This window comes from Myotis yumanensis, unplaced genomic scaffold (genome assembly GCF_028538775.1).
Source record: "Myotis yumanensis isolate MYYU_CA2020_CCGP unplaced genomic scaffold, mMyoYum1.0.hap1 SCAF_2, whole genome shotgun sequence".
In the NCBI taxonomy this organism is placed as follows: domain Eukaryota; kingdom Metazoa; phylum Chordata; class Mammalia; order Chiroptera; family Vespertilionidae; genus Myotis; species Myotis yumanensis.
Genome location: NW_027223753.1, coordinates 205,200,618 through 205,344,796, shown reverse-complemented (window position 1 = coordinate 205,344,796; position 144,179 = coordinate 205,200,618). Strand labels below are relative to the sequence as shown.

Below are 144,179 nucleotides of genomic sequence, written 5' to 3'. Positions count from 1 at the left end.
AGCCAGTGAAGGTGTGTGGCCTCTTGAATCTAGGGAAATGCAAAGAAACTGATTCTCCCTCAAGAGCCTCCAGAAAGAAGCCCGGCGCTGCAGATTCCTGGATTTCAGCCCAGGTTGACCCGTGTTGTATCACAATTCGAATCCACAGAGCTACAGAACAATGAAGTGTGCTCTTTCAAAACACCAAGTCTGTGGGCACTTGTTCCAGCAGCAATCGAAAACTAATACACAACCCAAAGAGATGAAACATTAAAACAATAACGAAAGCATTGACTTTTTTGAAACTATTGTTCTCCATTAAACATTTTACCCTTGCAAAAAGGCTCACCAGCCTCCACCCCAGCTATCCGAGCTAGAAGTGACAGAGCAACCAGTTTAGAAGAAATTATTCTAAGATGATGTTCTCCTCTGTCCATTGTTCCTCCTCTCCACTCCTACGCCATGAACACACACACACACACACACACACACACACTTTCATGTTTATGTCTTACTTGTCCTAGCTTGTAGATTGGTTTCGCTTGCCTTACAATTTTTCCTAGTTCCTTTCTTACATTACAGTAATCATTCTATCCATCCCCCTCAACATTTGCGTACTTAACCTACCACACCTAGCTCAACATCTTTGTCTGTGTAAAGAAATATATCCGTGCAAGAGAATTTTGCTGTCAGCAACAGCAAAACAAAACAAAAACAACTATTTTGTATTTAAAATGGATGATAAAGTTGAACAAAGTCATAAATAATAAAATACTATCTGCTTCATAAGCAAGAGTGTATTGGAAAATTCAGCACTTGTGTTGGCATTAAGAATCACAGAGAATAAAAAAACATAACCTGGGGGGGGGGATGATAAGGAGCTATCCATCTGTTATTCAAGTTTCCCTCAGGATTCCTTGTTCAGATCTGCAGGAAGACCTGTTGTAATGTACCCCGCGAATCACAGAAGGACGCCTCAAGAAGTCGAATTAAAGAGTCACATTTATTGCAATCCGGGACTATGAGGGGACATTCCCAAATCTCATAGTAGTAAGATGGTGGCAAAACCAGACTTATATAGGCAAAAATCACAAAGGTATTGATTACATCCCAGGGTTTGGAATGAGGACCCTGGTTTGCACAAAGCAGTTACAGAAGCGAGATTAAGCTGATTAGTTATCTACAAAGATTATTTATAGTTTTGGGTCTTTGGACCTCTGAGTTGACAGAAACACATTATCTAGAGCCCTCGGGTCTTGGGGCCACTGAGTTGACAGGGAAACATTATCTGGAACCCTCAGGTCTTGGGATAATTGTGCTGTCCTGGTTCCCAGGTACAGAGGAATTTGCTTTCTAAAACCAGTAAGATCACAATCAATGGGATAGTCACATTACAATCAATGAGGCATTCAATCGAACGGGATGATTTATACAATTCAGAAAATCAAAATAACCTGTCCATTGTTAAACAAAGCAAATAGGTACCATACTTCAGACCGAAGAATCTTTAGGGTATCTCTGCCTAGTGTACCAAAAAATCCTTAAATGGGTCCAGATCAACTCACTCAAAACCTATGTTTATAAGGGTGGGGGTTCCAGCACCTCCCTCATTCTGAGGAGTCCCAGACCAAACTCCAGCTCCTATCTGCTCCTCCATCATGTCAGGTCCTCTAACTCTACCTCCTCACGCTGTGGTAGGTCTCTCTGAACTGCCTCATTCCTGTGCCCCAAAATGCTGTCGTGTATGAAGGACTAGGATTGTTAAAAAGAAGCCAACAGGCCCAAAATGAAATCATTTATGCTAAGCCCCGTGTCACTCAATTGATATTTAACTTACAATTTTGGCTCTTCCAGAAATGGTATCTTAAACCAGTCAATTAGGTGTCTATCATCTGCTCTGCCTGATAAGCCCCTGCCATCCCATCCTCTAAAGCCGTGGTCGGAAAACCGCGGCTCACAAGCCACATGCGGCTCTGTGGCCCCTTGAGTGTGGCTCTTCCACAAAATACTGACTTCTGCGCATGGGCCACAAAGTTTCAATCGCACTGTATGTGCATGCCCGCACGTGGTATTTTATGGAAGAGCCACACTCAAGGGGCCAAAGAGCCACATGTGGCTCGCGGGCCGAAGTTTGCCAACCACTGCCCTAAAGGAAAGTAACCTTGTAAATACAGTAATCATTCCGTTTAAATAAATCCCTTTCTTGTTTGTTTGTTTGTTTGGGGCCTAGCATAACTTCCCTGTTCCCACTCCCTTCTGTCTCATTTTCTATATCTCCTCAGAGCTCCTTTCTATCTGCTAGATTGGTGGCCAAATGATTTGAATGGACATTGATGAAATAAACTCTTAAAAATGTAAATATGCCTCCCTTTATCTTGTATCAGCCCAAAGGAGAATGATGTGCAACAGGCGGAATCGGGCAGCACCCATCCTCAAGGTGATTCAGCATTTTCTGCTCCAGGGAACGTCTTGCCGACTGTCTCTCCTCTAACCTCCCACTCTCCCAGCATGTCACTGCAGCCCTTCCCTCCCTGCCTTCCCCAAGTTCCAGGATCTCAAACCTACCCATTCTGGTCAAGGACACCCACGTAGCAGCCCCACGTTAGGTGATCCTCTCCCTCCCCAGGGAGTAAGGACCCCCATTTAATTTGTCCTAAAGAACAGTTCAGCTCCCTTTGCCACCGCCACTCTAATCAGAATGACTTCATTTTGTTTTCTAACCACAGGGTCCAGTAAGGAGTGTTTCTAAACCAAAGAATAAAATTTTCCACAAGATGAATTCTGCTCTCCCTACGGAATATGAATGTGGCTCATCAGTTGAGGTTTTACTTTAATAACAACATTTTTCTCCCCACTGCAGTAGAGTACCTATTTCCTCGTCCATTTTTGCTGTATAAGCCCACACGTAGTTGCATGAACATGGGATGTCGGTTTTAGCCAGATGCTCTCACAGCACATGGAAAGTGGCCCTGACCACCCTGCGTGAAGTGCTTTTCACAGAAGGAAAGCATTGGGTCCGAGACTAATTGCACGTTATGCCCTGGGCAAGGCCGAAAAGGGCAACTCAAAAGAAAATTGTCCTCGATTTCTGCAGCAGACACCTGCAAATGGCCACTTCATCCTGGAATATCCAGAATGTCTTGCCTTCCCTTTGCAGGTTCGGACTGTTTTCTCCAAGTGTGTGTAGTCTACAGACCACTGGATTGAAATGACCTGTGCTTCTTAGAAATGTGGGTTACTGCCCAGGGCCTCTCTGTCCAAATGAATCAGAATTCTCAGGAACATGGACTTTTAAATCACCATGGGACTTTCATGGTTAGTCAGGCTTACCAGCTGTATTCAGAGGAAAGGAGCTGTAGTGCGAAGATTAAGCCACTGAGCATTCCAGTGAATGCACGGTATCCCTTGCATTCATCGTTCCCCAGAATAAAAAAAATGGTGGTCAAAACAAAGGGCAACTGTACGGTGCAGACACCTGACGAACACCTCTTCAGCCAGGTGATCAACGTCAAGAGTGATGTTATATTGTTAGTATGTACCTTTATATGATACAATGAAAACAGCACTTGACCTCTATGGTCTTCCCCTCGAAACCATCACCCCAGTGATCCCACTTCTAGGAATATATCCTAAGTCTAACCATGGAAAAAAAAATCAGACAAATCTCAATTGAGGAATATTCTACAAAGTTAACTGACCAGTACTCCTCAAAATTGTCCAGGTCATCAAAAACAAAAACAAAAATTTGAGAACCGTCACCACCCAGAGGAACCTTAGGAGACATGATGACTGATGTAATGTGGTTTCCTGGATGGGATTCTTGGGACAGAAAAAAAAATGGGCATTAGGGGAAAACTAAAGAAACTCAAAGAAAGGGTGGACTTTAGTTAATAGTGCTATCTGAGCATCAGTTCACTAATTGCAACGAATGGACCATATTAATGTAAAATGCTAATCACAGTGGAAGCTGGGTGTGGGATACAGGGAAGCTCTCTGTACTACCTTCACAGCTTTTCTGTCATCTAAACCAGTTCTAAAAGTTAAAGTTCATTTAAAACGTTTTTTTAAAAATAGGAGTCAGCACATAAAAAGATGGATCTATGCTGGTGTTCTTTGCATTCTTTCTGAAAACCAACTACCTAGTCCATCGGTTAAAACTCTATTCCATACAGGTTAATGTCATTAAGATGAGAAAACTGATCAAATGAGTGACATCAAGATGTGTACCACCCACTGCTGGTGGGAGTGCATATAACCTCTGTGGAAAACAGTGTGGAGTTTCCTCACTGACATTTGAGAGCTTGTCTACTGTCTTAATAGTGGGAGGAGAGTGATGGAGACCACCTAAAGGAGAGGAAAGGATTTTCATGAAAGATGAATGGGTCCCTGGAAGAATGGATGGGAGGTGTGATAATTTGTGACAAGGTCTGTCTGAGTGTGGTGTCAGCTTCTAGTCTCCTCCCTTGTGATAAGAGCCAAGTCATCCCTGGTTGGTGAAACTCCCCCGAGAGGGAGTCTGCGGCCATTGAATTCCTTTGGAGGATCTGTCTTTAGGCATCTAGGGGAGTTTTGAGAAAGTCTCTCCTGCATTTGCTGTTTTTCAAGTGCTTTCAGCTCAAAATAAACAACACAACAAAGCAGCATAGTTTGGGATGGTGCGTCCATGTCCTGAACTCCTTCAGGACACAGTGTATGTCTGGAGTTGTTCTAACTGCTGGCCAGTTTATACATTACAGGTAGAAATTATCGACCCAATTAAACCTCTCGTGGGTAAAATGTATGGGGGGCGATAGATACATTTAAGTAGGGGGCCACTTGCATCATGTTTACCTCGCAAGTGACTCTACCAAGAATAAAATAAAGAGCCATCCCCCAATATATCTGCTCCCTACACCACTAATCTTCTTTACTTATGAATCAGAACTCTGTTCACTTTCTCAACTGCTCTTCTCCATCAGTAGCTAGCCACTGCTCTCTTTCCTCCTCACATTTGAGATAACTCAGTCTCCTCTAAATGAGACCCCACTGCTTACCACTCAGAGCAAAATGAGAAGGGAAGAGAAAGGAGGAAAGCCCTCAAGGATTTTTTCCCTCCCCAACCCCTAGTCTCTCCGTGGTTGCACTAGAGCAAGCACTTATCGGCTGGCTTGCAAGAATCCGTTGTTAAATTTACAGACATTCTGTCAATTGGTTGTTAAACTATTTTACAACCAAATTAGCTCTATTTATTATTTTCACTTAGACAACAGACATTTATTTTCTCACAATTCTGAACCAGTTTAGCTTTAAACCATCACGGTTGGAGTATTTATACCTGAAAATCAGCAAACATGACAAATCAAACTTCTCCCCCTTCCCCCATTACTCCCCATAACCCCCTCCTCCATAAATGTGTCTACAGCCCTCAGAGCCCTGCCTCCTCCTCACTTCCTTGTAAAGGCCTGTGGGGATTTCCAATGAAATGTGAAAAAAGGGGGTGTTTTTCTGTGTTTTGTAATTTTAACAGGAAAGACCCATTATCTTGGGAAAACCCTATCTCCATCGTCTTGGTCAAGGTTTTTTGGTCACAGGAAACTGAGTCTCAATCATCAGAGCTCAAAAAAAGAGATGAGTTAAAATAGTAACTGAAAAGACACGGAAGAATCTCAGATACACCAATGCATGAAGTACACGGTCTGTCGTTAGGGTGTTCTGGAAACCCAACAGGACTCTACCTCTGAGAATCACCTGACTGGCTGGTCTATGGTACAATCAGCCACAGGCTGCCCCTCCCCTTGTAAGGTCAAAGTTCACACAGGATCGCACTCTGAAACATGGCCAGTACAACCATCTATCAGATTTATGTCTTCTTGTCTTTCCTTACAGGATCCACATGGAAATAGATGCCCTATTTTGATTTTACTGTTTGCTATGAAATTTACAAGATGCCTCAAAAAGGTTGGGGGTTCTTATCTGAGTGACCAGAGTAGAAGGCAGGGGAGGATCTATCAAATTATAAAATTCTCCTTAATAGGTCAGGAATGGTTAGAAACCAGAGAAATTTCATTTCAGTTATATGGCCCCTAGTACGTGACAGACAATGGGGTTAGAGACTGTCATGATGAAGGGTTTATCAAGGATCAATCTTTTAGGAATTCATTGTTTAATAAGCATCTCACGATCTACCTGGAAATAAAAGATAACAGCAGAGTTTTTAGCATGCTATAGCTCAAGCCCTGGGAGCCCTCAAAAAGCCAGACTAAGTTCAAGGTTACACTGTGGATACTTCCTGTCTTCTAGGGCTCCTTATTGAGTCCTGTCATTCTCACTCTCTCTCTGGTCTAGAGGAGCCACTTCCTGCTTTGGTGGAGACTGGAAACATCATTTTTTTTTCAAAGACAGCAAGTGGAGGACAGAGAGAAGTGTGGGCCATAAATGGAGAATTTCAAAATATCCCATACACAGAATATTAAAAATGGTGGCTGGATTTTTTAATATTATCCTTCATGGGTAGTAAGATAACAGGATTCCTCTGGCTGGAACCTAGTGCCCAACACTGTAACTCTGGGAACCTACACTTCAAGTTAAACCACCAGATTAGCTCTAGGCTTTTCAAACCAAGTGCATCCATCTGCCCCAGCCGCCAGAACCAGGATTGTTGATCATGGTGGCCTTAACTCCACTGACCTCCTCCCTCACCTTGTAAGCACACCTGCAGGTTACGAGAGACAGGAAGTTAACTCTGAGAAGGAAATCATGAGTTATTGTAGCAAATTAAATGAATTCTTGACTGGAGACTTCCCAAATGCAGAGGGCTTCCTATACACATATCAATATATTTCTGCTTTTCTTTTCATTCTTTATTTGTAAGCGTAAAGGAAATTGTGAAGTGCATGGCTGTGAAAATTATGGATTTATAGTCAATCTTTTCAATGTCTAACATTTTAAAAATAATGTTATAAGCAAGTTTCCTTGATGAAAACAGCTAATGTGGACATAAACTTCATCCGTCTAAGCCAGTGGTTCTCAACCTTCTGGCCCTTTAAATACAGTTCCTCAGGTTGTGACCCAACCATAAAATTATTTTCGTTGCTACTTCAAAACTTTAATGTTGTTACTGTTATGAATCTGAATGTAAATATCTGATATGCAGGATGGTCTTAGGCGACCCCTGTGAAAGGGTCGTTCAACCGCCAAAGGGGTTGCGACCCACAGGTTGAGAACCGCTGGTCTAAGCTGTGGTGGTTGCTGTCTCCTACAAGGACCTGCTGAGTTATTTCTGTGTTTGGGTTATGAACACAAGCAGCCAGCTGCTCCTAATCCTTCAATTACAAAGTTTAGGGAAACAACAATACAGAGCACAAAAAGGCAAGGCAAAGCCTTGTCAGTCACTCCATGTATTCATTCCATTGCTAGTAAGTCGCTCACAAACATTTATTGAGCACCACTCTTGACCAGGCACTACAGTTTAGCCCTGGGGATACACTAGTGACAGAGAGACAGAGAAAGGGAGAGAGAGAGAGAGAGAGAGAGAGAGAGAGAGAGAGAGAGGTTCACTGCTAACAATCTTAAAGAAGGAGTTAAAACAAGTTATAGCTAACATGTATATAACACTAGTTTCAGGGTTGTTCTAAGCACTTTCTTATAGTAGAGTCATTTATTTGACCCTCTCAAGTAGATACTGTTATTATCACCACTTTATACATGAGGAAACTGAGGCATAGTTTAAAATGGTAATCACATAATCTACCTAGTAAATGTATAATTTCAAACCCATATACGGTGCTTGAAGGAAAGTCACAAGTGATTTATTGCAGGTAGTAGAACCTGGGATCATACTAGTACATGATTCCTTGAACAGTTCTGTGGTGAAGGGCAGAGCTAAAGCTTTAGTCCTCAAAAAGAAAATGAGTCAGTTAAAGAGAGGGGAATTGTCTCCAAGACTTAGCAAGTCAAAACTTCCTTCTGTATCTCTTTCTACCATCGCCCAATGATGAAATGTCACAAGTTATGGTCTTCCTGTTTTAGAAAAAACATCTACAAGAATGATATCTGAATGATGTGTCAGCCATTTTTAGATATTATTGTAAAAATTGATCTCTGTAGGAGAATGAATTTCTTATTATTAGAGATGCCAAACAATACATTTGAGTTTTATCCTGAAGCAATGATGGATGGGTATGAATTGGTAACATGATAACTGGTCAAGAGTTCTAATCTGGCCTCATTAGAGTTAAGTAGTACCTTTGTCCCATCAACACTGTGTTCCCATCAACCAAGCTCACTGGACCAGATCAAATGTTAATCATTTCAATGGCAGAGTCTACCCCTCTGAAGAAATGTGCATACTCAGATATTAACCCTATGTGTCAACTTGACTGGGTCAAAGATGACCAGTGTTTGGCTAAAACATCATTTCTGGGTGGTCTGTGAGGGTGTTACTGGATGAGATTGGCACTTGAACTGATGGACATTACTTTCGCTGATATGGATGGACATCATTCAATCTGTTGAGGACCTACATAGACAAAGGGGAGATTAAGGGAGAATTCATGCCTTCCTTCCTGGACTGTCTGAGCTAAGACACTGGTCTTCTCTGCCCTTGGGCTGACACCTACACCGTCAGCTCCTCTGGTTCTCAGACCTTCAACTCAGACTGAACTACAATACTGGCTCTCCTGGGTCTCCAGCTTACAGACAGCAGGTCATGAGACTGCTCAGCCTCCATAACCACGTAAGCCAATTCCTCACCAAAAATAAATATCTATCTAATAAAAGCCCAGCAACCGTTATGACAGAACAACCAGAACCACCAGTTGCTATGACATGCACTGACCACCAAGGGGCAAACGCTCAACACAGAAGCTGCCCCCTGGTGGTCAGTGCACTCCCACAGGGGGAGCGCCGCTCAGCCAGAAGCCAGGGCTCATGGCTGGTGAGTGCAGTGGTGGTGGCGGGAGCCTCTCCTGCCTCCACAGCAGTACTAAGGAGTGGCAAGTCTAGCGGTAAGGAGCGAGCAGGTGGGTGGTAAGGAGCAAGCAGGCAGGTGGTTAGGAGTAAGGGGTTCCGGATTGTGAGAGGAATGTCCGACATCCCCCAAGGGGTCCCGGATTGCGAGAGGGAGCAGGCCAAGCTAAGGGCCACCCCAGGCACGAATTTTGGTATCGGGCCTCTAGTATAAATATAAATATAAATTAATCTATATGTTTTATTGGTTCTGTTTCTCAGGAGAGCTCTGCCTAATATACCAGGGAAATGACAACTGCCTTCTCCCACTTTGGAAACCACAATATAGGGACTGTGGGAAAGCTGAGTTAGAGGTTGGGATTGGGAAATGATCAATCCATCAGCATCCTGGCCAGTATTCCTATCTGTTAGGCCATTTCACCCAGGTGTTTCCTGGGAAGTCTCAGAATTAAGTCTAGAAATGTTCAAAGGAATAAAGCCCACACTATTACTATTTTTTGAATTATGCTAAAGAAAAATGTATATGGTATTTGATACTTACAAACTCGTGATGCTTAAAAAAACATTGGCCTATTACAAAAACAGTTCAGCCTTGTGGTTAATTAACTGATTGATTAATTAATTTGCACTCATTATTTTAGTGAGTTCAATGAGAATGAGAAAAATAATTCAAAGGAATGAGAAAAATTCTTACTGAACTTATGACATTGAAATAAAAAGATTTAGGATACATCATATTAATACATTTTAATTATTAGAGTTATAAAAATTTAAGTGCTTAAGAAGGTTCATTTGTCAGATAATTAAAGTATTTTAAAAATCCATCAAATATTTAAACTGCAGTTTAAATTGTTTAAAGAAGTTTAAGTTTGTAAATGAAACCAAGAATTAAGTATTGGTTTCTAGGATTGCTATAACAAAGTACCACAAACTGTGTGGCTTAAAACAGCAGAAATTGATTGTTAGTTCTGGAGGCTGGAAGAGTGAAATATAGGTGTCAGCAGGGCCACGCTCCCTCTACAGTTTCTCAGAGAGAATCCATCCTGGCCTCTTCAGCTCCTGGTGGCTCCTGGCTGTCCCTGGCTTGTGGTATCATCACACTGATCTCTGTTTCCATCTTTGTGTGGTCCTCTTCTCTGTGTATCCTTTTCTGTCTCTATAAGATGCTCTCTCTCTGTCCTGCCCTACTCCAGCATGATCTCATCTTTATCCTTACCTAAATTTCACCTGCAAAGATCCTATTTCCAAACAGGGTCACATTCTGAGGCTCTGGGTGGACATGAATTAGGGAGAGGACACTACTCTACCCACAACATCCCCTTAAAAGTGATTGTTAACACTTGTTAGACTTGTAAGTAGAATAATATGATTTGTAATCTAAAGGTAACTAAGAGCAAGGCCTTTGGAAGTGTTTCTTTAACAAACTAATTATTAATTTGAAAACCAAGGTAACCTCTGAATAATCTATCCTGCACTCAAGTCCCTCTCAAGATCACCAAGCACATGAACACAAAAGAATCCTTGCATTAAAAAGAGTCTGGCAGGCTAGCTTTCCTCTTCTTTATCCTGCTCTTGCATTTCTCTTTGAAGAGACCAGAGTCTCTGCCTGATGTTCATCCAAATGCACTAAGAAATCATGGGGAAGCAGCGTAAGAAAAGGATTCCATATCCAAGGCCAAAAGAACACCCCCAACCCCTGAGGAAGCAGCACTGAGGAACACAGCTGCAAGGATACCATCCCATGTAGAGTCAAAATTATTCCCTAGCTAATTAAAGGAAAGGAGACCACCATCAGTTGTTGCTATTTTCAGTCTTTAGGAAGCAGAATTATAAGACAGAACTGGTTTTCAGATTTTAAAAATCTTAGCATATCTTCCAAATGTCAGTTGATCCTAAATGGAAATGAACTCCTCCCAGAGTTCTTAAACAATGGCTTTTAATTTGGAAACAGCCTAAGTGCCCATCAGCAGACAAGTGGATTAGAAAACTGTGATACATCTACACAATGGAATTCTATGCTGCTGTAAAAAAAAGAAGGAACTCTTACCATTTACAACAGCATGGATGGACCTACAGAGCATTATGCTAAGTGAAATAAGCCAGTCAGAGAAAGATAAATATCACATGATCTCACTCATTTGTGGAATATAATGAACAACATAAACTGATGAACAAAAATAGAACCAGAGACATAGAAGCATCGAACAGACTGTCCAACCTATGAGGGAAGGCGGGGGGGGTGAGGGAGTAAGAGATCAACTAAAGGACTTGTATGCACGCATATGAGCAAAACCAATGGACACAGACAGTAGGGGGGTGGGGCTTGTGCTTGGGGGAGGGGTGGTGGGGAAGAGGTCAATGGGGGAAAAAAGGAGACTCATGTAATACTTTAAACAATAAAGAATTTAATAATAATAATAATAATAATAATAATAATGGCTTTTACTCCACTACCACTTGCTGAGGGCTCAAGTAGAAGCCTATAAGTCTGACGCCAGTCCATTGAGAAAATTCCAGGTTTCCCATTCCTTCCTACACACAAGTTACAGCAGAACTCCATCAGAAATTGTGGGCAACAGGTCTGTCTCGGGCCCTGGTCTGCAATAGGGCCAGGTAGGTATTGAGGAAGCTTCTGTCGGAAGGAGAGATCAGACACCACACACAAGCTCCACTCAGCTCAGCTTCATGAAAGCAAGGGGACCCACAGCAACAATTCTCAGTGGTTGAGGTCCCGAAGGAAGTCTATGTGAGATGGTACTCATTCGTAAGAAGCGAGCTTCTATTCTAACATTCACTATGTGGCTTTTCAAACTTTTTCAGGCAATTATGGTTACTTCTCTAGTAATAACCTCATTCTTTGAGGAGACTGAATGATGAATTCTTTGACGTACAGGTGTAGTTCCAAGTTATCTCTTTAGAAACATCAGTGTTATTTATTAAACAGAGTAATGAGCGCTCTTGAGACTGGTCCTCTCCTACAAGGAGCTCAAAGCTTTTTATACTAGTTGTTAAAATAGATTCCAGATTATGGGTGGGGAGAAGGAGAAAATACAGAAAATAGAAACTTTAATGGATATAATAATGGGAGAGAATTTTCTAGGCATAGAGAAAAATAAGATGCTATAAATAAATCAAAATGCAAATAATAGGCTAAGATGTGTTTTCAAATTAAAAGCAAAGAATTATAGACACACTTCACAGCCTTTGTTCATAAAGAGCTTAAATACAATGAGAAAATATTGATGGACCATTACAATTGAGCAGAAGGATTTGAACAGCCATTTCCCCAAAGGGGAAAAAGACCAAAAATATGTGAATCAATATTCAACATTATTTATTGTAAACGACATCCATAAACCATTTTTAGCTATCAACGGGCACCGAGTTAATGTACATGTACCACTTATTAAATCCTACTCTGAGCTTTATATCTGTCAGTTACTTAATACTTGCCACAACTCAATATTAGAAGGTATTATTACCCCAAGTTTACAAATGAGGAAAGTGAGACAAAGAAATGTAAGTAATTTAACCAACATCATGTGGCTAGTAATTGGCTGAGTTGCTTCTAAATCCAATAGTCTGGTTTCCTGTTCAGGCTCTTCATCATTGGCTAGTACTGCCTTTCTGAGAACTTGCAATAGACTGAAAGTTTGTGTCCCGCCCTGGCCCCCAAATGTATATGGAAGAAAATTCCTTACTGTCTCTCTTTGCCTGTAGCAGAATCTGGGAAATGGGCTTTCTCTTTCTTGATGGAGAAAGAGCATTGCGTGCTTCCTCCAATACTAACTGCAGATATGCCAGCAACACCTACACGACTTAGAGTATTTCCATGGCCCTGAACAGTTTCCTCATGCCCCTTGGAAGTCAATTTCCTGCCCCTTCCTGCTGGCCTGATCTGCTTTCCACTATTATAGATTAAGTTTGTTCTAGAAATTCATATAAATGAGTGATATAGTGAGGACTCTCTGTTCTGTCTGCTTTCACTCAGCATAATGTTTTAAAATTCATCCATGTTGGGTGTATCAATGGTTCATTCTCCTTTGCTGCCAAAAGTGTTCCACTGTGTGAATATCATAATTTGTTGATTCATCTACTTGTTGATGGGTGCCTGGGCCTTTCCCAGTTTGGGGCTATTCATTAAGCTGCTGTGACGTTTGTGTACAAGTCATTTTGAGGACGTATTTTCATTTCTCTTGGGTAAAATGTAGCAGTGGAATTGCTGAGTCTTACGTAAAGTGTTTGTTTACCTTCATAGGAAAGTACCAAAATTTTTCCAAAGCAGTTGTACCAAAATTCTTTTAAGATTATTAAATGTGGTAAAATACACATAACATACGATTTACCCCATTAATCATTTTTAAGTGTACAGTCCAGTAGTGTTAGTACATTCACTTTGTTGTGCAGCTAATCTCCAGAACTCTTCTCACTTTGCATGAATCTCTGTATCCATTAAACAGCTCCCCAGAGCCACCTCCCCCAGCCTTGGCATCCACCATTTTACTTTCTGTCTCTATGAATTTGACTACTATAGGCACCTCAAATAAGTAGAATCATGCAATATTTGTCTTTTTGTGATTGTCTTATTTCACTTAGCCTATGAAGCCCTCAAGTTTCATTCATGTTCCCTTCATCTTTAAGACAGAACAATATGCCATTGTATGTATATACTACACTTATTTAACTATTCATCCATTGATGGACACTTGTTTCTGTTTTTGGCTATTGTAAAATAAATAACTCTGCTAAGAACGTGGATGTACAAACATCTCTTCAAAACCCTGATTTCAATTCTTTTGGCTCCATACCCAGAAGTAGAATTGCTAGATCATATGTTGTTAAAATAATTTTAATTGTTCACGGAACCACCATACTGTTTTTCATATTGGTTGTACCACTTTACATTCCTACCAACGATGTACAAAAGTTTCCATTTCTCTACATCCCCCTCAACACTTGTTAGTTCCTAGTGTTTTGTTTTGTTTCATGATAGTCACCCTAATGGTGACTCATTGTGCTTTTCATTTGCATTCCCCTAATGATTAGTGATACTGAGCATCTTTTAATGTGCCTGCTGGCCATCTGTATATCTTCTTGGGAGAAATGTCTATTCTAGTCATTTGCCCATTTTTTAATTGACCCAAAGTTAGCAGATGGTGGAATTCAGCCAGCGCTGAGATTCCATTAGTCAAGTATGTGAGAAAGAGAAAAAGCAAGGGAGTTGAAGGCATTACAAGGATTTTCCATATGTCATTTAAGAGAGTAGGAGGGAAGTGAATATAGAAAGAAAAGGGCTGGAAGACAAGTGGGAAAGTTGTTGTCAGGTCAATGAAATGGGGATCCGAATGATACTAACGATGCTGGAATTTACTAGAACAAGTGAGCTTGAAATACAGGCAGTGGTGGTGTGAGAGTAAAAGGCTTGAAATGGAGATTTTGGAAGTAGTAATGTTGACAAGGTTAAGTATGACCATGACACTGAGTGATCCAAGTGGAGTAGAAGTCAAGAAACTGAAGGGTCATGGTGTTGACTAGAACACTTACTGAGATTTCACTTAATGTTTTATTATGGAAAATGAAACATCAAATAAAGCAGAGAGAAGGGTATAATAAACCTGCATGTATATGGCACCCATCTTCAACAATTATTCACTCATGGCCAATATTCTGTTATCATTGGAAGCAGATCCAGACACCCATTTTTATATCTGTAAATATATCAGAATGCATTTGTAAAAAATGATGACTCTTATAAACATAACCATGCTACCTTATCACATTTAACAACTAACAATAACTACATTAATAGCATCAAATATCCGATCGGTCACATTGATGGTTGAAGTTGCCAGTCATTAGGACGGGATTCAATGTGGAAATAAAGGTTGATGCCCAAGACATAAGGAGGAGTTATAGCAATGACAGCAATAAGGAGGGCAGAAGTGGGTAAAATATCAAGTCAGTTAGCCCTGAGCTTCAAAGATGCAGGTGAACCCCCACCCCCAGCTCCCTCCACCTCCACCCAGCCTCCAAGAAGAGTAGGAAAATGGTTTGGTGATGGCAGTGGAAGCAAAGAGGAAAACTTTAAGTCTCATAATCTCTCCCTGCTCTACAAGGAGTATAATAACAGAAAATAGTCGCCACTTGAGAGATCTGAAAGGAGAAGGGCATTCACAGGGTGAGCCAGGTTTCGGGTGAATTCGGGAAGTGAAAGGAACATTTATCAAAGAGACTGAACGTATGAGGATCTGCTGATTGCAGACCTGGAGGGCACAGTAAAAATGTGGAGAGAGGTGAGGATGAGGGATGTAGAGGATCAAGTTAGATTTATGGAGGAACATGTTCTGAACAACATGGGTCATGATGAGAGTGACAAGACATCCCCAGTTTCCCCAGACTTCCCAGTTCACATCTATCACCCTGACTGACATGCAATTTAGTAAATGTCCAGGTTCAGACAGTAAATTCTGGATCTCCGTAGACGTAAAGGTTGACTGCAGAAGTCTGTTCTCCTGGCAGTGACTGAGTGAGCAGGGACGTGTGGTCTGGCGGTATCAGTTATGTTCTAGCTGCATGTAATCCTGGGGTGACTACTGCCTGACTGCTGGGACCTGGTGCTGGGATGGTCTTTTCTCCACCAGTGAGTGCATTGGAAGTAAGAATGCTAAACGTTTGACCCAGAAATTCTGCAGCTGGCAATCTCTCCCTGAGGAGATAATCAATATTGCGGACAAAAATTATTTACCAAAAATGCTTGTCTCAGGATTATTTACAGCAAGCTGAACTCCCCAGGATAAATCAGAGAATAATTTACCATCTTTAAATGAAACAGCTCTACTTCTTGCCTGGGGATCAACGGTTACCCACAGAAATTCTGAGTTATATTTCAGAGACAGAGGCTCCATACCAGCCTTTGCTTCAAAGGTGAGCTAACGCTGGCCTCTTCTATGAGCAATTTACCCTCAGAGCCAAGCTCCCAGCTCTCTCTGCCCACAGCCCTGGGTCTTCAGCTCGCTCACTTCTTGCCAGTTCCTAGTCTGCATGGACCTTGGTTTTGTTTGTGAGAGTAACCAGGTCTTTTTATTTTTTGATTTATACTTTACCACTGCTCTGAGTTTGGAACAAAAGGAATGTCCAAAAGAGTGAAGTTAGCACCCACTTGAGTGGGAATTCTGTATTAATTCAGGATCAAAGAATGTAAACAGGAAAACACATTGGAATGGTTGAAATATTTTATTACAGTCTTTCAAAAGTGTTGAAAGGCATAGTAAAACCATGTGCTCTGATAAATAAGAGTTTATGACAACACTGTGTCCAGTGGCCAATCGGGGATATCTTAAAAGACTGTATATAGAAACAGCCCACTAAATATTTCATTAAGTGGCTTGTGAGTTTTTTTCTTTGTGAAAACTGGACTTATATCCAGACTCATAGTGTTTTCATTGTCTTGAGAATGGCGACAACCACTGAGGAAAAGTAAAACTTCAAAGGGCAAACATTTTGCCAAACCAGTAATGGCAGGTACAGAAAGCAGCAGGAAAACAGAACACCAGGAGATGGGTTATCTCATTCCTTGGCGGCTGCTAGGATAATGGAGGGGTATCTTATTGTGGGTTTGTTTGTTTTTTTAGCAATTGGTTAGGGGAGAAAAAATTCATGCCACAAGGGATACCGTTTTGTGTGTGTGTTTTCTAAAAACATATTTTTAGTTTTAGCTTCATTCTGTTTTAAAATCTCTCTGGGTATGAGGCTCCTGACAGTTTCTTCAACAAAATCCATGCTGAAGTGGAAACTTTACTTCAAGTATGCATTTCTGACATTACATTTAATGGAATGTTAAGGCTCTAGATTTTAAAACATTAATGTGATCGAAATGTTTTTGTATAACACAAAGCCTCATGTTTGAGAAGTGTTCAAGCCAGATTTCATCATACTGATTTCTAGCTTATTAGCATATCAACAATGATGATGGTGTTTGAGTTTGTTCTAATTATATTAGACAAGCTACTGTTCAAATAACAGAAGACAGGGAATGGTGAATAAAATCACCGCATGGCTATTGGTCCCAATTATAAAAAGGTTTGTATTATCTTACACTCTTTCATTTTTCTGTAGTGTATTTAAGAGTTGTTTTTTTAAGCAATAAGCTGTGTGTTTCTATATGTTATCAATTAAAAGAACTTTGGTTCTTATTTCAAAGGGATGTCCTGTGCATGTGAGTCTAAATAAAGATGCGCACACATGCATACACGACACATCTATTGGCTGAGAGAGCTCTGTAAATGAACATCCTAAGCCCGATTCTCTTAGCAGAGCCTTTACAGATTTTTTTTTTTACATCCATCTTTTTAGCTAGAGAACTGCTAATTGTGCAAAGGCTGTGCAGAGCCTCTTCTTTTCTAAAGCTAATTCTCTATAGTCCATGCTCCTCTTATCTCTCTTTCAAAATTACTTTTTTTTTTTTAAAGCCAGCTTTTGTGAGCCTAAGCAGTTTGTGCAAGTCTAGGGCATGCTGAACTTTCACTTTTAAATGCTATATCCAGAGATAACCTTCCTGTCTTTTCTCTACATCTTTGCTTTGGTGTCCTCTTTACACCTGATCTTTTAAAAGCTATAAGCTTATTTATATCCTACCCCCCCTTGGAAATGGACGGGAGGTGACCGCTTAGAGATCTTGGATAAGTTCATACTCAAGGAACCCAAAATATACCTTGCCTAGGCCTTGGCCAGGTGGGATCTGAGCCATCCCAAATGCACGGGTATTAGTGTTATTCTTGCGGCTCTGCTCGCTAAAAAAGCAGGTCCTACCGAATTGCTGAGTGATGACGTCACCTTCTCAAGCCACATACTTAATTTTTCAAAATAAACTTTATGTTTATAACAGTTTTGAATTTACAGAAAAATTGCACCAATAATATAGAGAATTCAGAAAAGTTCACATACCCAGTTGTAGTGACTATTGATATACTTGGATTCATGTCTTCCATGTTTGTAACTTTTTTCTTTTTGTTGCTTTTGGCCTTTCTTTTCCTGCCTTTTTTGGTTTTGATTGGGTATTTTATATGATTTCATTTACTTCCTTTCTTAGCATGTCAATCATATTTCTAAATTTTCTAGTGGTTGCTCTAGAGCAGTGATGGCGAACCTTTTGAGCTCGGTGTGTCAGCATTTTGAAAAACCCTAACTTAACTCTGGTGCCATGTCACATATAGAAATTTTTTGATATTTGCAACCATAGTAAAACAAAGACTTATATTTTTGATATTTATTTTATATATTTTAATGCCATTTAACAAAGAAAAATCAACCAAAAAAATGAGTTCGCGTGTCACCTCTGACACACGTGTCATAGGTTCGCCATCACTGCTCTAGAGTTTGCAATGTACATTTTTAACTAAACTAAGATGATCTTCAGATAACACTACCACTTCACACATGGTGCATTTTATGACAGAGTCTTCTCAGTTCCTCCCTCCTATCCCTTAGGACATTTCTATCATTCATTTCACTTATCCATACAATCACCCAAAACATTGTTATTATAATTACTTAAAACAAATAATTTTTTAAAGCTCAATTAAGAATAAGCAGAATAAACGATTTTTATTTTTCATTCATTTATTCCTTCTCTAACACTCTTGTCTTCTTGTAGATTATCTTCTGACCTATATCGTTTTCCTTCTTGAAGATTTCTTTACACATTTCTCATAGGGAATGTCTGCTGGCATTGAATCTCCTCAGTTTTTGTTTCTCTGAGATAGTCTTTCTTTTTCATTAATTTTTAAAGGGTTATTTTGTGGGATATAGAATTCCAGGTCAGTGGGGGATTTTTCTCTCAATGCTTCAAATATTTCACTCCACTCATTTCTTACTTAACATGCTTTCTGATGAGAAGTCATAGTAATCCCATGTAATTCTTATCCTTGTTCCCCTATAAGTAGTAAGGCTTTTTAAAATCATATTTCTTTCAATATTTTCTCTTTGTTTTGGTTTTCTGCAGTTTAAATAAGATATGTTTATGTGAAAATTTGTGTATTTATTTAGTTGATGTTCTCTAAGCTTCTGAGATCTGTGGTTTTGTGTCTGTCATTAATTTTAGGAAATTCTTAGGCATAATTACTTCAAATATTTCTCCTGCTTCAATCTTTCCCTTCTTTTAGTATTCCAGTTGTGTATGGTATGCCTTTTGAAATTGTTCCATAGTTGTTGGGTGTTCTGTTTTATTTTATTCATCCCTTTTTTCCCTCTTTGTATTTCATTTTGGGAAGTTTCACTTGACAAATCTTCAAGTTCACTGATTCTTTCCTCTACCACATCCAGTGTACCGATAAGCCCACTAAAGACATCTGCATTTCTATTACAGGTTTTTTTCAACTCTAGCATTTCCCTTTGATCCTTTCTTAGAGTTTCCATCTTTCTGCTTACATTTTCCATCTGTTACTACATACTGTCTACGTTATTTACACTTCTTTCCTGACATATTAATCAGAGTTATTGCAAGTTCCCTGTCTAATAATTCTAAAACCTATGTTACATCTGAGTCTGATTCTGATGCTTGCTTGTCTTTTAGGTTTCATATTTTCTCTTTTTTCTTTCATTTTCCTTTCAGAGTATCTTGAAAATATTTTTTGTTGAAAGGCAGACATGATGTATCAGATAAAAGGAGCTGAGGTTATAAAGAGTAAGTTTTTATGTTAATCTGATTAGAAATTGGACTGTGCTTCAAGTTTACTATAATTGTAGGTGCCAACAGCTTCAGATTCCTCTAGTGTCCTTATTTTCATCTCTTCTGATAACTCTGGGTTCCTTAGACTCCTCAGATAGAGTCTCCAGCTTCCAGCTCTTTATTTCCTACGAAGACATCAAAAAGAAAAAACAAAACACTGTAAGAGCAATCCACTGCTATTATTTTGGCGCACTACTGGTGTGGCAGCAAAGGTGTGGGGGAAGAAGAGCATTCTGTCATCTTATGATTAAATCCCAGTGTTTCAGGGGGCCTGTGTTCCTGGCCTGTGACCTTCACAATGTTTCTCATCTTGTTCTTCTTCTTCAGTAAGAAGGCTAGAGGGGGCTGGAGTGGGAGAAATGTCCTTGTCCTCTTGAGAAGAGGTTCTTTTCCACTGAGGAGTTCTCCTTTGTTATGGAGAATGCTTTGGGCATGTTTCAGAATGGTTACTTTCTTTCTCTGAGAGCCAGGAGCAGATCTGTCTTGGTTCTGCATCAGGAGAATGTGATGGAATTCCTGGAAGTAAAACCTATGGCAGAGAGGGAGCTTCCCTTAGACTGGTCCCCAAAGTGTTTAACTCTCCAGAGAATTCCCAGTAGCCGTCAGCAGTTAGAATCACCAGGTATGTGTTTCTACCAGTTTATAGCTCTAACCTCATCTGTTGGTGTTGAGCAGATATTAGCTGTGACTCTGAATTCACTTGTCTCTCCAGATTGTGTGTGGGCTGTAACTTCAGCCCAATGCTGGGTCCAAGGAAAGTCATAGATTTTCAGTTTGTTCGGCTTTTTCTTATTGTGAGGACAGGAGTAACAACTTCCAAGCTCTTTACACGTCAGACCTGGAACTAGAAATACTCCAGATATTTCATTTTTATTATTTTATTCTTCTAAACTCAAGAAAAAGAAGCTGTGAGTGTGACATAATATTCCCACAGTAATGACTTACCAACCCAAGTGTGGGTAGAAATACTTTCTACTTGCCCTAGTGCCATATCCAAACATAACTATAAACACATCATATTAGAATGCACAATTTTAGGCCAAGAATTTCATGCTGTCAGTGATTGGTTGACATGGGTGTCACATTTAGACTGCCATCTCCACTCCAAAGGCTACATAGAGTGTTTTCTTTTCTCTCTCTTCTTTCCTCCACACTCAATGTTGAGTATCACTTACTGAGAACGTTTTTATATACAGTATATGCTAACAGCTCTTAGAATCATTAAATACTCATATGTGTTTTGTTAAGCTGTTTCCTACTGTGATACAGGACCTTATTGTTACATCTTTTGTTTCAGTTTCTGTGAACCTAGAAACTTAAATCTCCTTGTCTTCACTGTAAAACAGACCCTGGAACTTGAGTTGAAAGGATCAGAACTGAAACTATGGTGCCAAGTTTACAGAAGCACCAAAAGGAAACCCAGTGTTGAGGTAAAAATATTTTAATGCAGTATTTTTTCAGTGAATGCAAAAACAACCATGAGGAACAAAATGTAAAGCTTATAAACGACATTGGAATCAGTATATTATCTTGTCTAAAGACTGCAAATCCTTCATACATGGGCCAAGCATGGAACCAACTCTTTAATTGCCCACAGCATAACTAAGACAGGATACAGTCTTTATCTCTCTCTCTCTCTCTTTCTCTCTCTCTCTCTCTCTTCATACACACACACACACACACACACACACACACACACACACACTAGGGGCCCAGTGCACGAATTCGTGCACCTTGAAAGGAACTATGGGCCCCAAGGCTGCACTAGGCACAGGGGCAGGTCTCTGCCCATCCTCCGTGCCCCTGCCCAGCCCCTCCCACTGCAGCCCCAGGTCCCCTGTCTGCTGGCAGCCCTGCTCACACCCACTGATGGCACAGAGCGATTGGGGCCAGCGCCAGCAGCAGGTGCAAGCGGTGGCTGCTGCCCCAATCACCCTTCAAGAGCAGGGGGTGGTGGAGAAGCCCTCAGGGGTGATCAGGGCTGGCTGCAGGTGCGAGCGGGGCCAGTGCTGGCAGTGGATACAAGTAGCAGCTCTGGCACTGGCAGCAGGTGCAAGTGGGGCCGGTGCCAGCAGCAGGTGCAAGCACTGGGCAGGACCACAGTGCACAGGAGCAAAGAATTTTCAGTAACCACTAGATGCTCACCCCTATGACAGCGACCAGCGCCTGCCTTGATCGGACACCCCCGCTCACCTGCTCGACCATCCTGTCATGGCCAATGCCCACCATGTTCCATACACACCCCCTGGTGGTCAGCACACGTCATAGTGACCGGTTGTTTGGTTGTTAAGGTTGTTCTGCCGTTCGGTCTACTTGCATATTAGCCTTTTATTTTATACACACACACACACACACACACACACACACACACACATATCTTTATTGATTTCAGAGAGGAAGGGAAAGGGAGAGATGGAAACATCAGTGATGAGAGAGAATCATTGATCGGCCGACTCTTGCACAATCGGGGATGGAGCCCGCAACCCAGGCATATGCTGTAACCTCCTGGTTCATAGGTCAATGCTCAACTACTGAGCCACTGAGGCTGGGCTAGGTTACAGTCTTTGATAAGACTTTACTCAAGGTCACAGAAAGTGATTTCAATGTAAGAGATAAGCAGTTTTACTTCAGCTATCAATGAACCTTCTGCTCTCAGAGCTCTTCAGACAAGGGTCATCCTTACCAGGTGCATGGGACCAGCCTGCCTGAGGACTGAGAGTATCTAGCCCTGCCCTGAGAGTGCCCTTAAGAACTGGGATCCATCTACTTCCTCCCTACTCTTCCTCTAGAATAGCTTGGATTCCAAGCCAACCTAACCACTGAATTATCAGTCCTAATTTCCCCCTTTAGAATCCATTTCTTCTTAGGATAATTGATGGTAAGAATATCCCTTGTTCAACAAAAGCCTTGGCTATATGGCTTTGAATTTGTCCCAGAGTCTCAGTAGGAAATGACATCAGCACACATTACTACCACCATCAAAAAAATCTCTGAAAATATGAATGATCTGTTTTAATAGCCCCACACACAGACCAGCATCATCCGGGCTGAGTTCCATCTGACCAGTTCAGTTCCCTCTTCATGCGAGATGACGTCTGAGCTGCCTGTGGTTTTCACCGACATCAAGTCTTAGTTCCTGGTGACTTATGAACAACTTCTCAGATAACAGAAGCAACAAAAACAGACATACACACACACACACATTCACTCCCGCAGAAAGAGTAGCAGATCATAGGCATAGTGCAGTTTACATTCAAATAGAGAAATATGACACTCTCTACAAAGGTACCCTGCTTTGACTCATCTCTCTCTGTGTGTCTCTCTCACACACATTTCAATTATTTTTTAAATATATATATTGTTTATTGATTCCAGAGAGGAAGGGAGAGAGATAGAAACATCAATGATAAGAGAGAATTACTGATTGGCTGCCTCCTGCACACCCCACATTAGGGATCAAGCCCACAACCCAGGCATGTGCCCTGACTACGAATCAAACCATGACCTCCTGGTTCACAGGTCCATGTCCAACCACTGAGCCATGCTGTCCAGGCTCACTTCAATTATTATTACACAGACTGTTCTACATCTAGAGGAGCCCCTCTTCCAGTTTAACACATTTGCTTAATACATGCATCGCCAAATGATCCCTGCTGCTGGCTTCCCCAGCACAGAGGCCTCAGCTTATATTCAGGTCTTCACTTCCGACGGGGTTTCCACCAGTGCGATTAAGATTTTCAAAACACTGAAAGCAAATTTTAGCTAAGGCACCAAGTTACAATAAATATGTCTTCTATTTTGACAGATCAGCACCAGTCACTAGTAAAAATATCAAGATTTTACTGGCCCTAAAAATAAGGACAAATCTCAGTTCCTTGTCACTTATGAACAAGATGTTATAAAGATAAATGCATTTAGTTTAAGAATACTCCTTTATTCCTTGATTATATCCTTACTACCTCTTTTTTTCTGTTAATAAATTATTCTTTCATTAATTCATGATAAACTCATATGTTGTTTTTTAAATTTCTAGTTTGGCAAAATGAAAGTTTAAAACCATGAGTCAGACACCTAGAGTTGTTTTGTGGGTTTGTTGTTGTTGTTGTTTGCTATGAGCTGCTTTTGTTCCCCCAACATTTGTATGTTGACGTCCTAACCACCAATACCACAGAAGGTGACTGTGTTTGGAGAGAGGATCTTTAAATAGGTAATTAAGTTAAAATGAGGTCATTAGCTTGGACCATAACCCAATATGACTGGTGTCCTTATAAGAAGGGGAATTAGGGCACAAACACAGAGGGAAGACCATGTGAAGACACAGGGAGAAGACGGCCAAGGAGAGAGGCCTCCTAAGAAACCAAGCCCGCCCTAACTGGTTTGGTTCAGTGGATAGAGCATCGGCCTGAGGTCTGAAGGGTCCTGGGTTTGATTCCAGTTTAGGGCCCGGGTTATGGGATTGATCCCCAGTGGGGTCCGTGCAGGAGGCAGCCGATAGATGACTCTCTCTCATCATTGATGTTTCTATCTCTCTCTTCCTCTCTCTTCCACTCTGAAATCAATAAAAATATATTTTAAAAAAAGAAACCAACTCTGCTGACAGTTTCATCCTGAACTGCTAGCCTCCAGAATTGTGAGAAAGTCTATTTCTTTTGTTTAAGACACCCAGTCTCTGGAACTTTGTATGACAGCCCTAGCAAACTGACATACTGTTGTTTGTATTGTTTTTGTAATTTTTCTCTTCCATGAAATCCCAACCTTTTAGGAGTCTCATCTCAATTTGACATGGGTCCGTTTTGTCTTGCAAATGGGTAAGCAGTTTGGCCTTGGTAAGGGGTGTCAATACTTCTTTCGTATCTCCTAGCACAGAGTAGACATTTAATATTTGTCGAAAGCTTGTGATTTTAAAAAAAATTACCCAAAAGATCACAGGGGAAATTAATTACTTAAGAAAATGCTTCAACACATACCCAGCAGACAAACTAGCAGCTACCTTACCATCAATAGTAAACCCAAATTTGAAAACCAAGATTCATTTGACAGAATTTGCTTCACAAGGACCATTCGCAAGGAAACACCTCCTCGCTCTCTTTTTTTCGTTCTTCCTTTCACTCTTGTGATTATCATTGTCCCACTCCAGGGGATTTTTCCATCGGACTCCTTCACGAGGTGAAGTTACTTCACAGATACTTTCTAGGAAGCACCTATCTTCCTTGCCACCCAGGCAAGGAATCCCATTTGCAACCAAGTCCCGGTCAAGGTCATGAAAACCTATGTCCTCTCTGTGCCTTTAAAACCCACTTCCTTGCTTCAGTGCCTGTTTTTGAAACACCTGTGAGTGTACGGAGAGACCGATTCCCCAATTTCTCCAGCTCAGACTGGGGCGCCTCTCTCTGGGCACCATGAGCCTCACCCACAGAGTATTCATCATCCCAAGCTGTTGATGGTGATGAAGGGCTGCACAATCCTGAGTTTCCCCGCAGGGTTCCAAATACACAGTGTCCTCCACGCTCACCGTTATTACTAGTTCATAGGTTTAAAACAGAAATAGTAAGCTCTGCCGGCGTGGCTTAGTAGTTGAGCATCAACCTATGAACCAGGAGGTCACGGTTCTATTCCCAGTGAGGGCACGTGCCTGAGTTGCGGGCTCAACCTCCAATAGGGGGCGTGCAGGAGGCAGCCAATCAATGATTCTCTCTCATCACTGATGTTTCTCTCTCTCTCTTCCTCTCCCTTCCTCTCTGAAATCAATAAAAATATATTTAAAAAATAAAAAAACAGCCCTAACCGGTTTGGCTCAGTGGATAGAGCGTCAACCTGCGAACTGAAGGGTCCCAGGTTCGATTCTGGTCAAGGGCATGTACATTGGTTTCGGGCACATTCCCAATGGGGTGTGTGCAGGAGGCAGCTGATCGATGTTTCTCTCTCATCGATATTTCTAACTCTCTATCCCTCTCCCTTCCTCTCTGTAAAAAAATCAATAAAATGTATTTTTTAAAAAATTAGAAAACAGAAACAGTAATTCTTAGCAGATGTGTTGAGGTCCAGCTTGGTTGCAAATGGGATTCCTTGATTAGGTGGCTTTCGTACCAATGACATCTCATATTGAGCTGAATAGCCTTCATCTTTGCCAAAACCTTTTCTTCACTGAGGGTATCCAGTACCTTGCTATAGAATATTGAATTTTAAACAGGGTGTGACCTACTTTTGGGCAGAACAACAACAAAGAATAGTCTAGTCATTTTTTTTTAAAAGAAGGATAAAATGCAACTTACCATCTTAACCAGGAAAATGGCCTTTCACGTCAAGTGTGACAACGGGGAAAGGGTCTGAAAGGAGGTTCTCCAAGCCTGGTCCCGTGGGGGCAGGTTTCCTAACAGAAAACCTTTGTGTAACCTCAGCGCCAGCACTTCGCACGTGTGAACATCACAATATGCTCTGTGGGGAGTGTTAATGGGTACATCTGTCTGCCTCCCTGCACAGCTGAATAACATCTGAAAACATGTTCCCCCTTTCAGAACAATCCCCGGTAAACGCCGGTTGATGAGCAGGGTTTAGTTACCAGGTGCCTTCACCTCGCCACGTAAACTAACACGAAAAGATAGAATCCTTAAACAGCCCCTGAAATGCAAGGTCGTTATTTACTTTGGAGCCATGAAGTGCCCTGGCATTTTTTTCCCTGCAATTTCTGTTCACGTGCACTCACTCTGAACCATGACCACTGCTTTCAATAAACAATGTGGTCTGTGCCGTGGGCTGCCTTCCTCCTGATTCCCTGCAGGGAGAGAGACAGCACACAGCCCATTGCCGCAAGTACAACCTGAAGATGTCGATTTACTGCTTGTGCAGAAGCAAGACTACAGGCTGTAAAAAGCTGCCTCGATGCACCACGGCAGTTCAGAGCGTGGGAGGACTTGCCTGCTGTGTCATTGCAAAGAGCAGCAATAGCAGCAGCTTCCTCATTCAGGATAGATTATTTGTTTGTTTGCTGACTCATGTTGAGCAGATAAATGCGTTCACTCAGCCCTTCTGATTCCCAGAATGAGTTCAGATGTTTTGCCCTGTTCCCCACCCTTAATTTAGCAGCATTTCCCAAAATATGTGCTTCTTGATTCAGCTGAGTTATGAGATGGATATCTTCCCCCCTCTATTGCTTTAGGCCAGATGTTTAAGATACCTTTGCCACAGTGACATCAACTGGAAAAAGTGGGAACTGGAACCTCTAAGCATCACAGAGACCCCCAAACTCATATTTTTCCACATTACTTACAAGTACTGCGCAAATAATCCTTGGGTAAGTACCACAACAGTCATCCCAGCTGCATTTGAAAAAGGAGTTTTTGAATTGCTATATAAGTAATAAAAACAATTTTTATTATTATAAAATAACCAAGAGAACCAAGAGAACTAATTAGTCCATATTTTTTGACTCCTACTTGGAAAACATCCTGGCACAATAATGATATGAGTGATTCTTCACTTGTCTTTCACATTAAAAAAAATAATAGATTTCAAAATAAATTTACAGTATTATAAAATTAATGGCAATTCATACTTACTACTTATGGATAAGCTTTATTGGAATAGTCATTCGTTTATTAGGCAAATATATATTTTAAAATCAGATACATAAGGCATCAACAATGGAAGTTGGGCTACAAATATGCATGAACCATGGGTGTTTTCTATCTCCTGGGAATTTACAATACTACTAAACCTTTTACATACATTTGGATAAAGCCTATGAAATATACACTGTGTTCATGGCCGTAAAGAATACGACAAGAATTTAAAGGGAGAAAATCAGTTGGCATTTTAATTGGAATTTGAAGAATAAGTAAGATTTTTTAAAAATAATATAAATAAGCAATACTTTATTGTTTTGTTTTATTCCTACAGGTAATCTTAAGCTTTGTTCTGGAACTAGGCTTGATTTTTGAGCTTAGCTAGTCTTCTTTGAACTCAATACCTCATCCTCATGAATGACAAGATTTTCCTCTCTGTCGGGTAGGAGCGTAACTATTCCTGGCACCGTGTGAGCTCCAAGCATTGCTCCCCCTGCTCCTGGCAGGTGGGTCTTTCTTGTCTCTGCTGAGCACTTCCAGGGCCCCCCCTCAGGTCTCCCAGACTCTCTGTGCAGCCCTCTTCTTTCTGTGACTGCCCTGCAAACGCCAGCTGTCTCAGATCCCCAGTCCTCGTCCCTTAACTCCCTTTGCCCCATTCTGCATGCTGGAATCGCAGACCACACAGGGAGCTGGGACACCGCAGGCTCCCTCCTTTGCTTCCCCCTCTTAGGGTCCCAGGCCTGTGCTACCTGAAGTCCAATATCCAAAATATGTTGTTACTTTTTTTTCTTGTTTTACATTTGTTTAAGGAGGGAAAATATATCCAGTCCCTGTCTTAGTCTGTTCTGGCTGCCTGAGCAAAATATCACTGATTTCTCACAGTTCTGGAGGCAGGAAGCCCAAGATCAGGGTTCAGGTGGCAGCATGGTCAGGCGGAGGCCTTCCAGGTTGCATGCTTCTAGGGGGTTCTCACATGGTGGAAGGGGCGAGAGAGCTCTCAGGCCTCCTTTGTAAGGACCATAATCTCATTCATGAGAGAGAAACCCTCAAGACCTAATCACCTCCCAAAGGCCCCACCTCCTAATACCATCACACTGGGCATTAGGATTTCAATGTATGAATTGGGGGGGAGGGGGGGACACAAACATGCAGACCATAGCACCCCCTTCCTCCAACTTGACCGTAAGTGGCAGTGTGACTACAGCAATATATTTTTATTATGGAGAATTTAGAATATACACATTTGGGGTGGGGGGGGTGTTTTTTGTTTTTGACAGAATTTTTTTAATGAAGTCTTATTATAGACTAGTGGCCCTTTGCATGAAGATTCACACAATAGGCCAGGGGTCCTCAAACTATGGCCAGCGGGCCACATGCGGCCCGCCGAAAACATTTATCCGGCCCGCTGGGTGTTTTTGCCGCCGCTGTGGGCATAGGAATTTGTTCATAGTTTTTTTTTAAACTATAGTCCGGCCCTCCAACGGTCTGAGGGCCAGTGAACTGGCCCCCTGCAAAAAAGTTTGAGGACCCCTGCAATAGGCCTTCCTTCCCCTGGCTGCCGGCACCGGTTTTCCTCCAGCACCCGGGACCCAGGCCTTTGGTCCGGCCGCAGCAGCAAGACTTGGCTTCTCCACTCCAGCTGCTCCCAGCCCCTCCTTTTTTTTTCCCATCTCCTTGAGCGGAGCCCAGGGTGGGCTGGAGGCCTGGGTTGCCCCCGGGACTCAGGCCCCCAGCCCCTCCCTGAGCAGAGCCCAGGGCCGGCGGGAAGCTTGGCTTCCTCTGTCGCCGGGAGCAACCCAAGCCTCCTGCTCACTCCAGCTCCGTGGCTGCCGCCATCTTCAGTTGTCTTCAGTCTTCGCTCTGCACCTGCGCATGCAAATTAACCGCCATCTTTGTTGGGTTAATTTGCATAGTCGCTCTGATTGGCTGGTGGGTGTAGCAGAGTGGCAGAGTGATGGAGTGATGGTTATTTGCATGTTTCTCTTTTATTGGTGATTTACTAGTAGCCCTGCACATGAATCCGTGCGCCAGTAGCTAGCCAGTAGCTCGCTGCTGACCTCCAGTAGCTATCTGCCTGCTGCCCCGCCTTCCTCTAGCTCCCTGCACGCCCCCATAGCTTGCTGCCCTGCTCCCTCCTGTAGCTCTCCACCGACTGCTTGTAGCTTGCTGCCCCACCCTCCTGCTGATCCATGATCCGGTCGTTTCGCAGTTGGTCATAACACTTCATGGCATAACGACCATTGGCATATTACATCTTTATTATATAGGATAAATAATAATACATTAACTCAATAGTTTAAACTTGCACATAACACAATAAATGTATATAAAAAACATTAATGCTTGGTGTTTCATTACATCTAAAATATTAGCACGCCACAGCCAAGGCTGCTTTTTAAAATAGAACATGATTAATGTTCTCAATTAAAGACACATGCTGGCTGTTTTTATCCTCTCTCCTCTTTTCTGTTTTCTCTCTTTACTTGCCTATCCAACATAGTCCTTCCTTTATACTGGGCTCCTTCTGTGTTTAATGCTATGTCATGGACCCTTCTATACCCAATATCTATTTAAAGAACCCCCTCAACTTATCAGTCTTAACTGAGATCTGTCTTTACATGGAGTACATTGCCAGAACTTTAGCTACACTTGGCAGCTATGGGAAATTAGAAGACACACCCTGGGGGTACACGTAGCTCCTGTGGGGACACCCTGGACAGGACTGGTGCTTTTATGGAACCCCTTCATCTGGGATAACAAAGTCCTGTGACAGTGTAGCAAGTGGACTTTGGACTCAGTTTCAGCCTCCTTGCTACTGCACAGCTGCAGTCCTGGGATACGGTTTTGTTTGCAATTCTTGGAGTGGATATTAACTCATTTCCTCATGCTATTGGTATCATAGGACTAGGAGTCTGCAGATGAGTGTTAGTCCGTGAACTGTTTGTGGTCTGTCTCCACAAGGACACAAGGACAGGTACTGAAACAATTATAGCAATTTGACAGAGAAATCTTATGTCTGTGGAACCTACTAATTTTCTAAAAGTGGGTATTTTTTATCTTTTTTCATTTCGTTTCTCTAGTAATTCAATTTTAACTCTATTGTAATTTACAGAGCCACGTGGCCTCATTTTAAGTGTCCATTTAAACAAGTGTTGGCAAATTGTCCACCGATGTAATACAGAGCAAAATGTAGGATATGCTCATCAACTCTCACATTTTTCTTGTGCTCCGTCTTTGTTTCTGCTGAGTGGTACTTCCACTGCGTATTCTGCATTTGTTTATTCAGTCACCTGTTGAAAGACATTTGTTTATATTTGGGGGCCATTACGAATAAAACTACTATAAGTATTAGTGTTCAGGTCTTGCAGTGTGTTTATGTTTTATTTCTCTTAGGTCAATGCCTAGGATTAGAACTGCTAGGTTGTGACAAAAATATGTTAAACTATTTCAAAGTAGTGTGCTATTTTACATTTTCACCAGCTATTTGCCTGATGTTCATTTGTCACCACCAACACTTAGCGTGGTGAGACTTTTAGCTTTCAGCAGTTATAATGGGTAGTAATACTGAATTGTGATTTTATTTCCTGATGACTAATAATGCTGAACTTTTTATATGCTTATTGGCTATTTTATATATTTTTGGAAGTGTCTGATCTTTTGGCCATGTTATTGCATTTTCTTGTTAAGAAAAGGGTTCCAGCCGAACCGGTTTGGCTCAGTGGATAGAGCGTCGGCCTGCGGACTGAAGGGTCCCAGGTTCAATTCCGGTCAAGGGCATGTACGTTGGTTGAGGGCACATCCCCAGTAGGAGATGTGCAGGAGGCAGCTGATCAATCTCTCTCATCGATGTTTCTAACTCTCTGTCCCTCTCCCTTCTTCTCTGTGGAAATTCAATAAAATATATTTTTTAAAAAAAGAAAAGGGTTCCATGTATATTTTGTTTACTTACCTCCCATTTGCCCTCTCTTCCACCTCCTCCCCATGCCCCTGCCACAATTACACTATTGTGTACGTCCATGAGTTTTTTTCTTGTATTTTTAAAATAAGAACTTTGCAAAACATATGCATTGCAAGTATTTGTTCCAAAACCATGTTTCACTTTAAAGTTTCAAAAAACAAAGGTTTTTTAAAAATGCTGTAGTGTATTTTACTGCTATCTCTGGACTTCGCTTTTTTGTCTTATCTAAAAAAAAACTTTGCTACCCGACACTCATGAAAATGTTCTTGTTTTACTTCTGTAAGTTTTAGAGTTTTTCCTTTTTAGGTTGATGATCCATTTTTTTTATCCATCTTATTTTTATATGTCATATGAGGTAAGGGTTGAGGTTCATTTTTCTCCATAAATATATCCAGTTGTTCTAACATTGAAGACTATCCTTTAGTCCTGGCCAGTTTGGCGCGATGGATAGAGCGTGGGCCTGCGGACTGAAGGGTCCCAGGTTCGATTCTGGTCAAGGGGAAGTGCCCGGGTTGCGGGCTTGGTCCCCAGTGGGGGCCGTGCAGAAGGCAGCCAATCAGTGACTCTCTCATCATTGATGTTTCTATCTCTTCCTCCCCCTCCCTTCCTCTCTTAAATCAATAGAGATTTTTTTTTTAAAAAAAGACTATCCTTTAAACTATTGAATTGTCTACCTTTATTTCAATACCACATCTTAGTTACTTTAGCTTTAAATAGCAAAGCTTTATATAGTGTAAATTCTCTAATTTTTCTTTTCCAAATTGTTTTGGCTATTCTGGGTCACTTGAATTTACACATAAATTTGACACATAAATTGTTTACAAGAAAGACTGCCAGAATTTTTACTTGAATTCCATTATTTATACATCAACTTAGGGATAATTAACATTTATAAAAGTGAGTCTTCCAATTCACAATTATGGTATATCTCGATCCACTTAGATTTTCTTTCATTTCTTACCAATTTCTGTGGTTTTTATTGTACAAGGCTTGTACAAATTTTGTTATATTTGTCCCTAAGTATTTCATGTTTTCTAATTGTACTGTGATAGCTTTTACATTTCAATTACCAATTATATGTTGCTAGCATGTAGAAATAAAACTGAATTGTGTCTATTGACCGTGGACCTTACCTTACTCACTTAACAATTCTAGTAGTTTATCTATTTTTTTAGGATTTTCAATGTTTGTCTCCTGCAAAGAGTTTAATTTCTTACAGTATGCATACTTTTTCTACTTATTTCATAGGTTGGATCTTCAGTACAGTATTAAATAGAAATGGTGACAGCAGATATCTTGTTGCCTTCCCCAAATCTTAGGAGAAAAACAAACCATTGTGTATGTTAACTGTAGGTTTTTCAGATACTCCCTGTCAAGTTCCCTTCTAATTCTGGTTTGCTCAGTTTTTATCATAAATGGATACTGAATTTTATTGTACACATTTTCTGCACCTATTCAGATGAATGACCATGTCTCCCCACCCCATGTTGTTAATTTGGTCAATTACATTTTTTTTTTTAAATTCTAGTGATTCATATTTAAAAACAAATTTGTGGTAAAATACACATAACATACAATTACCATTTTAACCATGCTTAAGTGTACCTACCCATTAGTATCATTAAGTACATTTATTACTGTGCAACCAATCTCCACAACTTTTTCATCTTGCATAATTGAAACTCTGTATCCATTAAACAACTCCCCATTTCTTTCTGCCCCTTTTAATTCAATTTTTTAAAAAATATATATTTTTATTGACTTCAGAGAGGAGGGGAGAGGGATAGATAGAAACATCAATGATGAGAATCATTGATCAGCTGCCTCCTGCAGAGCTCTACTAGGTAGGGATCAAGCCCGAAACCGGAGCATGTGCCCTTGACCAGAATTGAACCCAGGACTCTTCAGTCCGCAGACTGACACTCTGTCCACTGAGCCAACACAGTTAGGGCTCATTTTTTTTTTTATTTTACGAAAATTTCAGTCTGTGACCAGTTGGAAATAAAAAGGTTGTCCTTCACCTCAGAAAGCTTTATATGCCATGTTCTAAGTCAGGCAGCTTACTAGTAATAAAAAGAAAACATCTTTTTATTTTAAACCTTTATTGTTGAAAATATTACATATGTCCCCTTTTTCCCATTGACCCCTTATAGCCCACCCCACCCCCCTTCCTAGGCCTTCATCACACTATTGTCTGTGTCCATGGGTTATGCATAAGAAAGCATTTTAAACATGTTCTTGACTTGCAAATTCAGGTTTAAAGTCCCACCAAAATATATATATATATTATCAGTGTTTGGGGAGAACAAATATACATCACTTCAAACTAGGTAAAATTAGACTGTGTTTTTAAAGCAACTTATTTCACTCAGACTGATTTCTTTTTCAGGTATGCCGAAGTCTTGACGACTGTTTGGCCATAAACAAGAGCACAAGCCATTTGCTCCTGTCCTCTGATTCCTCTACACTTCAGTCCTGGCTGAAGCATCCTGCTGTCACTCAGCCAACATGGACAAGTGATTTTTTTTAATAAAAAAAAAAAATAGACTTCACTAAGAATTTCTAGTTTAATAATCATTGGCTTGCCTTTTGACATACTCAGTCTTAACATTTCTTCAGTTACTCTACAGCGGTTTGGCTTTGGCTTTGTGGATGGGGTTTCATTCATTCATGCATGCATGCATTCATTAATTCATTTTAAAGACTAAACTCTATCACTCAATTTTAGTTCATGACATCTGTTCTTCACAAATTGAGGGTTTTAAAGTATGTGAGAATGATATATACATCAGGTGTGAACTGTCATATTTTCATCCAACCAAATATCTCTATAAGTTGAGACTGTTTGCAGGAATAAAACTTCTAACACAGAAATATAATGTATAATAGTTTTATTTTTCTCATTTTACTATTTTTACATTTTATGCACAAATATTTTTATCTGAGTAAAAATAGAAAATAACTGTTTTATGTAAAATTACAAAAAAAATAAAAACCACAAAGAAATACATAATTGTTATTACGACAGTATAAGTGTCTTTATTTAAAGAGTAAAAATGTATGCAAAAACCCTCCTCCCTTTTACAAAAAATTGAGAATTTTTTTTTCTGGCAGCAAGTGAAATATCACTAATATCAATATTTTTACACTTCCTAGATATGAAGACATTTAGTCAGTCACAGGTTGTTTTGCAATTATGAATTTAAAAACATTTTTGTGCTATTTCAAAGATACACTAGTTCTTTTTTAAAGGCAGTAGCATAAAATGATGAATACGGAAAATAGCAGACCTTGCTGTAAATATCTGGAGGTACAAATTTTTAAAGAAATATCATACTTGAGTTTCACCATTCGTCAGGGGAGAAAAACAACTAAACAAATTTTCCTAATTAACTGACATAGACTGATACAAAATGAATATAATTAGTTGATTCATGTGAAGATCAACCACACAGAGCAATTCTGCCTAATTTGATTTTCTGATGCCAACACAAATCTCTAAACTTCAGGCTGGTTCTATATCTAGAAAGTTGGCTCAGTGAGAACCTCATGTGGAAAACAAGTTTTAAAACAAAAGTGAACATTTCATTATTCTTGTACTTAAGGTATAAAAGATGACCAATAATTTTATCTTTCTTCCTTTAAATATTTTGTAAATTCTCCTATGAAAAATTCATACATAAAAACATAACAAAGAATGAATAGTGTGAATTATATTTTCTTGCATAATCTTTCAATATGGGAAAAGTCTACCTGACTTTCTGTAACCTCAATAAGGACAGTGAAAATCGTTTACCGTAACTTGACACAAAGTAACAGAAATTTCTTGAATCAACTGGGGGTCTGGTGCATAAAATGATAAGAGGCAACGGAGAAAAAAGAAAAGGGCGTGATCATGGATGAGAAATGTCTCTGTTCAAATTATAATGAGCAATAAAAACCTATAAAAAAATGGAGAATGTGTTATTGTTTTTAAGCATCTGAGAAATGCTACAGAAGAAATAATAATTTGACTTTAGGGATCTAAAAGAAATGTGAGTGTTCCTTGCTTTAAAAAAATAAAAAATGTATACACACACACCTATAACTGAGATATAAAGGAAGTCTGCCATCCTGGCTAAAAGGTTAACATAATGTCACCTTAAAAGCATTTCAAAAGTCAAGTATTTTAAGCTCTTGAAAATATATCAGAATAGTGTAATTTTTTTAGAACTATAAGGGATTTGTCAATTCCCTAGGTTAGTGGTCGGCAAACTCATTAGTCAACAGAGCCAAATATCAACAGTACAATAATTTAAATTTCTTTTGAGAGCCAAATTTTTTAAACTTAAACTACATAGGTAGGTACATTGTTATTAACTTAATTAGGGTACTCCTAAGGCTTAGGAAGAGCCACACTCAAGGGGCCAAAGAGCCACATGTGGCTCTCGAGCCGCAGTTTGCCAACCACGACCCTAGGCCATAAAACCTTATTTTTAGCTATTGGTTATCTGAAAGTAGAGCTTTTGTTATTATTTCTTATTGCTAGTCTACTCAGATATTCTTGCAACCACTGCACCCAATATATACTAATAATTTGTCAGTCAATTTTGTGTGTGTTTATAAAATGGTAACAGTGGGATGTTACAAACTTTATTTTTTTTTTAGGTGTGTACTGCAGAGTCTTAAAGGACTTAATACAGTCATATAAATGGACCGACATTATACTTTGTAGCCCTATAGCACAGCACTGAAAATTATGATTTGAGGTTATCAGACAAGGAGATCGCAGACCTCTCCTTTCCTCCTTGTTCCTAAGAGCCCTGTCTCCTGTGGTTCATTCCAAATGCTATTTCGTATATTGATGGCAGCAACTGCTAGCAATGCCATGTTGCCTATCTTACCATGGCCCTTTCCTCCTGGTTAGTCAAAAGCATTAACCAACCCTTATAAAGCTGTTTAGAGGGATGAATTTAAAGTAAATGATGAGGGAGAAGGTGCATAAAGTAATATTTGAGAATAAATCTTCTGCTATAAGAGGATTAGGAGTTATTTGCCAGTATCTCACATCAGGATTTGTACATAATACCTTAAAACAAACAACAAAACAAAAGATAGCAAAGAGAGCGAGCAAACAAACAAAAAAGATACATATTTCTAGCCACTTCTGCTTAGTGTTAGCTTTGTGGTAAGTAAAGAGTTTCATATATAAAAGAATTATTTAAATTTTTAAGATTAAAAAAATGAGTTATTACCTTTTGAAATATCTTTCCTTCTGAACATTGTCTTCATATATGTGTATACCTGTATTTATAGGAAATGGTAAAGTGGACATGTATACAGATATCTGTATACTCAGATATATAAATATTCAAAAGGAGAAAATTAAATAAATGGACAATTTTGCTTTAAGAGAAAACTGCCTGTACTGGAGGTAAAATTTTCTTTTTAAACTATTTGCAAATAATTTCCTAATATCTTGAAAGGTGAAGTACTGATGACTGATTTAAAGTCTTCATTTCATCAGAAACACAATGACCATGTAAGTAAGCTGCTCTGCATAATAAATCAGCATGAAAGAGTAATTTAAAAAAAAAGAGAGAGAGAGAGAGAGAGAGAGAAGCCAAACCAATTTTCTGGCTGAGGTATACCTTCTCGGTTTTTTAGATCTCTGACAGAAAAACAGAGATCATTTCAAAATTTTTGTAATAGTTGGTTTATTAGATTCAATGCCTCTCTTAGAATAATTTAAATTCTTGACCTGACATTATGAATCTATACAGAAACCTGAGCCCGATTTAAACCTGGGTCTCCCTCTTCAGCACTGCTCTTCTGCCAGTTGACTTCTTTGTCCTTTGCTTGCAAATATATAAATTACTTTAATAACGTGATACTATTAGTTTAGTAATTTATTAATATTATACTTTTATTTGATATGACTAGTTTAGCTCTGCCTGATTAGATGAAACAGGCACACATGCTTTAGCTGTTAAAGTCCCATTTTCTGGTTTTATGTAAAGCAACATCTAAAGCAGCAGAGAGGGTAAACAGTTATACTTTCAAAAATAGTTAAGCCAGACTGTTTCCTGAAGATACTTCATTTACTTTTCATCCTCAGATGCTGCTGGCTATTTTTGGTAGGGCTAGACATTAATACTGACCAGTTTAGCTTTCCTGACTGTTAACAAACTACCCACAATGAACCTGCCTTCATACTGAAGCCATTGTGGTGATCCTGTAACATACTTATATTCTAAAATATATGCTCAAAGTAAAAAGATCCAAATTCACAAGAGTATGAAATATTTATAAAAAAAATCATGCATTAGACTGTACAGTCTAGAAATAAAGGAAGATTCAAATTCAGTAATAAAGGTGAGAGCAATGCGTGCTCTCAGAGTTAAGAAAGACCTTGAAATCCCAGCAGGTCCTGGGCTCAGTTATCCTTTTCTGCTTGCAGAGAAGCTGCAGCCAGGGCTACTGCCGTGACAGGCTGGGCGATTCCATGGAGCTGCATCTTTGCAAGTTTCTTCTGTTCACACTCTGTGACCAAACGGTTCAACTCTGCCGCACTGTATCCAATAAGAGTCTTCAAGTCACAGACAAACTTGTACACAAATCTCTTGCCCTGAACTTTACAAATCATGTCTCCATCATAATAATACCTTTAAAAAGAGAAAAACACATCAGTACTATATAAAAAAGAGAGTTTGGGCTTTGCACAGTATTTCATACTCTTCCATACGCAGAAGACTAAGAGAATACTGCATCTATCATAACAGAAGTTAACATGGAAGTTATATAGAAATATTTAATGTTACTATGCAAGGAAACTTCAAAACATTACTTACTAAAATTTCAATGCTCAGCACTCCAAAACTTTACATACTACATTTTCAAAGCATGTTTTCCACAATTAGGATAAAACACTGATTTAAAAGGAAACATTATTAAATAAAACAAAAAACTTTGGGAGCAGTAACAGAACCTATGGACAGGGGCTTAGAATCAGAATGCTGAGATTTGAAATCTAGCATCTTATAATTTCCTTTGTGACCAGAAGAAAGCCACATTTTCTCTAAGTTTTTATTCCTCTTCTATAAAATAAGATTTTAAACAGTACTTACCCTCATAGAACTGTTGAAGATTAAAAGGATTACCTTTGCAAAGTGCCTAAGCATACAATAACTAGCACATAATCCTCTATAAAATATAAGCTATGTTAACAATTAATCCATATAATGCGAAGAAATTTTTAATATATTCTATGGATTGTTGGAATGTCCACACTTCTTTTCTGTCTTGTACAAAACCCTATATTGTGTAACCATGCCTTCAGTTAATATGTAAAGACTTTCCTTTCTGAGAAATTCACCAAACCCAATAGGGAACCTCAAAAGAATAAGTAAAAGAGAAAAAAAGTATAAGTAAACAGGATAGAAGAAACAACACAGAAAAACGGGAAGTACATCGTTAAGAAACAATGCTTCAAAGCCTTGGGAAAATCACTCCAGAACAGAGATTTTCCACCCTTTTCATCTCATGGAACACATAAATTACTAAAATTCTGAGGCACACCAAAAAGTATGTTTTACCATTATGACAAAAAAAAGTTATAATTTTGATTCAGTCACACCAAACGGCTATTGTGTTGGCTGTTGTCATTTTTTATTTGACAATCTAAGGGAAAAGAGGTCAGTGCCCCTGACTAAATAGGTATAGCATAAAAATTCTTGCGGCACACTGGTTGAAAACCACTGCTCTAGAAGTCTAGTTTATTGCTGCTTTCTATGGAGATGGAAATAGAACAGAATTTATATTTAACTCGGAAAACAGACTTTATTTACCACTATGCCCTGCCAATTCCAATTTCAATAAAGGAGGGTTGGCGGGGCGGGGGGCGTCCTACGTGAATACTTGTGGGCCGGCAGACTGTGAAGCCTTTGTGTTAAAATTATACTGACTATTTGCACCCATTTGACAAAAGTTGTTAGTAAATTACAAAAGGAACATTTGCAAAAGTACCAATGGTATAAACTACCATATTTAGCAGGATTTTATTATAAAAGTCACTCCATTTAATTGAGTCCATTAATGAAATGACTGACCTAAACACAGGAAATCATGTCATCTTTCCCTAAATGCAGAAGAGCAAAAACAGAATAGTCATGTTCACTTCCCCCCAGTAAGATATATAACATTGGCTATAATCTTGTGTTTCCTTTTGTGTCAATTACGTTAATACATAATTTAGATCTCAGTCTACAAACCACCAAATGCTTGGCATCCAGTTTAAAATGCTACTGGCATTTCAATTTCTTAAGGAAACCCTATATAATAAAAGCATAGTATGCAAATTGTCCCCTCGACCAGGAGGTCATCCGAAAGTTCAACCAGGGGATGGGGATGGGGCTGGCCAGGGGAAGGGAGGGAGTACCCGGCCGGCAGCTGGAAGCCGCTAGGGACCCTACCAGTGTACGAATTTTGTGCACTGGGCCTCTAGTTTCTACATAATATGTAAGGCTGTACAAGCAGACACCATAGAAAAAAGGAAAATGAAGAAGGGAAGTGGTTTTATATTTCAAAGAGAAAAATTAAGTTGGTATAGTCTTAAGTTTCTTGGCAAGAGGTGATAAAAAATTTATACACAAGTTTTAATTTTACTTAATACTTCCTTCAATCTAGTAGATAAATTACACAACCAATTCATTGCATTTGTCCCCTCTCTAAAATGAGGAAAGTTGAAAGGTACACAATACCTGAATTTTCATGGTCATGATTTATTTCCTCCCTCTTTAAAAAAAATATATTTTTTTAACCTTTTAAATTGTGAAATATACTACACAAACAAAAAGGACAAAAAAGTGAACTCAGTGATTACAAATTGCACATTCACCTGTTAAATATGACTCAGGTCAGGAAACAACACTGCCAGCACCCCAGAATCCCCTCCATGGCTCCTCCCAATCATCACTTTCCCCACCCCAAAGGTAAACACAATCCTGTTTCATGATAGTAATCTCAGTGCTTTTATTTATAGTCTTACCACTCAAAAATGTGATCGGCAATCGAACCATGATCCTGGTTCACAGGTCGACGCTTAAACATTGAGCCATGCCGACTGGGCCAAAAATGCATCCTAAATGCTGTAACTTAGTTTTTCTGCTTTTTGCACTTTACTATCTAAATGCATTCATATAGGATATGAACGGGTCTGGATTTGGGGGGGGGGGGGGGTCTGAATTCTTTCACTGAAGATTTTATTATGAGGTTTAGTATCAGTGCTTGTAGCAACAACAGTTCATTTTCATGGGTACACAGTATATTCTCTTGTATACCACTATTTATTTATTCACTCTACTGTTGACAGATACAGGCATCATGATCATAATCTCTCACTATGAAACTCATACACAATATCCAAGGGAAATGTGAAGTAGCAACATAAATGATATTTAGAAATACAGAAGTAAATTGCAGAACTACTTTACTACATTCACTCTTCAAAAATAATTTTTTTAAAAGACACAATTCTATGATATTCCTATATATACTACTTCCCAGAAACTTAAAAACACACACTGAATTTCCATCATTGTAGCAAACATAATTTCTTATAGCAATTACATCAAAAAAATTTTATACTACTTAGGGGAAATTATAAGTAATTTTATTCCATTTCAATTCTATCAACGTAAAGGTTGGATATTCAGATTTAGGCAGATTGTAGGGGGAGAAAAAAACAGGAAAACAGGCCACCATTTTGCATCCAATTATAAAACGACAACATTTTGCATATTTGCTCAAGTTTACACTCAATGCACCTATGCAAATGACAGCATCTTTATCTGTTATGTAAATAACAGAAACCTCAAAGATTAAATATGTTGGTTTTAAACAGAGTAGTATATGCTTTTAAATCAGATAAAAACAAGTAACTTTTCCCCATTAGGCTATCAGCAGATTACGGGACAGGCCTGGAGTGGAATGACACTCAAAATATTGAAAGGTAAGAACTGCCAGTCAAGAATAATCTATTTAACAGTTAACCTTCAGATATAAAGAAGAAACCAAGGCGTTCCCTGATAAACAAAAGCAAATAATCTTAGAATAATCTGTAAAAAAACCCTCTATGTACCTCAAAATTATTACTAAAAATCTTTTTAAGAAGCCATTTTTAACATAGGTATGAAAAATTTCAGCATATATATATATATAAAACATCTTATGAACAAGTCAAGGATTTTAACACCATTACATCACAATGTTCACACCTAGAGGAAGGAGCCATTTTTTAGAAAAGCTTGATATTTAAAAAGTAATAAATCTTACCTTAATGCACGACTGAGTTTCTCATAGTTCATTGTAGGTTTATTTTTACGTTGTCCCCATTTTTGTGCAACCAGTTCAGGCTGATTTAGTTTAAACTCGCCTTCATCACCAACCCAAGAAATGCAGTCTCGAGCATCCTTGTCAGTAAGAAGTTCTAGCAAAAACTGCCACAGTTGAATCTGGCCATTATTTCCTAAATTGACAGGGACAAGCATTGACCAAAGTGCTATGAATTAAAAGAGGGCAAAAGGCAACAAACAGGCTCTCTGGTTTTTAGCTCAACCATGCTAAAAGCAGTTTTTTCCAAAAACTGTCTAAGCACTGCCAGACAAATAGGCCATACTCAGATTTTCACATCCTATATAATAAAAAGCCTAATATGCTAAGTGTCCGACCATTCGTTTGATCAGTCACTATGCTATGCACTGACCACCAGAGGGCAGAAGCTCCAACAGGTAGGTTAGCTTGCTGCTGGGGTCTGGCCGATCGCCCTGGAGCCCTTCCATGGTCCTTCCCCGGCCCCAATCATGCACCAATGGGGTCCCTCGGCCTAGCCTGCGCCCTCTTGCAATCCGGGGCCCCTTGAGAGATGTCAGAGAGCTGGTTTCTGCCCAATCCCTGCAGGCCAGGCTGAGGGACCCCATGGGTGCACAAATCCGTGCACTGGGCCTCTAGTAGTGAAATAAAACAAAATATACATAATTTGATAAATATTATAAATACCAGATGAGAATGCAAAAATACCTGTTCTGTTCCCAGGTGAACTTCTATCTTCTCCTGAAATCCTTGGAGCTCTTTGTACTTTAGCTGCCTTTGCACTGCTGTTTATACCTTTAATGGTAGTTGGTGTTGCAGACTGAACTGATGCTGGAATAATTTGGACAGCTGCAAATAAAGACAAGGAAAAAAACTGTTTCCACTTCTAATACAAGCAGGAAAAAAACTACTGAAAGACATAAAATGCAATTAAGTTTAACGAATGCCCCTCTAATTACATCAACAAAAGGCCTCATTTCAAAAAGCCTTAATCCATAAGTTTTAAACAAAATTACAAAAAAAGTTCCAAGGATAAGATATGATGTTTGTTTGCATTACGGTTCATGAATCTCAACTTAGTAAGAGTTGGTCTTATTTTTTAAATAACTTAGTGATGTATATACAGTCTTAAAATATTTGTTCATTAAAACTGGTTTATAAAATGCTGGAGAAAATGTGGACAAATGAGGACTCACATTCCACTACTGATGAGAGTATAAACTTATACCACCACTTTGAGGAAAAAACTGGTAATACCTAGTAAGCTTGAAAAGGTAGAAACTTGATGATACTACAATCAGAGAATCTCATGTATATTCTGACAAATGTTTATTCAGTGATGTTGACAAAGTTGAATATACAGCAGTGGAAATGAATGAAATCGAGCAGTAAGTATCAACATGGCTAAGTCTCATACCTTTACCCAAAAAGTTTAAATGTGCAAAACAATGCTATAAAGTATTTATGGTTACATAATTGGTAAAAATCTACATAGAACGATAAACATCCACTTCAGGATAGTCATTTAAAATGGGATCTACAACTGGTAAAGTTTAGATTTTACATATAAAGATTTAGTTTTTAATAGGTATGGTGTTATGGTATATAGATGGTGGTTATCGTTTATTTTTTCTTTGTATATCTAAAATACTTCATAAATATTTAGTTTGTTCTTTTTTTTTACTACCTCACAGTACTGAATAAAGGAAACATTTCTTATTGATAAATGGGCCGTATATTATGGGCATGAATACTCACGTTGATCAATAGTAACTATCTCGTTCATCTGTTGTTCCTGGCTTGCCAATACATCTGAAGAACACACATAATTTGTTTTCATTTAAAACCAGAATGTAAACCCCAATCCAGTAAAATTGAACTTAATAAATTTGATCCTTTTATAAGAAACTCCACAATTACAAGGAAAACCAAACAAACAAAAAAGCAAAACATTAAACAATTAAAACTTACTGGCATGATAACTTTAAAAAATATTTGATAATCACTTTATAACGAACAGATATTTTTAAGAGAAGTAGCAGGGAAAGCTTCAATTTCTTTTAGAGTTCATTATTCAGAGAGTAATTTCTAATGTAAATATCTATATCTAAATCTATTTATCTATCTATATAAAACCATGTAAAACATGAAAATCTTCATTATCAGATCAGAAAAGAGACTATATACCACATTGAAATTATTTATATATACTCTTTAAAAAGGCTCCCTCAAGATGATCTGAGAAATCTTCATAATTTAATAATTTGTTCTAATATCCACTTTTTAATAACACTGCTTTAATTTGATAATGCTTTAAAGACAGATACATTTTCAATAAAACTGTAAATGTCCTAAATGTTACAACTGAACTAGATAATTTAACATGTCTACAAATACAGCTCCCAACATAAAAGTACATCGTAAACGGCCCTAACATAACCCATTAGAGAACCATTCATTACTCATCTATTGCTATTCCTTACTTAGATGCTATTCTTTACCTCTCCAACAAGAGGAATGCTTCCCAATCTCTATTACTTTAGCCTATTTACTGCCCATTATTGTTCCGAAGCTTCTGTCTTGAAATTGAATTGTACCCACTAGCAATCATATGTGTACTGACAGTGAGTTCTGAGACCTGGGCTCCCAACACAGTTCTACTTAGGGCACCATGCCAGGACCCAGTTCCAGACACACAGAGCTGGAAAGGGCTGGGGAACTAAAAAGAAGTCTGAATCCCACCTGTCAGATGGAAGTTTTCTTTGGGGGTCCTGAGTTTGGGAGTTTAAACAACAACATGGAACTAGCCTAGGAGAGATCTGGATTCTGATCTGAGCACTCACTCACTGGATGTGTGACTTTGGTTAAGTTATTCAACTAACTTGAACATTAATTCATGTTTAAATGAGATATCCTCAATCTACCACCTCATGAGGTTGTCCTGAGGATTAAAAGCAAATATTTTCAGGAACACAGTGCCTGAAACATAGTTAATTTTTCAGTAAACTGAAGATGCTACCGTTTTATCCAGATTCCTAGTTTTGAGTATTTTCCCCAAGAACTGCTGTCTGCCTTGAAAAAAAATCCATGCCTTATGTTTGTGGCAGATCTCCCTCTCACCCCCAAATTTTATAAAAGTACCTTGAAGAGGTAAAAGGTGCTACTGAAATGGAAACTGTTCTATTTGTGACTATAAATGAACAAAGGTGCCCTAGCCTAAAAAGGCAAAAGAGAGAGTCACCATTACATAGCACAGGCATGACCAACCGATAAGATTAGCCTCTAAGCCCTAATTCTCAGAAAGAGTTTCATCTTTTTCCTGGGATCTCTCAAAACCGAAGGCACAACATGGACAGAGAGAGGTTTTTGAAAGCTTATAATAAGACCATATAGGCACTCTGTGATTTGCAGCCTTAATACAGAGATTAAATAAGATAATACATATAAAACTCTTACCACAGCCTTATCCAGTTAATAAATGTTAAGTATTATTGCTATTATCAATAAAATAAGCAATTACGATAACAAAGGTAAAAAAATAAAATTAAACCTAAGTTACAATGTAAATAGATAATAACTCCAATTCATACATTTTCGAAGAAGCTCCAGATGACTCCAGAGAATTTCTCCCCGAGGGACCCGTTGAAAAAAATCTTCTTGGTTGAGACTACATAATTCTCGTCCTGAAATGTTGAGTGTGCTGAGGTCTATATCAGTCATGCTGAATTCCTTCATGACCCAAACTACCCAATGTAAGACTTGGTCTGTAGACCACTGTATAGGATCTAAAAAGAAAAAATATTACCATTAGCCTACTTTCATCTTAGATATTATATACATTTACAGTTAACTTGTCAACACACACACACACACACACACAATCCAAACAGCCTTTTTCTTCCAAGTAAGTAAACAAACAGTATATAAAGTAAAAAGATTTTTATGCTACATTTTCTTGGTAGCTATTTTTCAATTTCTTAATCTAAATTTTTGATGGATTCTCATGGTTATACATCAGTCAGTCTGAAATTTTATCAAGAAAAACAAAATGCTCTCCAGTGGGCCAACTGGAATAATATATGTGATTATGGAGTAAGATATCCAAGTTTAAAAAATTGTCCTGTAGCAGTGTAGGATTTGGTGCACTGAAAAAAAAAAGGGGGGGGGGGGGGGGGGAGGAGTTTCTAAGGAGCTAACTTATCCAAAATGTGAACCAAGTACTCATTCCTCCCATCCACTTCTTGTAAAAAGCTGGCAGCTCTGCATTTTCCCTTATGGTGGCACTTACCATATAACATGCTAACTGCCTCTTTACTTAGCTTTCTTCCCCTATAACTCATTAAGGTCTTAAATACAAGGACTGTGTCATGTAAACCATTCTATCTTCAAAACTTACAGTGCCTTGTGCATACATTTGTTGAATTTACAAAAGGTGAATCCAAGTAATTTCATGTCCTCATCACTTTTTATTGATTAAATTCACAAATGAAAAAATGGCCAACACATATAAATATTTCATTGTTGTATCCCTGGGACCTAACAGCATTCTACCCAGAGAGGTTTAATAAATACTAGCTGAATTAATTTTGGTATAGGTATTGATGCATGGAGTTGATCAATCCAAATGATAGTGGTTATATGCCATCAAGATGCATGCTATTCAATATGAAAATAAGTGATAAAAATAACATTTAGGTACTTATCAAGAGCCAATTTATAGTAAAATGAACATAATCAATATAAGAATACAGGACTAATAACCACAGAATTGATTATTTTGATTTTTCACAAAGAAGTTAAGGAAGGAGGATTCTGAGAAGATAGCAGCAGTTTTAAATTTCTCTGAATTTAAAAAAAAAAAAATCACTAAAAGCAACTAGAGCCCTAACCGGTTTGGCTCAGTGGATAGAGCGTCGGCCTGCAGACTGAAAGGTCCCAGGTTCGATTCCGGCCAAGGGCCCAGTAGGAGGTGTGCAGGAGGCAGCTGATCGATGTTCCTCTCTCATCAATGTTTCTAACTCTCTATCCCTCTCCCTTCCTCTCTGTGAAAAATCAATAAAATATATTTAAAAAATAAATAAATAAAAATAAAAGCAACTAGAGAGCAAAACAAAAAATCCATTAATATTTACAATAAAACCAGGAGATAAGTTATCCCTTGGACCCCAAAATACATGCAAGGTGAAGGCAAAGCAGTAATAGGCACAAGCCCTCCATAGTACCAGCATCTGTGCAGGAGAATGCACAGGGAGAAGCAAAGAGACATCTCACATTATCCATTGTGAGTGCAGGAAAGCCTGAACACCGTCAGGAAGTATTCATTAAAAGCACAACAGGCCAAGGTGAAAGGAGCAACTCAAAGTAGTTTTGCCCAGTCCAACAGCAGTGAATACAAAGGTCTGTGGTAAGGTTTAAGGGACTAGAGCAGTGTAACACCTGTGACTTTTTCAAACTGAGCCAAAATCACTTCTAGAGATTGGCCACAAAGGAGAAACTGGTGGGAGAGGAATTCAAACTGAGTACAAGAAAAAGGAAAGAGCAGGACCAGGTAATAAAAGTGGAGTAAGGAAACAGACAGGAATTGAGAAACAAGTGGCTCTATATTTGAATACTACTTAAAAATAAGAGAGGAGGGGGTGCAGATGGTTAGAAAAACTATGCTAGACCATTCTTCTCTTTAAGAGAGCACCCTAGCTAATTACGCTCAGTGGATAGAGTGTCGGCCCATGGACTGAAGGGTCCCGGGTTTGATTCCAGTCAAGGACATATACCTTGGTTGCAGGCTCAATCCCCAGCTGTGGTTGGGGTGTGCAGAAGGCAACCAATTAATGTGTCTCTCTCACATTGATGTTTCTCTCTCTGTCTCTCCCCCTCCCTCCCACTCTCTCTTAAAAAAAAAAAAAAAATCAATGGAAAAATATACTCGGGTGAGGATTAACAAAAGTCTATGAAAGCTCATTTTAGATAAAAGGAAACAAAAAAGTACCAAGATCTAAAAAGTTAGGAGAAAATAGAAATAGTCTGATTTGTTTTCTGAAATAACTAGAGGCCTTGTGCACAAAATTCGTGGGGCGGCGGTGGGGGTTCCCTCAGCCCAGCCTGTGCCCTTTCACAGTCTGGGAGCCCTCGGGAGATGTCCGACTGTGGAGAGCGGGCCTAAGCTGCAGTCGGACATCCTTAGTGTTACTGCAGAGGCGGGCTGCTGCACTCACTAGCCATCAGCCTGGCTTGTGGCTGAGCGGTGCTCCCCCTGTGGGAGCGCACTGGTCACCAGGGGGCAGCTCCTGCATTGAGCATCTGCCCCCTGGTGGTCAATGCGTATCATAGAGAGCAGTTGTTCTGCCATTTGGTCAATTTGCATACTATCCTTTTATTATATAGGATATCAGTACTTCTGGTTTGACATTACTAATTAGCTATGCTTGCTTCTTTTCTCAAAGACTCCTGTAAATGATAGTAAAGGACTTTTTAAGAGATGAAAACTCATAGGAATATAGCTGAGAAATGTCAGAAATGATTTGGGAGATTTCCACAAATTTTTTGAAGACAATAAGCAGAGTGAAAAGCTAGCAAAGTAGGAAAAGCTATAACCTAAAAGATCTATCAAGGAGAATAACAATTAAGTGAAAGTATTCCTGCCTACAGAACCCCTACTGGCTCAGGTCATGGTGGTTCCAATTGGCAGGAGAGGTTTAAGTGAAACATGTGGAGACTGACTTAAAGTATCTGGTGTGTTTAGTACCTGCAGGGCCTCTCCTTCATTCTCAGGAGCCAACTGAATGGAAGCATCCCCACACACGTGAAAACCAGGGAGAGAGACAAAGCACAGACTGAGAAAACTGATCTCAGTAAAAAAAAAGTCTAGCCAAAACCGGTTTGGCTCAGTGGATAGAGCGTCGGCCTGCGGACTGACAGGTCCCGGGTTCGATTCTGGTCAAGGGCATGTACCTGGGTTGCGGGCACATCCCCCGTGGGAGATGTGCAGGAGGCAGCTGATCGATGTTTCTCTCCCATCGATGTTTCTAACTATCTATCTCTCTCCCTTCCTCTCTGTAAAAAATCAATAAAATATATTAAAAAAAAAAAAAAAAAAAGTCTAAAAACTGAGGAGTGAGTCCTAGCCGGTTTGGCTCAGTGGCTAGAGTGTCAGCCTGCGGACTGAAGGGTCCTGGGTTCGATTCTGGTCAATGGCATATGCCCAGGTTGCAGGCCCGATACCCAGTAGAGAGCATGTAGGAGGCAGCAGATGGATGATTCTCTCTCATCGTTATTTCTCTCTCTCTCCCTTCCTCTCTGAAATCAATAAAAATCTATCCTATATAATAAAAGCATAGTATGCAAATTGTCCCCTCAACAGGCGTTCTTCCAGGAGTTTGACCAGGGGGTGGGAGGAAGGGCAGGGCCAGTTGGGGAAAGGGAGGGAGGCCCCAGCCAGCACCCAGCAGCTGCTAGGGACCCTACCAGAGCACAAATTGCATGCACTGGGCCTTTAGTTTTAAATAAAATAAAATCTAAAAAAACTGAGGAGTGATACCCTCTCTACCTCCCCACCTTCCATGTCCCTTTCCACTTCCAGAATGCAGCACTCACATCCACATTAACCCTAATTCCTCATGTCAACCTTCTATTCCTGAGAGATTTTTGGCCAATTCTTCAGAGAAGTTTAAAAGACCCAAGAAACAAATCTATACATAATAACACTTGACAATCTTTTTTTTTTTTAAAATCCTCACCTAATATGCTTTTACTGATTTTTAGAGAAAGGAAGGAAGGAAAAGAAGGAGGGAGGTAGAAAGAATGAGAGAGAGAGAGAGAGAGAGAGAGAGGAACATCAATGTAAGTGAGAAACATCAATCAGGTGCCTCACACACACACTCCAACTGGGGTTTTATAATGCTACAAAACAATTTCTTATCCACTACCTCCCCTCACTACTCATGCACACTCCCACTTTCCAGTTTTCCACATACTTTCCCTGTCAGGAATGTCCTTCTCTATCCAATAATTTCTTTGTCTAGAATAAATCCCACTATGACCTGTTTGAGATGCTAATAGCATGTAACAGTTTAAAAACACATTATCATTATGGAAATTGCCTCTTTTCATCTACCTTCTCTCACTGCAACTACACTGTTTATACCCTAAGGGTATACTTTTTTTTTTACATACAATCATGTGCTGCATAATGATGCTTCAGTCAACAATGGACCACATTTATGACAGTGTACCATAAGATTATAACAGTACCTGAAAAATTCCTATCACCTAGTGACGCTCTAATGATTCTAACATTGTGTGGTACAAAAGTTGCAAAAGCCAACAGCCATGGTTGAGATGGCAAACGCCTTAACCTGGGTGTGGAAGAGGAGGGCACCGCGGAGCTCCTAGAGGTGGTTTCCAAGAAACTGACTAATGGGAAGTTGTTGGATCTGGCACAGGAACGCATAGCTAAAGAAGCAGCAAGAGAAAAGGAAACTGCAGAAGAAAAAGAAACCCCGAAAAAACTGACAGTGAAGGGTTTAGAAGCTTTTGCAGACTTCGAAAAGCTCCTTAAAAACTTTGAAAACATGAACCTCAACACTGAAAGGTTTCCATTAACAGAGAGGAACGTTCATTATGTTTACAAATAAACCTATGATAAAAATTTTTTTAAAAAGCAAACCACGACAGATATATTTCTAAAAAGAGTGACACCTCCTCAATACACGCCGCAGGCAGGTCCTTCGGAGGTACTCCAGAAGAAGGCATTGCTCTTATGGGAGATGACAGCACCGTGGAAGGTATTTACTGCCCCTGAAGACCTCCCAGTAGAACGGACGAAATGTAGAGGTAGAAGACAGTGATTATGATGATTCTGACTGTGCAGGCCTCGGGTAATGCATGCGTTTGTCTTAGTTCTTAACAAAAGTTTAAAAAGTTAAAATAAAAAATTTAAAAAGCTTATAGAAGGATCTAAAGAAAATATTTTTGTACAGCTGTAAAATGTGTTCTTTAAGCTACGTGCTATTACAAAAGAGCTGAAAAGTTTTAAAAAATTAAAAGTAATAAAGATACAGGAAGCTAAGATTAATTTATTGGTGAAATAAGCTTTTCTGGTGAATTATGTGTAAAGAGATTACAACGTCTATAATAGTGTATAGTAACTCCCTAGGCCTTCACAGTCACTCACCACTTATTCACTGACTCACAACGAGCAACTTGCAGTCCTGCAAACTCCACTCGTGTGTGTCATTTCTATCTTCTGTACCATATTTTCACTGTACCTTTACTATGCTTAGATACACAAATACTTGCCATTATGTTACAATTGCAACCGCTGTTCAGTACACTAACATGATATATTATGGGTCTACAGCCTAGGAGCAACAGAGTATCCCAGACAGTCTAAGTGTGTGTTAGGCTATAGCCCAGTGATGGCGAACCTATGACACCCGTGTCAGAGGTGACACGCAAACTCATTTTTTTGGTTGATTTTTCTTTGTTAAATGGCATTTAAATATATAAAATAAATATCAAAAATATAAATCTTTGTTTTACTATGGTTGCAAATATCAAAAAATTTCTGTATGTGACAAGGCACCAGAGTTAAGTTAGGGTTTTTCTTTTTTTTTTTTTTTTTTTTTTTTAAATATATTTTATTGATTTTTTGCAGAGAGGAAGGGAGAGAGATAGAGAGTTAGAAACATCGATGAGAGAGAAACATCGACCAGCTGCCTCCTGCACATCTCCTACTGGGGACGTGCCTGCAACCCAGGTACATGCCCTTGACCGGAATCGAACCTGGGACCTTTCAGTCCGCAGGCCGACGCTCTATCCACTGAGCCAAACCGGTTTCGGCAAGGGTTTTTCAAAATGCTGACACACCAAGCTCAAAAGGTTCGCCGTCACTGCTATAGCCTGTATGTTTGTACATGTGCGCTCTGTGTTTGCACAATGACAAAATTGCCTAATGATGCATTTCTAAGAATGTACCCCCATTGTTAAGTGAAGCCGGATTGTACTTCTTTGTATTCTTAGCACCCAGGACAGTATTTGTCCATCATGTGTTATGGTCCAAAAAAAGGAGAAATACAGAAAATCAATATTCTCCCTAAAAATTCTACATTTAAAACAAATTATAGCTTACCCTAGTATCTTCTATGTCAAGCTTAATTCTCATTATTCAACCTAACACGTAATTATGTATTTTCTTACCATACGGTATCCCAAGGCGTTCTTGCTCTTTCCTATAACCTTCTAGAGCGGCAGCCCATCTGGTCACTTGTTCCGAGGTTTCATCTGAAATGGTTGTAATGTGTTTTGTGCCATCAAGAGTTATCACTTGAGCTTCTTCAACAAGATGTGCTTCTGCTTCAGCATGATGAGCATCTGGATCAATGACTACTTCAACTGTTTCCGCAGGTTTAACAATTTCAAGGATGTTGAGCTTTGGTTCAATTCCTTTAACAATGAATTAAAAAAATATCCAGATGAAAACTTGAAATTCACTAAGAAAATTTAGTTGAGTTATATGTTCTAAAATGGTAGAGCAAAACTCCATTTTAAATGTTTAGCAATCTGTCTAGAGAATTTAAGAGTCCTATTAAATGATAAAAATAACAATTCAATAGAACTTTGATATTCTATATATATAAAAGGCTAATATGCAAAGTGTCCCCTCGGGAGCTCAACCAGGAGAACAGGAGTTCGATCGCACACTATGATGTGCGCTGACCACAGGGAGGTGGCGCGGAACATGGCGTATGACCAGCAGTGGTGACAGGGCGCTGAGGGAGCAAGGGAAGGAGGAGGCGGGGAGGCAGGGGAAACCGCGCAGTGGTGGCACACGGGCTGCGAGAGAAGGAGGGAAGGAGGAGACAGGGAGGTGGGGAACCTGATTGGCCCTGATCGCTGGCCAGGCCTAGGGGCCCTACCCATGCATGAACCAGGCCTCTACTCCTAAAGTGCTTAATATGTTAAGTGTCTGGTCGTCTGTTCAACCAATCAAAGCATAATATGCTGATAATATGCTAAGGCCGCTCAACCACTCGTTATGACATGCACTGACCACCAGGGGGCAGAGAATCGACTGGTTGACCAGTCGCTATGACATGCACTGACCAGCAGGGAGCAGACGCTCCGACCAGTAGGTTAGCTTGCTGATGGGGTCCGGCCAATTGGGACTGAGCAATATGGGCCAGACATGCCCTGGAGCCCTCCCGTGTCCCTCCCCAGTCCCGATTGTGCACCAGTGGGGTCCCTTGGCCTGGCCTGCGCCCTCTCACAATCGGGACCCTTCAAGGGATGTAGGAAAGCTGGTTTCTGTCTGATCCCACAGGCCAAGCTGAGAGACCCCACCAGTGCACAAATTCATGCACCGGGCCTCTAATATTATGTAACAGTGTTGTGTCAATTCATATTTCCTGATTTTGAGCATTGTACTGTGGTCATGTAAAAGAATTCCTTATTTTTAGAAAACACATATATTTAGGAATAGAAGGGAAACATGTCTGCAACTTATTAGTAAATAGGTTAAAAAAAAAAATGTGGGGGTGAGGAAGAGAATAAAGCAACTTCCTTTGCAAAATTTCTCTTTTTGTGCTAAACTACAGAGTCTAGATCGCCTTGCAGCAAGGGTACCTAATGTGACTTAGGCTCTAGAACAGGGGTGGGCAAACTTTTTGACTCGAGGGCCACAATGGGTTCTTAAACTGGACCGGAGGGCCGGAACAAAAGCATGGATGGAGTGTTTGTGTGAACTAATATAAATTCAAAGTAAACATCATTACATAAAAGGGTACGGTCTTTTATTTCAATAGTTTTATTCATTTCAAACGGGCCGGATCCGGCCCGCGGGCCGTAGTTTGCCCACTGGCATGAGACTTCTATTGAGAAATGCATTAAGAGGGGATAAGCAGGCACATGGGATCCATTTTCTGGCTCCAGTGGAGCACTGAAAAGGAAGCATGGTTCTAGCTTATGGCAGGCAGGGCAATTGTCAGTCCTGCACTGCACTGTGGCTGAGTCATCTTAGAAAGCCAACTAGAACCTGTTCTTCCAGCCCTCTCTGTGATCCTGTTATTTACTACCCTACCTTGCTGATTAAACCAGGTAAAATGTGTGATACTATCTGTTTAACCTTGACAGATAAAATAATTAATTCAAAAGCCTTAATATTTGGTTATAATATCACATTAAGTAATTTAGACAACCATCTAAAACACCCAAAACTTATGAAATTGAGTTCTCATATTAGAAAAACATGAGTGCATTTTTAAATAACTACACAAAAATTAACTTACCTTGGTAAGACATTACCTGTACACTAAGTTGTACAGTTCCATCTGTCTTTACTCCTTGGTCAAATAAACTTCGTTCTGGATCCAGCTAAATATGGGTAAAAGGAGTAAGATTATTCTCACATAATCATCTGGTTTAATAAAAGTGGATATATCAAGCTATACTAAAGTATACTAATTAAATTATAAGAACACATTTAATTATTCAAGTTGTAATATCATGTAATTCTTTGCCAAAATTTAAAATATTTTAACCACTGTGTTAGTAATTAAGGACAACATAAAGAACAGAATTTATTTTAAATTACAGTTTTCTCTAGCTCTAGAGTCTAGTTTAGGATTTTAAATAATGCCCAAAAGCAGCTGTTTATTCCGTAAAAGTATTTAAAGTAGAAAACAATGCAATTTATGTTATTAAAAAGCAAAAATATTTAATTAGTGGGGACAATTTAAATAAATTTATTTATATAACTAGAGGCCTGGTGCAGGAAATTCATGCACGGGGGAGGGGGGATTTAGTCCCTCAGCCCAGCCTGCGTCCTCTCACAATCCGGCACCCCTCAGGGGATATCAGGCCAAAACCGGCAGTCAGACATCCCTCTTGCAATCCAAGAAGCTGCATGCACCAGTGACCATACTTTTCATACAGGTGAAAGGCATCTTGCTGTTGTATGGGCAATTACATTTTTTTTTTGCCCTGATTATAAAAAGCAGTACATAACATGATCCTCCTGAGGCAGTAGTACCATTTTCCCCATCTTATGGGTGGAAAAACTGAAGCAGAGAGAAGTTAAGTAATTGGCTTTGTCACACAGTTATAAGTGTCAGAACCAGGGCTGACCACAAAATGTGCAAGCCAGAGTCCATGTATGTCATCGCTGCATCATCCTGCTTTTTCAGTGTTAGAGTAGCCTTGCCAGGTTTTAATTTTTAAATCTAAGAGACTATTCACAATATATAGGGTAGGGTCCCTAGGCCTGGCCAGAGATCAAGGCCATCTGTGGGGCAATTGGGGGCCCTGCTGACACCCGCCTTGGCTGGCGGCCTGGCGCCACCCACTGGCCGGCCCGCCCCCAATCGGATCGCTGCTACTGGTCGCCTCCCTCTGGGGCAGAGGGGGGAGGGGGGTGCAGACTCTTATCGCAGGAGCTGCTCCCAGTTGGGGGCAGCTCCTGAGTTGAGCGTCTGCCCCCTGGCAGTCAGTGCATGTCATAGCAACTGGTCATTCCTGCCGGCTGTTCTGCCGTTTGGTCGATTTGCTTATTAGGGTTTTACTATATAGGATACTTGCTGTTATCTCTCTTGTAACCAATTATACACATTTAAGGTCAGGGTTAATGCTAAATCTCTGATCACAAAATTATTAAGGGACTTATGACTTTACTATCTGACCTAGATATGAATATCTTTACTCATAATTCTATATCCTTTAAGTATGAGTGCTTTTTTCCTTCATATCACCTTATAGTGAATGCATTTCACACAATGACAAATTGATGACAAAAAGTAATTCTGATTTTCAGATATGCACTTAAATGCTAAGATATAAATTTAATAAAGATTACCTGAATTTCTTGTAGACAAATTTCATAAGCATCCAAAGAACACTGTAGTCTTGGTTCTAGTAGTTTCTTTAAATTGCCTATTGGCTCATTGATGTCTATGGCCTGGCTTACACATTCACCTTGGGTGTAGGGCTGTTCTACAATGCTAAATGTTAAAGAATTTAATGGTTAAAAATTACATTTTTACCCTGAAAATTAAAGTAACAATACGCTCAAACCAAAACTGAATATCAAAACACATTTCTGGTCTTTGAAACTCATGTCTGCATAGACACCATTCATAGTGGTAGACTTATCACCAACTAGTGCTGCCAAAAGACTAAGTCCGAAGTGATATAGTGCTTCTTAAATTAGGTTATGCAGTGGCAGCTCCCCGTCTTGGTGAGCATACTCTCTCTCAGGCCATTTGCCACATCATGAGCAGCCCTACAGAGAAGCCTATGCGGTCAGGAAGTGAACAGTCATATCACCAATCTCATGAGTGATCCTGTAAACAGATATGCTAGCCCCAGTCAATTATTCAGATGACTATAGCCAGACTGACAGCTTAACTGCAAACACATGGAATACCCTGAAGCCAGAACTAAGTTCTGGAGTAATTTGTTGAGTAAAAGAGACATGTAGTCTCTACTGTTTCTTCTGTTAGAGAAAATAGCATAGTGAAACATGTTGAAATTCTCTATCAAAAAAATTAAGGCCCCTTGGGCAGTCATGACCTTTTCTGTCAGGAAAATGTTCCTGTGCCAGGGTATGGTGGCAAAGGATATGACCGAGGACAGCTAACGTGGAGTTTTCCTAAGAGCTAGAGCCAGACCTCTCCTCTGAGAAGAGGAGGTGGTATGAGTGACCACAGCCAGCTGGCAGAAAATATGGAGAGTTGCTAAACAACTAGTATAAATCTCAATTATGCCAGATGAATAAGTTCTAAAGATCTGTGTAGAACATGGTTCTTATAGTTAAATACACAGTATTGTACATTGAAAAATTTGTTGAGGGTAGATCTCATGTTAAGCGTTCTTACCACAATAAAACAAATTTTTTTAAAAACTAAAGTCTAAAATCTTAGCTGTACTCTAAACACTCAACATCCTATTCACTCTAGTAATTTGGTCTATTCTCACTGCAGTTATTCTAAACTTTTACTATGAAGAAGTTCTCTACTACTCTTTAGTCCTTTTTACTTTCAGTGTATTATCTCATCTCCTGCTTTACAGAATAAAGCAGGACCATTAGCCCTAACTCTAGCCTTCTTCTTAACTCCCAAATCTCTATTTTTACCCATATTCTCCCTTTGGATTCTGAGGTTACAACCACTGTCCTTCTTCCTTAATGGAGTAATATTCTATTACTATCCCAAGAACTAACACCCTTCACTACTCTATATGCTTAGTACTGTGCACATAAGTACTCATAAACCTGTATACCTTCTCAAACACAATGTGGCCTCTACAAGGGCAGGTTATTGTCTCTTATATACTCCTGACAGTTCACAGTAGTTACGTTTAGATATTTGTTACATTAGTTCAGATTGAGAATTAAACTCTATAGGAAATCAAATTAACCAGCACAGATGAAAGAAAAAATAATCAAACAGTGCCCTGAGGGATAAAAACCATCACAATCAACTGCTTGATTACTAGCTATGCATATTACTATCTTTTTAAAAAATATATATTTTTATTGATTTTTGAAGAGGGAGAGATAGAAACATCAATGATGAGAGAGAATCATTGATCGGCTACCTCCGGCACGCCCCCTACTGGGATTAAGCCCACAACCCAGGCATGTGCCCTTGACCCGAAACAAACCCAGGACCCTTCAGTCCGTAGGCCATGCTCTATCCACTGAGCCAAACCGGCTAGTGCATATTATTATCTTTTAAAACTATCTTTCCCTCCCAGCTACAAATTCTTTAAGTCAGAGTAAAAAGTAATACATTATCCCCCAAAATGCTAATGTCAGTTGAAAAAAAAAAGGCCCCCAAAAAACTCTGGCTTGATTCCTAATTTTAATGTATGTGGATAATATATAAATTCAGATAATACCAACCTTTCTTCTGTGCATTCTGTTTTCTCTGTTCCATCAATTTCAATTTCTATCAGCTCCTCTGCTTCTCTTTTTGTCATGGTTGAAGTACTTCAAAAGCTCAACCCTGTAAGAGTTAAATTTTAAGACATTTAAAAATTATCTGCACAAAAGTAATGCTACACAAGAAGTAGAGACCCAATTCAAATAAAGGCAGAGAGTAAGTAGAACAAAAGGAAGTAATCTTCACACATAAAAGAAAATCCACATGATACTGATAAACTAGTTTTGGTTTACATGGTGTTTATTAGCCTGACATGAATTCTTCATCGTTCTATTGAATTTATTGGGATTTGTTCAGCCCAATCTCAGTCAATAAATTAACTCAAGTTACTTCAGAATCAAATGAAAGGTATGTCAACTATATTATAACAACGTCAGTCTCAATAACAGATTCAAACCTGCAGCTTAAAAATCAACACAGAGCCCTGACCAGTTTGGCTCAGTGGATAGAGCGTTGGCCTGCGGCCTGAAGGGTCCCGGGTTCAATTCCAGTCAAGGGCATGTACCTTGGTTGCAGGCACATTCCCAGTAGGGGGTGTGCAGGAGGCAGCCATTCGATGTTTCTAACTCTCTATCCCTCTCCCTTCCTTTCTGTAAAAAAATCAATAAAATATGTATTTTTTAAAAAGATTAAAAAAAGATCAACATAGAGATGAACCACTATTGTTTACCTAAAAGCTGTACTGTATTAGCAGGATGAAGAATGTACTTTATTAGCATTGTATTGATAGAGTGATATAAAATTAAAGTTAATCCTAGCTATGATTTGTTACAAATTACATATCTTGTAAGTGCCAGTATAATATTCTAAAACAGCAAAATCAAGTAACAAAATAGTTACCAATATGTATATTGTTGTATTATATTGAACTACTACATTACTGTAGGACTAGAAAAGTCTTCTTTTCCACTTCAGAAAGGGCTATACCTCTCCTCAGGCCTATAATTAGCTGGCACTCAAATCCAGAATGCCTGGTATAAAAATGGTCTGATTTTCCCCACATTATTAAGGTTGCTCCCACATCCTCTTATATGAAGACCAGTAAGAGGCTGAGGTTCTCCAGCAGAATAAATACATATAATGCACCTCTAGCAGACTGCCTAGGCCAGTGATGGTGAACCTTTTGAAAAATGGTGACGTGCCAGGATTTTGAAAAACCCTAACTTAACTCTGGTGTCGTGTCACATATAGAAATTTTTTGATATTTGCAACCATAATAAAACAAAGACTTATATTTTTGGTATTTATTTTATATATTTAAATGCCATTTAACAAAGAAAAATCAACCAAAAAAATGAGTTCGCGTGGCACCTCTGACACGCGTGTCATAGGTTCGCCATTGCTGGCCTAGGCCCTGGCCAACTTTTGCTTTCTTTTGTTCTGACCCTAGCTTAGTAGAACTTCCCTTTCCCTAATAAAGTCTATTCCTTAACACACTATTTGTAAAATTATGTTATTTATCTTGCGCACTAGATCAAAACACATGGTGACCCTGTAGGACAATATAACCTCCACCTGGTTTGAAGGGATATTAGTATGTTTACAGATGTATACAAAATACTTTGAACAGTACTTCACTCTTAGTAGGCACTCTATTAGATGAAATGTTTTAAAAACTATCATCCTATATAATAAATGCCTAATATGCTAAGTGTCCAGTCGACAGGTCGCTATGATATGCTAATGATATGCTAAGGCCGTTCAACTGCTCACTGATGTGCACTGACCACCAGGGGGCAGTCAACTGGTCGACTAGTTGCTATGACATGCACTGACCACCAGGGGGCAGACACTCCAATCAGTAGGTTAGCTTGCTGTTGCAGTCCAGCAGATTAGACTGAGCGAGTTGGGCCCATCACGCCCTGGAGCCCTCCTGCAGTCCATCACCGGCTGGCCAACCTCCTGTGTCTCTCCCTGGCCCCAATCCTGCACTGGTGGGGTCCCGTGGCCTGGCCTCCACCTCTCACAATCCGGGACCCCTGGGGGGATGTCAGAGAGCTGGTTTCGGCCCAATCCCGCAGGCCAGGCCGAGGGACCACACTGGTGCACGAATTCATGCACTGGGCCTCTAGTACCCCATATAAAATTGACTCCAGATCCCCTAAAGCAGCGGTTCTCAATCTGTGGGTCACAACCCCTTTGGGGATCGAATGACCCTTTCATAGGGGTCGCCTAAGACCATCAGAAAACACATATATAATTTCACATTGTTTTTGTGATTAATCACTATGCTGTAATTATGTTCAATTTGTAACAATGAAATTGGGGGTCACCACAACATGAGGAACTGTATTAAAGGGTCGCAGCATTAGGAAGGTTGAGAACCACTGCCCTAAAGTCTTAAATGTGAAAGATACAACTATAAAGCTAATAGAAGAAAATAGTGGGGATTTTATGGTTTAAGAATAAAAAATAATTTGTTAACATTCCAAAAATTAAACCATAAGAAAAAAACTAATGTATTTGATTATATAAAAATTAAGATTTATGTTCAATAGACAGGATAACGACTAAGATACTTTCGATATCCAAAAGAGACAAGGGAATAACTGGAATAGACAGCAAATTCCTGCAAATTGGTAACAATCCCCCAAAGTCAGGACAAATTAGAAAAGCAGGTCAAGTATAGGAAAAGGAAAGTAACAGAGAAAACCAAAATGGTTAAGGATATAAAGAAATGTTCAAACTCAAATCATTCAAAAATGCAACTTAAAACAAAAACTTTATACCTTGAGTGTGTGTGTGAAAAATGTAGTGTTGAATACTGAAAAGGATAAGCAGGGATGTGGAGCCATAAGAATCCTCTGCTTCTGTAAAGTACAGACAGGTCCAGCTATTCTGGAGAAAGATCTAGATTCTAGCAGCACTTGCTCAAATCAAGTATGCTAATACCTGTGACCCAGCACGTGCCCTTAGATAAGCATTCCAGAGATATTGATTGATAAGGACGTTCAGAGTAGCTCTGTTGGGGACAGCTGGAAGCTGGAGCCAATAAAAGTACCCATGGTGCCTTAGCTAGTTTGGCTCCGTGGATAGAGCTACGGACTGAAGGGTCCAGGGTTCTATTCTGGTCAAGGGCACATGCCTGGGTTGTGGGCTCGGTCCCCAGTGTGGGGCATGCAAGAGGCAACCAATCGGTGATTCTCTCTCATCATTGATGTTTCTGTCTCTGTCTCTGTCTCTCTCTTTCTCTCCCTTCCTCTCTGAAATCAATAAACATATATTAAAAAAAAATAAACCAGTATCCATGGTAAGAAAGTACTGAGATATAAGAAAATGTGAAAGAAGCAGACACCATGAAACTTTAGTAGCAGTTAAAAACAAGGAAATAATGTACACACACAGAATCAGAGTGGGCCATCTCCCTAGGGAGCCCCTGCTTGCTTGCCTTTCCCCTCCCCCTCTTGGCCCCGGGCAGGTTACCATTAACTTCCTCATTCCCAAGCTCCTGGGGCCCTTCCTTTACTAAGTGGTTCTCAACCTTCCTAATGTCGAGACCCTTAATACAGTTTCTCATGTTGTGACCCAACCATAAAATTATTTTCGTTGCTACTTCATAACTGTAATTTTGCTACTGTTATGAATCATAATGTAAATATCTGATATGCAGGATGTATTTTCATTGTTCGCGACCCACAGGTTGAGAACCGCTGCAAGTTTACTTCTATAACTTGTTTCCTAAGCCCATTACTTCTAGGAATTACTTTTCTATCTCTGTAATATACCCAATAAATGTTCTCTTACCAAAAAAAGAAAAAAATATATATAAAGTGTTGTGTACTGAAATAGTGAGAAATAGTAAGGTTGATAGCAGAACAGAACTTTTAAAAGATATTTTTGTTTTATTTTCAGGGCCTATAAAGAGGTCCACTCCTCTCTCCATAACCAATTTTATTTTTTAAAAGGTTAGGAAACAATGGAATTTTCCCAGAACTTTGGGAAAAATAAAAAAGTATATGAAAAAGTAAGCAGAGGCCAAGAAATGGCCCTAAATTAGGGCTTATCAGCAGGATTACCTGTGTTCCCCATAATATAAGCACTAAAACAGGGACTTGTTAAAAAGAAATTTATCCTGTGATCTTCCAAAAAAGTTAGAGATCAGTCCCTAGAAGGTGCCCCCCCCCCCCCGAAAAAAACACCCATATACTTTAGAAAAAAATACTCAGTCTCTAAATTGATCCTTTTCTCTGTCTCAGGTCTCTAAATTTAGCCTTGAAAGTAAGAGAGATTGGGAAACGGTCCAGATCGCTGATGTCACTACTTGAGTGGGTCTTAGCTTTTTCTGGAATCAGGATTCTTTTACAAAACTTAGTGGAGAAGAGAACATCACTTGGAGCCTTTCCACCTAAGGGCTGCCCTGGTTTCTCCCAGATTAAATCTCACGTGGGGTTCAGAACCCTTCACAAAATGGAAATAAACTAAAAAGTCCAGAAAAGGCTAGTATTCTTTAAAATACAGTTACATTTAATATTCTCCCTTGGAGCTACAGATAAACTTGAGCATTAGCCTAGCTGGTTTGGCTCAGTGGATAGAGCATCGGCCTGCGGACTGAAGGGTCCCGGTTTCAATTCCATCAAGGGCACATGCCAGGTTGCAGGCTTGATCCCCAGTGGGGGGCATTGCAGGAGGCAGCCGATCAAGGATTCTCATCATTGATGTTTCAATCTCTCTCTCCCTCTCCCTTCCTCTCTGAAATCAATAAAAATATATTAAAAAAACAAAACTTGAGAATTAGTCTTCTTCACTGGAAAACATTATTAGTTTGGGACAACTTTTCCCAGTAAGGGCAATACTTATATGTAATATTTACCTATATTTAACATACAACATGTATTAAAAATACACAAAATGTGCATTTAATATATATAAATGTAATCTACGAGTACCTACCTGATTAACTGAACATTTTCTCAAACTAAAAAATACTGTTAGATACCTGAATAAAAAAGTTTTTATTTTTAAAAATAAAGTCAACAGCCCAGTGTGGCTCGGTGTAGCCCATGCAACAGGAGGCCACAGGCGCCATGCCCAGGCAGACACCTGCCAGGGTTTCCGCTCGAACTCCATTGGTGGGACTGGAGGCAAGAGCTTGTCCAAGGATGATGTTTCTCCCTCTCCCCCCCCCCTCCCTTCCCTTCTCCAAAATCAATAAAAAATATATATTTTAAAAATAAAATTAAAAGTTAGGGAAAAAAGTAAAACGTGTATTTGTGTGTGTGTGTTTGCAGAGAGAGGGAAAGCTGACTAATACTCGCTGACTTCCCCCACCAGGTGAAGGCGTTCACTGTATAATTTCATTGTATAATTTTTCAAGTTTCCCGTAGACTTGAAATTTTATAAACAAAACTGGAGAAAAATGAAAGAGGCTTAATTTCGTATTCAGCCCCCACATCCTCTTATGAACAGCCCGATTTAACATCCAGTTCGGTATCTACCCTCCTCCTTCAAGACCCTCTGCCCCTCCGGACTCGCAGTCCTGTCCGCCCTGCGGTCCGGGCGGACCGACCTCAGCCCGCCTCGTCCGAACACAGATCAGGCTGCAACGTCCGGATCAAACCCCGAGGCAGGGGCCGGTCCCGTACAGCGGTTCGGGGGCAGCGGATCCGTTTCTTTTGAAGTTTCGGACCACAGGGCGCTGGCAGCACTAGCGCTGCCCGGCTCCTCGCTCTGCGGGAGGGAGTCCCCCGTCTCTGCTCCTCCCTCGGGCCGGACCGCGGCGGGCTGCCCAGTGACCGACCCTCACCCCCGGCCGTGCACGGCCTTCCCGCCGCCGCCCCGTAAACCGGGGCCCCACCTACAGACGGGCGAGCGGCTCCCTCCAGCCCACACCGCACCACAGAGTTGGCAAACGACACGGACCCAGCATTTCCCCGCGTCTTCCTGCCACTTCCTCCAAGAGGCCCCACGGACAACATGAGCATCAACAAGGGGCTCGGATGCCACGACGGGACAGTTCGAGCAAGACAACGGGACTGGGAGGGAGAGCCCATCGCCGAGGCGGCGAGACTCGGTTTCGCTTCTTCCCGTGAAACCCCGGGAGCCAGGATCACGTTCGGATCGCGGAGACTGCGGACCGCCACGCCGGGCGGCGGAGGAGGCGAGCGAGCGGCGGCGGAGCGGAGCGCGAAGCCGGGGACCGGGACCGCCGGGGCCCCGGGCGCGCGGCTCCCCCGCCCGGCGCCGCGCGCCCCCCGCCCCTCCCTCCGCTCCCCGCACAGCTCCCCGCCCCTCCCCACCCGGCTCCCTCAAGTCTCCACGAACGGAAATGGGAGTCACAGCGCCGGGGACCAGCGGAAACAAAACACAGAGGCGGCCGCGGGGGGGCCGCTCTGGGGGAGCAGGCCCCGGAACGAAGCCGGCCCGCGCGGGCCCGCGCTCCCCTCCTCTCCCGCGGCCGCACTCACCCGCTCCGGAACCAACCGGGTCGCCCCCGCCCGCGCTCCACAGCCGGCGGAGAACAGCGGCGGCGCGCGCTCCACGTGCGGCGTTTCTCCCGGCAAAACCTGCAGCTCCCGCGACTCCAAGTGTGAGGCCCCTGGGCCCTTCCCGCGGAATCGGCGCTGAGAAACTCCAACCCCCCTCCCGCCTCCCAGGCACCCCCGGGCTCGGGACTACAAGTCCCAGCAGGTGGCGCGAAACGAACGCCCCGCGGCAACGGAGGCTCACAAGGCACAAAGGAGCACAACGCCCCCGTTCGCTTTGTGTTACACTGGCACTTTGTCGGGACGTTCAGACACTTCAACAACCCAAGGAGCAGGACTGCTGGCTGATTCGGGGCGGGAAGGACTGAACTCAGGGAAAGGCCGGGCCAAGTGCGCATGCGTACATAGGAAGATTTCCAGAAGGGAAAGAGGGAGCAGACCAAGTTAGGGGGAGGAAAGATGGCGGAAGAGCCGCTAGGGGACCCGGAAGCACTTACCCTCCACTTCCTCTCGTTTGCTTTCTGCCTCACCTAGAGCCGTCCGGTCGCAGACTGTCTCTGAGACGCTTCCTGTCCGGTGAGTGCCGACCGACTGAAACGGCGGCCCACAATGCACTGCGATAGCGTGTCGGCGGGAGGGGGCGGAGCCAAGGCCGGAAGTAGGACGGTGGCGGCGGCGGCGGCGGCGGCTCTGGCAGCTCGGGACTGAGTACAAGGTGACTGGGAGGGTAGCTGGCCTGGCTGGGCCTCTTGGGACTCGGATGCTGAGTTTTTCTCCGGGGACTGGGCTGCCTGTGGCCTTTGCCCTGCATGAGCGAGCAGCTTTTTGGGCCCGAGGACCTTCACGGCCGGCGCCGAGGTCACTGCAGACGCCGGAGCCTTTCGGCCTTGGAGTTTGCCAAGTGGGCTTCATGAATCGCCCGGATGATCATGCCGGCCAGGCCGGGGTGGTGCGGGCTGTAGGCCGCGGGGGGCTCCCGGCTGGGGCAGCCCAAGGTCATGCTCGCGGGCAGGACTTCGGCCAGGCCTGCCCAAGCTGGGCTCGCGGGAGATTGTTCTGAAGCATTTAGAGCAGATCATGGTGATACCCATCTTAAAGCTTTGCAGCCCACCTAAAAGTATAAGTAGTGCTAAAACTGTGTTAGGCGGCCGTGTTTTACACTCTTCCTGCACAGTCCGACGCCTCAGCCACCCGAGGACAGGACGCTGCCGGATGGGGGGCGGGGGGAGCTGGTGCTTGAACCCGGGGAGAGGCCAGAGTGCGCGCGCGAGCACCGCGAGGTTTCCCGGAGGGAAAAGGCGGCCCCGTCGGGCGGATTGCGAGTTGACTTTGAGAATAGGCTTTGAGGGGCCCTGGCCGGGCAGCTCGGTTGGTCAGCGTCCTCCCCACACACCAGGGTTGAAGGTCAAGGCACATGCAGGAGCCAACCAATGCATGCGCAAATAGGTGGAACAACAAAGGCGATGTTTCTCTCTCTCCCTTTTTCCCTCTGCAATCAACAAATAAAAAGTATATATCTGTAAAGGAATATATGCTTGAAGAGGCAGCGAAAGGACTGCGCTCTGGCTGGTTGGCATCCCTGTAAACGGAGAGCCTTGCTCCTTCTGCACGTGCTGGTCCCTTTTCCTGCTGCCCTCCCCAGTCTTTTTCTGACTGTCATGGCCTCCCGCGGCACCTCCTGGTACTCCTGTAGAAAACATCACGGTTGATATTTTACACCTGCTTGTGTAATAGCTCGTGCCTCCTGCGGGCCGGTGGACAGTCCACACTCACTGTGTATTTAAACACAGATGAGATTATGTGTTCCTTTTTTTAGACAAGATGAATTTGAGGGCCCTAAAGGACTTAGGAAGGGACGTGAGCTGTTGAATGTACGGAGTTCAGGGAAAAACAAACTTAGAGACGTGATTTCGGAATCATCAGTACTCAGGAATCGAAGGGAAAAAAATGGATTTCAGCCCTAACCGGTTTGGCTCAGTGGATAGAGCCTCGGCCTGCAGACTGAAGGGCCCCAGGTTCTATTCCAGTCAAGGGCATGTACCTTGGTTGTGGGCACATCCCAGTGGGAGGTGTGCAGGAGGCAGCTGATCATGTTTCTCTCTCATCGATGTTTCTAACTATCCCTCTCCCTCTCTCTCTGTAAAAAAAAAAAAAAATCAATAAAAAATATAATTAAAAAAATAGATTTTACTCATGTTGCAGTAGGAATAGCATGATTTTTGCAGTCAGAGCAAATTAACTGTGGAAATATGAGCAATTTAATAGCCTTCTTAGACATAGTTTTATTACCTGTAAAGCAGAGATAAGAATACCTTGTAATGTTTAACAGGAGTGCCCCAAGGGTGCAAGGAGAGAATGTATATGGGACTACTTTTCGAAATACCTAGGGCTGAACAAACATTAGATAACCTTATTGCTGAGTGTTAAACATGAATAAGCTGCCAGAAAGGTGTGTGTGTGTATATATATTGCACAATTTTTATTTATTTTTTAATATATTTTATTGATTTTTTACAGAGAGAACGGGAGAGGGATAGTTAGAAACATCGATGAGAGAGAAATATCCATCAGCTGCCTCCTGCACACCCCCTACTGGGGATGTGCCCGCAACCAAGGTATATGCCCTTGACCGGAATCAAACCTGGGACCCTTCAGTCTGCAGGCCGACACTCTATCCACTGAGCCAAACCAGTTAGGGCGAATTGCACAATTTTTTAAATATGCTTGTGTCCAGTAAGAATCTACTGTGTAATCTTAGACCAGGTACTTGCCTCTGAACCTCCGTTTCTGTGTGTGTAAAATGGGATTCGAAATATGTAGCAGCTTAAGGTCGTTTGTTTACTTGAAATCTTTTCTCAAGTATTTTTCGCTGATGGGATATAAGAATGGTATATGATGGATTCTTTAATTCCTTCATATAGTTTGCTTTCACCCTGGCAGGTGAAGGGTATTTTGTTGATTGTATAATTTATTTTGGTAATTTTTATGTGCTCTTCCAGGGCTTCTCAACCTTGGCACTATTGACATTTTGGACCAGATAAGTCTTTGTTGTGGGAAGTCCATTATTGTTATGGGATGTTTGGCAGCGTCCCTGGCCTTTACCCACTAGAAGCCAGTAACACTCACCCTTCTAGGGACAGCCAAAAATGTCTTTAGACATTGCCAAATATCTCCTAGAGTGTACCCCCACTCCTGTTCGAGAACTGTGCTACTCTACTGTCCTTTAGCTTAGTGCTTCTCTAACTCTCTGTGGTAAAAGGCTTTCTACCTCCCCCCAATGTTTGTGGATATTTTTGAAGACTACAATAAAAATGAATTACTAGAAAAGTCATATGAAAGACAAAATGAAGACACACAAAATACAAACTCTAATATTTTATTAAGTTCAGCAGACATCCTTTCTATATAATAAAAGCCTAATATGCTAAGTGTCTGGTCGGTCGTTCAACCAAAGCATAATATGCTAATGAGATGCTAAGGCTGCTCACTATGATGTGCACTGACCACCAGGGGGCAGGCACTCCGACCGGTAGATTACCTTGCTGCTGGGGTCCAGATGATTGTGACTGAGCAAGACGGATGGGACACACCCTGGTCCCTCCCTGGCCCTAATCGTGCACCAGGCCAAGGGACCCTACGGGTGCACGAATCTGTGCACCGGGCCTCTACTATGTTGATATACCAAATTGCTTAGAAGTTTCTAAATGCTTATTTCCAATTTTTGTATTGCTATAGACCAGTGTCACAATCTGTATGCTGCCACTGGTCTACAGACCATACTTTGAGCAGTAGTAATATAACTTAATAGGGTCCAGTATCAGTATGATGATGATTATTATTATTAGTTAATTTGTGGGGGTGGAGGGATCATGTTAGCGTTAACATGTTAGGTTTTCACTTCATCTTTAAGGTTCAGAAACTGTACCAGGCTATATTGAGTTGTGACTCTTTTGTCATCATTCCAATAAGCCTTTGGTAAGCCCTTTACTAGACTCAGTCTTTTTTAATTTAAGGGAAGTTTTTTCTACTTATTTATGGTCGCCTTATCTATTCCTTCTGGAATTCCTGTTTGCATATATTTGTTGTAATTTGGATTTTTTGCATTTGGTCTTTCAAGACACTAAATGAGATCTCAACTGAGATCAATTTATCTCTTGAAATTTTTAGTTAGAAAAGCATGTCCTTTAGCTCTAAGGATTTGGAAATCCTTATTTTTAAAAATCAGAATTTCATCTCCTTTACATATTCTAAGTCACTGATTAGGTTGTACCACATGATTTCCCCTCTTTTGTTGGTGTGTTTCCTTGGCTTGGTTGCTATTTCCCCTTGCTGGTTGTGTTGGACTTAGATTTGTAGATGTAACAGGACTTAGATTTGCAGTTGTAACAGGCAGGCTCCCTCTGTGCGTCTTTCAAGTAGAAACTTCCAGGCTATCAGAATCCTCGCACATTCTTTTGGAGGTCAGGATTGTTCTTTTCCTCTGGGGGTGGGTAGCTTTCCAACATCCTAGTTTGACTGTTTTCCCTGATCCAAGACTAAGTTCATGGAGAGGAAACACCCCATCCCATATTCTGTGCTTTCTTTCTGCATGTAACCCTAGTGGGTGGGGCCACACAGAGGCCTGAGTTCCTGACTGCTGGAACCCAGGTCTTCGGGTTAAGAAGTAAAAACTTGCAGTGGGCAGTGGAGAGGGGAATGGAGTTGGGATCGAGTGACTGTTCTCAGCATTCACTGATTTCTGGTATGCTTTAAGTCCTGTACAATTAAGAGAATTAGAGGTATTTTATAATTAAATGTATATTAAAATATATTAACATTGTGTTGCCTTTTTTCCCCCCCAGTAACAGTCACCATGATTCTTCAGAGGCTTTTCAGGTTCTCTTCTGTCATCAGATCTGCAGTCTCAGTCCATTTGAGGAGGAATATTGGAGTTACAGCAGTGGCATTTAATAAGGAACTTGATCCTTTACAGAAACTCTTCGTGGACAAGATTAGAGAATACAAAACTAAGCGACAGTAAGTGGGTGAATAATCGACCATTGTGTAAATATAAGTACTTAAAGTATGTAAGTTTTGAGGTGGTAATAAAATTACTTGGTGTTTGAAAGTGTCTAAGACCTTTACTGAGCTGATCCCTTGCATAGAGGTTCATTATCTCTTGATTATTTTAAGTCCAGGAAGAGTTCCATTAAATCTTTCGTTATTTTGGATATAACCTTATATCTAAAGGATATATCATCATTCTACCTTAAAAAAAAAAAAAGTGAAGTCCTTACCAGTTTTAGATAGAGCATCAGCCTGCGGACTGAAGGGTTCCAGGTTCGATTCCAGTCAAGGGCATGTACCTTGGTTGTGGGCACATCCCCAATAGGAGGTGTGCAGGAGGCAGCCGATCGATGTTTCTCTCTCATCGATTTTTCTAACTCTTTATCCCTCTCCCTTCCTCCCTATAAAAAACTAATAAAATATATATTTTTTTAAAAAGTAAAGACTTTACTCACATAATTTTGTTTATAGCTTGAAAGAGTTCTCAAACCCATACAAGGCCATTAATAGACATACCCAGGGTTTGCCTCAGGTTACAAACAATTGGTGTGAAGATTGGACAGATAAATGGAGGTGGGAAGAGGATATCTTTTAGGAGGAAAGAACAGTGTAAGCTAAGGCATGAAAACTGGAAAGCACATTTGGGAAGTTGTATAATGCTATTTCCCAAGACTATAGAATATATAAAGAATGTAGAGAGCAGTAAAGGATAGAATTGGGTTAGAATGAGGAATTATGGAAAGCCTTGATTATAGACTGGACAATTACAATATTATATGAAAGCATATCCTATCTAATAATAGAGAAACATGGTAATTAACCATAACTTCGCTACCCTTCCCATTGGCTAATCAGCAGGATATGCAAATTAACTGCCAACCAAGATGGCGGCTGGCAGCCAGGCAGCTGAAGCAAGCAGGAGGCTTGTTTGCTCCAGTGATGGAGGAAGCTAAGGTTCCCTGCCTGCCGCGCTCAGCTCTGAGCTCCAAGCTCCAGATGCAACAATGTTGCAATTATAGAAGCTAAACAAACTCCAGATACCTGCTTTCAGCCCACAGCGGGCTCAGAGCTTAGAGCGCCAGTGATGGTAACAGAGTTTCAATTATAGAAGCTAAACAAACTCAGATACCTGCTTTCAGCCAGCCTCGGCCTCAGAGCTGGAGCTGGCTCTCAGCTCCAGTAACAGCTATAGAAAGTAAATAAATCCCAGGAAAAAAAGAAAAAAAAAAGAGGCTGGGAGCTTCAGTCACCCGCCAGCCTGAAAACAGCCCTCAGCCCCTCACCCAGACTGGCCAGGCACCCCAGTGGGGACCCCCACCCTGAAGGGGGTGTGGCCAGCTGCAAACAGCCATCAGCCCATCCATCCAGGCTTGCCAGGCATCCCAGTGGGGACCCCCACCCTGATCCAGGACACCCTTCAGGGCAAACCAGCTGGCTCCCACCCGTGCACCAGGCCTCTATCCTATATAGTAAAGGGGTAATATGCAAACTGACCCTAACAGCAGAAAGACTGGGAATGACTGGTCACTATGACACACACTGACCACCAGGGGGCAGACGCTCAATGCAGGAGCTGCCCTCTGGTGGTCAGTCGCTCTCACAGCGGGGAGCTCTGCTCAGCCACAAGCCAGGCTGATGACTACCAGTACAGCAGTGGTGGTGGGAGCCTCTCCTGCCTCCTCAGCAGCGCTAAGGATGTCTGACTGCAGCTTAGGTCTGCTCCCCACTGGCAAGTGGGCATCCCCTGAGGGCTGCCGGGCTGCTAGAGGGATGTCTGATTGCCAGCTTAGGCCCAATCCCCCGGGGAACAGGCCTAAGCCAGCAAGTGGTCACCCCCGAGGGGTCCCATACTGCGAGAGGGCACAGGCCAGGCTGAGGGACCCCCTACCCCCGAGTGCACAAATTTTTGTGCACCGGGCCTCTAGTATGAGAAATATTTTTGAGTAGGATGGTGAGGTAGAACAATATTGCTATGTATTAGGATGACAATTTTGATCACAGTGTACTAGGAAATTTGGTATGAAAAAAGAGGAGGTAGATGATTTAGGAAGAGGGAGCTTTTTAAGCTTAAGCAGATATGGTAAATCAGATGTGAATGCATTCAAGTTTTAATAGCTATCACCTATCAGTAACTAGTACATTGATGAGACTGACTGGATCTTTTCAAAGCAGTTTCTAAAGCTTGTGGATCCCAGAGTTGGAAGACAGACATAAAGAATCTGGTTGAAAGCTCTTTCAAGAACTGCAGTTTGGCCCAGTCAGTGTGGTTCAGTGGTTGACCTATGAACTAGGAAGTCTCTGTTCTATTTCTAGTCAGGGCACATGCTGGGGTTGCAGGCTTGATCCCCATTGTGAGGCGTGCAGGAGGCAGCCAACCAATGATTCTCATCACTGATGTTTCTATCTTTCCCTCTTCCTTCCTCTCTGAAATCAATAAAAATATAGTTAAAAATAAAAAAAGAACTGCATGTGTATGTACTTCAGTAGCTGTTGTTCACATGTGAATATTCAAATTCTAGTTAATTACAATTAAGTTTAAGTAAAAATTCAGTTTCTCAGTCACTTTAACCACATTTCTAGTGCTCAATAGGCAGATGTGGCTACCATTTTAGACAGCACAGATATAGAGCATGACTGTCATCACAGAAAATTTTATTGCACATGCTGATCTAAAAAAAAATTGGGTCCATAACAAGAAATATCATTAATAAGTTCTTAAATTAGAGCTGTCTCTATAGTTTGTGAAAATTCTGTAACATAAGTATTACCCTGTGCCTATATCATAGATATGTGTGAAAATATTATTACCCTAGATGGAATTTTCACTTGTAAATATTTTGTTTATTGTGCATTGATAGATAGGCGGTAACATTATAACAAGCCAAAGAATTTGTGCAAAGGATTAAGTAAATCTAATTGGTCTGGTTGCTATATTTATTTCCCAAAGCAACTCTGGTATGTCATTTTATTGCTTTGCAAATAAAATACAAACTCCCAGGCTTAACATTTCAGGCTTCCCACTATCTAGATCCTGCTGGCTTTTTCATCTAAACTGCTTAATATTCCCTCAAAGCCAATGCTATACCTCCTCCATATCTCTGCTTTTTCGGTCTTAGAATGTCTCAAATTCTGACCCAATTTTTTTTTTTAATCTGATGCAAATGCATGATTTGTCACAAATGCCAATTTTTTTTTAAATCCTCACTCAAGGATATATTTTTATTTGAGAGAGAGAGAGAGAGAGAGATGTTGGAGAGAAACTGATCAGTTGCCTCCTGTAAGTGCCCCAACTGGGGATGGAGCCCTCAACCTGGGTATGTGCCTAGTTTGGAATCAAACCAGGTGCTCTGGACGACGCCCCAACCAACTGAACCACTCAGCCAGGGCACACAAATGCCATTATTTTTAATGAAGTTTTTTCTGATTAGCTCAGCAAAAGTGCCCTCTCAACTGAGTAGCTTTTTGTTAAACCATGTCTTAGCGTATCATATGACTCCCTTATGGCATAAATGTTTATAAACATATTATTTTTTTCTTCTAAATGGCAAAACCTCTGAGAATAGGGAATAATTTTGGTTTTGTAACCAGCACCTAAAATGGTTTTTACTTGCTCGTTTACACACAGGTCATCTGGAGGACCTGTGGATGCTGGCCCAGAGTATCAGCAAGACATGGAGAAGGAGCTTTTTAAGCTTAAGCAGATGTATGGTAAAGCAGACATGAATACGTTCCCAGACTTCAAATTTGAAGGTAAGTCTCTAGTCAGGTTCATCCTTGTGGGAGATCACTTTAAGTGGAAAATATGTATACCTATTTATGTTTACTTCTTTAGAGGATAAATGTCAGTTACATGTAGATTTATTAGGGCAGTGATGTGTCCATGGGAAGCTCTGGGATAAACATTTGCCATTGGTATCGGTCACAGGGGTGGGGAACCTTTTTTCTGCCAAAGGCCACTTGGATATTTATAACATCATTCTCGGGCCATACAAAATTATCAACTTACAAATTAGCCTGCTATATTTGGTCAAACACTTATTTAACTCACCCCTAATGCCTTGGCAGGCCAGACCAAATGATTTCAAGGGCCTTATACAGCCTGTAGGCTGGACGTTCCCCACCCCTCGTACAGGAGATCACAACATAGAGTTTAAAATAATGGGGATCTATATAAGGATCAACATAATTTGATGAACAAGAATAGATCCAGAGACAAATGGTAGGGGAGGGGGGGTTAGAGAGCAACCAAAGGACTTGTATGCATGCATATTAGCGTAACCAATGGACACAGACACTGGGACAGTGGGGGCCTGCCCGTTGTGGAAATGGGTGGCGGGGGGTGGAGGCATGTCAATTGGGGAAAAGGGAGACATATGTAAAACTTTAGACAATAAAATATATACATATATGTGTGTGTGTGTGTATGTATATATATATATGGAAATAAAAAAATAATGGGGATCTGAAATCAAACTCCCAGACCTTGAATCCTCTGACAATATCACTTATAAACTGTGTAGTCTTAGATAGTTAACTGATACTTGTTTCCCATCTGACATTTGGAGAGAATTATATCTTCCTCATGTGGTGGTTTTAGTTAAATGATATATGTAGGGTCAATTAATAGCCTGGCTCATGATAGTGCAATTGTTATATTTCCATGTAGATGTTTAGAAACAGTAGATATTTACTAAAAAAACAAATCAGAAGATTGATGAGTTAAATATTGAAGCCTTCTCAATAAGGCATTTTATTGCACTAGGCTAAGCTTTAACCTTTTTTTCCTCCTCTTAGATCCCAAATTTGAAGTCGTGGAAAAACCTCAGTCCTGAAGAAATGTAAAATTTATCTGGTCATGTGTCTTAGATCAGTTGTATTACTGATCAGAAGTATCAGAAGAAACATACATTTCAACAACTGTCAAATGTTCTTTCATTCTGATTCCAAATAAATTATTTGGTGATTTTGAGTGTATGCTTGAGTGTATTGAATTCTATGTTTTAGCATTACTTTTCAATCGTCCTGTCTGGTTATAAGGAAGCATGTGGAGAACTTGGATAAATTGGGTACAGCTTGCCTGTAACCTGCCAGACTTGTCTCATGTGCTGGGTATCCTTTTCAATCTGGAGACCTACAGCCCGAGGGGAGCCACCTGACCCCAGGAATGTTTGCTGCAGAGGGATGCTCCACCACGACTTGAAGAAACAGTTTCTAAATCCTTTATCATGGCTCTTTCAAGAAACTCAGGTATAATTTTGATTATGTGTGGGAATATCCATTGTGTTTTAACTTCTATCTTCTCAAACATTAAATGCTTTTATCCCAGTAACCCAGGTCCCTCCTCTTCCCTTACAGCTTATGGTCACAGTCTATTACAGATAGAGGAGGGAGAGCTGGGGGCCAGTGGAGAGGGTTCTACAAAGGACATTCCCTTTAAAGATCAGGCTGTATGGTGGTGTTTTGCCCAAGTGATGGAGGATCCAGCAGATATGTGCTGGATAAGTGACATAGCAGGCACGTCAGAATTTCAGTAACTACAGATAGCTCTCACACTGTAAAAAAGAAAGAAAAACAGCCGTGCCTTTTTATATCTGACATCTCTGACTTGTCTCAATAAATACAGTCTTCCGTGATCCCACTTCTGGAAATATATCCTAAGAGACCTGAAACACCAATCAGTATGCACCTCTGTGTTCATAGGGGTGCGATTTACAATAGCTAAGATCTGGAAACAACCCAAGTGCCCATCAGTAGATGAGTGGATAAGAAGCTGTGGTACATTTACACCCTGGAATACTATGCAGCAGTAAAAAAAAAGAAAGAGAGAGAGAGATCTTACCCTTTCAGATAGCGAGATAGCGTGGAGGGCCCTGGAGAGTACTATCCTAAACCAGTGATAAAAAATTGAAGGAAAATTCCAGGACGAGCAGAATAGGGAAACTCAGATAGATAGTTAAACTGCAGTATGCAGCTACCTAGTAAGTCCTTAAGCAAAGGACACTTAAGAGTAAACAGTTTGCATTTCTCCCCAACTAGAGGGTAAATAGCTTAAATCACCCTACTCAGGAAGACAGATAATAGAAATCCAATTAGTGCTATTTGCCAACCACACCCAAGGACAAATTAAGAGAATAAATCTCATTTTGGTACATCTGCAAAGGTTGATGAATACTCTATTGATCCTTCCCGAAGACCTACCCTAAATGCTCAGCCTTTAAATCACCTGAAAATGAAAGTCCCAGCATGCTCTCTATCCAGGGAGCACACCCATGTCATTCCCTTTCCCTCTCCTTCCCCCACAGGCACATACCTCCTAAACTCCATGGGCCCCAGGAGACTTGCAACCAGGGGAGCAATGGGTAGCGGCAGCTCATCCTGGGCTCACTCCCTGAACCTATCTTCAAGCCCCCCTTTTCTCTGGCTCCTTAGTGAACCAAAGCAGCCAGCCTAGGCTCTCCCGTTGCTGCTTCTATGCCAGTGATGGCGAACCTATGACATGCGTGTCAGAGGTGACAGGCAAACTCATTTTTTTGGTTGATTTTTCTTTGTTAAATGGCATTAAAATATATAAAATAAATATCAAAAATATAAATCTTTGTTTTACTATGGTTGCAAATATCAGAAAATTTCCATATGTGACACGGCACCAGAGTTAAGTTAGGGTTTTTCAAAATGCTGACACGCCGAGCTCAAAAGGTTCGCCATCACTGTTCTATGCCCTTCCTTGTTTCAGTGTCTTACATGTGCTTTTGCTGCAGTCAATAACTTCTTGCTTGCTTTTCTACACTGTCTCTTGATTGAAATCTTTCCTTCAAGAAGACAAGAATCGAGGTCTTGTCATCTTACCAGGAACAGGTCACCAGGGCCAAGAGCCCCAGCCATGGGAAAAACTACAAGCCCTTCCCTTAAGTATTAACCCCTAGAGATGACATCTAGGCTTCAGCTGTGTTTCAGCTCCAGGCCCAAAAGAGCAGCAAAACCAGACTGAGGGATGCCATGGCTGATATCAGGACCAGCCACATTGACTAATGACTCCCTGCTCTGACTCTGGACCCTGAAAGGACACACCTGGAAAGCTGATGAATATTCTATTGAGATCCTCCGGAGACCTCAGGTAAAAGTCCTCAGGATGTTGCAGAAGACCAAAGAAATACCAAGCACTCTTCCTAGAGAAAGGGAGGGACCCCGTTTATTAACACTAGTGGACTCCGGGAATGATTTCCAAATCAGAGTGAAGTAACACGCAGAGGGCTTCACTTTTTATAACCTTCTGGGGTCTTCGTCTTGCAGATATGGTTCTGCCCCCTTTTGTGGGCTACAGGAAGGCCCCCAGGTGTTGGGGGGCCCCAGGCCATATCCGATGATCTTCCTGGGGCCAGCGATAATGATCTCCCCCTGCCTCAGGGCAGTGCATTGTTCATAGTTTTTATGGCTTGACACGCCTTGCAAGACCAGTTTCTTCCTCAATGATGGAGGACCCAGTGCTACTTTATGGAGCAAGCCGGGGCCTTTCCCAACCTCCTTCCCCCAGGTGCCTCCTAAGCTCCAAGGGCCCTTCTTTTGCTGCACCTTGTTTCCTGAGCCCATTTCTTCTACAGCTCAGTTCTTCTACCTCTGTGACTGTCTAAATAAACTCTCTTATAGTTTGTCTTGGATCTGAATTCTTTCTAAGCCAGAACTTAAGTACCGAGGTTGCTGAACCGAGGTCTAACACCTGGTGCCGTTTTTGCCACCAATAAAATGTTCTTAGTTCCGTCTGATGCGTGCATAAGGCAACCAAAGAGGAGTAGTGGAACAGATGGATAGTGACAATTTGCCAAGATGTGTATGGTGGTGGTGGGCCTTGAATTTCAAGCTAAGGAGTTTAGACTTTAGAACTCAGACTATGTAAAGAACAAGAGTGAAAGGTTTTTAGCAAGGGGAGGGAGAAGGGAGTTGACATTGTTTAGCAGAGTAATTGGGCAGTAACTGACAGAGTGGGGGAAGGGAGAGACTAGAGGGCAAAGGAGCCTTTAGAATAGCAGAGATTGAAATTATGATTACAAAAGAGGGTATTTGAAGGAAGAAGTTCCTAGAAGACAAAAGATGAGATATTAACAAAAGCCTGAGATAAAAGGATTAAAGTTTTGCCAATTATCAAATGAGTCAATGAATGGCGGAGTTTGAATAAATGAGAGGTTAAAAACTGGAGATTGAGAAAAAGGGTAGTAGTGATGGTGATAGAATTTAAATGTATTCATCATGGTTGGCTTTAATAGTTTAGGGAAGATGAGAGAGTTGGGCATCTGTGGTGAGAGGTAAGTGGACGAGAATGAATGGTCCACCAAGGCATTTAGACAGGGTAGCAGAGAAAGGTGAGACAGAAAAATGTTTTAGGCTGTGAGACTAGGGAGGGGTGGAGGGGCCAGAGATTCCTGAGGATGCAGGAGAAATAAGGTATAAGAGAAGAACTTGAAAATTGAATAGAAAGAATGTTGGGGGCAGAGAAAAGACAGCACGTAACCCCCGATTCCTTCCTTAGCTCTATGAACTTGGCAGTCACTGACCCTCATCCGTAAAACAGGACATCGCCCACTTTATAATATGGAGATGAATGAGGTTTTATATACCCTCTCTTCCATCCTCCCCCACCTCTGACATATATGAAATGTTCAATACATAGTTGTGGCTTTTTATTTTCAGAGCTTTTTTCCCTTTTAGTGTTTGAGAGGTTGGCGGGCATCCACACTGAGAGATGATGAGATTCTAATCTCAGGCAGCTAAAGAGCTAGCCTTGTAGCTGCAGATGATAAGAGGGTGTCGTTTCCTGGGTTTCACTGAACAATAGGTGGATGACTTACCCTGCACGGTTAAATGGGCTAAAAAGTTGATCAAGTCCATCTATTTTTATAATGTAGACTTTTGTAAAGTAAAACCACCTGTGAGATGAAGGAAGTTTTTGCAAAGCTGTACTGACAACCAACCAATTTTTCCAGATATAGTTAGATTAAACCCCCAACTAAAAATAAACCTCCTTGCCGAAACCGGTTTGGCTCAGTGGATGGAGCGTCGGCCTTCGGACTGGAGGGTCCCAGGTTTGATTCCGGTCAAGGGCATGTACCTGGGTTGCGGGCGCATCTCCAGTGGGGGATGTGCAGGAGGCAGCTGATCGATGTTTCTCTCTCATCGATGTTTCTAACTCTCTATCTCTCTCCCTTCCTCTCTGTAAAAGAATCAATAAAATATATTTAAAAAATAAAAAATAAATAAAAAATAAAAATGAACCTCCTTACAAGAGCAACAATAATAATGAAAACAAAACAAAACTTGCTATTAAAGATTCTAGAGCCCTATTACTTATATAACACAATTTTACTGCAGGACCCACTGTTTTTGTAAATAAAGTTTTATTGGAATACAAACAGGGCCATTTGTTTATTATTGTCTAAGGCTGCTTTCATGGGACAAGGCCAGAGTCAAATAGTTATAACAGGAACCATATGACCTATGGTGTGTAGTCCTTAAAATACCTATCTGGCACTTTCCAGACAATGTTTGAAGGGGATTGATGAGAAGCATTGAATGCCATTAACCGAGGCGGGAGTGGGGAGTAGTCTAACTACAGGTGTCTTCCCAGTGACCTGGTGTCCAGGCACCTGCAAGACACTCAGTGAGCGCTTAAGTTATTTGTCCAGTGAATCCTGAGAATTTGCTTTGCTTATTGAGCAAAAATAATGTATGCCTTTATTTTTTATTTTCTACGATTTTGAGAGAGAGAGAGGGAAACATCGATGTGAAAGTGAAACATTGATCAGCTGCCTCTTGAAGGCTGTAACCCAGGCATGTGTCCCAACTGGGGAAATGAACAGGCAACCTCTCCATGCAAGGGACAACACCCAACCAACTGAGCCGGCTAGGGTGAGAATGGACTCATTTAAAAGCAGCTTAACCATGTTCAAAGTTGTCAAAAGTAGCAAGGGACCTTTGCACCCAGATTTGCCCAGAACTGGAAATAGCCTGGCTGTATTTTGTTTTTAATAGGAATTAATAATCAAAACAAATTAAAATTATGCTTTTAACAGTTCAACTGCTCTTATTATTAAACTAGAGGACCAGTGCATGAATTCGTGCACCAGTGGGGTCCCTCGACCTGGCCTGCGGGATTGGGCCAAAACCAGCTCTTCAACATCCCCCCAGAGGTCCCAGATTGCAAGAGGGCGCAGGCCAGGCAAAGGGACCCCACCAGTGCACAATCAGGGCCGGGGAGGGACGCAGGATGTTGGCCAGCAGGGGAAGGACCGCAGGAGGGCTCCAGGGCATGTCTGGCCCATCTCACTCAGTCCTGATCATCCGGACCACAGCAGCAAGCTAACCTACTGGCCGGAGCGTCTGCCCCCTGGTGGTCAGTGCACTTCATAGTGACTGGTTGACTGTTGCCCCCTGGTCGTCAGTGCACGTCATAGCAAGTGGTTGAGCGGCCTTAGCATATCATTAGGATATTATGCTTTGATTGGTTGAACGGATGACCAGATACTTAGCATATTCGGCTTGTATTATATAGGGTGGATTGTTGACCTTTTCACTTTGTGACACTAGCTGGAAGTCTTTGTGATTAATCAGTTGAGAAAACAGATGATTAGACACATTTTCATTTCAGCCACCATTTCTCCTGTGCCCTGGATGTAGCAAGGGGATGGGTACAAGCTCAGGGAGCCTCAGTGAACTCCTTCAACTCATTTTACTTGTCACATAACTGCTTTCCCCTCTGTAGCCACAGCTTTGTGATTAGCAAGATTTGCAATCCACAGACCATAAGACCAAAGGATTTGGCCTAGCCCAAATTTCCCTGCCTGATTGTTAGAGACAGATGTGAAGTCACCATCCCACAGGAGAGGCATCCACAGGGCTCTCTCTGTTTGCAGGCTCCAGGCCACTGGCCTCTTTAAAGGTGCCTTAGGGGAAGGAAGTAGCAACAAACAGGTCTGGGTGAATAACACACTCCGGTTGTGTTTGGCTCTCTTGAGTCAGCTCTGGTCAGGAGGTATTTTTCTTCATGTTGCTTTTAGTTCTTAGAAATGAAAGTAAACATAGAGTACAAATCCTTGGGTGTAAGAGCCACTCCCACTACCTCTCTTCTGTGGATAAATGAGCAGCAGAATAAGGATTATATGAGGGGAGAAAAGAGGATTCTGGTGGAAATGAGACCAGAGTTCCCTTTGCATCTGCCACAGTATTTCTGAACCCTCTAAGTATGTACAGGGAGTGCATGCAGTTTATACTTGCATGCTCTGAGGATTAATTTCACAATAATATCTTCATTTTTTAAAAATTCTTTTTTCTTTTCACTGTTTTGATTGGACATTTTCTCTTTTTTTAATACATATTTGTTGATTTTAGAGAGAAAGGGAGAGGAATAGAGAGATAGAAACATCAATGATGAGAATCCTTGATTGGCTGCCTCCTGCACACCACCTACTGGGGATTGAGCCTGCAACCCAGGCATGTGCCCTTGATTGGAATCAAACCCGGGACCCTTCAGTCCACAGGCCAAGGCTGTATCCACTGAGCCAAACCAGTTAGGGCTCGCCTGGACATTTTCTGCTACCTTATCTTTTAAATCACTGATTCAATCCTCTGGTTTATCTAACTTAATTGTTGATTCCCTCTAATGCAGTGGTTCTCAACCTTCCTAATGCCACGACTCTTTAATACAGTTCCTCATGTTGTGGTGATCCCCAATTTCATTGTTACAAATTGAACATAATTAAAGCCTAGTGATTAACTACAAAAACAATATGTAATTATATATGTTTTCTGGTGGTCTTAGGGTCGTTCGACCCCCAAAGGGGTCGCAACCCACAGGTTGAGAACCGCTGCTCTAATGTATTCATTTTTGTTATTGTATTCTTCATTTCTGACTTGTTCTCTATGTTTTCTATCTTTATTTTTATGTTTCTTATCCCTTTGTTAAAGTTCTCACTGAGATCATTGAGCATCCTTATAAGCAGTGTTTTGAACTCTGTATCTGGTAGATTGCTTGTCTCCATATTTGTTTAGTTCTTTTTCTGGAGTTTTGTTCTCTCCTTTTTGGGGGGGACATGATTCTTAGTCTCTTCATTTTGGCTGCCTCCCTGTGTTTATTTCTATGTATTAGGTAGAACTGCTAGTCTCCCAGTCTTGATAGAGTGGCCTTATGTAATAGGTTTTCTGTGTTTCCTGTGGGGCCCAGTGGTGCGGTCTCCCTAATCACCTGAGCCAGGTGCTCCAGGTATGACCCTTGTGTGGGATATATGTGCCCTCCTGTCATAGTTGAGGGATTGCTGTTGGCATGTCAATGGGAGGGATTGACCCTCAGGATGATTGGTTGTGAGAACTGGCTACAGTGGAGGAGCTGTTGTGCAGGGACTGGCTACAGAGCAGGATTTGCCGTAGTGGAGCTCTAGTACCTGCCAAGTCTGCCTTTTGAACGTATTGTTTGCAGAGGTGGTTGGGTGGTACTAGTGTGGTCTGAAGCTGGCCATCAGGTATATTGGTTCAGGGGAGGTACAGGCCAAGGTCAGAAACTGCCTGTGCCCTCCTCAGGGTCCCTTGGTGAGCTACGAAGTGATCTGTAGAGGATCGCCACTTGTGCTGGGCTTGCAGATGCCGGGAGAGAACCGAGACTGGCTACCTCTAGTGCCAGGCTTGGGCTGCTTAGCGAGAGGTACAGGGCACCTCACCAAGGCCAGATGCTGCTAGTTTGGGGTTTGTGAACCTCTGAGTGATTTTAGGAAAGTTCGCAGTATGAACCAAGACAGGCTGTTTGTATGGAAAAGCCACTGGAATTGGCTTGAGTGGGCCCCAAAGTTAGGTGGCCTTGGTGAACAGTGCTAGCCAGGTTGATGGAGACTCGGATACGGCACCTGCCTGCCGGCTCTGTGCAGGGGAGGGCTACGCAAAGGAACCACGGCCTCTGCCAGCACTTCTGTCTGGAGAAAGCTGCCGGCCTAGCTGTCCCTGATCCAGACTCCTCATTTCTTCCTGTAGGTCCTTTTGTGCTGCTGTCTGTGTTGAGCTCAGAGCCAGTGAGTCTGTGTGTGGGCTTTTAAGAATGCCTGGGGGTGGGGGGGGGGGGGGGGCGGGGGGGAGGTTGGGGGTTAATGGGGGGATGAGGACACATTTGTAATACCTTAACTAATAAAAAAAATAATAAATAAATAAATAATAAAAAAAGAATGCCTGGGACCCCAGCATCCCTCTGTCCCACTCAGCCACAATTCCCACTGGCTTTCACAGCCAGGAGTTATGGGGACTTCTCTTCCCAGCACTGGAACCTGGGCTGGGGTGGGGGGGTGGGGGTGGTATGGGTTTGGGGACCGTTGCTCCTCAGCGGGGACCTATGCAGCTGCGATATCCTCCCAGTTTGTAATGGCCACATGTGGGTGTGGGACCAGCCCGTCATGTGTCTCTGCCCCTCCTACCAGCCTGGAAGTGGCTTATGTATATCCTTAGCTATACATAATCTGTTCATCTAGATTTCAGATAGTTTTCAATGTTAGTTGTTCTGCACTTTAGTTGTCATTTTGATGTCGCTGTGGGGTGGGAGGAGGTGAGTATAGTGTTTTCCTACTCTGCCATCTTGACCAGAAGCCCAGACTGTTTAAAATAACCATTTCAAGTGATTTAGTGTTCATAAAAATTTTAATAAAATACCAATTTCATCTCCTCATGTAACTCTTTGCAAATGTAAGACAAAGCAGAGTGTTATAATCTTTTAATAACTTGTGAACAACTGTGGTATTGGTGTATTTCAGAGGTGGAATTCTTTTAAATTATAAAGGATTTTGAGTGCTTGAAATCCTATGAAAAGAAAGAAAAACCAAGTTTAAATATACAATATTAATTTATATTTAAAGAAATAGATAAATCTTATGAGTATCAGAATCTTACAGGTTCAAACCAGCACATAGTGAATTAAATCTATTTTATGGGGAATTAAATAATTAAATACTAGGAGACACTATCTTTGAAACTGTTCCTAAACAGTAAGGCAATAGGAGTGGGAATTGGAGCAGGGTAACTCCTCTTATTTACGAGGGGGGTGTACAGCATCTAGTGGGTAAAGATCAGGGGTGCTGCTAAGCATTATCCAATGCACAGGGCAGCCCCCCCCCCAAAAAAAAACAGAATTATGTGAAATTATAAGAATTCATTATATATGAATTATAACACCCGGCCGGTGTGGCTCAGTGGTTGAGCATCAACCTCTGAACCAGGAGGTCACGGTTCAATTCCCGGTCAGGGTACATGCCTGGGTGGCAGGCTCGATCCCCAGTGTGGGATGTGCAGGAGGCAGCCAATCAATGATTCTCTCTCATCACTGATGTTTCCATTTCTCTCCCCCTCTCCCTTCCTCTCTGAAATCAATAAAAATAAATTGAAAAAGTAAATAAATAAATAATTTAACAATAAAAAAATCTTTGGATGGAAAAAACTCTATAGAGCAGTTTGTGGGTGTTCAACATTAGTGTCCAGCAGGACCACCCAAGTGTTTAAAATACTGATACCCATGGCCCACCCCAAGCTCCCGTGAGAGGAAATTTAAGAGAATCCCTGCCATAGAGGACTAAGGAGTTCAGAGAACCAGTGCTCTATTTCTCTAGAAATGGCTTAGGCTTCTAAAAGCATTGGAACACACACACACACACACACACACACACACACACACACACACACTGTGTTCTTGAAAAATAACATAGAGAGTTGAATATACATCCAAAGAGCTATGAAATCTGAGCAATGGATTTACTGCTTTACGGTCGGGTTTACAAATGCAGAAGTACACCAGGGTCCAAATGTTTAAATTATGTTCCCTTAGCCATCTCAGTTAGATGATAATTGCATCTTTTCAAGGATTTCCGAGATTCTCCTTTCAGCAATAGCAGAGGATATTCTACATCCTTAAAATTTCTCAGTGCTTTCACTAACCCAAGGAGTGTCCTGGGACCACAGCTGTGCGGAAGTGAGCTGCTTGGTCAAGCTGACACAATCGAGGTGCCTGGTTCCCTGCTCAGCCACTGTAATCCTCTGAGAACTTGTGTCTTAATCTCTTCATCTATAAAATGAAGTGGGTAATACCAGCCCTAAGGCTGACTAATAATAGAAAACACCACAAGAAAAAATAATGGTGTGGTAAAGGCTTCTCGCTCTACAAATGCCGAGCAGCTGCATCATACCACTGCAGACAGAAGCTAACATTCATTCAGCTCCTTCGAAAGGCCATGGTAGACACTAGCACAAAGTATATTAAAAGTGAAAATCCACCGGTCGGCGTGGCTCAGTGGTTGAGCATTGACCTATGAACCAGTAGGTCATGGTTCATTTCCCAGTCAGGGCACCTGCCTGGGTTGCAAGCTCGATCCCCAATGTGGGGTCGAGGTTGGGGGTGGAGGGTTTGTAGAAGGCAGCTGATCAATGATTCTCTCATCATTGATGTTTCTATCTCTGTGTCCCTCTCCCTTCCTCTCTGAAATCAATAAAAATATATTAAATAAATAAATAAAGAAGTAAAAGTGCAAATGCATTACTTCCATATAATTACTTCCTTCCCTTGCCTTATTCCCTAAACACATCCATTCTATAAATACGCTTTAACAATACTCACATTTTGACCCATTGGAGTGGCTTTAGATGCAGAGTTACTCTTCCTGTTTGTGGAATATAAAAGACATTTAGTACAATGATCACTTCCAAGTCTGAAACACATACCCTCATTCAGTCAATGTTACCTCCCTACATTTTCTCAACAGGAAGATGAAAATGTGTAGCCAGGTACAAGAAAAAGCCAGAAATCCCAACTGAAGTCCTTTATTTATAGGCAGCATCCACAGAGAAAGCCATGCCACACAATATTAGTGTGTGTGTGTGTGTGTGTGTGTGTGTGTGTGTGTGTGTGAAGCCCTGTGTATCTGGCTGTAGCCTAGGGCTAGTATACTAAGGATTTTTGTGGAATATGCAAAACAGAGACTTGCAGACATTTAGCATTTTGAAGGCTTGAGATTATAATCTCAAATTTCATTTTTCCCAAGGAAAGAAAGTTTTATGTGGTGACTATGGTTATGGGGTGATGTGTGTCCCCCCGTTTTGTTCGCTGCTATGTCACCACAAGTCCCTAGGATAGTGTTGGGCAAAGAATCAGTATTTAATTAAATATAAACATGATTGTTGAATAAATTTTACATTTTACTTGGAAAATTTCTACTTAGCAAATGACGGCAAATTTATTTTTTATAGTCATTCTATGGAAATGCCTACGCAGTCAAATTAACAAATGTGTTTCGTCTCTAGGTAGTCAAACATCATTGACAAGTAGGCATGAGGTGGGATATATTTCTTGATGAACTTGAGTCACAGTCACTTCCCATAGGATTAAAAACCTTCACAGATTAACTCAACTTTCCACATTTGGCTTTGAACAGATGACTAACAGAAAATTAGTTGGTTTGGAAAAAAAGCATGCATTTTAAGAAAGTATACTTACTGGAAGGTTCCCTCTACAAAAGAATAAGTATATATCATTAGTACAAGAGTTAAAATGGCACGATACAGATCCATATAAACGTTAAGTTTAAGCTTCATTTCTTTTTCTCAATTTTGATTCTCACTTGCTGACATTTGTACCTTCTAAATCAAGAGTTGGCAGACTTTTCCTGTGAAGGGCTACATGCAAATATTTTCGACTTTGTGGGCCAAGAGGTGAAATGGAGGATATCACAGAGGTAATTATATAGCAAGAAAAAACAAACTTACGAAAACTTTTATTGGTTAAAATTTTAAATATAGTAATAAATTCTTGTGTTAACAGAATAATGGAATTCTCCTTTGGGGGAGATAACATTCCTCTTAATTAAGGTTCAAAGTTAATGTTCCCTGTTTTCAAATACATTGCCAGTGTTCATCTGTAAAAATCATTCTTAGCTCATGGGCCATAAAAAAAACAAGTGGCAGGCCAGAATTGGTCCACAGGTTGTAGTTTGCCCAACCCTGTCTGAAATGCAAGTTCAAGAAAATGGTTCTCTTAGATTTTCTGCCAGACGAAAATGGAGTAACATTCTTAGCTAATGAACTACCAACACCCAAATCAATTCTTTAATTCATTTTTTTAAGAAAAAATGTTTACCAAATCTTCAAAAAAATACTTATATATTCTTTGCAAGTAGAGGTAAAGATGACAAGAATTTTGAGCAATCTTTTGTCTGTTCTTTCACTGGTGACCAGCAGGGGGACTCAGCCGATTCCATTCATAAAGTTACACAGGACTAGTTTGTAGTACCGTGCAAAAGAACAAGTATTATTCATTCACAGAACAGCTCTTAACTATAAAGAATATCCTTGAGACCATGTTCATGGAAACATTTTATGACAATATATACTTATAGGTATTATTAGAAACCCCTTTTAAATTTAAGTTTTATTTTTGTATAGAATATTTGTTTTTAAACCTAAACTCCAAAATTAATGTTCACTACGAGACAGTGGATCTAAAACTAGTTTATGCTGTAAATTTATGTATTATTCCATTAAAAATTCTACTTCATATACTATTCCCAATGGACTTGATGGGGGAGTTCTACAGCTTTTGAGCTCTCAGGTAATTTTAAAGACTAAGGAAAAAGGAAATGCATTAAGAGAATAAAACAGATTCACTTTAAATCTCACACATTTACATCAAACCTATCACCAAATTGGGGTTTAGCATCACCAGAGGTCTAGACATGAAGAACTAAGAACCTTGTTCAGAAGCAACTGTAGTATAACAGGTTGTTAGTTTTTACTGAATAATTCTCTTCTACATACAGTTGTGCTAACTTTGACATTCAACATTCCACTGTTATCCATTGATAAAACAGTTGACAGATTTCAATGAAATATCTCATCATAAAACCAGAAATCAATTTACCACTTGCGATATACAATTCCTAACTGAAAAGGATCTTCAATGCATGTAAATGCGTGGTGAACACCCAGCCACGTTGACTATGTCTTGGTATCGCTGCACTAGGCCACGCCAGGGAGCCTCCTGCGTATCCAGTGGTGCCTCCCGGAACGTTGGGCTGAGGCAGCTCTGCCTTTGCTCCCTATGTTTGCCAAGGTGCTTCATGACCCACCTGCAGGTCATCTTGGATATCCTCTACTACAGAAAAAGCAACGAAAAATAGTCTCCAGAAAAATGTTCTCGCTTCTTAAGAGAAACGGTGTCGCATAAGAAAACTCTCTACCCACGGGAATCTGTCTAGTCAAGGGTGAAATCACTTACTTGAAAAGTAGCCTTTCCTCTGGGCATAGCACACACCAAGGCCACAAATGGAAACCACTAAGGCCACTACCACCACGGCCGCTATGATGCCACTCACGTTGAGATCATCTGGAATGCAACATGAACCAGGAGTGAATTCATGTCCAATAGGAGGACAGATGCAGTCCTTCAACTGAAAAAGTTCCTACAGCTTCTGTTTGCAGCTGTACCACAGACATGGGTAGTTTCATGCTTTTGAAGTCTGAGCAAAAAACTCACTTTCAGGACATGGTTCAAAAGATGATTACCTATACTTCAGAAAGAACTTTAGAACAGTTCACATGTTCTGCTTTTGGTTATGTTATTAATGATAATTCAAAAAGAAAACTGAACATGAGATTTCAGGAATTCTTGTGTATTTCAAATTATATAAATTCCAAACCAAGGGCATGAAATACCTAGGAACAATGGATGAGCATTAAAAAAACTAATTTTAACTTTTAAATTAACTATACCAGAAAGAGTAGATATGTGGAAAACATGTGTAACTTAAAGCGGAACTATAACAAAACACAAACTATTAAATTTGATCTGTTATGTATTTTATCTGTTCTGTATCTGCTAGAAAAATGTAACTGGAATGTAAAAACCATAATACCACAGATATTACTTCTCAAGATGTGGGTAAATTAGGCATTAAAATTAAACATGACCATTTAAAGAAAAAATAAATAGTAATAATGTAAGTGGTACAGGTTACGGTAAAAACCATGAGGACAATATATGAATGAATGAAGTTAGGAAAACGCTGGATTGTGTTAATTTTTTTTTCCTCTAAAATATATTTTATTGATATTTTACAGAGAGGAAGGGAGAGGGATAGAGAGTTAGAAACATCGATGAGAGAGAAACATCAATCAGCTGCCTCCTGCACGCCCCTGACTGGGGATGTGCCTGCAACTAAGGCACATGCCCTTCACCGGAATCGAACCTGGGACCCTTCAGTCCGCAGACTGATGCTCTATCCACTGAGCCAAACCGGTTAGGGCGGATCGTGTTAATTTTTATAACAGATTCTGATGAATTTTCCTAATGATAACTCCAAAGCAGCATTGAGAGAGATGGTTTCTAATAATTAATCAAATGCTCCTGTTTGACTATCAGTATCAACACCTGAATGAATTTGGTGGATAACATGTATCCCTGAATTTAAAAAAAACAAAATAAGCTGAAACCGGTTTGGCTCAGTGGATAGAGCGTTGGCCTGCGGACTGAAAGGTCCCAGGTTCGATTCCGGTCAAGGGCATGTACCTGGGTTGCGGACACATCCCCATTAGGAGATGTGCAGGAGGCAGCTGATCGATGTTTCTCTCTCATTGATGTTTCTAACTCTCTATCTCTCTCCCTTCCTCTCTGTAAAAAATCAATAAAATACATTAAAAAAATAAAAATAAAAACACTGTAAATTCAAACTTGCTCGTGGAAATTAAAATATGCTATTGAATATCTTATACTTTAGGATATCCTGAAATCTAACAAGGTTATATTTTCTTTAAAAAATAGTGCTGAATTTAACTGTACTTAGACAATACACATTACTGCACACATATCTGCATACTCCTAAGCACATTGGGAAAATGAATTTCTGACCCCAAAATGCTGAGGACAAGCTCCTGAACCAAGGGGAACCTCAGTCTTCTGCCTCAGGGTGCAGCCTTCTGGAGCGACCTTTAACCCCTGGGGGTACCATCTCAGCTCAGCCTCCTCTATTACACTCCATGTTCAAAACACAGTTTTCACACAGGAAGAATGAAACCAAGTTATTAAAAATAAAATGAAAAAATAATATGCTTGTTCTGAAACTCTTACAATCTGAAAAGATTCTTGAGCCCTAATTTTATTGGATTTTAAGAAGCTCATTTTGTGTAACATAATATATAGCAGCTACTTTTTATAGCAACCTAGATGTTTATATTCAACATCTTTTTTGAGAACCTACTTTGCAGTAAGTCTAACATAGTATTTCCCAAGATCAACAAAATTAACAACAATAGGCTAGTAACAAGTAAAACAGACAACACGTATATAGTGTTCACGATATGCCAGCGCTACTCTAACACTTTCAAATATTATTTCCATCTTCCTAACAACCCTATGAGGATGGCATATTATTACTTCCATTTTGGGGAGACTGAGGCACAGAGGTCAAATGATTCGCCGCAGAGTGTGTAGCTAGTACATGGCAGAGCCAGAATTGGATGCAAGGAGCAAAGATGCTGTTTTTAATCCATCTCCCAAACAAGCCACGGGTATTTAGCATTGTATATGGATTTTAAAAAAGCATCTTTGCTCCTTACATCAAGCTGGTTTTAAACACTCCCTCCAGATTATCCTCCCAACCACTCAGCCCTTTCCCACCCCTTGCTCTTCCCCCCCGCACCCCCCCCCCCCCTCCCCGACTCCTTACACCTCCTAACTGCAAGCCATCTGTTCCTCCCAGTAGTTCATGCTTACCTACTTGCATTCGTTTCTCACGGCACCTGCGAAATCCAACAGAATTACGGGCTTCACAGTAATACTCTCCGCTGTCCAGTTTTGAAACAGTGTTAAATTGCTGAAATTTTGTGGAAGGAAGAAAAATCAATGTATTTTTTTAAGCAATAAATCTGTAAGTAGACTCCTAAAATAACCATGTCGCTTGAACCTTTGCGGTAAGTTGGTCTTTCCTTTTCAATGACTTTAAGACTTTGTATTTTTACTATGAATTCAAAAATCTTCCACAGCTTCATGGAGCAAATAGCTAGGCCTCCTGTTTAATTTGACAGAGAAAGATTTATGGAGAAGTATCTTTTTGTGTGTGAAACTGGGAAAGTAGTACAGTTAGAAAGCAATGGGCATTTTTTAAAGTTCATAGTACATTGTATTCTAGAAGTATTCTAGGGACTTCTAATTCTCCTAGTTAACCCCATTTGCAAGGGAAAGGAAGGAAGGAAGGAAGGAAGGAAGGAAGGAAGGAAGGAAGGAAGGAAGGAAAGAAGGAAGGAAAGAAAGAAAGAAGGAAGGAGAAGGAAGGAAGGAAGGAAGGAAGGAAGGAAGGAAGGAAGGAAGGAAGGAAGGAAGGAAGGAAGGAAAGAAAGAAAGAAGGAAGGAGAAGGAAGGAAGGAAGGAAGGAAGGAAGGAAGGAAGGAAGGAAGGAAGGAAGGAAGGAAGGAAGGAGGGAGGGAAAGGAGGGAGGGAAAGGAGGGAGGGAGGGAGGAAGGAAGGAGGGAAGGAAGGGTGAGAGGGAGGGAGGGAGGAAGGAGGGAGAAGGAGGGAGTAAATGCAGTGGTGCTTGGACTCGGTAGAGGACCCCCCAGGTCCAGCACAGAGGGGAAGAGGATGCTCAGAATCATTCCTTCATGCTCCTGTCACACCTCAGTCCGGCAGCAGTCACTGCTTAGCCATGAGAGCCAAGAACCTTTAAGAAGCACCTATCCTGGCCTTTGCTCTTTATGCAACGCATGTTCCTGAAAATAGCCAAGGTTCTTATTAACCCTTTTCCTCTCTCACTTTTCTTTACTCACTACCCACCCACTTTCCCTTTCTGTAGACTTCAGCGTAGTGGGATGAAAGCTTTTCCTCATTTATTTTAACTCTATGGAAGCATCTCTCACTCCCCCAAAAGTCAGAATACTTCAACAATATTGGCCATGAGCTCAATGCCGAGGGTGTGTATAAACAATCAGTTAGACTAAAACAATGATCTTCCAACACATTACAGCTGGTCATTAAAAGGAAGTCACCGTCACCCGCACACTGGTGTCTTGGTTGCTGCTCATTTCTCAAAAACTAAGCTGGTTCTGCCCTTGACATCACAAGATACTTCAAGGGTAACTGAGGAAAGTGAATGTTATCATCTCAGACTCGCCTTGGGGCTTTTATCACCTGCTCTGAGAAAAAATAAACTGGAAAAGTAAATATAGCGAAGTGTGATGGCAAGTTTTCTGCCCAGTTTCACCAGGACCTGCTGACTCACCCTACTGACGCCCAGAGGGCCAGAGCGTGGTCTTCCTCAAGGGGTAGCCACATCCATTGATATGCTTGTTATTTAGCCAATTTATCAATATGCTTTTTTCTTTTCCAGAGGAGCTAGTTTTTAAATGTTATAATGCACTTGTAGGTTGAAGGCATGAAAGGAAATATTATACCCTCCTTTTAAAATCCATCAAAATTATTATTACCGGGCCTTTAAGATTTTTTTGATGATAGTTGTGGTAGTAATTCTGCAGTATGGGAAAGCAGACATTTTAAAACTGACATGTTAAATTTTGGGAATGAAAAAGAAAGCTTCAAGCTTAACGATCTTGATTTTGACTTCCATCTCTACCTTACACATCAGAGACAAAAAGGTAAAAATACTTTAATTTTTAAATGTCATTAACTTTAAAGAGTTTGTTTGTTAGGTTGCCATTAGTGTTCCTAGAAAGGTGAAATTTTCCATCAATGAGAAAATCTAAAGTCATAGATTCTTAAATCATGAGTCAAGTCAATTGTTGGTGATCTAGTTATGGAAGAGTTTAATGACACAGACATCCTATCAGAGGTTGGCAATGCTATTCCTACATGGCTGGCACTGGGGTAAGGGCATCCCCCTAGTATTCTGCTCAAGACCCAGAGCAGAAGAGGAAGCCAAAAGACCAACAATGCCTGATGAGAAGTCCTGGAAGCAAGGCCATTGGTGGGCAAAGAAGGAAGAAAGGGGGGTGCATCTCCCTGACATTGTAAATACTACCTTTCCAGGCCAGGAAGGCAGCTGGGGTGAACTACCTGATCCGTCATCATGGATCAACCTGCTCCGTCCCGGCTCACTGTGTGCTCAGCTCCCCAGTCGTCTATTGTCTTCCCATCTCCGGTCCCAGCCCTTCCCCTCCCTTCTCTGGGCATGTACCCCCATCGTTCCTTCCGCCCTCTCCTCTCTCCACTTAACAAGCAATGATATCAGCCCTCTATTCTACATCATTTTAAGTTCCAATTATCTTTTCCCCTCCAAATGCCAAACAGTTATTGGGCCAAGGCTTGCCATGCCCTCACCAAAGTTCCAGATTTCGTATTCATTGTGTAAGAGCTGTTGGTGACTTGGGCGTCGAGCTTGGGATTCCCAAACAGGCGGGTGCCGTCCTTAAACCACGTGTATGTAGGAGCCGGGTTCCCTTCTTTGTCTTGACACCGCAGCTCCACCACGGTTCCACTCAGAACAGAATTGGGGACTTCACACGTTGGAACTCCTGGAGCCACTGAGGGACGGGAGTCAGATGGCATTGGTTATTTATAAGCCAAACAAGGATTTTAACTGCCAGGAGAAGATTGATCAGACATCTGTGAGCGAGACTGGCTACTTGCTCAAAAGACCTATTGCCTTTCTTCACGGGCACATAGCTAGACCACATTTGCTGGCTTCCTAGCTGCCTGATGGGGTCACGTGCATGAGTTCTGTGACATTTCCAGGCCTGCTCCATAAAACCCTCCTGCACAACTCTCCATTCATTCACTCCCCCACCCCCTCCCACTACCAAGTAGGTGTCAACACCCATGGTGACCTCAGAAAGCTGAGTTTTGATGATAACAGATCTACATCAGGTTGGGTCTCCAATAATCTCATCAAGTAGAATTATATAACCCCACCACTACAATCTCTGCCCCAACCATTCAGACTTGACCTCCATGAGAAACTTCTATTATGTTAAGCCACTCGCTGAGAGTGCTTTTCTGTTATAACAGCAAGCATGATGTTAGCTAACACAACTATTCTTCAGATGAACAATCTTTACTTTCTCCCTCACTAATTGTTTTAATGTTTTATTACCAAGTGTATTCAAAATAAATCAAACCTGAGTGCATTTTTTCAGGCTCATTACTCAAACTAATATTCTATTCTGGGCCGGGCTGGTGTGGCTCAGTGGTAGAGTGTCGACCTCTGAACCAGGAAGGAGGTCACGGTTCGATTCCCAGTCAGTGCCAGTTGGGGGCGACCAGGAGGCGGCCAATAAATGATTTTCTCATCACTGATGTTTCTCTGAAATCAATAAAAATATATAGTTTTTAAAAAAATCCTATTATGCCTAGAACTGGCCAAATTAGAGAATCTGGCCACAGGGATTTGTAAGTAAACCAGACTTTACTAGATAACTTAAACCCAGGGAAACCCAGAATTCTAAGTGGTGAGCAGAATTTTAAGACAGTCCCCCAAATTCCCCAGCCCTGGTATACATATACTTTCTCTCATTTATTCCATCAAACATTGATCTAGGTATCTAGGAGATGAAGTTAAGATCCAAAATCCACTGCTTCTGACAGGGGCTGACTTAACCAACCACTCTTTTAAATGTGGTTTTCTCTGGCTCATCACAAAAGGGAAAATGAAAGATTCAAAGCATGAGCACAATTAGCCATTCTTTTGTTAGACTGAAGATTTCAGCCTTGTAAAACCCTGGGCAGAGAGCCTGTCGGGTCATGCTGGACGTCTGATCTACAGAACCGTGAGCTAATTAGTGGGTGGGGTTTTATGCTGCTAAATTTGGGATCACTTGTTATGTAGCAATAGAAGGCCAATACTCCAGCTGATTCCCCTGCAAGGTTTTCTGAATTTCTTCTATACTAGTATGTCACTAGTATTATAGAAAGAGCCTGGGTTATATAGAAAAAAGAAGTGATTTTATTTTATTATTTTATTTTTTATTGATTTCAGAGAGGAAGGAAGAGGGAGAGAGAGATGGAAACATCAATGATGAGAATCATTGATGGGCTGCCTCCTGCACACCCCATCAGGCTCTTTCAAGTCTGGGGATTGAGTCTGCAACCTAGGCATGTGCATCGAACCATGACCTCCTGATTCATAGGTCGACGATCAACCACTGAACTACACCGGCTGGGCAAAAAGAAGTGATTTTATTCCTCTTGCTTGGTATTTTATACTAATATCTATGAAGGAGCAAAGATCATGTTCCTCTATCAACAGTAATCATGAGCTGTTAATATCCATCAGTGATTTTTACAGTAATTAACCATAAGGCCTTTGTGGTTAGCTCCAAATCCTCACCCTACCAGCTGTGTGGCCTGGGAAAACCATTTAACTTCTATTTCCTCATCTGTGAAACTCAGGTTGTCAGTGACGATGAAGTAAAATTACATATTTGAAAGGGCCTGATGCATAGGAGCTGCACAATAAATGCTAATTTCTTTTCTTTACCAAATAATTTCTAATACTTCCCCTGGCCTACCCTTTTGTTTTATGCTTTTTTATCATCTCATGGGATACTCTCTTGTGTGGTAGGAGAAATACTACATATGCTGAAAGCTATTGCAGGAAAATGCTCCTACGTACAGAGTAGGGCCATTAAGATTTACATCCATCTTGAATGAAGAGAGGTTTTGTGATCACGAGTTAGTAATAGTCACAGTTCATCAGCCAATGAGGTGGAGTGAGAAATGGTCGAGACTCCGCAGGAAAGATGGTGCTGGTGGTCTCTGTGACTCTGCTGCCTGGGCCCTGAGTTGCCCCACTGCCCCCAGGGCTGGGTGATGGGGAGGAGGGCAGGGAGCAGTAATCACACAGATACAAGTACATCACCTAATACTTCTAGAGTGACCGTGTTCTCTTCCAGCCTTTGGCCTTCGTTAGTTGGGGTGCTAACTTCACAACGGTATTTCCCGGCATCCTTTCTTGTAACATTTTTGATCCTGATGCTGAAATCCATCATCTGAGCTCGATCTTTAAAGTCACCTTTTAGAAAGAGAAGACAACAGTGTTGATAATAATACAAGTCACTGTCTATATACTACCTTCCTCAAGTCACTTCATTCAATACCCAAAGCAGTTATTTTTCAATCAATAAACTTAACTTAAAAATTGTATATGGGTGCTGCTATTTCAAACTTATTTTTTAAATCACCCACCTTAGAGCGATCAATGCATGGCTGTCTTATTGTATCTGTACTATAACCACTGAGTTATTGTGCAACAAATCCCAGACATCCTAGCATTTCTTTCATCCATCAACACTTTAAATCAAAAGCTCATCCCATATTCAATAGGAAGAATAGGGAGTAGAAATGTAAGACAAATAAAAAATAAGAGAAAGCACTGGGGAAAGGTAGTTGCATTTACCCTCCTCTAAGTCTTACTCCCTAAGCGTTGCAGTGTTGGAGATACTGAAATACGATGAAGTTATTACAACTGAGCAGTGACCTGGCATCCCACCGGCACCATCTTGTCTTCCTTTCTCTCGAGAGGAAGAACAATTGCATTTTACACCCTGGAGGTCTGGGCTGAGCAATGCAGGGTCCAGGGCCCCAGTGGAGTTCGCCTACTTCTGTGCTGTGTTCTCTGTTTCGGGGGCTGTGTGCTAGATCTCCGTCACTCACTGTTGGTTTCATCTCCCACTTACAAACACATATTTCCAGCAGCCAGCTATGTCCTGTTCTCATGTGTGAACTAAAGGGTAGCAGCTGTGCTTGGTGTTTGTTCTCTTGCTCTTGCCTTGAGTCCACAGCTTCTTACCTCTGAGATCCTGGCCATAGTAGACAAAGGAGACACTCTGCCCCAGTTTCTTCCACTCTAATCTGGAGGCCGGGGTCTTCCTTGGGAATTTGCAGGTTAAAATAACCTCTAGAAACAACAACAAAAGAACTTGTTTGCTAAATTGTCCCTCTGAAATTATATTTCACTTAATTAAGCAATGAATTTTTAACATCCTTAAGATATTCCTTTGTATTTCTATTCATTCATTTCATCCATCCATCCATCTATCCATTCATTCATTTTTTAAAAATATATTTTATTGATTTTTTACAGAGAGGAAGGGAGAGGGATAGAGAGTTAGAAACATTGATGAGAGAGAAACATCGATCAGCTGCCTTCTGCATACCCCCTACTGGGAATGTGCCCACAACCCAGGTACATGCCCTTGACTAGAATTGAACCTGGGACCCTTCAGTCCACAGGCTGATGCTCTATCCACTGAGCCAAACCAGTCAGGGCTCCATTCATTCATTTCATCAATCCATCCATCCATTCATTCATAAATTACCTCAACATGTACCACATGGCTTAACCCAAAGGTAAACTGAAAGCAGTATAGCTCTTCCACATAATAATTGTGTGACACTTTGTTACTTCCCCTAGTTCTTGGGCATCAGTTACTATCTGTAAAATAAGATAACATCTCAAATTCTTGTGAGTCTTCGAATACAATAATGTATGCACAGTAAGTACTTTAAAACGGCAGCAATGATTAATTATCTTATCCTTTCCAGCCTCAGACTTTGAGGATTTTATAGTCTGGAAGAAGAGGCAAATCAGATGATGCCATTTCGGTCCAATGTGCTGAGCGCCAGGGTGGAGGTAAGCTGAGCGTGCTTCATAACCAGTGCCCAGGAGAGGCACTAAGTCCAGCCCAGGCCATGCTGTGCACACGCACAAACATTCCCTCAACTGGCTATATTCCTACTAAGATCCCTTCTTTGGTTACCCTCTACGAATGCATTAACACAAACCCAATATTGTCTTCTAACAAGTTGTTGAATCCTAGCCCTTACCACAATCCAGATAAATTATGGTAAAACTCTGTCATATGTCTGATTTTGATGGTAAACAGAATTAATGCCATTAAAAAAGATACCAACTCAGGATATTACATGATAAGGTAGATTAGAAAGCAATACTTATAATACTATCCTGGTTGTATTAAAAATATTCACATAGGTATGAACAAAAAGCCTCTATAAATATATATCAAAATATTAACCCAGTGATGATTTCTGTGTGATAGATTATTTTTCTTTTTGTTTTATGTAGCTGCTAAAGTTTTTTTTTTTTTTAGTTCCACATATATTGATAGAATTATAGAAATAGAATAAAAGGTAATGGAAAATAGAAAGTAGGTTAAAGAAAGGCAAGGGGAAAAAAAACCCCAAAGTTGTTTTCAAAGATGCCTAAAGATGTAAAAGCAGGTATTACCTTACAGAGAGCCATCATTTTACAGACATGTTTACAGTTAGACTGCAGAGACAAACGCGTGCTGAGGAACTGGTCTGAGGAAACACAGTTCCATTCTGTTGATTAAGGAGAATGGGTGGGGACTTTCCGGAGTGTTGAGTTTTAGATAGGTTTCCTTCCCGTATTTTGTTGAGTTTCCAACAATTAAACACACACCCACACTCATTTTTAGCCCATATTCCTAGTTCTTAGGAATACGTTTACTTTCAATTGTTTCACATATTTAACTAGACACACGCACACCCTTCTCGGTGAATTCTTCCTAATTTCTCTCCTCACTGCTCTATGGGGAACCTTTGCAGAAACTACATTCGAAAACATAACCAAGGATTTTCCTAAATGCAGTGGACTCCGCTCCAGCCTCATTCGCACTGAGCACGTGGACTGTGGGGAAATGGTCTGTGCAACTTGTCTAAAATACACTGAGTACTTAGCGTGCGTCCGATACTGTTCTGGAGCCATGTCAAAGGGCAACACAAAGGTCTCTGTCCTTTTGGATCTTACAATTGGCAAGAGGTCAGAAAATCATGAAGTGAATTATATAGTACTAGAGGCCAGGTGCACAAAATTTGTGCACTGGGGGGGGGGGGGGGGGGGGTGTCCCTCAGCCCAGCCTGCACCCTCTCTAATCTGGGACCCCTCAGGGGATGTCTGACTGCCAGTCCGACTGTTGGACATCCCTCTCACAATCCGGGACTGCTGGCTCCCAGCCTCTTGCCTGCCTGCCTGCCTGCCTGATTGCCCCCTAACCACTCCCCTGCCATCCCGATTGCCCCCAACTACCCTCCCCTGCCAGCCTGATCACCCACAACTTCCCTCCCCTGCCAGCCATTTGTGACCCCACGGGGGCAGCCATCTTTATGTGAGAGTGTGACGGTCAATTTGCATATTACCTCTTTATTATATAGGATATTAGGATAAGTGTTATAGAAATAGAGTAGATCAGAGTACAGGAGGCATGGGAATTCTGGGGGATGGGTGCAATTTAAAAAAATAATGTAGTCAGAGTTCACCTCGTTTTGAAGGTGACATTTGAACCAACACTTAAAAGATGGAATTTGATCCTGTCTGAATGGCTCCGTGGTTGAGCATGGACCTATGAACCAGGAGGTCACAGTTCGATTCCTGATCAGGGCAGATGCTGGGGTTACGATCTTGATCCCCAGTAGGGGGCGTGCAGGGGCAGCCGATTAATGTTTCCCACATCAATGTTTCTCTCCCTTCCTCTCTGAAGTCAGTAAAATAATAATAACAAAAAAAGATGGAATTAGAATTCCTCAGAATTCTAACTAGAATGTCCTAGAACTCCAATGTAGAATTTGCCATGTGGTTCTTTGGGAGTGCACTAAGCAAGGGATGAGCCAGGGCCCAGATCCTGACGTGCCAGCACCTTGACCCCCGGACCCGTGAGGAACAGTAAATCCGGGGTCAACATCTGAGTATAAAGAACCAAGTGAACTTAAAAGATAACTGCCACGGACTCTCCTTTTTCTTCTCAGCCAAAAGTCAACACTCAAGGCCAGCATCATTCTGCCTCTAGCCCTCAGGGTCATTACGTCATCATACAGTAGTTTAGCACAGGCTTTCAAGTTAGACCTTTGCCAAATACCAGCTGTGTGATATTGTGCAAATCACCTAACTTGCACAACAGGTAAAGTTGTTGTAAGGTTTAAATGGGATGATGTATTTATGTGCTTGGGTGCACATGGCACTTTTCATACAGTACATGCGCCATAAATGGTCATTACTACTTTCATATATGAGGAGCTTCTCTTAGTTGTAGTGGTAAGACTGCCTCGGCATGACAGAAATCCACACTTTATTACAATTACAAATTCACCTAAAAAATCACTTAGATTTGAACTATAATGTTACCTCTGAGACAGCAAAGAAAATTATATAGAGATAAATCATATTTTCTCAAAATAAGACATATTGAAACAAAAAATGTACCAAGTTTTTCCATTAAGATGCTTATTTCAGCCGAAACCGGTTTGGCTCAGTGGATAGAGCATCGGCCTGCGGACTGAAGGGTCCCGGGTTCGGTTCCGGTCGGGGGCATGTGCCTGGGTTGCGGGCACATCCCCGGTGGGGGATGTGCAGGAGGCAGCTGATCGGTGTCTCTCTCATCGATGTTTCTGGCTCTCTATCTCTCTCCCTTCCTCTCTGTAAAAAATCAATAAAATATATTAAAAAAAAAAAAAAGATGCTTATTTCACTTAGATTTAGAAAAGGTAATTCTTGGGTTTTTTTTTAAATTTTAGTGCCTGTTTTTTTATTGCTTTTTTTTTAGAGAGAGAAAGAGAGAGAGAAAGACAGAGAAACATTGATGTGAGAGCAAAGCATCAATTGGCTAGATCAATGATTTTCTCTCATCATTAGTGTTTCTATCTCTCTCTCCCTCTCCCTTCCTCTCTGAAATCAATAAAAACATATTTAAAAAAAAATCAATTGGCTGCCTCCTGCATGCCCCCTACTGGGGATTGAGCCCACAGCATGGGCATGTGCCCTGACCAGGAATTGAACTGGCAACATTTTGGTGCACAGGACAATGCCCAATCAACTGAGCCACACCAGCGAGGGCTAATTCTGTGTTTTGATTAGAACAAATATTTTGTTACACTATGAATTTTAGTTTTTCTAGGATTCTGTACTGCTGACTATCTTCTGGTTTTCTTCTCTGTGTGCAAGTTAAAAATCATCAAAATCTTATATAATGCAAGAAGAAAATTGATACTACTAAAGTAATTGTGAAGAATTCAAATTACTTCTGTGGAGAAAAGCATCCTATTAAACCCTAATTTATAGCTCTCGGGGTTGGACACTCTACATAAGGCTGTTCATATAATTTATAAGCCTGACAGAGCTGCCGTTTTTTTGGTCTTATTCTGTTTTTAGCTCCACTATGGGAAGTGATACAGAACAGCAGTACTGGAAAGAAGGAATTAATTCATGATTTACTGGTATTGACATCAGAGTGATAGAGACAAGAAGCTGAATGAATTGGATGGAACACACATATACATAAATCACAAAATATTTTAGACTGCAAGTGAAATCAAGTTACTACATGCAATATTCTAAAACTAAAAAGTGGTAGAAGATAGAAATTTATTTTTGCTCTATGGAGAGCCAAGTTGGAATGATTGGGGCACATAGAAAAAGGAACCAAAATGTAATTCTTAATTAAAAGGAGCAGAAGTGAAACAAAAAGATAGAAAATACTTACTTGGGACTAAGACTAACATTTGATTGCAATAAATTATAGAAGAATTTTCTGCAGTAAACATAAAACACACATTAAAAAGTAACGTAGCCCTGATAGGTTTGGCTCAGTGGATAGAGCGTTGGCCTGGGGACTGAAGGGTCCCGGGTTTGATTCCGGTCAAGGGCATGTACCTTGGTTGCGGGCACATCCCCAGTAGGGGGTGTGCAGGAGGCAGCTAATCGGTGTTTCTCTCTCATCGATGTTTCTGACTCTCTGTCCCTCTCCCTTCCTCTCTGTAAAAAATCAATAAAATATATTTTTTAAAAAACGTAATGTAGCCCTGGCTGGTGTGGCTCAGTTGGTTGAGCGTCATCCCATGCACCGAGAGGTCACCAGTTCGATTCCCAGTCAGGGCACACGCTCAGATTGTGGGCTTGATGCCCAGCAGGGAGGATGCAGGAGGCAGCTGATTGATGTTTCTCTCTCACATCAATGTTTCTCTCTCTCTCCCTCTCCCTTCCTCTTTATCTAAAATCAATAAAAACATATTTTTTAAAAAGTAAAGTAAATGGTACAGAGTTTTAGTATGGAGCGATGTTTTGAAACTAGATGGAGGTAGTGGTTGCACAACATTGTGAATGTACAAATGCCACTAAATGGTTTACTTTAACACAGTGGATTTTATGTTATGTGAATTCAGCCTGAATAAGTTTTTTATTTATTATCATTATTATTATTTTGTTAATCCTCACCTGAGGGTATTTTTTCCATTGATATTTAGAGATACTAGAAGGGAGGGAGAGAGAGAAAGATAGAAACACTGATGTGAGAGAGACATATAGATTGGTTGCCTCCTGCATGTGCCCAGACCAGGCCAAGGGAATCGAACCTGTGATCCCTTGGGGTGAGGGCTGATGCTCTAACCACTGAGCCCACCAACCAGAGCTCAGTAAGTTTTTTAGAAAGGAATGTAAGACTAAAGAATATAACTGGCATTCTAATTCAGATATCATGGCATAGGGCCGAGGGGGCAGGGATGGATGTATATCCATGGTATCCTGTTGCACTCAACAGTTAGAACCTCCAGGAAAGTAAAAAGTAGAAACTAATTTCATTCCTTGTCCCTCATGAGCATCCTGACCCATCTTCTTCTCAAATGTGCTCACTGTTTGGCCTTGACAGTGTCTTTGGTACCTCTTCCAGACCTGCTTATCCCTCCTCTACGTACGTTCCATAGTTCCACATTACTTCCAATCTTTCATTTCCTCTTCCCACCTCTGCCCATTTAAAACTAAGCCATGATAAGAGTATTGTATTAGCTTACTCATGTAAAATATTAGAACTTTTTAAATACTTAAGTAATTTGTTATTAAGTGATGTTATTTTTGAATGATAGGCTGACTCTTATTATAGCATGTTTTTACTAAATAATCACAGATAACACAATGTGCCAAGTACTATTGTAAGCACTGGTTAAATACTAATTCATTTAATTCTCCACACCCCAGTTCTCACCTATAAGTTTTGCTCTTTCCTTTAAACTATCTCTCTCTACCTCTGGGAACCTAAGACATGCCTAAAGAAGAGGGATCAGACATCAGGACCTGTTTCTTAAATGCTTACCATCTCTGCCTCAACAAGTATGACATTTAAGAAACAGTCATTCTTCTATTTTCCTAGGATTATTGTGTTCCAGGTAAAAGAGACTTCAGAAAAGTAGTAGATAGTCAATATTTGATGTAAACTTATAAAAGCCTTATAAATTGTTGGCTATTAAAACCATTAACATTTTTTTAATTGTGGTAAAATAGACATAATTTAAATTTAACATCTTGATTTTCTAAAATATATTTTTAATTTCAGAGAAGAAGGGAGAGAGAGAGATGGAAACATCAATGATGAGAGAGAATCATTGATCTACTGCCTCCAGCACACCCCCCTCTGGGGATCAAGCCCACAACCCAGGCATGTGCCCTTGGCCGGAATCAAATCCGGGACCCTTTGGTCCACAGGCCAACGCTCTATCCATTGAGCCAAAACAGCTAGCGCAACATCTTGATTTTTAATTGTACAGTTCAATCATGGTAAGTATATTCACATTGTTGAGCAACCAATCTCCAGAACTTTTTCATCTCACAAAACTGAAACTAAAATATTTTGAAGAAGCTAAAATAAACAGCAAAATGGCACCTCAAAATAGGCTATATTCATGCCATTTTAAATACATTAAATAGCGTGAGGTTTGCGGTGTTAATCTCCATTTACCACATCTACCTGACTGGAAACTTTCAAGATCTCCATCTCCCCAGTTTCACAAATTAGATTTGCTTTGTTCCAGATAATTTACGCAATAAGAGACCTTCCTTGTACATCAGGTCTTCCATCGCATATCCAAAATTTCCATTGAGGAAGTGGAAAAAGAGTTCCCAAGGCAGAAATGGCATTTTAGGCAGAAGAATTAGTGTGAGGTGAGACAGAAGGTCTGGACAAACAGAAAGACAACTTCACATGTGCCATACTCTTGGGTCATTTAGACAAAACAGTCTGTGAAAAGCAGTAAGGTACTCTACCTTGATACTCTATTGCTGTGATTACTTGATGGTCTTTTGGGTCAGACAATCCAAAGGTCTTAGGACCTGGAAGATTAAAACAGATAGGATAATTAAAATAGTGCAAGAGGTCTTTTTAAAATGTTTGAATGGGATGTACGGGATGCCATATTAATGAAAACAGACCTCAAGTTTGGTGACAGTTTCATATAATTCGCAGCACATAAGTTTAAAGTATCAAAATAAGAAAAACCATGCCAAACCATTATATGTCTCTTCCGTGTTCTGTATTGTGGTTTTACCTTTTAAGCATTTCCCAAAGCAGAACCCATAAATCTATTAGGGTCCCCTAAAAGACAACACCCTTTCACAAGCCCCACTGTTAAACAAGAGTGTATGTCCTTAATTCAGCTAATATATAATCTTGTGTCAGAGGATATTGTCCTCCAAGTAAAAACTACTAATTTTTAGCACCTCTTTCAAGGATATAAACTACTTTAGGACCTTATCCCTGACTGTACCTTCATCATATGAAAATGGGTCATTATGGTCATTATGGTGGCTAATGTGATCTGAGAGTTATACAGTGATGATGATGATGGTGGTATCATCATGCCCATAACCTTATATAAAATTTCACTTTAAAAGTGTTCATACATACTTTACTTTTATTCTATAAAATTCAATATTCAGAGTGACCTGCTGTACTAGACATTACTTTTTTTAAATTTTATTTTATTGTTTAAAGTATTACAAATAGTAGTACACATGTCTCCTTTTTTTCCCCCATTGACCTTCCCCCGGCCTCCCCTCCCCCGGCACATGCCCTCAACCCCCTCACTCCCCCAGTGTCTTGCGTCCATTGGTTATGCTTATATGCATGCATACAAGTCCTTCGGTTGATCTCTTACTTTCTTTTAAAGTTTTTAAAATTTATTTTTCAATTACAGGTGACATACAATATTCTATTAGTATCAGGTATACAACACAGTTATTGACTTTCATATACCTTATGAATAGACATACTAAGACTGGAACACCAAGTAGCAGAACCAGGAATTAAAACTTTCTAATTCAATCTTTGATATGTATCATTTTGTGTTATGGATGTCATTCTACCGTCAGTTTCAAGACCATATTTGAAAATAATTTAAATCATTTCCTATAAGTATATATATATCTGAAATATAAATGCTACAGTGAAAGATTTTTACCTGCTGTACTCTCTGATATAGCCCGAACACCTAAAATAGTACCTAGCATAAATCAAGGCAGAATAAATATTTGTTGAATGCATAAATAACACCCTTCCGCATTGTATACTATTGAGAGGATTCCAGTAAATGGAGTCAGGTCAAACCAACACTAATGAAGGGTTCCTGAAGGCAAGCAATTCACTGGGGAAGGTGTCGTAAGTATGCAATACTGGACTGGTATTAATTACTTCAAAGTCAGAATACAAAGCATGCTTGCTGGTTAACTTAAGTAAACAATTTGGGTAAAACAATCTGACTGCTGCTATTCATTATTCACCCCCGACTCATATATGAAATAACCTAAGACCAAATTAAACAGATCATAAAAACCTAATGGTTATTTCTTGACTATGTTTCTACAATGTACTAGGAGTGCTGTTTCGCTGTTCATGTTGTCATCTGCCTCTGTCTTTGTAAGATCTACAAGCCTGTTTTTGCCAAGGCAAAAATGACCCCACTGTTGCCTTAGCCAATGGACAGTTTTCAGTGTTTATCTTACTTAATCTCTCTCTGACATCCGACTCTGGTGACTTCCCTGGATTCTGTGACATGACTAATCTTCATTCTGTAACCCTTGTGGGCTCTTCCCATCCATCATCCATCCATCCAGAAATGGCTTTTCTGACTCAACTAACTTCTTTCTATATAATTTCTTTTACTCTCATTCATTCAACAACCATTTATCTGCTAAAAAGTCCTAAATCTGTATATCCAGCTCTAATTTGTCTCCTGAGATTATACAGTGGTAATGATGAGATTAAATCCACAAACTGCTCTTTCTATAGGTTGTCTATATCTCCATTTCCTATAAGAACCACAAACTCATAGGCAAAAATAAACTCACATGTTTACCCCTAAACGTTGTTTTCTTTCTATAAATCCTATCACAGTGAAAGACACCACAATCCACATGGCCACTCATGCCAGAAATTTAGGTATTGCCCATGATGTAACATCATTCCATCTATTTGCTCATCAGTTTCCATCTATAGACTGAGAATTGTGTGCCGTACAAGACAATGTTTTGGAATATTTGTCCTCCCCCACCTTATGCAGCCAAGAGTTCTTTGCCTCAAGAGGGGATGTACGAAGCCAAAACCAGAGAGCAAAAAGCAGTGAATTTCCAGCCTTTCCACATCTGGAAACCTTGACTATGAGGGAAACGGAAATGAATCATGGCTGATGCAAACGTTTAAGAAAAATCATACCTTCTCCCTGGCCTTATGGTAGAGAGGAGGATGTGAGTTGGAGAACAGGATCTTAATGGGCTCTTAAGAAAGAACAATAGACCTGGCTGGTGTGGCTCAGTTGGTTGAAAAGTCCCATACATTGAAAGGTCTCAGGTTCGATTCCTGGTCAGGGCACATACATACCTAGGTTTCGGGTTCAATCCCTGGGCAACCCATCTGGAAGGAAGGAAGGAAGGAAGGAAGGAAGGAAGGAAGGAAGGAAGGAAGGGAAGAAAGAAAGGAAGAAAGAAAGAAAGAAAGAAAGAGAGAGAGAGAGAGAGAGAGAGAGAGAGAGAAAGAAAGAAAGAAAGAAAGAGAAAGAGAGAGAGGGAGGGAGGGAGGAAGGAAGGAAGGGAGGGAGGGAGGGAGGGAGGGAGGGAGGGAGGAAGGAAGGAAGGAAGGAAGGAAGGAAGGAAGGAAGGAAGGGAGAAAGAACAATAGATGACATTTGTTAAGCACTTAGATGTTAGGCGACATTCCTAGCACCTTACAAATGTGAACTTATTTGACTCTTACAACAATTCTCTATGGTAGTGTACCATTTAAAAAAAATTTTTTTTATTGATTTCAGAGAGGAAAGAAGAGGTAGAGAGAGACAGAAACATCAACGATGAGAGAATCATTGATCAACTGCCTCCTGCACACTCCACACTGGGGATCAAGCCCGCAACCCTGGCATGTGTCCTAACAGGGAATCGAACCATGACCTCCTGGTTCATAGGCAGGGGTCTAAGCAATCTTTTTAAATAACCTTCTTCTCCTTCCCATATACTTCTGTCCCAAACCAGAATATGTACCATGTTCCTCTAACTCCCCCCTCCCCCCTGCCCCCGTGCCTTTCTTTTCCAGCTTCTCCTCTCTTTCCCCAGTTTTATTGTGTAGACCATAGTCTACAGGCGGGGTCCGGATCTTCAGAGAGCAGAGGAAGGGAAGGCCAAGACAGATCCCTTCTAAGTGAGCTGGGGAAGCCAGGGCCTCGTGTATTCTTGTTGCTTTCTGCCTACATCTAAATAATAGGATTTTCTTTTTTTTGCTGGTGATTCTGATTCCAAACCATTATTCTGTGAAACTTTCAAAGCACACTTTGAAAAAGTCTCTTTTCTCCTTTAGCAACATGTAAATCAGTGCCCTCAGAGAAATTCCAATGAGGACTGGTGTTTGTCATTTTTAAAGGATTTTAGTACTATTTAGACGAAACAATGAAGGCTCATATTCCCTTGAAACAAGCTGAAGGAAAAGTCTGGGCAAAATAGGAAAATATCTTCTGTGTTCCCTTCGCATCATCATATCTTTGAACTTTTCAAACACTGCAGGGCCCACTGAGCATGTTTATTTTCTTGAGGAGGCTTGGGCCATCTTTCATTCGAGGTGAACATTCATTCAGTCTGAGGTTGGAAGGTTAGGACTGGGTTAAATCATTTCCCACCTTTTCAATTTTTCCACTTGCTTAACATTCCTTTGAGAAAAGTTTCTTAAATTTTCGAAAATCACTTTAAAAGTTCTGTGGAAAATAACAGCTGTTAACTTCAGATTGGAAGTCCCTCATAATTTTTATATGTATATATTTGAACAGAAAAAAATAATGTGTCCCAGATACTAAAAAAGTGAGGATTGGTTGAATTGGCAAAACTATAAAGGTAAAAACAAAACAAAAATTAAAATGAGGATTAGATTTCATCAATTAATAAATAGGTAGTTGAATATTTATTTATGTGATTTTTAAGCATCTCCTCCTAGCTACCTTCCTTCCTCTAATTCTATTCACTTCAAGGTTTGCTATTAATTAAGTAAAAAGAATTAAAACGTGTGGTTACTTTTGTTAAACTTATTAAAGACAAAGTTCTAAATCTTCATAAAAAATTTATGTATTATAAGATTTCTATCTTGTTTCAGCCTTCCTACTCTTGGCATTCAGTTTTAATTTTTTAAAACTTGCACTCAATAACTCTTCTTATGAAAACAAAATGTTGGATTTTGTATAAACATTTCACTAACAGATGTTAGGGATAGTCTCTGTTGGCTGCTTTCTTGAACTGATTTTTATTTTCCCTTCAATTTTCCAGAACAAGTTAAATAGGAAAACAAATAAAATTGTCTGCTGATGGAGGTTGGTGATTGTTTTAAAGTTAGGTTAGCTACAAAACATCTTTAATAGTTATGGATGTGTGCCAAAATCTCTGGCAGAAATTCATAAGATGAGGCTAAGAGATGATTACTTCCATAACTGCTAACAACTCCCAGCTAAGTCAAAAGAAATCTTTGTGTTTCTTCCCCTCCCTAACTGTAAGGATAAAAGTTCTTACATTGTTTATCACTTACCTAAAATAATCTGGTTTGACTAAAAATAAATACTCATTTGACAGTATCACAATTTTAAAATTTACTATAAAAGTGTTGTTTAAATGAATGCTTTTAACTAAAAACATACTTAGCAAAAATTGATATGTTACAGAGATTACCATGCACACAAACAAGCTATAAAAACTGGATATAAATTATTTCATAAATTACCCAAAGTAAAAATTAATAGCCTTGTGGTTTTGATAATGATACGGAATCTTTGGACTGGAACCGGGATTCTTTGTCCGCTGGAGTCGAAGAATGAATCCACGGACAGAAAGTGGTATAGCAAAGGTGGAGATTTATTGAAGAATAAGTAAAGACTCCCACGTGGGGAGAGGAAAAGAGCCCCACATAACAGACCCCCACATGGGGAGGGAGAAAGGGTCCCACCGACATCCTATTTCCATGGTTTATGAAGGCTGCAGTTTGTGTCCTGATATCTCCTCTGATTGGTCAATATTCCCTATCGAATTGGTTACTATAGTGACTTTTGAGGCCCTCCTCCCTCATTGTCCTCCTATTCCTTTTGGGCTTTTTTCCATCTTTATTTTGTAAATATAGACTTTTTTTTGGCTACTGCCAGTTCCCTTGTCTTACGGAAATGTCTCTGTTGCTGCTCCCTTGTCTTATGGAGATGTAACTGCACCTGGCTCCCTTGTGTTATGGAAATGTACCTTCTCCCAATCTATAGCCCTGGTTTTTCCAAGGACCCCAAATTCTAAAAATTCCCTAAACCTGCCTATATTCCCCTAAAATTCCTGTCTCAATAATCACTGATAGACAATTACATTAGCAACTATAAGAAAGATGCACAGGGCTAGCAGTAACAAAATAATACCACCCAGTATTCATTACGGATAATATTTATATGTTAAAATTCATAAATTGAGGTAGGAATTAGGAGTTAGATAATATACTCATCTATGTCATCATTTAAGTATAGTAGGTCTAAAGGGTGGGGTGGGGATGGAGGAGAGGGAGACAGGCATACAGACATGTCCTCTTCTAACCTCTCAAACTGGACATTCTGGCCCTCTTTTTTTTTTTAAATGGGTGTATCCTCCTTTATTTTATTTATTTATTTATTTATTTATTTATTTATTTAATTGTTTAAAGTATTACATATGTCTCCTTTTTCCCCCCCATTGGCCTGTCCCCAGCCACTCCCACCCCCCAGCACATGCCCTCGCCCTCCTAGTGTCTGTGTCCATTGGTTATGCTTATATGCATGCATACAAGTCCTTTGGTTGATCTTTTATTTTTATTTTTTTATATTTCTTTATTGATTTCAGAGAGGAAGGGAGGAGAGATAGAAACATCAATGATGAGAGAGAATCATTGATCGGCTACCTCCTGCGCACCCCCCACTGGGGATCGAGCCCACAACCCAGCATGTGCCCTTGGCCAGAATCAAACCCAGGACCCTTCAGTCCACAGGCCAATGCTCTATCCACTGAGCCAAGCCGGCTAGGGCATGGTTGATCTTTTAACCCCCTTACCTTCCCCTGCCTTCCCTCTGAGGTTTGACGGTATGTTCGATGCTTCTGTGTCTCTGGATCTATTTTTGTTCATCAGTTTATGTTGTTGATTATATTCCACAAATGAGTGAGATCATGTGATATGTATCTTTCTCTCACTGGCTTATTTTGCTTAGCATAATGCTCTCCATGTCCATCCATGGCCCTTCCCCTTAATGAGACATTGATACCCTATTTTCAGAGAAAGGGAAGCCACATCAAAGTGTAAGGAAAACTAAAAGATGTGCTTAACTTTTAGAGCTGATGTCCTGGTGAGTTAATGATGTCCTGGTGAGTTAATGATGGCCTAAAGAATTTAAGGATGATTTGACTATGAATAAATTTTCCCCTTAAGAACCTAACATCTAAGTAAAATGTGACTCCACTGTGTTAATATCCTCATTTGACAGATGTGAGGACTAAGAGAGACATTAAGTAGCTCTTGCTCAAGGTCACAATGCTATAAAGCAGGGAAGCCAATATATGCATCTATATCTAGCTCTACTGGCTCCACAGGGCACCCCCTCCCCCAGCCCAGCCATTCTCAAATTAGTGGCTTTGTGAGAAAGTTCTAGTACCAAACACAATACTGCCAGATACTCTGCAGATGGCTTCACTTCCATTTTCAAGCCTTAGGGGCCGCAACAATATCATTCAGAGAGTATATAACCAATTGCCATTTTTAGCAGAGAAAATGTTTGTGGGAGGATGTTTACGGTGAATGAAGTAATTTGAATTAAACTTGAATGTTTCTTACATGTTGCACAGAAGTTTTATGTCCCCTTCCCTTTTCTGTTTTAAAAACCATTTGAGGACAAGAAAGACGATTCGTGTTTTAGAACGGAATATAAAGTTGTTTTCATATAAGTTGCATGCATTTGTAAATTTAGAGAAATTTTCAGGGCATTCTGTTACCCAAACAGCTGGACAATGAAAATTTTGGAGTAATATTAGATAGAGATGAAGTAAATAAATTAACTTCTTCTTTTTTTTTTTTTTAAAGATAATATATATATATTATATATATATATATTTTATATATTTTATTGATTTTTTACAGAGAGGAAGGGAGAGAGATAGAGAGTTAGAAACATTGATGAGAGAGAAACATCGATCAGCTGCCTCCTGCACATCTCCTACTGGGGATGTGCCCGCAACCCAGGTACATGCCCTTGACCGGAATCGAACCTGGGACCTTTCAGTCCGCAGGCCGACGCTCTATCCACTGAGCCAAACCGGTTTTGGCAAATAAATTAACTTCTTACAGTAAAACAAGTTCTCAGAAATGTCAAAGAAAAGTCCTTCAGCACATCCTCACTTGTTTAATGGTGGCCAATAGCATCGGAAGGCCATCAGTGGTTGAACCTCACCAGGTAGTTAGTCCCCAGTAGGAAATAAAAGAAGCTATTTACATTTTCTGAGGACTTTCATTGATATTCTCCAAGTGACAATCTCAGCCAAATGCAATTATTTTACCAATGCTATGAACTACATGTTTTACTTTACTTTTTAAATATTTTTAATTGATTTTTAGAGAGAGAGGAAGGGAGAGGGAGAGAGAGAGAAACATTCATGAGAGAGAAACATCTATTGGCTGCCTCCTATATGCCCCCTACCAGCCATCCAGCCAGAAACCCGGCATGTGCCCTGACTGGGAATTGAACTGGCAACCTCCTGGTGCATGGGATAATGCCCAACCAAGCGAGCCACACCAGCCAGGACTGACCTCTAGATTTTACATAGATGATAACAGTCAACTCAAATCCAGTAGACTCTCAAGACGAAATGAAGAAATGTCATTGTACCAATCTGATGCCAATAAGAATCACATACTCCGTGGAAGGCATGCCCATCATTCTGTGTTCTAACTGATTTCCCCTAAGATTAAGATACCAAGAAACAATAGCATGAGGACTTCATTAGTGTAAAATAAGGAACTGATATTAAAGATGTCAGATAAAAAAATAGACACGTGATACAATGGCGAAGAGCACTAAAATGGAGAGGGTCTCTCTTCAGTCTCATGTGGTCTGAGCTGTGTCTCAGGCGCATCCTTACAGTGGAGATGGGGCACCCGGCTTTGAGTGCTTGATGACATTTTAATTTAACATCATTCACTGCCCTTGGTTCTGAAACTAAGTTACTAACTCACTATAGTTTTTCAAGACTTAAAGTCCAGAACCACCAGTATTTGATAGTTATAATTCTCAGCAGAAATGAACATATTAATATACTTGTCACATAAATACTGTTTCAGAGCAGGCACTATAAATCATTTCTCCAGAGTTTTTTGTGTTTGTTGGTTTTAACCCTCAACTAAGGATATTTTTTCCATTGATTTTTAGAGAGAGTGGAAGAGCCAGGGAGAGACAGAGAGAAACATAGATGTGAGAGCAACACATCGATTGGTTGGCTGTCTCCTGCACGCCCCCCCCAACCAGGGCCCGGGCTGGGGAAGAGCCTGCAACGGAAGTAGAGGTACGTGCCCTTTACTGGAATTGAACCTGGGACCCTTTGGTCCAATGCTCTATCCCCTGAAGCAAACCAGCTCTCCAGAGTTTTCATCAGCTCTGGGCAAAGTGTTAAAACTGAGTTTCTGAATTCTGGGTTCTGAACTCTGGTTCTGAATCACCAGCGTGTGGGAATCGGGGAATCCCTGCACAAACTGTCCTCTGACAGCTGATACACAGACTGCTCAGTGGCTGTGTAGCTCAAGGGAGAGTGAAATGGTTATTCCGCAGTCAGTTGATATTTATAAATCCACTAAAGCAACAAATGTGAGAAAACAGCACTCTATCATCCACTCAGCTCTCTGCACCTCCCACAGGACACAGATGTTTGTTTTAAACTGTCTTTATACCTTTATGCCCAGCCTTACTAAGTGAATTTTGGGAATTGCAACAATTTAATGCATCAAAAGTTTTTACTTTTTGAAGGCATGAACATGCAGTTATGAATATAAATTGTGTGTTATAGAGAGTAGTATAAAAAGTACCAAGAGGATTCTCTAATATCACCAATTTGTTAAATTTATAACTTGCAAATGAAGTTGTCATTGCATTTCTTTTTAAAAAAATGTTTTTAAATTGATTGTAGAGAAAGAGGATGGAAGGAGAGAGAGAGAGAGAGAGAGAGAGAGAGAGAGACATCAATGTGTTGTTCCACTTATTTATGCATTCATTGGTTGATTCTCGTATGTGCCCTGAGAAGGGGTCAAACCCCCAACCTTGGCATATCAGGACAATGCTCTAACCAACTGCGCTACCAGGCCAGGGTGATCTTTGCATTTTTTCAACGAAGATAGAGCACTGCTAATGTTTTCCATTTTTTTTTCTGAATTACAAGTGTTATAGATATAATGAATAGACACATAAAGGCAGGCAGGCTGACCAGGAATTTAATGAGGCTTAAGCTTTGGGGTTCTCACTTGCACAGGCACCTCCCAAGGCCCTGTGGTGAGGTAGGGAGGACCCAGCAATGTAAACACATTTTGTAAAATTTAAAAGAATAAAATGGAAAAAAGAAATGTTTTAGTGAGAGCTCCAATAATCCATCTCTGCACACCGTTATGGACTTCTCCTTATTTATGAGTTCATTTAGCTTTCTAGATTTGACCACCCACAATAAAGGAAGCAGTCTGCAGAGCCCATTATCTGATAGTTCAACCTTTAAAATACTAAAGATTTTATAGACCAACAACTCAGCGCTCACCTGCTCACATACACTACCTCTCTCTCAAACTTCAATTCTTAAAATAGGAGAGTTGGATAAATTTTATTTTTCTACTCTCCTATTTGATGAAGATTCATAGACACTTTAGCTCTTACATTGCATACATGTGATATATTAATTAACTTTTATTAGCAGCAATGCCTCCAGAAGAGATGTGGAAACGAAGGGAAATCCTCCAGCTTATTGTTGCTTCACGTTTCCTTTAATTAGTCTTCAGGAAGCCAAAGGAACAAGGAGCATTTATTTTGAAGTACAGACCATAGAAACAATGGCTTGGCATTGCTCAACAGTTGCATTTTACAACTGTCAGGGAAGACTGCTCAGAATCAGTTACCCTGATTTCTTGAGTGCTCTAAATCCAAGGACTATAATCGCCCCCTTTTAAAATTCTTTATTGTTGAAAGTTTTACATATGTCTCCTCCCATTGGCCTCTCTCTGGCCATTCCCACCCTCCAGCACATGCCCCCACTCCCATTGTCTGTGTGTCCATTGGCCATGCTCATATGCATGGATACAAGTCCTTTGGTTGATCTTTCACTCCCACTCCCCAGCCCTCCTCTGCTTTCCCTCTGAGGTTTGATGGTCTTTTCAATGCTTCTGTCTCTGGTTCTATTTTTGTTCATCAGTTTATGTTGTTCATTATATTCCTTAAATGAGTGAGATCATGTGATATTTATCTTTCTCCAACTGGCTTATTTTGCTTAGCATAATGCTGTCCAGCATAATCCATGCTGTTGCAAATGGTAAGAGTTCTTTCTTTTTTACAACAGCATAGTATTCTATTGTGTAGATGTACCACAGTTTTTTAATCCACTCATCTGCTGGTGGGCACTTAGGCTATTTCCAAATCTTAGCTATGGTAAATTGTGCTGCTATGAACATAAGGGTGCATATATCCTTTCTGATTGGTGTTTCTTATTTCTTGGGATATATTCCTAGAAGTGGGATTCCTGGGTCAAATGGGAGTTCGATTTTTAGTATTTTGAGGAAACCCCATATTGTTTTCCACAGTGGCTGCACCAGTCTGCATTCCCACCAGCAGTGCAGGAGGGTTCCTTTTTCTCCACATCCTCCCCAGGACTTGTCATTGGTTGATTTGTTGATGATAGCCATTCTTGTTGTGTTGATGGTTTCTTTTGCAGTGCATAAGCTTTTTATTTTGATGTAGTCCCATGTGTTCATTTTTGTGGCTGGCCTGCTGCTCTCCCATCCTGTTGGCAGGACTGGAATAAATGCTCATATACGAATCCACCCTGTCTCTGCTGAATTGGCTCAAGAAGTGACAGGCAATCTGGACCCATTGGTTGTCTGGTTTCAGAATCATGGTGGGTTTTATTCACTCTTAAAATTGTAGAGACTTGAGCATTCTCCAGCCTGTGATCAGAGAGGTAGTGATGAAGAGAAGTTGAAGATAAGAAGAGAGAAGGGATAAACTTCCGCAGCAAAGGACCCACGGAAACTGGAGGAAGAGCATCAGGAGCAAAGGTAAGAAATTAGTTTTCAAAGGGGGGGCGGGCGCGGGGGGAGCTCCTCTTCCTTGGGATCAGGAGGGAAATAGCTAAGAACCAAGACAGATGTGGACAAGTCTGCAATGCAGTCTCACTCAGACATGAGTGAGCTTCTTAAAGTACAATCTGATCATATTTAGCTTCCCTCAAAGGCTTGCCCTGGCATTCAGGATGAAATCCAAATTCCTTCCAAAGGCCTTTCAGACCTGGCTCCTGTCTTTCCAGCCTCCCCTTCAGGTACTGCCCCCCCACAAAGCCTATGCTCAAGTCACCCATGATGTACCGGACGCCCACTGTACTTTGCATTCCACAGTCCTTTATTTTTATTTTATTAATTTTTTTAAATATTTTTATTGATTTTAGAGAGGAAGGGAGAAGGGGGAGAGATAGAAACATCAGTGATGAGAATCATTGATTGGCTGCCTCCTGCACACCCCCCTACTGCGGATCGAACCCACAACCCAGGCATGTGCCCTTGACCAGAATCGAACCCAAGACCCTTTAGTCTGCAGACTGATGCTCTATCCACTAAGCCAAATCAGGTAGGGTGGCAATAAATTTTTGATGCCCACTTCACTCTACTAAACCAAAATTGATAGATAATATATCATTTTATATGTTTATATTTCTCTATATAAAACCCTAATATGCAAATAGACTGAACAGTGGAACAACCGAACAACTGGTCACTATGATGTGTGCTCACCACCAGGGGCCATGTGCGGAACATGGTGGGAGTTGGCAGTAGGCGGCAGAGCGCGGAACATGGCAGGCGTTTGCCACAGTGGGATGGTGGAGCAGGTGAGCAGGGGCGCCAGACCAAGGCGGGGTGCTGGTCACTGTTATCGGGGTGAGCCTCTGGTGGTTACTGAAAATTCTTTGCTCCCATGTGCCACAGTCCCACCTGACGCTTGCATCTGCTTCCAGCACTGGCCCCGCTTGCACCCACTGCCAGTGCCTGGTGCCGGTCCCAATCACTCGGCGCCGTCAGTGAGTGCAATTCTGGCCCCAATCACTCAGTGCTGTCAGTGGGTGTGCGTGGTGGCTGCCGGCCCCGATCGCCCCTCAGGGCTTCTTCACCTCCCCCTGCTCCTGAGGGGTGACCTGGGCCGGCAGCCGCCTCTCACACCCACAGCCCACGATGGCCTCGCTCACACCCACTGCCAGCACTGGCCCCACTTGCATCTGCAGCCGGCGCCGGAGCTGCCGCTTGCACTTGCTGCTGGTGCCCGATGCTGGTCCCAATCACTCAGCACCGTCAATGAGTTCAATTCTGGCCCCGATCACTCAGTGCTGTCAATGAGTGTGAGTGGTGGCTGCCGGCCCTGATCACCTCTGAGGGCTTCTCCACCTCCCCCTGTTCCTGGGGGGCAATCGGGGCAGCAGCCACCGCTTGCACCTGCTGACTGAATGCCCTGCTTGCACCCGCTACTGGTGCCAGCCCCAATCGCTCCACGTCAGTGAGTGTGAGCGTGGCTGGCACCATCAGCACATGGGAGCTGCTGGCAGAGAGGGGACTGGGGGCCATGGTGGGAGGGGCCAGGCAGGGGCGCGGAGGATGGGCCGAGACCCGTCCCTGTGCCCACCGTAGCCTCGCAGCCCACAGTTCCTTTCAAGGTGCACAAATTTGTGCACTGGGCCCCTAGTATGTATATGTGTGTGTATGTATATAGATATGAAACTAGGAAAACTAAATATAATGCTCCTTTAATATTAAATAGAGATAAAAGGAATACAATTTATAGTGAAATAAAATATATTTCAATTTATAAATGCTTATACATGAGAGTACACTAGAAGACACAATAAAAAAAATCAAATATTAGCCTGCACAGATAATGTTAAAGAGATTTAAGAGAAAAAGACCAGGAGCCATTCCAAACAGTATGGGAAATAAAGAACAGAGCTACTATAGCCATTAGATGGAAACTTGCATATTTAGTTATATGTTAAGGCTGTACAGGGGGAAAAAAATTGTGTTTATAAGTAAAATAGTGTAGTTATAGGCTAAGATACTAGTTATAAAGTTCATTTACATGACATGCAGTGGGGCTTGGGAAAGGATGAAGGATGAGGGACACAGGGCAAGTCTTTATCTTACAATGTCGTTTAGCACACAGAAACTTATCAGCACTGGTGCCTGCCTAGAAAATGAATAGACCCACCAGTCAGATCAATGTGACCATCAAATAAGTCCACCAGAACTTCACAGCGCCCCCTAGGGCAGCAAGACCCCTCCTGCTGGGAGTTCCTTATTGAATTACTGGAACACACTCTCAGCTAACAGACACTTGAAAGCTCTGTTTATAAATTTGAGAGCGGTCTCCACTTACACAATCTTTGTAATGGGAGCATAAAGGTAATTTTTGAAATATGTTTTCATTGTTTTTTTCTGTTTTGTTTTTTTTTTTGGTTTGTTTTTTTTAGAGACAGAAGAAGGGAGAGGGAGAGAGAGGAAAAAAAATCCATGAGAGAGAGACATTGATCGCTGCCTAGAAATTGAGCCCACAACCCAGGCATGTGCCCTGACCGGGAATTAAACTGTGACCTCTTGGTTCATGGATCAATGCTCAACCGCTGAGCCATGCTGGCCAAGTGCATAAAAGTAAATTTTTAAGAGTAAAACCTATGATGTACATTATAGTCCACTGGTGGCACTTGTTCCCACAACTGTGGACGAAAAAGGGGCCACAAGTTACTAAACCTGCCAAGTTCTGCAGAGGCCATGGCAGACCTGCCACATGGGATGGTCTGAACATAAGTCCTAAGGAAGTGTGGGTTATGTCTTGGCCTGTAGCCTCCTTGCCGAAGGTCAGTCTTGTTCTTAAGTGGACCTTTCTATTGTCTTTTTGCATCTAAGACAGCATACTCTTGAAATGTCAAAGTAATCTCTTCTCAACCCCTTAGGGCACAATCTCCTACCACTCAGAGCAGAATTCCCTGTTATTTTGTTGCCTACATACTATACGTCTCTATGTGCTGTAAATGTTCATTATCCTGTCCCTGCCAGTGTAAAAAAATATGTCTCTCTGTTTTACTCTTTATCCAATCCAAGAGATTTCCTCCTTTGCTGTCTTCCACCCCTTTAATCTACCATCCATGATTTCATGTAACCCCTTCTCCCTCTCTCCCCCTTACGTCGCCTCCTTTGATTCTATTGTATAAAATAAGCTGTAGCCCTAGCCGGTTTGGCTCAGTGGATAGACTGTCAGCCTGCGAACCAAAAAGTCCCGAGTTCGATTCCGCTCAAGGGCACATACCTCGGATGCAGGCTCCTCCCCAGCCAGGGTCTTGGTTGGGGTACGTTCAGGAGGCAACCAATCGATGTGTTTCTCTCACATCGGTATTTCTCTCTGTCTTTCCCTCTTTCACTCTCTCTAAAACTCAATGGAAAAATATCCTCAGGTGAGGATTAAAATAAACATAAATAAAATAAGCTGCAAAACTGCCATTCTCAGGGTGCATTTTTTCAGTCCATTGAGATTTTGCTCCATTGCAACTGACCTTGTTTAGGCTCAAATAAACTCATAAAAATTCCCTACCGGTTCAGACATTTCTTATGTGGACACAACAAAACTACCTAAGGGGACACAGGATTTATTTAAGACCTTTTTTTGTACAGTTTGGAGGCTTTTCAATGCTGTTATTTTCTGTCTTACCTCGCTTGACTTTTAATTACTTAACTGCTCTAAATTGCAGCCCAGTATAATTCTTCCTACTCACAATACGCTGTATTTCAAAGGGTAACATTTTTAGCTAAGAAATGTTTAACCAACGTTGATGAGTTTAACTGTGACAACTGGTGTCTCTTAAGTCTCCTTATCTGTCAAGAGCAGTATGCCTAAATATACTTCGTTTTGTTCAAGCATGTTCTACAACACTTAAATGATTTTAAAGTTCTCTGATCCAAATCTTTAACATATTTGAAAATGCAAACCTATCATGAAATCATAACCCAGTTGTCTACACCTTGAAAGATGTAACACAGAGACTCATATTAACTCAGCTATAAGTGCCTGAAGCCTAATTAGGAACCCTTGACTCCACATTCTGAATGAGTCCCAAATACAGTCTGACTGATCCCGTTCCCATGGAAACTAAAGTTGTGAAATAGTAAAAGACAAAAGAAGTTACAAAATGGTACCAAAGAAGTGAGCTAAAAGAAAAAACATCCTTGTGTTCCACTATCAGATAACACATAGCAACTTAAAAAATAATACATAATACAAAAATCTAGGAAATGCATGATCTATAACAATCTTTATTTTTACTTAAGACAAATAAATGTGTTTCTTTAGACATTAACTTTTAGAAAAAAGGCCAGGAAATTATGGGGACTCTTCTATTTTCCTTTTAAATGATCTGTGTTGCTGTTAAGGTGACTAAATTTGATGATAAACCCCATGGATGTGCTCATGTTCAATATTTTTTTCATTTATTTTAACAATATTTTCAGATCATGCAATATTTATTACAGGTTTATGGCTCACCCTTTGGGTTAATATTGCTTTTTTTGTTGTTAATCCTCACCCGAGGATATTTTTCCATTGATTTTTAGAGAGAGTGGAAGGGAGGGTGGAGAAAGAGAGAGAGAAACATTGATGTGAGAGAGACATGTTGATTAGTTGCCTCCCGCACCGTTCCGACCAGAGATAGGGATCGAGCCTGCAACCAAGGTACGTGCCCTTGACCGGAATTGAACCAGGACCCTTCAGTTCTCGGGTTGGCTATCCACTGAGCCAAACTGGCTAGGGCCAGTGTAATATTACTTTGATTTCAATTTGAGTTGTGAATGTGGAAGGCATCTATGCAGGGTGTGGCAAAAGTGGGTTTACAGTTGTGAGTACATGAAGCAATTTATTCTTATATTCTTATTTATTAATTACTAGAGGCTTGGTGCACGAATTTGTGCATGGGTAGGGTACAGCAGGCCCGCCCCATCAGGGCTGAGAGAAGGGGCTGCGGGTGGTTGACTTGCCGTCCCCGTCCCCCAGTCGAACTCCTGGTCGAGGGGACAATCTGCATATTAGGTTTTTATAATATAGGATTCTGTTATTTTCCATACGAACAACTGTAGACCTACTTTTGCCCCACCCTGTATATGAGACAACCACACTGCAAATACACTAAATTTCAAAAAGTCTTTTAATAACACATTAAGATAATTAAAACATCATCCACATTCTAACCAGAACATTTGCATTATTTTCTTACTATCACAGAGAGGTCGTCCTCACTGCACGCTGATTCTAAATCTATAACAAGACAGAGGCCCCTCTCTCCTCTCCTTAGGCCTTCCTCAGTCTGCCGGAGTGGATACCAGAAAATGCCTTCATTTGCCCTAAAATCTCCTCTGCCTTCTTCCTTTCCTTACACTTTCCAAGTGTCCTTGTCTCCCGTGGAGGGGAAAAAAAAGGATTCAGAGTCGGCACTTGTAACTTCTTCAAATCCTGCCTCTATATATCCCTACAAACATCCTAAGACTGTTCATCATTTATGAAATGATAATAAAAATAGCTCTAGGTACCGCACAGGGATGTTAACATGAGAGTTAAGGAATATAATTCCTGTAAAAGTCAATCGTAAAGTTCACCGTCAAATAAAGATACTTAGAAATATAGTTTACAAAACTAACCCATTTAAAAAGTGAAGGTGGTTCTGTCCACCATCCTAGTCAGTGTGAACATGCCTGAGTCACCGTGTCAGGAAGATGTAATTAACTCTGCTATTGTTTTAGGTAAAAGATTATCAGTCTGTTGTCCTCTGAAAAGAAACATTTGTATGCAACACACTCATGGGTGAGACAGCTTTGCTCTATAAAGGAAGTATTTCTGTATCCTACTTCCAAAATTATCTGTCATTTATTTTCTAATAACCAGGAATATAGTTCCTCAATGTAGCCCACATGATGAAAAAGGCTAGTCTTGATGGTCTCATTGTCACTCAGCAGAGATCTTGGTATCTCACTGTGAAAGGTAAATAGTTGAATGTATGAAATAGTACAATCGAGAGAGATCCAACTTGTTTGTTAAAATGATCAGTACTCTGCCCGGCCTGTGTGACTCAGTGGTTGAGCATTGATCTATGAATAAGGAGGTCACGATTTGATTCCTGGTCAGGGCACATGCCCAGTTTATGGGTTCCATTCCCAGTGCGGGGGGGGGGGGGTATAGGAGGCAGCCTATCAATGATTCTCTCTCATCATTGCTGTTTCTATCTCTCTCTCCCCTCTCCCTTCCTCTCTGAAATCAATTATATATGTGTGTGTGTGTGTGTGTATATATATATATATATATATATATATATATATATATATTTTTTTTTTTTTATAAACACCTCCTCTGGCTTCCACAGCCCACCCCGGAGGAGGTAAAAGACAATATATATATATTTTTAAATGAGTACTCTAAATATAAATTCTATTAGGGGGTTCTAGTATAATCTTTCTTCCACTTGAAAACTGAGAGGTAATGGAATAGGAGGTGAAGTGAAACTCCTTCCTCTAGTGACATCACATTCCCTTGCTCATAAATTCACAGTGTATTTGGGGAAAATGCAACCCGGCATGGAAACAGCTTCTGACATAAATGGCTGCATTGATGGCGGGCATGAGCTGCTGACACAGGCGCTAGGCTACTTCCAATGGGGCAGAGAACTGCCTCTAGTTCTTCCATTCTTTCCCAATAGCCACACTCTTCTCTAGAATCCTGACAGCCTTAAGATCTTCAGGGTTAAAGGACTATGAGAAATTAAATCATATTAAAAACTTATTTGGTACTTGATTTAAGTTATTAATGACATGGATTTGAACATTAAGTGAATATTGTATAAAGTAAGATTAATTTTGAAATGTGTTTGAGTTGATGTCCAATGCTGGACACACCCTTACCCTGTAGGAAGCCTACAAGTATTTTGTTTTTGTTTGTTTACAAGAGCCAGAGGGTGGACCAAAAGGGTTTGATTGAACCAGTTTCTATTAAATAAATACAGAGAAAAAATTTTAATGGGAATTTAATCAGCTCTCTTTTGCATTTACCTTTTCTTGCCATCAGTTCATGAATATAACATGCACTAACCTAATAGTTACTTTTACATTTTAGGAAATAAAATATTAAAGTCCCTTTCAAGTGAAATGAACTGAAAGGTCTACACTACATCAAGAATAAAAATGTAGCTGTTATATTAATACAGTGGATTTACTAACAAACTCTGCTGTATAACCTGGTGTCTTGGAGTTCCAGCTAATGACAGGGTGTATGTTTGTTTAAGGCATTTTATTTTTCTACTAGTGTGAAATAGACTGCATAGATTAAAAAGAGGGCTGTTCAAATAAAATTTGGTTAAAGTGAAGAGTTTAGGAAAACATATTTCAGATATTTCAAGTAGACTCACTTTGGTCTATTTATTTTTTCTGTAAACCAGTAGACTCTAAGGTGGGGCATACAAGAAAATCCAGAGGAGTGAAGAAAGGGAATATTAGAATTTCTATTCTATATTTATCATGCTCTTCTCTTTTTTGTTTTTATGGGCTTAACATTTTTTTTATTATGAATAATTTCAAATATCCACCAAAGCAGAGAGAACAGAACAACAAATCCCCATATTCTGTATTTATTATCGGAATTCAACAGTTATAAAGATTCTGCCACATTTATTTCATATATCCTTTTTGTTGTTGAGGAATTTTAAAGTATACCCTATACATCAATTTTCTATACTATTTGAGTAGGTATCAATTCAAACTAAAGACATCTACCAGAAGCTAATTTCATTCACTTGATATTTATTTATGTATGTTTTGATAATTAATGTATTATATCAATACAGAAATGCATGTATACAATTTATAACCAGAAACTTATGTTCTTTGTATAAGAAGTAGGATATGGATCAAAAAAAGTTAGAAGACAGTGCTGCCAACAGTGATGTTGGAAGATTCCAGCATCTTCAGAAAGCTTTTCTGGGGGAGTAGCTCAATAAAGCCGAGATTCTTAGGATGTGCCTATTCTAAGCATTTGTCGAATGCTGAACTCTGAGATGACACCCTTGGAACAAGATGATGATTCACCTAGATTCAGGGAGAATTTTTCAGGCTAATGACCAGGTATCAAGATCCCACAGGAAGATGCTATGATGACTGGACAAGAACGCCTAGGACAGCCGTGGGCAAACTACAGCCCGCGGGCAGGATCCGGCCCGTTTGAAATGAATAAAACTAAAAAAAAAAAAAGACTGTACCCTTTTATGTAATGATGTTTACTTTGAATTTATATTAGTTCACACAAACACTCCATCCATGCTTTTGTTCCGGCCCTCCGGTCCAGTTTAAGAACCCATTGTGGCCCTCGAGTCAAAAAGTTTGCCCACCCCTGGTCTAGGAGAATCATCTTCAGTTTGAAAATAAAGATCACTTTGTCAGGCCCTGTGCTCTCATCTCTCTATAAACTTTTTCCTGTTATAAGTCATGCACTGCTGTGACATCAACAAGTGTCAAAAAAGATGGGGAAAGGCTGCAGTTCCCTGCTCCAGAGAGTACCTTTACAATTTTCCAACATCGCATGCTGTGTGATATCTCAGGTAACTTGTGAGGAGGTACTATTTTTAATCAATGCTTACTAACTCAAGGAAGCAGCAGGCAATCAGAAAAATGTCTCAGCAGCCTAAAAGGCAGACCACTCTCCTTATTTCCTTGTAACTCTATGGAGGCCACAATTAATCAGGAAGGAGGGAGTTCTAAGAAAAGAGTAAAATTATGCATTCACTAGGGACTGTTAAATTTACATGTGTCCTGGGATTCTAATTACTAAAAAGTTATGGCTTGGCCAGCATGGCTCAGTGGTTTAGCATTAAATTATGAACCAGGAGGTCACGGTTTGATTCCCGGTCAGGGCACATGCCTAGGTTGCAGCCTTGGTCCCCAGTGTGGGACGTGCAGGAGGCAGCCAATCAATCATTCTCTCATCATTGATGTTTCTATCTCTCTCTCCCTCTCCCTTTTTCTCTGAAATCAGTAAAAATATATATATTTAAAAAATAAGTTATGTAATTTTATGAAGCCAAGAAACAAACCAACATTACATACCCAGTTACTCACTTCTATCCATAATAATAAAAGCATAATATTCTAATTAGACCGGACAGCCGAACGACCTTCTGGATGTCCTTCTGGACAACCTTCTGGATGAAGCTGGGGCTGCGAGGGCCGAGCTCCTTGCATGAATTTCATGCATCGGGCCTCTACTTTAACTATAAAGAATCACTAAGTGCTAGGCACTACACTAGGTGCTAGAGACACAAAGGTGTGTTGTCTCTGCCCTCAACAATCTCAAAACACAAAGAGATGCACATGTAAAAAGTGCCATAAAGAACCAGGAACATACCCAAAGCACTGGGATCCAATATGCAGGTGACTGGTTTTGAAGAACAAATGAGTTGGGAAGGCTTCTGAGAAGAGGTAAGGATTTTTTTGGAGTTGGGCCTTCAGAGAGAAATTGCCTCTGGCCACATGGAGAACATTGCAACAATGACAACAACGTAGAGATGATGGCCGTTGGAGAGGAGAAACATATCGTGGTAAAATGGCATAGAGGTTCACTCCCCCCCGCCACTGACACATACACACGGGGCACAAAAGCACCTGACTGGTTCTGGAACCAAAAACATTATATGGAGCCAAAAAATTATGATCTCATGAGTCCAATCAGCTTATGTAGATTTTTTTATCATATGTATTTTTTGATATGCTCGCTGCATGTTTACCTTATTGTATTAAATAACAGACTAATTCATTGAATATTGAATTAAATAGATTACTGTCTATTTACACTTGAGTTCTTGTTTATGCCATTGTGTCAGTTCTACTTTGAACCCCATCCTATTTTAAAGTGTCTCGAGAGCATTTCTTAGAACATTAGCACCATTCTCCCTTTTCAAATTTAGCACTTTCCGGTAGTTCAACATGTTCCCTTTTTATTTGTGGCCATTACTTCTCCCTTGGTCTCCTTTAAAAATAGCCCAGCCTGCACTTGTGTGTCGGTCTCAGCTGGTGCTGGCGCCTCAGTCCACCCAGGGCGTTGGCCCTTACCCCTTCTTTGGCCTCGTCCATTGGGTCTGGGTTGGGATTGTCCCTTCCCAGATTTGGTCACTGTTTTGGGGAGTGTATTTCCCTCTGTTTTGCTATATCACTTTGTTTCATGACTTATTTTTGGTGGTTTTAACTTAGAAGGTAGCCCCTACCGCTTTTTGCCTTGGGATTTTAAAGGCCTCTAAGATGTGATCATGAGTCCTGTTTGTGAGACCTAGTCTTGGGCTGCCGGTTTATTAGTAGTGAATGTTTGCAGGGAGGCGAAGAATACTACACATAATATGACTTGACTCATTGAAAGGTAAAGAAAATAAGCAGAGTCCATTTTGATTTTAAATTTTAAAGAAACTATATCATACACGCTGCAACTATATTTCACCGCCCCCTCCCCCCTATTTTTCTAGATCGACATGCAAGAAACCTAAGAGTGGGTTCCTTGTGATAGAAGTCGGAGGGCTAGAAAGGAACTGTATTTTTCATTTTATATTCTTTCTGTGCAGTGTCAATTTACCATGTACATATTTTTAAACATGTAAGTAAAGGCATTTAACAATGATCTATTTTTTGTCTTCGGTTATGTCCATAATAAAGCAGTTGCCATGTTTTTACAGTGTGAGCGACGCTAAAATTAAAAACAGCAGGTGACTGTTGTGACAAAATGAGAGCGAGGAAACAGAAAATGCCTCACACAGAGAAAGGCCCGCAGGCTCGGCTACTCCGTACAAATATAAAGACAAATCTGTCCCAAACCGTCCCTCTGCAAAATCTGGAAAACTCAAACAAAACAAAATGCAACAAAACAAATAAAAACTTGAGAGAAAGGCAAGACTCTAGTTAGGAGCTAAAACTCCTGTCTGTTAAGCTCACAAGCATACCTGCTCAAGACTTTTTGGGCCAACACAGTGGAGAGCAGAGTGTAGGTCTTGAAACTTTCATAGGATGAAGTCCAGCAGAGTTTTCTGTGTATAAAATTTAAGAACAGCCCGGCCAGTATGTCTCAGTAGTTGAGCATTGACCTATGAACCAGGAGGTCATGGTTCGATTCCCAGTCAGGGCACATGCAAGAATCAACCAATGAGTGCACAAATATGTGGAACAACAAATCAACTTCTCCCTCTCTCTCTCAAATCCTATATAATAAAAGCCTAGCCCTAGCCGGTTTGGCTCAGCGGATAGAGCGTTGGCCTGTGAACTGAAGGGTCCCAGGTTCGATTCTAGTCAAGGGCACATGCCCAGGTTGTGGGCTCAATTCCCAGTGGGGGACTTGCAGGAGGCAGCTGATCAGTGATTCTCTCTCATCATGGATGTTTCTATCTCTCTCTCCCTCTTCCTTCCTCTCTGAAATCAATAAAAAAAAATATTTAAAAAAAGCCTACTACGCAAATAGACCAAACAGCAGAACAACCGTTGGAACGACCAGTTGTTATGACATGTACTGACCACCAGGGGGCAGATGGTCAATGCAGGAGCTGCCCCCAGCCCGCACGCCCCAGGCTGGCCAAGGTGGGTGCCAGCGGGGGATGGGGGGCCCGATTACCCTGCTGGTCGCCCCGCAGATGGGCCCTGATCGCGGCCAGGCCTATGGACCCTACCCGTGCACAAAATTTCGTGCACCGGGTCTCTAGTCAATAAATAAAAAATTAAAAAATTAAATAAAATGTAAGAACAATTCAAACTGGAGAACAGTTCTGACCTGCTCACTGGCCTGAAGCCTGAAGGTGCTGAGAGTAGGGTTTTGTGGTCCTGTCAGCAGAAATTCATTTGGGCACACGCATATTCTCTTTCTCTCTCTCCTCTCTCTCTCATGCATTCACACACTTAGTATCACAGATGGCCACTCTTCTCTCCATCAAAGCAAATCATATAACCCACCTAAGGGTGCACCAACACTGGGAAACACTTAATACTAACAAAAGACAAACCCAGGAGTGGGAAAGAGAACAAAACTGAGTGAAGATAAAAAGAGCTACTGTTTCGTGTTTATATGTTGGGAACTGAAGAGAAAGAAACACAGCGACATGATTTTAGAATTCCTCAAATTCCTGATTTCATTTAATTCACTGTATTTCAAATATAAAACAACGGTCTGTGGGTATATGTTTAATTGTATATGTGTGTACATACATTTTAATAAGCTGTATGAAAATACTTATGAATTGCTGGACCACTCCAATGGCATCTCTCCCCACTTCGACTGCCCACCCACCCACCCCATCCTGCCCATTCTCCATCTCCCATCCACTGTGTTCTCTTTTTGAAATGCAAATCTGACTCCTATTCAATGCTGAACCACCTTCAATGGTTTCTCTTTGCCTTCAAGATAAATGCAAAATCCTACCTGTGTCCCACAAGGCCCTCCAGCACCTGGGTGCTGCTCTCTGCCCTCCCCTGTCCTCAGGCCTGGCAGCAAGGAGCTTTCATTCCCTCACACTCTTCAGGCTTGCTCATGCCCTTGGACGTCTGTGAGTGCTGTTGCCTCCAACTGAACTGGCTCTTTACTTAGTAAGCATATTCTTTTCATAGATAGACATGGGTATCAATGTAGATGGTATATTTAATAATAACACTTTAAAAAACACATTTTAAGCCCTCGCCAGTGTTGCTCAATGGTTAGAGCATCTGCCTGCACATTGAAGGGTCATGGGTTTGATTCCTAGTCAAGGGCACATACCTGGGTTGTAGGTTCGATCCCTGGCCCCTTGTATGGGAGGTAACCGATCAATGTGTCTTTCTCTCTTTCTCTCTCCCGTCCTTCCTTTCCACTCTCTCTAAAAATCAATGGAAAAATATCCTATGGTAAGGATTAACAACAACAAAAAAAACAAAACAAAATAAAACCACATTTTAAAATAAATTCTTAAAATAATAAAAGTAAATAAAATAAGCAATTTAAATGAGTATACAATTATGAAGCAACCCCATTATATGTCTTTGGATAGGACTCCCATAAATGGAGGAAACCCATTAAGTGAGAATGTGAATGTTTAATTACAATGCCCCAAATTTTAACAATAATATCAGTACCAGTTTTCTAAATGTGCTGTATACATGTACACACATTTAATTCTTCCTAAACCACCATAAGAAAAGAAATTTCTTGATGTGTGCTCACCACTGTATGTCCAGTGGTTGAGCAAAGTGCCTGGCTAGTAGCAGGTGTAAATATATGCCTGTTGATTAGATGGGAAGGGGGTGAGGAGGGGAGTGGGTGGAGGAAACATGCTGGGATTCCCACCATTACCCGTGGGTAACTGACAGGCACACGCGCACAAGTCAAATGGCCTGTACAAGGTCACACAGCTAGAAAGTGAGCACAGAGTCCAGCATCAGAGAACATGCTCTTTACCACTAGACTATGCAATCTGAAATACAAAATATATATATATATATATATATATATATATATATATATATACCTATCTATATATCTATATATCTATATATCTATATATCTATATACTAATAAAAGTCTAGGTGGTTCTCGTGTGTGGCGTTGTCACAAGATGGCCGCATGCTAGCGGAGGAGGGGCCTGGCAGCTGTTCCACGTGGTGAGGGAGGCCTGGGGGACCTGCAGCTTCGCACAATGCGGAGGAGGCTGGTCCCAGCGTCTCTGCTGCCTTACACAGAGGAGGCGGGTCCCAGTGGAGGATGCGGGTCATGGCAGGGGAGGGCAGGTGGGGGCGATTGGGTCGATAGGGGAGGGAATTTGTGGGTGATTGGGCCGGCAGGGGAGGGCAGTTGGGGGCCATCGGGCTGGCAGGGGAGCAGTTAGGTGTCAATCAGGCTGGCAGGGGAGCGGTTAGGAGGCAATCAGGCAGGCAGGCAGGCAGGGGAGTGGTTAGGAGCCAGCAGTCCTGGATTGTGAGAGGGATATCCAACTGCTGGTTTAGGCCCAATCTCTGCAGGTGCAGGCCAGGCTGAGGGACACCCCCCGCCCCCCCCCCCACAAATTTCGTGCACCGAGCCTCTAGTACATATATAAACCTATGACTTATAACTTAAAGGTAAAAGTTACCAGTGCTCCATGGGATCTAGAATATTCTTGGCCACAATATTGATGACACAGTGGCTGTGCATATCCTCGTTTGGGTTGGTGTGGTAGGCAGAATAATGGTCCCTCAAAGATGTCCACATCTTACTCCCAGGAACCTGTGAGTATGTTACCTTACACGGTAAGTAGGAATTAAGGCTGTAGACAGAATTAAAGTTGCTAACCAGCTGACCTGAGATGAGCAGACTATCCAGGATGATCATGGTGGGCCCATGTATCTACCAAGGGTTCTTCTGGAAGAGGGAGGCAGGAGAGAGAACCAGGGTTATGGAGCCTGGCATTGCTGGCTTTGAGTCTGGAGGAATAGGGCCATGAACAGGTGGCCACAAGAAGCTGGAAAAGGCATGAAAAGTCTCTCTAGAGCAGCGGTTCTCAACCTGTGGGTCACGACCCCTTTGGGGGTCGAACGACCCTTTTACAGGGGTCACCAAAGACCATTGGAAAACACATATATAATTACATATTGTTTTTGTGATTAATCACTATGCTTTAATTATGTTCAATTTGTAACCATGAAAATACATCCTGCATATCAGATATTTACATTACGATTCATAACAGTAGCAAAATTACAGTTATGAAGTAGCAACAAAAATAATTTTATGGTTGGGGGTCCACAACATGAGGAACTGTATTAAAGGGTCTCGGCATTAGGAAGGTTGAGAACCACTGCTCTAGAGCCTCCAGAAGAAACGCTGCCCTTCCCATACCTTGATGCTAGCCTATTTTGGACTTCTGACCTCTATACCTTTAAGATAATAAATTCGTGTTGTAGTAAATTTTTAATAATTTGTTACTACAGCAATAAGAAACTAATACAGCTGGCTTGTTCTTCTGAGTTCTTGCCTGGTTAGCAGTAACACCTTCCAAGAAAACATTGCCTCGCTTTAAGTTGTTCAAAGTTTATTTTTTCTGCTTTTGCTAAAAAAAAGCACTTGACTCCAATTCCGAGTCTCCCTTTCCATCCTCACCCTCATCTTCCTCAAAACATCAATCTGGCAGTACAACTATACCGAAGTACTGACTCATAATTAGTGCCCTTATTTGCTATGAGATGAAAAGAATTGATATTTTAAATGATGGCCTTTACTGTTTTCTGCCCGTCTGCTTGCCAACAATAGAAGTTGCCTCTAGTGTCTATGGTCCAAGACATCTTCTCCACCCAAAAGATCCCCAGGAGAGAACCAAAGCGATGGAAAGCATGGGTAGAGCAAGCACATGTAAATTCACATGAGCTCCTCTCATTAAACTACTCATGTGGAGGAATAATGAGTCTTTTCAGCCTTAGGAAACTCCAGGTTCTATTTATGCTGATGTTTTTGTTTTGCCATTTAAAAAAAAAGTTTTTATTGATTTTAGAGAGAGAGGAAGGGGGAGAGAGGGAGAGAGAGAGAAACATTGATGTGAAAGAGTAACAGCAATTGGTTGCCTCCACACACACCCAGACCAGGGATCAAACCCGCAACCTGGGTATGTGTCCTGACTGGGAATCGAACTGGTGACCTTTCAGTGCACGGGATGACATTCAAACCAACTGAGCCACACTGGCCAGGACTTGGCTTTTTTAAAAGGTCATTTCTGTTGCTGTCTGGAAATGGTTATCGGGTCTACCAGCAAGCCCAGTTTGACCTTTATGTTCATCAGATAAGATGTCCATGGCAGGATGGAACCAGTTCTCTTCACTATAAAGCTTTGTTCTTAACAATGTTTACAGGGGGCAGAACTCTCCTAGTTGCTATTTTGGGTCAGTTCCACCACAGAGGAGGAACCTTGTAATTGTACAGAAGAGCCAGACTCCCGCCCACCCTCACCCCACAGTCCTTATCAGCTGCTGAGAGATTACAGATGATTCAGGCCAAGTTGACTGGCTTAGGTTCCAGTCCAATAGAAGGACCACTACTGCCAGACATGCAGAGTCAACAACAGCACACTGCTCTCATTCACATGCAACTCCTTGGGTTTGAAAGATACCAGAATGCATGGACATCTTCTTCCCCGTCCTCCTACCTCTCATACTAAACATTCACTTCTTTTGTTTTTTTGAGGTATCAGCTTAAATATCACCTTAGAGAAAACTGACATCCCACCTACTTAGGGCTTCATGATTTAGAATATAATCATTATTTTCTCCCATTTCTTCCACCCACTCTAACTCATCCCCAAATCAACACGCATTTATTTATACCAGACACTTTGCTCAGCCCTGGACCTCTTCCAGTGGTGAGCAAATGCCAATAAATTCTCTACCTTATGCAGCTTCCATTTTGGTGAGAAATAAAAATATAATTCAACTGAAAACACAAATAAATGTCCATATATCAACAGATACACTGAAAGCATAGTTTAAATAACAGCAGCAAGAACAAAAATAATCGTCCAGACTACAAAGGAAGACACACAGAAATAAAAAATGAATAAGCATGGTATTGTACATGATAAGATTGAGACAGAAGAGTGGTACAATTATATTTGGATGAATGTTAAAAATATAAGTATGTAATTAGAACATAAGAAAGCCACTAATTCCACTAAGTCTACTCCACTCTTTTCTTGAATAAAGAAAGCAAAAGGATTAAGTACTCAGATAGAAAGATAAGAAGTCCAGCTATCCATAAAAAAAATTCTCAGGTCTTTAAATTCCAGTTCTATCTCTTTCCAGCCTCGATAAGTGGGCTTAGACAAGCAACTTAGCTTTCCTGAGCCTTGGGGTCACTATGGGTATAAGTTATACGTTCCTTCTCATGAGTTGGTTGAGACCTTAAAAAGAGATATACAAGAAAGTCCTTAGAAAAGTGTCTGATATACATGGGAGCTTTCAACACACTGTTTCTGGATCTGGACATGAGTGGATAGGTCATAAATAGGATTGTAGAGCGAAACAGCCCTGAAAAAATTCCTGTTTTTCAACAACACTCTACTAGCAACGAGTATACATACCTCCTGCCCAGATTTCGGTTTCTAATACCATTTGGCAATGAAAGAAACCAGGGATTCTTTGGAGTTATGGCTGATTCTGGGACCAGAGCAGAACATATACAAGATCAGTGTGGAACACTTTGTGATGCGAGAAAGAAAAGTAATGTTGAAAACGTGTGTGTGTGTGTGTGTGTGTGTGTGTGTGTATGTTGGGGATATGTCAAAGGGACATAAGGAACCAACTGAAAAAACTCAATGCCAAAGTTGAAATAACCTGAGGACTAAAATAAATAAAATAGTATTGGACTATAATCCAAAGTATAAAATAAATGTTCATGAGTGCATACTGATATAGAAATGAATGAATAAATAAATGAATGAATAAATGAATGAGAGGTAGACACATCTCCCAAGGAGAATTCCAATAATTTAGGAGATACTCCACCCTCAAGGATGTGGAGCACAACTCTTCTTCCTTAAAGTGGGATTTGTACCTAATGACTTACCTTAAAAAAATAATAGTGTGAAAGGGAAAAAAAGAGATAACCTGTGGACAAACCTGATACATATTACCTCATCTAGGTGATGAAGGTTAACAATAACAATGATAAGCCATATTCATAGTATGGGGTGTCCCAAAAAATGTATACACACATTTCTTTGTTTTTTGATAGCTCGATTGATGTTTCTTTCTTTTCAGATTTAACCCATGGAATAATTAACCTAAATAATTATTAATTATTTAAGATGGGTATACATTTTTTGAGGACACCCTGTATGTACCCTGAGGGCAGTGGTTCTCAACCTGTGGGTCGAGACCCCTTTGGCGGTCGAACGACCCTTTCACAGGGGTCGCCTAAGACCATCCTGCATATCAGATATTTACATGATGATTCATTACAGTAGCAACATTACAGTTATGAAGTAGCAACGAAAATAATTTTATGGTTGGGTCACAACATGAGGGACTGTATTTAAAGGGCCAGCAGGTTGAGAACCACTGCCTTAGGGTAATATGATGAAAATGCCACTTTACATCTGCGACCTTCCTGCAAAACAACACCCCCAAAAACTCCCCCAACCATTAAGTCTAGTTCTAAGAAAAGCAACAGAGAAATACCAGTTGAGGGGCATTCTACAAAATACTTCACATAAGAAACAAGGGAAGCCTGAGCCTGTCACAGCTAAGAGGAGCCTAAGGAGACATAACTGTTGCATGTAATATGGTATCCTGGATGAAATCCTGGAACAACAACAAAAAGGCATTAGGTAAGACTATAGGAAATATAGGTGTGCACTTTAGTTAATATATTAATATTGGTTCATTAATTGTGACAAATGTATCATACTAATGTAAAATGTTAGCAATAGGGGAAAGTGGGTGTTGTATAATAGGAATTCTCTATACTATCTTAGCAATTTCTCTTTAAACCTAAATTGTTATAAATTTTAAAAGTGTATTTTAAGAAGACAAAGAAAAGAAGACATTCTTGCAATGTCAGGCCTTTGGGCGTCCCAGGAACAAAATAGAAAAGACCCCACACACCTCCACATTCATTCCCTGTAGGAATCAGGGTTAAAGGAGCCAAAGTGTGAGATTTACCCAACGCTTGAGGAGAAGGTAACCCTGCCCATCCACCCAAGCCTGTGTTGGTTGTTTCTTGGCTACAATTCGCAGACTTGGGGTGTATCCTTTCTATTCTGATGACTGAATAAGAATCGCACACGGAAACCGTTTTCTCTGATGTTAACTAGTGACAATTCTACACTGAAGTCACAGTCTGTTTTATTTGAAATTTAGGATGGTCCACGAATACACAACTTTCTCAGCAGCCTCATTACAGTTCCTCCAGCCTGACTCTTCGTTGCCTTTCAGCATTAGTGCATTTTGTTCTCTATGTCTTCAAAGTAACACCACTTGATATTGCAAAATGATATCCTGGTTTGATTGTGAAGCTTGGCTTCCCGGTGTGATTTTCTATCATATAGGTCAGCATGGGCCCGGTTACTGACACCACCTGCACCTTCTCCCTCTCTAAGGGGCCAGAGCTCCCATCACACTCAGCTGAGCAATACTCACTTCGGCAATAAGAGCGCGAGAAAAAGTCATCTCATTATGGTATTAGACGCTCATCTGGCAGGTTATTTTAAATATTCTCTTACCAGAACTTGAATAGCAACAATAACTTATTCTATTTAAAAAAAAAAAAAGAAAGAAAGAAAAAGAAAAGGAAAGAAAAATGACCAAAAGGAAAAAAAAAAATACGAAAGAAAAAGGACTTCATTGCTGAAGTGCTTAAGATCCAGTGTCATTTCCTCCATTTTCCTAAAAAGTTAACGGGAAGAAAACAAAATAGGAAACGTCCTCAGGACTTAAAATCTCATGAACCTCGAATCCTTGAAAATCCTGTTTAGAACCATCCCGTGAAAGCGGCTTTGGGACACGTCCCTCCCGTCTACCCGCCACTCAACCCTTCAGCCCCGCTCGGCCTCTTTCTTTTCTTTCTTTCTTTCTTTTTTTTTAATTGCTTAAAGTATTACATATGTCTCCTTCTCCCCCCCTACCCCCCCACATTCGGCCTCTTTCTAACAACCTACCCTCCGACGTCCCCTGGAGGGCGCAGAGCTGGCGGGGCCCCCCGCCCAGACCCGCACTGAATGGAGATGTGCAGGTGCAGAGGACACAAGTAATTGGGGCGCAGCAGCCGGGAGCTCCCCTCACCCCAGCCCCACGCGGGCCCCGCACATCCCGGCACGGCGGGGACCCTCGGGAGCCCCGGACACGCTCTCACCGCCCCCTCCTCCCAGACTTGGTGTGGCCGGCGCCTGCCTGCGAGCGATGCCATCTTGGGATCCCAGCATCTTACAAGTAGCTGCCGAGCTCTGCATTCCGACCACGTCCCCGGGGCTTGGAAAACTCAACCCAACTTTGCCAGAGGGGAGAGAACCGGCTGGGTGGACCCCTCACGTTCTCTAACGAGAACGGACTGCATCGGATGCTACTGACCGTCAGCCCAAGTCCTCGGGGCCCCGCCCTGCGCCCGCCCGCACCCCCGCTTCCCGGCCCGCGGGGTGCCCAGTCCGATGCCCCGCGACGCCCCCGCGCCCCGCGTCGGAGACCGCCCTGCACCGGCGCCGCGTCTCGGGCGGGAGGGTTCGAGGGCGAGTGCAGGCACCCGAGTCACTCACAGCCCAGGGCGACCACAAGGTAGCGCAGCAGCAGCAGGAGGCAGCGGCGGCTCCTCCTCGCCATGTTCGCGGGGACCGAGGTGGCTGCTCCCGGAGGCGGAGGGTCCCGGCGGCCGGAGCGCGGGAGGCCGAGCGGGGACCCCTGAACTTCTGGGGCGGGAGAGGAGAGGCTCCCGGAGCCGTGGGAGGGGAGGGGAGGGGAAGGGATGGGAGGGAGGGGCCAACGCAGATGCTACGTCAGTTTCTCCCAGCCTGGGGCGCCCTCTGCGCTGGCTGCCCCTGGCCGGTCTTCCCCAGCCCTGGGATGGGGGTCTGGGCCTTTCTTTCTTGGGGGGTAGCGGGTGGGTGAGAGGGGTGGGCCGTGGAAGCCGGAGGAGGTGTCGGCTGGGTCCTAAGGAGGGAGCGAGGGGAGGCGAGGAGCGGAAGGGAAGCGGCGGAGGGTCGCCCCCACCCCCGCCGCCGGGATTGATCGGCTTTGTGTCTGGTCCGTGGCCACGGCCAGCTGTCCCGCAGGCGGGGAGCCCCGGGGCGGGAGGTGCGGGCCCCGGGGCGGGTGGGCCACGCCGGCCTGGCACCGGCTCCTCTCTTGCCCCCTTTGCCGCAAAACTTTTGGGGTTTGCAGCCTAGAGGTGGGGAGATTTGGGAGGTTTCTGGATTGGAGAGAAGCAGCCGAAGAGGCGCTCCGGGGAGATGGGGTTCGCCTGCCCCGCCTGGGACGCGAGGGTTAAAAAAAAGCAGTAAGATAGGAGGGTAAAAAAGCAATCGAGTGGTGCTGGAGGGCCGGTCTCCGATTTGAGCAATAGCTCTGGCCCCTGCTCAGTGGGAGCCGTTTGCTCCTCGGAGAGCCAAGGTGTGTTTTGTGTCCTTAGCTTTTCACGTGTCGGAGTTGGAAGTTCATCCAAAAGTGTGAAATAGTTAGCATGTTCCTTGTTACATAACGGCCGCCCGTGGAGTTTTCCACATGTTCAAACTCCACAGCTGCCCTTTCTCAGGTTTATTTTTGGTCTACCGTGCTTTTAAAAGGGAAACCCATTATGCATGCTCTGTTGCATGCTTTAAAGTGGACCCTCCCTTATATTGCCCACGCCACAAGGCTAAACAGGCAATTTTTATATTTGCTCCTAAGGGACCAAAAAATGCCTGGTGCGTTTAAGATTACGGACAGGTCTGGGAAAAGGCCATTGCCAGGAAGAAATGGGTAGACATCTACTTTTTTGGGACATATTTTTTAAAAGGTAAAATATGGGCAAAGTTCTGTGTACAGGACGGTTGACTTAGGGGTGTGCACACAAAGAATGTAGCTAGCTCCGCGGACAAAGGCAACCAGAGTGTAGCTGTGCAGAGCTGTGAGGAAGGAGGCATGCTGCTGTTTCCTTGGTGACAGTGACTGAAGCTTAGTGCCCAGAAAGCAAAGTCAAAGGGGCCAAAATGGCCCTGGCCAGTGTGGCTCAGTTGGTTGGAGCGTGGTCCCGTGCACCAAAAGGTGGAGGGTTCAATTCCGGTCAGGGCACATACCCAGGTTTTGGGTTCGATCCCCAGTCAGGCATGTGCAGGAGGCAACAGATCAATGTTTCTCACACACTGATGTTTTTATTTTTCTCTCTCTCTCCCTCCCATCCACTCTAATAATCTATATACATAAAAGACTAATATGCAAAGTGTCCCCTTGGGAGTTCAATCGCTCACTATGATGTGATCTGACCACCAGGGGGTGGTGGCACAGAACGAAGGAAGGCCCTGGTCGGCGGCAGGAAGGTGGCCCTGATCCCTGGCCAGGCCTAGGGACCCTCCCTGTGTACAAATTTTGTGCACCAGGCCTCTAGTAGTAGTAGTAGTAGTAGTAGTAATAATAATAATGATAATGATCAATAATAAAAAGCAAGAAAACCTATCAATAGAAATTTTTTGTAAATGGCAAAAATGTTAGAGTTCACACTGCAGTCAAGTAAAGAGAAGGGGCACAGATCTAACCACAGACTCACTCCAGTTTTATTCCAGTTTTTCTGGGCAATAACAAGAATTGTGGTAGGCAGTTGGAGAGACATGCGCAGAGCAAGGCCGATGGGCCAAGTACAGAAGGCCACCAGGGTGGAAAGCCCTGGGTGACTAGCAAAGGGCACTGGTAGGGTGGGGCCTGGTCCCAAGGGTGACCGTTTCTCCCCTAGCATATAGATGGCCATGCCGTTTGGACTCCCTGACCTTTCCTCCCTAGAGATAACATCTAGGCCTCAGCTGTATTTCAGCTCCAGACCAAGAAAAGCAGCAAAACCAGACAAGTGACCCCATGGCTGCCCTCAGGACCAGCTGCATTGACTAATGACCCCGTGCCCTGGTGCTGACCAATCAGTGGAGACCTAGACCCTGAAAGAACACACCTGGAAAGCTGCTGAACATTCTATTGCGATCTTCCCCTGGGACCTCCCCTAAAAGCTCCACCCTCAAAACCCTTAGGACCCAGTGCACTCTGCCTTCGGGGAGAACCCCACCCCTAAGGCTTTCTCTTCTCCTCCCCCTCCCCCTGAACTCCTGGGGGTGCCTTACCCTTACCTTCCTCACTCCCAAGCTCCAAGGGCCCTTCCTTTACCTCTATAACTTGTTTCTTAAACCCATTTCTTCGACAGATTACTTCTTCTGTCTCTGAGATTGTCCAAATAAATGTTCTCTTGTAGTTTGAGTCTTGGGTCTGAATTCTTTTCTAGCCAGAACTCAAGTACGGAGGTTGGTGAACCTAGGTCCTGCCTGACCCCACCTGTCTAACACCTGATGCCCTTCCACCATCCACAATAGAAAGGTGCTATGTCTCATAAGAAAAGCTGTTGGCATCCTCTTTTCTTATTCTTGCCACAACTCTATGTCTCTTTTGTTCCTCCCTAGAGACACACACACACAAAAGACATATTTTAAAATATTCTGTGACGAACTATGTGAATAACTGATTCACTTGGTTATGTATTTGTCACCCAGTCAAGGCATTTGTCAAATGGCTACCATGTGCCGGATGCTGGTGGACAATGATGAACAAGACCATGTCTTTGCTGCTAACAAGCTCATAGTCTTGAGGAGAGAGAGAGCCCCATCTGGGAAGACGTCTCTTACCACATGGTAAGTGCTACAGGAGGACAGAAAATAATGACAGCTGTTTTTCATTGAGTGCTTTCTCAATGGGGCAGTCAGAATAGTGCAATACACAATCCCCCAACAACTCAGGAAGGGAGAAAATGTTATCATTCTCACTTTGTAGAAGAGAAAACTGGGCTAAGAGATGCTAAATTTGTAACCGCACAGAAACCTTATTTTCTGTAATCTGGCCTTTTATTTTGATTTTTCCCTTTGACTCAAACTGGCCTCACCCAGCTCCCTGACTCACCCACCTCCCTCTCCCTTGCTTAAGCCTTCAGGACAGTGAGGTTACGGTCAGCCTCCAGTAGCCTTAGAAACAAGGACCTGGATCTATTGACCACAGAGACAGAGTTTCAGTCAAACTAAAGACAATATCTTGGCCTCAGTTGTGTTTTAGCTCTGAACCCAGGAAATCGGAATGATGCCACAGAATAAATCCTTGTGAAATTGGACAGAGCAACTCCATGGCTGACACCAGGACCATATGCAATGATCAATTACTCCCTACCCTAGCACCAACCAGTCAATAGAGACCACCACCCTAACTCCTTTAGTCACCATAATTAACTATTTTTTCCCTATATAGTCCATCCCTGGAAGCCCGGTCTTTGAGCATGAGCTATCTGTGACTGGGCTTGGTGCCATCCCTTAATAAATCCTTATTTTCTTGTCTGCAAATTCCTGTTCGTGTCTTATTGGGCTTTGTGATGCAGCAAATGGACCCTTTTAGTCCTCTTTAGTCCTGTAATAATGGCTTGTTCAAGGTCAAGGATAAGAGTGTGTCTTTATGTTGGGGCTTAGGAAACCCTTAGGATTGACTAAAGAAATAAGTGTGAATATCATCAGCATCTCCTAGAACAGTGATCACCAAGGTTTTCTGCTCCTCAGAATCACCTACAATCCTTAAATATGATTCCCTGCTTAAAATTATGTTAAAATTCTGAGTCCCAGAAGTTTCAATCTTGGGGGCACCTATGAAGCTGTATTTCTAATAAACACCTTGACTGATTCTGATGCCGCTAGTCCATGGACTGGTATTTGAGGACTTTTCTAGAAGACAGGTGAGTGAATAAATGAGAGCAATCAGGATAAAAGAAAATATTTATCTAGAGATAAATCGAAGGAAATAAATGCAGTAAGAGTTAGGAAAAAGACCTATGGGCCGGGGGGAGGACAATTTAGACACAGACCTTACACACTTCAGAAAACTGAACTCAACACGGATCACAGATCCAGAACTAAAAAAATCCTATACAAAAATCCTAGAAGATAACAGAGGAGAAAAATCTAGGTGACCTTGGGTTTGTTGATAACTTTTAAAAAAAAATTATTTATTTATTTTAAAATTCTCACCTGAAGATGTTTTTATTGATTTTTAGAAGAGAGAGAGAGGGAGAGAGAGAGAGAGAGAATGGGATGACCCCCACAACTGATCCCTACCGGGCAAGGCTACAAAGAACTCTTAAAACTCTACAATAAGGAAACAACCAATCTGATTAAATAATGGGTCAAAGATCTTAACAGACACCTTATCAAAGAATATGGCAAATAAGCACATGAAAAGATGCTCCTATGTCATCAGGAAAATGCAAATCAAAACAACATTGAGCTCTGGCCCATGTGGCTCAGTTGGTTGAGCCTTGTTCCATGCACCAAGAGGTCTCCAGTTTGATTACTGGTCAGGGCACATGTGGAGGCAGGGGGAATTGGGAAATCTTTGTACCTTCTGCTTAATTTTGCCGTGAACCTAAAACTGCTCTAACAATTAAAGCAGCGGTTCTCAACCTGTGGGTTACGACCCCTTCGGGGGTCGAACAACCCTTTCACAGGGGTCGCCTAAGACCATCGGAAAACACATATATAATTACATATTGTTTTTGTGATTAATCACTATGCTTTAATTGTGTTCAATTTGTAACAATGAAATTGGGGGTCACCACAACATGAGGAACTACATTAAAGGGTAGTGGCATTAGGAAGGTTGAGAAGCACTGAATTAAGGTCTAATAACACAATTGAAACAAATAAAAAAGAAGACCTATAGAAAGAACACAAGAAAGAGCAGTTTAAAAAGTATGAGAGGAACTGGGGGAGAATCAGGAACCAAATGTGTAGGTCTTTGTAGTGTCAAATGCTAAAAGAAAAAAAAGGATTGAGAATTACCTTCTGCATGTAATCATTGTGAGGGCATTGACCACTTGTCTTAGACAATAGAGAAAGCAAGCCTTAAATCAACTTGCAGAAAGAATTCACAGACTTGTGTTGTTTAGTTAATAAAGTATAAAACTAGTGCATAAGATAAAAACAATGAAATGATGACAAACAGCAGCAGGATGGTGAGGAGAACAGCGATAGTTAATTCTGCGTCATGAATGAATGTTTGGAAGGTGGTTTCACTACTGTTCTGCTTCTAAGAATCCCTAGCCTGGGAGCACGGGATAAGTCTGTCCTGGCCTCCATGATGATGCTGTCTTTCCCCCGCCTGTACATGTCATAGTCGCTTTCCTCTGACCCTAAAAGTGGTTTTGTCAGGTGAACATACACAGGGACTTGGTGCTTTAGGACATCTTACCATTTTTTATTCTTTCCACCCATTCTAATTCTGAATTTGCAGTTATGTTCCAGGCACCTTGCCTCAAAGAAGCAACACAGAGAAGGGCTGGGTTTAAATTAAGTGACTCCTCGCAGCATTTTAGATCTGGTATTTCTGTGTTGGATGGGTTATTTTTTCTCATGGGTGTGGAGAAAAAGTGTGCCCACACACTGCAATTTAGAGACAAGGGGAAAAAAAAATCTTCCATTTTCAAAACCACATAATTCCCAAGTGTCTCTCATGTAAATTTTTAACTCCTATGGATAGAACTTAAGGTCTTTAACTAATGGGATCCTCATTACTCACTTATCCCTCATCATTACTTCCTCTGATCATTTTCTGGAATAAGCCTGGTTTCAACGTTCCATTCTGATGTGCCCACACGCACATTCCTGCTTGTGCTTAAACTACAGTTCTTTCCAGATAAGTAAACCTATTCAGAGAAGCTCACAGTGTCCCCAGCCTGTAGCCTTTGCTACTCTCCCAAAGGGACATCTTTCTTCGAGTACATTATAACAATTCTGTGCTCAAAACTTTCTTCCAAGAAGAAGAAAAGAAAATAAACTTTGCCCAGCTGTGGCTCAGTGGTTGAATGTTGACCTATGAACCAGTAGGTCATGGTTTAATTCTCGGTCAGAGCACATGCCCGGATTGCGGGCTCATCCCCAGTGTGAGGCATGCAGGAGGCAGCCAATCAATGATTCTCTCTCATCATTGATGTTTCTATCTCTCCCTCTCCCTCTCCCTTCTTCTCTGAAATCAATAAAATATTGAAAAAACAAAAGGAAAGAAAATTAGCCTCACCTGGTTCTAATTACTACAAGCAGGAACTTTCCTTCTTTCATGTTCTCTTTGTCTAGATTACTCAACATCACTAAGGTGATTCTACCTGCCGATTAAGTGACGTTCACCAGTGATCAATAAATTAATTGTTAATGTTTTCTTTATTTTTTTAAAGCGCAGTTAAAAACTATTGACTTAATAGTTGTTGGTTTTTTGTTGAATGACAATTAGAAATTTCATAGAGATTTAGATAATATGAAAATGATTTTTAAAATGGAATTTACTTGGGGGAGGAGCTAGCATTTAACAAACATTTCCCAGGAGCAAACAAAGAATGGACAGGCACCAATTCGTCTACCAGCATAGAATCATAACAACAGAAATGTGGAGAGAACTTAGAGGCAATCTCTAACTCCATGCCCTTCTTACATAACCCCACCCCTCATTTTAGAGTTAAGGATGATAAGGCCCAAAATGGTGAAATGACTTACTCAAGATCACACAGCAAGATAAGAAAAGAGCAGGCCTGGAATGAACACTAGCTATGTCTTTCCCGTGCAGTCCCCAGGGTAGATCTCTCTACATTGTCTCGGAATGGATTTGCCATCTCATATAGAACTTGACCCAAGTTAGAATTGATCCTCCCTGTCCCCCCAGAGATCCCTTGCCAAGGACAACTACACTTAGTAAATGCCCTTAATTCTGGAGGGAGTGAGGAGAGTAAGAACACTCCGTTGGGTTGCAGGGAGTTCTGCCATCGAATTCAACATCTTGGATCTGGGGTGCTGTCGCCTGGATGAGAGGATGCTGAAAGATTTGCGATTCTGTGATTCTTCCATTGGGTCACTGCTCCTCAGAACACTCCTAAAGATAGTGATGACATTAAACATGAACACTTATTAAGTACTATATGCCTGGCACTGTGCACAGCACTTATAGGCATTACCTAAAAAACAACTTTGTGAGGTGAGGTGGTGCTACTGATTATCTTACAGATTAGAACAAAGGCTTCGAAAAGCTCAGTCCCTGACCCAGGACTAGGCATCTATAAAATAACTGAGCCAGATTTAAACCCAGGTTTGTCCGATTTCCAAGACTCACTGAGGTATCAGAAAAGATGGACTCCCATGAAATGTTTCTTTCCTTTCTAGGAAGAGGAAAAAGCCACCCTGAATGTTGGTAGTTGATCTCCATAATGGCAATGTCATACTCGTTTGTTTGACACTTGGTGTTTTGATGATCTCTACACCACATGCATTTTCTCTTTGGATCTCTGCAACAACCCAGTGAGGAAGCCTGGGAAAGGTGAGATGATGCATGTTTTAATAACCCTATCTATGACTGACAGATATCGCTAAGTACTTGATAAACTCCAGATGCCAAATCAAGAATCTCATTTCTGCATGATCAATATTCAGTTGTTCTGAGTGGCCAGCTGGGTATAAAGCAGCCTGGGGATACGGGAAGCCGGTTTTGGGAGTCTGGCTGGCTACGACTGGATCATATGTCTCTGTCTGGGTTTAAAGGTGACTCAGACTTGGTAACCTGCCCACATTGACATAGTTAGTGATCCCAAACCACCGGGGATCATACCGTGACCTCCTGGCTCATAGGTCAACGCTCAAGCACTGAGCCATTCCAGCCGGGTGTGATCTGCCTTTCTTTAAACTTCAAATCCCTTTTCCCTGTTTTTAGAACATCTGTTCCTAGATGCACCACTCAAAATTAATGAAATTTGATTTTAAAAATTTTAAATTAAAATCAAGTCTAAATTGTACTGATATCATCACCTCTCTACAACGCCCCCCTCAATTTCTCCACATCCCCCCCCTCCTTCTCTTCCATCCTTTCTGTCTTCCATTAGCCAATATGAAATAAGCACCTACTATAGACCAGCCACTGGTTGGAGACGTAATTGTGTGCAATCATAGGTGATGTCTCAACCTGGGGAGATGTAGGTGGGGGAGACAGACACCGATCAGACACAGCGAGCATGTGTACCAAGGGAGGTATTCATAAGGTGCTCATCTAGTTGAGACCAGGGAAGGCTTCTCTCAGGGAGTGGCACTTAAGCTGAAATATAAAGGAACTAGGAGGCCCTAGCTGGTTTTTCTCAGTGACAAGAGTGTGATGATTCTGTACCTCTGCTGCCTCCTGCACAGCCCCCACTGGGGATCGAGCCCACAATCTGCGCATGTGCCCTGAGCGGGAATTGGACCATGACCCCTTGGTTCATAGGTTGATGCTTAACCATTGAGCCATGCTAGTGGGCGGGAATAAAAGCTTTATACTACTCTGACTAACCCATGAAATGGAATTAGAAGAAAATATATGAATGAACTGGTAAAGGAACGGATACTGACAGTTTCCTTATAAGCATGTTACAGGCAGCAGCAGTTCCAGTTCCCCTTTTACTGGCCTCGACCACAGGAGTATAGCAGGTGCCAATGGCTGGCCAGGCCTGCAGCATCCTGTACCCAGAGATCATCAATAAAACTGGCAAAGAGAAAAACAAACAAACAAAAAACAAACACCAGATGCCGACACACGGAAGAGAATATCAAAACCACCTGATAGCTGGAATTCGAAACTGCATGTCACCAGAATTTCTTAGTTTCCCTCTCCCCACGAGCCCCCTATGAAAGCCTTTTGCCTGCCCTGAGATGTTAAGGCACGAGCCTGCCAGCTTTTCCGGAGGGCACCTGAAGAAACCACTTTCCTTCCATCAGCACCTGTGTCCTGTGTTTGGCTTCACAGAGGCAGGCAAAAAAAACCCTGAGGGTCATCCGGGCTGGTTTCAATCCCATTCATGAGGGCTCAACCCTCATGATCTAATCACCTCCTTGAGGCCTCCACCTCCAAATATAATCACACTGAGATTCATATCTCAACATA

At 41.3% G+C, this 144,179-nt stretch overlaps 3 protein-coding genes across 8 annotated transcripts; 1 reads left to right on the top strand and 2 right to left on the bottom strand.

Moving 5' to 3' along the window:
• Positions 1-34,080: 34,080 nt before the first annotated feature.
• Positions 34,081-64,475, bottom strand: GABPA (GA binding protein transcription factor subunit alpha). 4 transcript variants are annotated; one of them, XM_070406998.1, is made up of 12 exons: positions 64,370-64,475; positions 57,411-57,513; positions 55,362-55,506; positions 53,800-53,884; positions 51,713-51,958; positions 45,109-45,303; positions 43,277-43,330; positions 42,227-42,367; positions 41,483-41,675; positions 37,562-37,815; positions 36,406-36,454; positions 34,081-35,112 (listed from the first exon to the last, which is right to left on the bottom strand). In XM_070406998.1, exons 2-10 carry the CDS (start codon positions 57,485-57,487, stop codon positions 37,587-37,589), a joined length of 1,365 nt encoding a protein of 454 aa, XP_070263099.1. In that variant the 5' UTR covers positions 57,488-57,513; positions 64,370-64,475; the 3' UTR covers positions 34,081-35,112; positions 36,406-36,454; positions 37,562-37,586. The 4 variants fall into 4 exon arrangements, with proteins under 4 accessions (XP_070263099.1, XP_070263097.1, XP_070263100.1 ...); XM_070406996.1 differs by lacking the exon at positions 64,370-64,475 and adding an exon at positions 63,855-64,033; XM_070406999.1 differs by lacking the exon at positions 64,370-64,475 and adding an exon at positions 63,871-64,033.
• Positions 64,362-73,892, top strand: ATP5PF (ATP synthase peripheral stalk subunit F6). 2 transcript variants are annotated; one of them, XM_070407001.1, is made up of 4 exons: positions 64,362-64,448; positions 68,714-68,888; positions 72,544-72,668; positions 73,713-73,892. In XM_070407001.1, exons 2-4 carry the CDS (start codon positions 68,725-68,727, stop codon positions 73,748-73,750), a joined length of 327 nt encoding a protein of 108 aa, XP_070263102.1. In that variant the 5' UTR covers positions 64,362-64,448; positions 68,714-68,724; the 3' UTR covers positions 73,751-73,892. The 2 variants fall into 2 exon arrangements, with proteins under 2 accessions (XP_070263102.1, XP_070263101.1); XM_070407000.1 differs by lacking the exon at positions 64,362-64,448 and adding an exon at positions 64,482-64,587.
• Positions 73,893-82,635: 8,743 nt separating this feature from the next.
• JAM2 (junctional adhesion molecule 2) lies at positions 82,636-134,988 on the bottom strand. 2 transcript variants are annotated; one of them, XM_070406994.1, is made up of 10 exons: positions 134,789-134,986; positions 102,983-103,048; positions 95,708-95,815; positions 94,778-94,930; positions 92,242-92,444; positions 89,686-89,785; positions 87,193-87,300; positions 85,417-85,429; positions 84,541-84,583; positions 82,636-82,736 (listed from the first exon to the last, which is right to left on the bottom strand). In XM_070406994.1, exons 1-10 carry the CDS (start codon positions 134,850-134,852, stop codon positions 82,704-82,706), a joined length of 891 nt encoding a protein of 296 aa, XP_070263095.1. In that variant the 5' UTR covers positions 134,853-134,986; the 3' UTR covers positions 82,636-82,703. The 2 variants fall into 2 exon arrangements, with proteins under 2 accessions (XP_070263095.1, XP_070263096.1); XM_070406995.1 differs by lacking the exons at positions 82,636-82,736; positions 84,541-84,583; positions 85,417-85,429 and adding an exon at positions 86,939-87,069 and having other exon boundaries at positions 134,789-134,988.
• Positions 134,989-144,179: the final 9,191 nt, after the last annotated feature.

Bases quoted from the DNA above. Each gene is read 5' to 3' on its own strand.
- GABPA (XM_070406998.1), bottom strand. From the start codon at position 57,487: ATGACAAAAAGAGAAGCAGAGGAGCTGATAGAAATTGAAATTGATGGA. The intron at 45,304-51,712 runs GTAAGAAAATAC...TTTTCTTTTTAG, and splicing joins ACGCCTTGGGATACCGTATG to ATCCTATACAGTGGTCTACA. The intron at 37,816-41,482 runs GTAAGATTTATT...CTCTTTTTAAAG, and splicing joins AAACTCAGTCGTGCATTAAG to GTATTATTATGATGGAGACA.
- ATP5PF (XM_070407001.1), top strand. From the start codon at position 68,725: ATGATTCTTCAGAGGCTTTTCAGGTTCTCTTCTGTCATCAGATCTGCA. The intron at 68,889-72,543 runs GTAAGTGGGTGA...GTTTACACACAG, and splicing joins GAATACAAAACTAAGCGACA to GTCATCTGGAGGACCTGTGG. The intron at 72,669-73,712 runs GTAAGTCTCTAG...TCCTCCTCTTAG, and splicing joins CCCAGACTTCAAATTTGAAG to ATCCCAAATTTGAAGTCGTG.
- JAM2 (XM_070406994.1), bottom strand. From the start codon at position 134,852: ATGGCGAGGAGGAGCCGCCGCTGCCTCCTGCTGCTGCTGCGCTACCTT. The intron at 95,816-102,982 runs GTAGAGTACCTT...TGTTGTTTCTAG, and splicing joins CACAGCAATAGAGTATCAAG to AGGTTATTTTAACCTGCAAA. The intron at 89,786-92,241 runs GTGAGGGCATGG...ACAAAATTTCAG, and splicing joins ATACGAAATCTGGAACTTTG to CAATTTAACACTGTTTCAAA.